At 30.3% G+C, this 133,646-nt stretch overlaps 7 protein-coding genes and 1 pseudogene across 8 annotated transcripts; 1 reads left to right on the top strand and 7 right to left on the bottom strand.

The window, feature by feature from the left end:
• Positions 1-20,017: 20,017 nt before the first annotated feature.
• PEL3 (HXXXD-type acyl-transferase family protein) lies at positions 20,018-23,221 on the bottom strand. The gene is made up of 2 exons (XM_028066734.2): positions 22,675-23,221; positions 20,018-21,192 (listed from the first exon to the last, which is right to left on the bottom strand). Exons 1-2 carry the CDS (start codon positions 23,122-23,124, stop codon positions 20,305-20,307), a joined length of 1,338 nt encoding a protein of 445 aa, XP_027922535.1. The 5' UTR covers positions 23,125-23,221; the 3' UTR covers positions 20,018-20,304.
• Positions 23,222-44,161: 20,940 nt separating this feature from the next.
• Positions 44,162-45,310, bottom strand: LOC114180324 (uncharacterized). The gene has a single exon (XM_028066619.2). The coding sequence runs from the start codon at positions 45,243-45,245 to the stop codon at positions 44,319-44,321; it is 927 nt and encodes a 308-aa protein (XP_027922420.2). The 5' UTR covers positions 45,246-45,310; the 3' UTR covers positions 44,162-44,318.
• Positions 45,311-47,428: 2,118 nt separating this feature from the next.
• Positions 47,429-50,767, top strand: LOC114191311 (uncharacterized). Its single transcript, XM_028080481.2, has one exon. The coding sequence runs from the start codon at positions 47,429-47,431 to the stop codon at positions 50,765-50,767; it is 3,339 nt and encodes a 1,112-aa protein (XP_027936282.2).
• A 9,328-nt stretch (positions 50,768-60,095) lies between these two features.
• LOC146887263 (uncharacterized) lies at positions 60,096-64,149 on the bottom strand (annotated as a pseudogene).
• A 3,921-nt stretch (positions 64,150-68,070) lies between these two features.
• LOC114181317 (Calcium-dependent lipid-binding (CaLB domain) family protein) lies at positions 68,071-69,117 on the bottom strand. Its single transcript, XM_028067738.2, has one exon. It carries the CDS (start codon positions 69,066-69,068, stop codon positions 68,295-68,297), a length of 774 nt encoding a protein of 257 aa, XP_027923539.2. The 5' UTR covers positions 69,069-69,117; the 3' UTR covers positions 68,071-68,294.
• Positions 69,118-81,062: 11,945 nt separating this feature from the next.
• Positions 81,063-81,515, bottom strand: LOC146887262 (zinc finger A20 and AN1 domain-containing stress-associated protein 9-like). Its single transcript, XM_085672162.1, has one exon. The coding sequence runs from the start codon at positions 81,513-81,515 to the stop codon at positions 81,063-81,065; it is 453 nt and encodes a 150-aa protein (XP_085528288.1).
• A 13,037-nt stretch (positions 81,516-94,552) lies between these two features.
• On the bottom strand, positions 94,553-97,923 carry LOC114181458 (protein DETOXIFICATION 34-like). The gene is made up of 7 exons (XM_028067922.2): positions 97,476-97,923; positions 96,687-97,309; positions 96,510-96,566; positions 95,670-95,908; positions 95,435-95,553; positions 95,274-95,360; positions 94,553-94,737 (listed from the first exon to the last, which is right to left on the bottom strand). Exons 1-7 carry the CDS (start codon positions 97,734-97,736, stop codon positions 94,660-94,662), a joined length of 1,464 nt encoding a protein of 487 aa, XP_027923723.2. The 5' UTR covers positions 97,737-97,923; the 3' UTR covers positions 94,553-94,659.
• Positions 97,924-99,898: 1,975 nt separating this feature from the next.
• LOC114181463 (protein DETOXIFICATION 34-like) lies at positions 99,899-103,587 on the bottom strand. Of its 2 annotated transcripts, none has more exons than XM_028067927.2 (7): positions 103,283-103,587; positions 102,264-102,889; positions 101,901-101,957; positions 101,456-101,694; positions 100,601-100,719; positions 100,386-100,472; positions 99,899-100,184 (listed from the first exon to the last, which is right to left on the bottom strand). In XM_028067927.2, the coding sequence occupies exons 1-7, from the start codon at positions 103,541-103,543 to the stop codon at positions 100,116-100,118; spliced, it is 1,458 nt and encodes a 485-aa protein (XP_027923728.2). In that variant the 5' UTR covers positions 103,544-103,587; the 3' UTR covers positions 99,899-100,115. The 2 variants fall into 2 exon arrangements, with proteins under 2 accessions (XP_027923728.2, XP_027923729.2); XM_028067928.2 differs by having other exon boundaries at positions 103,351-103,586.
• Positions 103,588-133,646: the final 30,059 nt, after the last annotated feature.

The following is a 133,646-nucleotide window of genomic DNA, read 5'->3' as shown; positions in this document are numbered from 1 at the left end:
GATTCACTGCATCAGTTGTTCTTGTTGTTTTGCTGTTGCTTTTTTCTGAGCATTCACGTGACACTTGTGACTGCTACCCTGCTGTCAGGACCACGTGTGTTTCTCCTGAACTTCTCTCATCGGGCCAATCAGCAACGTTCGTTTTGAATACTTCATGATCTGATTAGCGGTTGACTGCATCACGTTCGTCATCAAATAACTGTCAAGGTTGAGATAAAGCGTTGCAAAATCCAGCCATTTTGCGAAGCATAGTTTTCTCATCTGATTTTTAAACTACCCATGTTTCATCTTATTTACTTTGTTATAATTAAACCTTAAATTTAACGTGTTTATTTAAGGTATTATGAAAAATAATTAATCAATTTCTTCTGTAAGGATTAATCATAGTAAAAACTTTATCATACTTGTCACATAAGTAGTTAAAAATAATTGACATGCAATCACCCCAAAAATGTTCTATTTACGAAAAGTTTAGTTTCATAATTACAGATCAATGTTTACATTCCTATGTCTCTCTTATTCAATTTTTTTTATTATTTTATCCATAGGCACTGTGCATATTGTTATTATTGAAGACAAATGAAACAATCTAATATTAGAATTTATAGAAGATTTCTTTGTCTGAGTGTTTGTGAAAAGAAAACCTTCCAACACTTACATGTTTCATGTTTGTGAAATGACAATATATTTTTGTTTAACTTAAAATTGCCAAATTACTGTTTATGCAAGACATTCAAAGTCCTTTTAATTTGTCTAAATTTGTTGACCTATAACCTTATATGTTACTACTATGTCATGTGAACTTATAAGCTTATTTATTAATAGACACATTTTAACATTGTCAACAAAAGACATGGTATTTATGTCTTCTTGCTAATAAGTGACAATTTACAAACAAAGGCACACAAATAAAGATTTCCAGAATAAAATAAAAAAGTAAATTATTTGCTGTGTCAACCTCAAAACAAACCATAAAAAAAGGAAAAAAAAAAACATATATATTACTTCATGCTTTTATATATATATATATATATATATATATGAATATTTGACTTACAAATAAAAAATAATGTTTGAAATATAGAGAATTAAAAAGCTCTAACACTGTAGGTTGGTATGGAGGCTTTACGCACTCTATTTTTTTCAATATTTAGCATGTGAGAGATAATTTATAAGTGAAATATAATTTGGCTCTAACGTTATAACAGAAAACGTTAATTAACGTTTATTGTGCCTGTAAGACGTAAGTTAACATCAGTAGCATTTATAACGGGTTAATTTATGTATGTTGTAGAGAAAATAGACGTTAATTTGTAGTTTTTTGTTTTTCAATTTTTTCGTCAAAATTTACTTTCACTAAAATCATTAGATATAATATACAATACAAGAATATTTCACAAAATTTCGAAAATCTTTTAAGTAGTCTTATTATCTCAATTAAAACTGTAAAGTATGAAAAAATACGTGAAAAATAAAAAATAAAAAATATGGTCGATTTTTTGAAATTTAGAGAGCATTTAGAGTTTAATTTACAATTAATTTAAGTTTTAATAAATAAAAGAGTATAATTTGTATTATCGATGTTTACTATTTTTATACACAAACATTCGATTGGAACAACTTCACCATTTCATTAGTATATTTTTTTTATTATTGATAAAATAAAAGAAATTCAAACATACTTACAAATATAAATATATATATATATATATATATATATATATATATATATATATATATTTACGGAATATCACAATTTAGATCACAAACAAATCAGAATGGAAGCCAACAAAGAAAATTTCATCCTATATTTAGGATTTAAGAAAAGTAAAAAATAATGATTTACTATATATTAATTATAACTAAATTAGAAAATAGGCAACATAAAATTATTTGTTTTTATTTCTTTATCTTTCAATGAAAGTAGTTCATTAGGGAGAAATTATATAAATGTGACATGAATCCAAAACACATAAGAAATTTGCATTGCTTTTAAACAAAAATCTCAAAGCATTCAATTTGGTCAAGTCCTTTCTCATATGGTATATTTCTCCTCAATTGTACGATGACCTTTACTTATACTTCTATTGTTGCGGTTATGGTGTTGTTGTTGTAGTCACAACGGTCTTGGTCGGTCACCAAGGCAAATCATTGGCTCTGATATTACTAATGAGTTTTTCTAGTGAGATTATATAAATGCAGCCCTATATAAATGCAGCCCAAGTCATAACGCACATAAGAAATTAACATCACTTTTAACCAAAAACCTCAAGGCATTGAATTTATGAATTTTTTTTCTTATGGTGTTTAACTTTATCATTTTTATCTAATGTGAGACTTAGACTCGCACTTAGATTATTCCTAACAGAAAAGAGATAAAATTAGAAAAGAAAATAAAATTTAAAATTCTACTTTATATATATATATGGTGCACTGATGTCTAACGTGAGCTCATGGGGAAGCTATATATATTATTTGAGATAAGTTCGTATAGCTAAAATATTGAATTTGAAATGTTTAGTAAGTTGTGTAACATTTAAATATTTAAAATGCATAACATCTAAAAATTTAATATCATCATATGTTTTAATATCTTCACCCATGACTTTTCCTTTTACACCTCATTCTCTATCCACGCCATCTTGTTTTTTTTTTCTTTTTCTATTGCATTAACAACCCAAGTTTATTTTAACAATCACACTTCTCTATATGTCTATTAACACTTCTACTTATCCCACTAATATTTTTTATTTTTTTCTACCCACTTTTTTCATTATCATTTTTAATTAATTTTCTTCATCCACTTCATCCATCTAATGTCTCCACCCATCATTTTTAATCATTATTTCCACTCACTTTCTCCATCTAAAATGCATAACATCTAAAAATTTAATATCCTCATATGTTTTAATTTCTTTATTCATCATTTTTAATTATTTTCTCCATCTAATTTCTCCATTCATTATTTTTAATTATTTTTTTTCACCCACTTTCTTCATATAATTTCTCCATCCATCATTTTAAATTATTTTTTTCCCATCCATATTTTTCACTCATTATTTTTTATTATTTTTTTCCACCTACCTTCTTTATCTATCATTCTATAAATATCCACATATCTTTCTCTTCAACGCATTATCATTGTATTCCAACACATACACACATCTTTTGCCTTACACTCACCATTCTATTATCCTCTAAACTCCACCACCTTCATCAAATTTTCACTACTCCATCTTTTATATCCAAACCCCTTCATCACAGGATCCAATTTTTGTTTTCATATTCATCTCTCCATCATCCATTTCTTACATCTTCTATAATTTCCGAGGTAAGAAAAAATAGTAAAATTGTTTTATACATGTTTATGTTTGGTTAGTATGATCAATTGTGTTAGAGATTTCTAAATTGATATATTTTCATCTCTCTTCCTCTTACTAGTATTGTGCGGACTACCGTCGTGTAAAGTTTCCCTTCTTTATATGTTTTTGATTTCATTTACTTACATTGCTCAAGTATTATGATAAATATGATTAAATGGTAATGAATTTTGAATGGTATAAAGATGTAGAACAATTTATATATGATCATTTCTAAGGAGGAATGACATATTAAATAGGGTATGTTTGCATTGAGTTTGAATCTAGAGAGTAAAGTTATCCTAACTCTATTTAACACACAAATTCATATAAGGATGGAATGTAGGAGTGAGAGTTGAAGGAGGTTCCTTGTCTGAGGACCGATATGAAATAGTATTGTCGCCTAGAGGATTGATAGGAGTTAACCCAGTCATGGTAAGTTAGGCTTAAGTAGAGTTTGTGTTGTGTTTTGCTACAATTTACTAAATTAAGTGGAGCTACGATCGTGTTTTTCTATATAATCCATTGAGATTATTACATGACAAGTGTATGACTTGCACGAGTATTCAACTTAGTGTATCAGTATTTTGGAAATTAAGTCTAGGTCATATAAATGTCTTAACAATTGATTTGAATATCTTATGCAGTGAATTGTTTTGTTGATATTAGGTGTGTTGTTTGAGTTTTAACTTTTTAAATATCACTAGTTTACCCTTGCATTTATTTTGTTTGTTGTTTATCCACCTGTGATGATCGTTTGGGTCATAGGAACAGGGCGTAAAAGACAGTGATGCACAATAGTAGAGTTTTTAAGGAGAAGAGATGAAACTAGTATTTTGGATTATTATTATTATTATTATTATTATTATTATTATTATATATATATATATATATATATATATATATATATATATAAATCCTCCACTAATGGAACATTTGAATTTTCTTGTCTTTTTGAAAAATTTATTTATATGGAGTAATATTATATATGTACAATGTATGCATACATTCTCGTGTGATGTTTTAAACTGCTTTATATTATCTACACAATGATTTGATCAACTCTAGTGATCCCACTAGGAAGATAGAAGAAGATATGCAATAATTGTATTCTAATCTTTTTCTTGATTAATCAATTTTCGAGAACGAAAAATTTGTTGTTAAAAAGAATTGTAACATCTAAATATTTACAATGTGTAACATCTAAAAGTTTCATATTATCCTATATTTTCATACCTTAACCCACTACTTTTGTTACACTTCATTTGTTATTCACAACATTCTCTCTTTTTTTCTATAGGGATAAAAACTCAAGTCCATTTTTAACAACCAAACTTCCAAGATATTTCTATTAACACCCCTACCCATCATTTTTGTTTACTATTTTTCTCTATCAAATTTTTCCACCCATCATTTTTAATTATTTTTCTTCACCCACTTTCTCCATCTAATTTCTTCATCCATCGTATTTAATTATTTTTCTCCACCCACTTCCTTCATCTATTTTTTCCACCCATAATTTTTAATTATTTTTCTTCTCCCACTTCCAACATCAAATTTCTGCACCTATCGCTTTAATTATTTTTCTCGATCCATTTTCTCCATCTAAATTCTCCATCCATTTTTTTTAATTATTTTTCTCCACCCACCTTCTCTATCTAATTTCTCCATCCATCATTTCTAATTATTTTTCTCCACCCACTTTCTTTACACATCACTCTGTAGATACTTACATATCTTTCTCTTTAACACGATATCATTCCATTCCAACACACACACACACACACACACACATGTCTTCTCCCTCACACTCACCCTTCTATCATCCTTTTAACTCCACCACCTTCATCAAATATTCACCATTCCATCTTCTATATCCAAACCCCTTCATCACAAGATCCAATTTCTATTTTCATATTTATCTTTTTCATCGTCCATTTCTTGCATCCTCTATAATAGGTGGAGAAATTATAGAACATGCAAGAAATGGATGATGAAGAAAACAAATATGAAAATAGAAATTGTGCTTTGTGATGAAGGGGTTTGGTATAGAAGATGGAAGGTGAAGATTTGATGCAAGTGATAGAGTTAGGAGAATGATAGAAGGGTGAGTGTGAGGGAGAAGATGTGTTGTGTTGGAATACAATGATAGTCTGTTGAGGATAAAGATATGTAGGTATTTATAGAGTGATGGGTAGAGAAGGTGGGTTGAGAAAAATAATAAAAAATGATGGATCGAGAAATTAAAGGGAGATAGTGGGTGAAGAAAAATAATTCAAAATGCTAGATAGAGAAATTATATATGAAGAAAGTGGGTGAAGAAAAATAATTAAAAATGACAAGTAAAGAAATTAGATGTAGAAATTTGATGGAGAAAAATAATTAAAAATGATGGGTGGAGAAATTAGATGGAGAAATTGGGTGGAGAAAAATACTTAAAAATGGCGGATAGAGAAATTAAATATATAATGTGGGTGGATAAAAATAATTAGAGATGACTAGTGGAGAAATTAGACGTAATAAGTTGGGGAGAAAAATAATAATAAAAAAAAATAGGTAACGTAAGTAGGGGTGTAAATAGAAATATAGGAGAAGTGTGGTTGTTAAAAATGGACTTAGGTTGTTAGCCCAATAGAAGAAATAAAAGGATGGTGTAGACAAGGTATAAAAGGAAAAGTACCGGGTAAATATATTAAAACATAGGATAATATTAAACTTTTAGTTGTTACACATCGTAAATATTTAATGTTACAATTCTCCTTGACAACAAAATTTTCATTCTCGAAAATTGGCTAATCAAGAAAAAGATTAAATATAATTATCGCATCTCTTCTTCCATCTCCAAAGTGGAATCACCAAAGTTGATCAAAACCATTACGAAAATAATATAAAGGAATTTAAAATATCATGCGACAATGTATGTATACATAATACATATATAGTCCTCCTCTACATAAATCAAATTTTCAAAGGCAAGGAAGTTCAAATGTTCCATCAGTGGAGGATTTATACATTACTAAATACATATAATAATCCAAAATACAAGCTTCATATCTCCTCCTTAAAAAAAATCTAATGTTGAGCCTCATTGTCTTCTGCATTATCCTCTGCTTTCATGTACAACACAATCATCGAAGATGCACAAACCACAAACAAAAGAAATCAAAGGTAAACTAGTGATATTTAACAAGTTAAAACTCAAACAGAATACTCAATATCAACCAATCAATGCACCACAAAAGATCATTCATACAAACCTAATCATTTATTTAGACATTAACACGACCTAGACTCAATTTCCAGAATACTTATGCATTGAGTTTAATACGCATGCAAGTCTTGAACTTGTCATGTGATCTCACCATGGATTATAGCAAAACACAGCTCTGACTCCACTTAGCCTAATAGATTGCGACAAAACACGACCTTTGCTCTACTTAAGCCTAACTTACAATGACAGGGTTAACTCTTATCAATCCTCTAAGTCACATTACTATTTCATAGTGATCCCCCTAACAAGGAACCTCTTTCAACTCTCACCCTTAAACTCCATCATCTATATGAAATCGTGAGTTTGGTAGAGTTAGGATGACTTCACTATTTGGATTCAAACTCAATGCAAATACCCTATTTAATATGTCATTCCTCTTTAGAAATGGCCATATATACATCATTCACACTTCATTATACCATTCAAGTCATTGTCTCAATATATCTCAACATTCATAACTCAATCATTCAACCATATTTATGAGCAATGTAAGTAAATGAAGCCAAAGCATATAAAAAGAAGACCAGATTTACATGACGACAGTCCGTACAATACTGGTCAGAGGGAGAGAGATGGAAACATATCAATTTAGAAATCTCCAACACAACATATCATACCAACCAAGCATAAATATGTATAAAATAATTTTACTAGCTTCCTTATAGACAATGTGAGAAATGGATAATGGACAAGATGAATATGAAAATATAAGTTGGGTCCTATGATAAAAGGGTTTGGTAATCAAAGGATAGTGTAAAAAGATAGTGGCACTCAGAAATAGAGTTTTTAAGCAAGAGATATAAATCTAGTATTATAGATTATAATATGTATTTAGTTATAATATGTATTTAGTAATGTATAAAATTTCCTTATTTTTTGAAAAAAAAAATGATTTCTATAGAGGAGACCGAATGTATGCATAAATTTTTGTGCGATATTTTAAATTAATTTATATATCGGTAATGGTTTGATTAATATAATATAGAGATTAATTGGGATGGTATAAGTTGTGGGTAATATGTAGGTTATCATTATGATTAAATGAGAGTTACTTATAAATTCTTCATCAACTAAAATAATATTTTAATTAATATTTAAAAACATTATTTTTTTAATAGGAGAAAATTCTTATATAAAGATTTTTTAATGTTAAAAACTTATATTTATAAAATTCGTGTTAGAATAATATTTTTTTATCAGTAAAGAATGTCGTGAACCATTTCCGTAAGTACTTTAAGACAGACAATTAGAAAAGTCTATTAAAATAAGACGGAGATGATATTTATTTATAAACTCATCCTGAATTAATGTAAGTAAGTGTTATTTTAATGATAAAAGATGGTATATTAGTTCAGCGTTTTAGTGTTAAAAATGTGAATGCCAAAAGATATCAATTACTATATTTAAATGCAAAAACATGTAAATAAATATAAAAGCATCGTATGTGTTTATTAAACATATTGTTAGTTAAGTTAACACGTGAGATTTTGGGCGAGGTTTGAAAGAAATGTTATGTTATTATAAGAGTAAAAAAAAATAACATATAAAATGAAATATTTTTCATTTTATTTTTCTTATTCTTACACATGTAACATATACTTGCATGATGATGTGTGTCAATTTGAAAAAAAAAATGCTAATTTTTTAGAATTCATAGCAAATTGATTTGTAAGCCTCGAAATAACTTTCTTTTACAAAATATAGATATTTTTTATTCCAAAACAATTGATTTATAAAGATCAAACCTATTTTTTAAAAAATATAAAGAGTTATATATGTTTTTGTTCCTTTAATTTTCAGTGAATTTTAGAAATAGTTCATTTTGAAACTTTGTATCAACTTAGTCATTCATTTTTTTCGAAATACGTGAATTTAGTCATTTTAATCAAATTTTGTTAAGTTTATTTGACGTTTCAAACGTATTTCATGATAGTATTTGACTTAACATTAAACAAAAAATGTGTTAAATAGTATAAACAACTTAGATATAATCAGGAAATATATACGAAACATCAAATAAATATAATAAAATTTGATTAAAAGGACTAAATCCACATATTTCAAAAGATAAAAAATTAAATTGGTCCAAAGTTTCGAAATGGACTAATTTCAAAATTTACTTAAAGTTAAGGACAAAAACATATTTAATCCAAATATAAACTTTAATTTAATTATTCAATTTATAATACAATAAACAAGTCGAATATATAAAGCATATTAAACTGAAACAAAAAAAATTCCAATAAAAGTAAACCTAAAAAGGAGCTTTATTGCTATGATGTAAAAAGACCCTAATTTTTTTTAAAAAGGAAGGAAGAAATTAGAAAAAGTTGTTTGCATATTTTATTGTTTGTATGGTTGAGAGGATAGTGTTGGTGTGCACGTGTGGTGATCCACTTGCGTTTTGGTGACATATGTGAATGGGTTTTCGTGCATTGCCCTCGTGTGTCTGTGTGTGAATGTGACATTCCAAAAGGCCAAAGCATCTCACTTTTTTATACTCTTTCTTTAAAACCTTGCACACCTTTCACTCCATTCATATTTCAAAATACCTTTTTTTTATTAATCTTTTTAAAATTAAATATATTTCTCGTCTTCGTATTATCATAAAAAAATTGTTTGATTCCAAATTCATACTAAGAAAAACTCTTAAATGATCATCAATTTTAATGATTAAAAATATATATTTGGAAATTAATATTTTAATTAAAGATAAATTTAAGCACTAATTTATTTGACAGTCAAAAATTTAATAAATAATATTAATGATTAATTTAAAAATTAATTCATAATAAACATTATTTTAATTATTAATTTAAAGATTAATTATAAACTTTTAAAATTATTTTAGTTTTTAATATTTTTTAATATCTAAATTAATTAGTATATTGATCGTTATTCAATAAATACATGAAAAATTATGAAATAATACAACATTCACCGAGTATAAAAATATGTTCTACATAACTTCCATAATATATAAAGATGAAATATTTAATAATTTATTCAAAGAATAAACACGACTTTTATAATAATTTTAAGAGAAAAAGCGATATTTAAACCTTTTTTAATATTTTAAAGCACTAAAATAAGTGTAGTTTAAATGAAGAGAAACAAAATTCATCATAAAAGTTGGACTCTTTTTTCTGATTTTTACATCATTTATTTTCATATAAAAAAAAGTACAACATGAGAGCACGCTCTAATATTGAGACTTTGAAAAGAAACTTGATTAAGACATGTTTGGAAAAGAAAAATAAATTAACAAGAGGGTAATTCAAATTCACTCTTAAAAAAATGTGAATTGTTCAGCACTTGTGTCAACTGGCACAGGATCTTTCTTTTAAAAGATTAGAAAAAAGCAACTTTTACTAACTTGACACCACTTTTTAACCTTGTCTATATATGACATCAAAAGCTTTAATACTTCATAATTGAACCTATAATTATGCATAGATGTGGATGATTAGCTCAAACATACTCAGTTAACCAATAAACCAACAAAAATATTTTAAAAAAAAAAACCAAAAGATTGTTCTTTTAAGGTCAATGTCAGAGTGATTCATCTACTTTACATATGAATGGCTCACACAAGGGTTTTTCTCCTTTTTCACATCACTTTCCATAGCTAAGTGGATAAAAGAATTCAAGTTTTTATTTTCTTTATACTATTTCATATACTTGGTCTATATAATTTGCAAGTTTTGATTCTTTCTTTGATTACTGATTTGGACACCCTCTTGAATGTAGATAACTTATTATGAATTACTTTTTATTAATTATTTTAAAGTCGTATCCTTTATAATTTCAAATTAGTAAATGACATAAAAATGTTTTAAATTAATTCTTTGACCTTTCTTATTTCCTTAATGATATATGAATTCTTTTTTCAATGAAACTTTTTTTATGGAAATAATAAACTGTAAAAAAAGCCACTTTCCATAGCTAAGTGGATAAAAGAATTCAAGTTTTTATTTTTTATTTTTTTTATACTATTTCATATACTTGGTCTATATAGTTTGCAAGTTTTTTATTCTTTCTTTGATTACTGATTTGGACACCCTTTTGAATGTAGGTAATTTATCGTGTATTACTTTTTATTAATTCTTTTAAAGTAAACGATATAAAAATGTTTGAAATTAATTCTTTGACCTTTCTGATTTTTTTTCCATGCAAATTTTTGCAATGTTTTTATGGAAAGAATAAACTGTAAAAAAAGCAACTTTAATGTTTATCACTGTTCTATTTCTTACTCAACTTTTTTCTGAAAAGATGATAATCATATGAGAAAAAAGGACCCCATTATGTTTTTTCATATCTTTTAGGGGAAATGCTAATAGTGAAGGATAAAAAGCATCATTCCAAAGTAGTTTCTTTCTTTTTTTTTAATAGCATTATTCTTCTTCTTTATCTATGATAACCCAATGAGGTTCAATAACATTCCTCACAATGTTACTTTCAAAATCTTTTAAGCATATTTCCATTATTCTCTTTACAAGGGGGTGAAGATGGGGTTGTGGTATATGAAAGTTTTGAAAAATTTGTTTGACTTTATAGATTGAGTTTCAATGATATGAATGGAAGTGAAGAAAGAGAGGGGAAAAAGACACTAACTTTATTCACATAGCTAATTCATAGATTGGTGGGTCCATTGGGAGGTGGAACTACCTGATATTTGACAAGATGCCCCTCTTATGGGGTGGCTTTGTGTGTCCATGGCCCTACCAGTCAAAACCTTAGCCAGCACACCACATGTTGCAATTTATCAAGTAGGTGGTGTGCATCTACACATTTTAATATTTTTTTAAAAAAATTGAACATATAGAAGAGGTTTATGTGAACAAGGTTCCTAAAGACTCTCTAGGGTTACCACACATTAAATCATCTTCATCAATGTCTTCTCAACTTATTATATATGAGTTTGCTTCTGATGAGAAACTTCGATTAAAATTTATTCAAAAGAAAAATGAAAATGAAACATTTGGTGTGTGGAGAATTGTTTAAGGGACAATGAGTTTTTTTAAGATTTTTTCATCCAAATAACATATTTGCACTTAAAAATTATCTTGATAGTATATTGTGTATAATATTGATTTTAAGTTTTTTTTTTCAAGATAAAATTCGGCTAGATTGTATTATTTTTTATAATTTTTTTAAAATAAAGAGAAAGAAAAATAAAAATTGAGGTTCTCGAAAAAGTTAAATTCTGATATGTTTTTTAATCAATTTTTTTTCTCAATCGTACTTGTAATTTGATTTGTTGAAAATCAATTTTTATTTAAAAGATGTTAAATTTTTTTTTTCTCAAACTGATATAAGATGTTTTTACAAGATTGAATATATTTTGTGATGACTTTTACGGTACATCTTCAAACTCTAAATCAAAATGTTTTAGGTTCAAATCCCATACAAAACTAGAGAGATTTTATGTCTGCAGAAATTGAAAGTTTATAGTGATAGATGATAATAAATGTTGCAATAATAAACATAATTAGTTTTCTGGATGGTCTTTGCTTTTTATATTGTGTTATGGACTTTCACCTCAATGGACTTGATCTATGTAATTAATCTCTTTGATTAGTTTGTCTAATATTTTGTTAATGCATTTTAACCATTACCTTAATTTAATCACAATTATTACTGTTGTTATGTTATGATCGATATGATATCATGTTGTCCGAGTAGATACATATCAAAATAATATCAAATCTGATGACTAAGATGATCTCGAGTATGTATAGTACATCAGACATATTATTTTCGGTGTAAACTAGATATAAAGTATTTAATCTCTTCACTTTATGAAAATTATATAAAATATCTCTTCGACAAAATAATATTATATTATAATTTATTCTGTGATTTTGTTTATCTCATGAAAAACACTCCATAAATCTTTTGTTGTAGATAATATTTTACATAAATTTCACAAAGTACATAAACTAAATTATAAAATATTTCATTCCTACAATTTATATGGTAAATATTTTTACATGAATTTCATAAATTATAAGGACTAAAAATTTCATAATTTGGTTCACGAACAAAATAATTTTTTCTATAATAATTTGAAAATAAAAAATATATATTTAATTATAAAAATAAAATTATACTTTTATATAAATATTTGGTAAAACTAAAGATGAATGTGCATTATTTGAGTGAAAAAAATCTCCTTTTGGTGTCCTTTTAAAGGATAAAATGCAGCACTCATGATGGTTCTTTGAAAACAAGTTGTTTTGAAAGCTGGATATGAACTGGGTAGCCTTTTTAATGAAGCCTCCAAAACTATTTAATTAGCACAATCTGACAACTCTGCCATTAATAAAGTTTTTCTTTCTTTTCAAATTTATCTTATGCCCTTAGATCCAACACATTCAATTTATAGATACAATAAAGATGCAAGTACACACAGGTACATCAAATTCAATTTATATATTTATATATAATTACATTTTTGGAATCTTAATTTTGTAAGAAAATGTTGTATGTTACTAAATAAGGAAGACCCCATTGTTCAAAATCATGTTTTTTCTTTTTAAATTATAGTATTGATAGAAATAATTTTTTAATTATAGTTCATAGTCTCATAGTAAAAGTGAACAAAATTTAATAATGCAGATGATATGAGTATGAAAAAATATATATAAATATTTGTTTTAAAACATATTTATTTATATTATTTTTCTTTCTATTTTTCATTTATCTTTTGGCCACAAAAGGTTAAAAAAAGGTACAGCTCTTTCAGTTGACTTTAGCTTCCTACAAGAAACCTGTACCATATTTTATAAAATAAAAATAATAAGAAGCCAAATATTTATTGTAAAGTGGTGCCTATGTTACATAACTTGATAAGATAATAAATACAACATTTATTACATCAACTACTAAATTATATTCTCCCTGTTAGAAGTGATTTAGGATTTTTTTTTTACTCAAACTAAGAAAATTGTTTTTTTTTTTTAATTTTAAGACGATTAAATAGTATTATTTGGAAATAAGATAATTTAGTCCTAAGAATCATTGGTGGTCACAGCTTTATTGTGGTGTCTTTGACCTTAGAATAAAATGGAATCCAAAGAGTTTATAATAATCAATAGCTGTATTCAGATAAGGTTTTGATTTGTTCATATTAGAATGGATGAATGAATGATTGCACAATCATGCAATGTGATCAAATTGAAATATCAGCTTCAAAAGGACCAAATAATTAAATAATAATAATAATAATAATTAAGTTGGTTTTCATTTTCAACTCACAATTGAAAATATATGACACAGATTAGTATTGTCTATAAATGTGAGAACTCAGTAAAATTAACAATTTTTAAATGGTAAAACATGTAAGAGTTTAAATAAATTTAAATTTGATATATTTCTCAAATTTTTACTTTTTATGTTTTGTTTATCTTCCATAAAAAAATTACCTTTATTAAAGGATTGACGCGGTTCTAAGAAAAAAACAATTTTTTTTTTTCATGATTTGGACTAATTTTCACATGTTTATTTTCAGCCCAAACTGTGATGTGTGTTGTTGCAAACTTAGGAGTAAAAGAAATGGCCTTTTCAAGACCAATCCACAACAAAGTAAAAAAAAAAAAAAACTTAAGGCTATTGCTTCCTGCACCCAAATAACTACTAACTGCACCCTTACAATAAGAGGAAAAGATTAAAAATTTAATCACACTTGCAGAAAGTAAAATGGTTATTTTGAAGGACTGCAGAAAGAAACTAAGGGAGTGCAAGAAGTAAAACCCAAAAATTAAAAAGTGGAAACAATTAAGTTATTTCTTCTTGGAACCAACAATTTGAGATTATTATTTCTAATGAAAAAGCCCAACTATTAAGTAATTTAAAATAAAAGTTATAGTTTTCAGATTAACCATACCATGATAAAAGAGGGTGTTGATGGATATTGTTATGGTGCAAAAGGAAAATACCTTCCAATACTTAAGAATTCTATTTATAGGAAAAAAAATATAAAAAAAATCTACATAAAATAAAATTAATTTTTGATTAAGTAATTTTTCAATTATATTTATCTAAAAAGTTGTTTTTTTAAACCATATATAAATTTTTTTATGAATTTTTTTATTTTTCATATGAATATATACATATATCTAAATATCTCTTAGCAAAATTGCTTATTCTTTTCACCAAAACAAAAGTTTCAGACAAAAACAAGCAAACATGATAGTAAATCAGTAATTAATATTGTAGTTATTACTGTATTATTGGTCTGTTTATTTATTCTATATTTATACCTTTTTTATTTTATCCTTGATCCATTATTGTACATGGCATCCAAGTATTGAAATTTTTTTTTTACTAAAGATATTTCTAATAAATGAGTTATAGATACATTGTTAAGCTTAAAAGATCTAGACATTACAAGAAATTTCCATTATAATGTGATATGAAATATCTTAAATTTAAAAAATTAGGCATTAAAGTAGAAAGTGAACCATAATAATAAAAATTACTCATAACGTTACAAAATTTATCCTTACATTGAATTGTAAATAAAAAGATATAAACATTTTATATAGAACTTGCAAAAATATAATGTGATATAGTGAAATGTATATAAAATAAAACCTTATATTACTATCACAAAAGTAATGGATCCAAGCCTGAAACAAAGTACTTATAAAAATAAAAATGGTAGATTTGAAGTGAAGAAATAAAGTGTGAATAGAGTGGGCCAAAACATGTGCCCTAAACTGAACTCTCAAGCCCAAGTGAACCCAGACTTCACTTATTGACCCAGACTTCCCACAGATGTTTAATATATGGTTAGAGATTGACAATTACTTTTTGCAGCTTATAGTTTCTTCCTGCAGTTCCATGAAAGCATAGGAAAAGTATTATTAATTTAGATTTTTCATTACGAAATTTGTAACGTCCAAGTGAAAAGCTATTAAAACAAAACATTCCATAGTTGGAAATCTAAAACAAATAATTTACGGTATAAAATATATTAGCACAATCCTCCAAAAGATAAAATCATGATAATTTTATATATCTCAAAATACTATATCTCGGTTCTAAAACAAAACTTCTCACCACATAGAACCTAATCAATTCTAACATCTTTCTTAGCTGCCTCATCATCTCTCAAAGGAAATTCTAAACTTGTACCATCCTCTCACACTCAATAAGGTGATCGTTACAAAAGAAAGAAGAAGCAACATAAAACAACAAGACACACACGAGAGTAAGTTAATTTATAAAAGAAATAATCATATAACAGTTAAATTAATTACATTAGCAAAATAACATATTTCAAACATTTATAAAATACCAACATACAATTACAGACTCTCTAGACTCAATTATCCGTATCTAGACATTGATGTATGATTCTTGATGTGTTTTTCACTTGTGGTAATAAAGAATACTGCTCAACTAAAGAAAAGTTAAATGCAAAGCTAAAAAAGATTGGACATCAAAGGAGACCGAAATTTTGACTTATTTGAAAAAAGAATCTATTGGATTAAACTCAGAGTTATTCGAGGTGAACACAACATCACTCCCTCTGATCGTGAAGAAGAAATAATTTGAGTGAGAAACTAAAGGAAAAAGACAAAGATAGAGAGAATAATGTGTTTTCACGAAAAAGGTTTTTTGTGCCTTTAAATACAAAATTGTTGTTTTTGGTTCATTTAAATAAATGTTTTATATTCTAAAAAGGAATTTTTCATAAACACATTATATAATTTAAAATATATTTTAGTCTTGAAATATATTTAAAATTATACAATTTAAAAATATATCATAAATGACTTAATTTCTAATATATGTTGAAATCCATAATATATTATGTAACATCTCATTTAATAGCTTTTAAACTACTAAATAAAGCATTATATAGTGATAACCCAAAGTAGATAGCATGAAAGTTAAGTATAATCTTATACAGTCATCCAAAACTCAGAAATGACAATACTATATGTACAAGACATTTAGAAGAAAGGGAAGGTAAATTCTAGCCACTTACTACAAAACACACCTATCTACAATACCTCTGGATACTACTGCTCAGTCCTACTATCAACACCACGCGAAAACTCTCCACCTGCAGCCTCCTATGCTCACACATTTAAGTGATCATTATAAAGAATAAAACAAAGGGTAGACAAACATAAAACGCGTAGGGTAAGCTAATAATGATTTAAAGAAGGTTACATTAGAGTGAGAGCATAATAACAATCAATTATCACAATTCACACAGGAACATTCCAATACTCTCACGTCATTCAACTCTAGACTCAATTATCCGGATATTAACATAGGACCTCTTGGTGGCTTACACCGATGTACGATTTCCAAACTCTATAGAGTTTGGCCTCAAGGAGTTATCACCCAATCATCACACCAGGTAAGTCTCCTTCGCGTCGCGCCAAAGACTTGATCGAGTCCAATAGCTAAGACCTCCTACTACTCCTCACGACATAACTCATTATATTCTATATGAGCCTTAATGATTATTGGAGCGTCAGGATACCAACCAAAATTGAGTCCTTATGTCTTTGCATACCCTACCTCATCCACACTTAGAATTTCTCCACGAAATTCCTCCATAATTCACATACAACAGGTCCATATTCACCTAATCTCACTCAAAGCATACCAAGACAGTCAAAATAATTCATTTCAGATCAATTAATGCAACGAAACACATCAAAACAACAAACACATGAAATCTGGCAGCTTAGCGTTCAACCTCATATCCAACACTCAGCCTCAACATTAAAATTTTGTTCCAAACTTGCAGGGTCCCAACGCTGGGGCACTGCTCGGCTAGCGCTCAGCCTCATTCTTCTCGCATTTTTCAACGCTAGGCACCGTTGGGCTAGCGCTCAACGTCGATCCTCTCGCATTTTTCAACGCTCAGCCTCACACCAGAAAACAACACATATTCTGGTTTTCGTTGGGAGATGTTTCACTTGATTTCATGACCCAAATTGGCACCTCCATGGTAGTGTTGTCTAGTTTACAAAATGGTTTTCAAGCAAAGTGAGATGATACCAATTAGAGCCATGATTCAAGTGTTCATTTTCCAATTCAACCTCAATTCACACAATGCAATCACAATTTCACTTATACCAAACATCAAACAATTCACATTGCATCACACTTCAAACAATCAATTCTAATTACACACAATTATATTCATTGTATCCTCTAATTAAATTCAATTATCAGTTTCCCTTACCTGATTGATTTGTGCAACTATAGCAAAAACCTAAAACCCCCTTCTCATTGCCGATGCTCACAAATCAACCTAAAATTATCAGAAACACGATCAAAAAACATCATTAGAGCCACTGATCGACAGGGAACTTTTTTTTACAAGATACGCAAACCTCATATGCGATACAGATTACATCACATGCAAGGTTTTCAAGAAAAGACCAAGAGCAGAATTATAACTTACTCAATTCAATGTTCTGATTGGACAGACTTGAAGATCTCGTCGTAGTGATCACTCTGGCGGTCTCTGATTTCAAAAAGGATGAGAGAAAAATGAGATATTTTAAAAAGAAGTCAGAGAGAATTTAGATAACGGAGTTTTAGAGAGTTAGTGTTTTCGAAATAATAAAATTCTTTTATGAAATTTTTATTTATATATAAGCAATTTATTATTAAAATAATAATAATAATAAGATCTCATTATTTTAAACAGAGTCATTCTTTTAATGTGATTTTCTAGGTTCTCATATATTATATATTTTTTATTTATTCAACTTAGGATGTATATTTATATAAAATATATTTTAGATTATATAAGTTTTGAATAAATTGTAAATTTAAAATATTTTTAAATTATACAATAAAAAAATTAGATTACAAAATTTTGAATTGTATAATTCATAAACATATTTTGAATTATATAATTCAAAAATATATTTTCATATTCGAAATAGACTTTCAAATATACAATCATATCATAAATATATTTTTGAATTATGTCATTCATAACATAATTTTAAATTATAAACTTTCAAATCAGTAATAAATTTTAAAATTATATAGTACAATTAAAAAAACAACGTGTGTCAACTACCAAGACAAGGACATGTTTGACACATCCAAGGTCACTGAACTACACATTCCGTGATGAAAATATGACATAACATCTTCTTAGACGATAAACCCTTCACTTGGCTCCATCACTTTAAAAGCACAAATATTTTATTGATAAATCCATGAGAAAAGAAAATTCTCCGTTTTTTTCTAATTAATATTTAATTGTTTTTCACTCTTTTTTTTTTCTATCTTATATCTTTCTTTTTCTTTTCATTGACAAACACATGAATACCGATATTTTTGCCCCACACATTTTTTTATTATTATTTAATACTATTCCTTATTTTATTCACTTTTTCTTTCTTTTAAATATACAAAAATTTAATTTTTGTCAAGATTATTTTACCTTTATAAAAATTGTGAAAGAAATTTTGTTCACAATAAATTTATTTTCTTTATTTACATTATATTAAACTTATTTGTTATTCAATCTCACACTACTTCTTATTCATTACAGTTGTCACTCCAACACTCCAAATCTTTGCCACATCACAACCATCACTCCACCATGGTCAACCCATCCCCACCAAATGTGATCCATGCAACTCACTACAAACCATTGTTCCTTCAATAAATGAGTATAGGGATTTTTTTTTTTTTGCCTATTTTAGGTTTTCAAAATTCATATACTAAGTTTTACATGAATGAGGCAAAACTATCCTTCAAATCGATTAAAGACAGTGAATGTAGTAATATCCATCTTATATATAATTTTATAAAGTTAAATTAGACATTAACATAGTAACAAAGTTTTTTATTAAATTCATGTTAAATCACCTCCAAATATCAAATATCTAATATGTTTAGGATGATCAATCCACAATTTGAAAGTCCAAATATCCCTATTAAAGAAAAATACGTTTGAAATCGTAATTACAACTAATTAATCTTCATTTTGGATAAAATGACACCAAGTTTTGTTTGCCCTAAAACAGAGAACTAGAGTACTAGACCCTATACACGTGCCTATATTAATAACTATAATTGCTTTGAACTTTCAATCTATCTAAATGTGTGGCTAATTATTGCTTACCTACTAGGTTTTAATTCACAATTCCCTCTATACTTTCTCAATATTTTAATCCCCTTTTCTTTTTTTATTTACATTTTTATACCTTATATTCACATGTTCCTTACAGTTGCCATGAAAACACACCTATATTTGCTTTCCTTTTGTTTGTTGCTTTTATAGCATTAAAATTTCTAAATAAATAAAAAAAATATTAAAACACGATCTTCTGTAGCTTTTGGTTTATCAAAATCTAAAACATCATTTCATTTTATATTGCTAAAATTAAAAATACTCCCACAATAATTCCTTTCACTTGTCATGTGACTACACAACATACATAGTTGAAAAGAAACATTAGTAGGTTCAAAATAAATGAAGAGCATAAAACCACAAACTAAAAATACATAAAACCTAGTACAACAACAACCACAACCTTAAATTAAACAGCATTCATGAATATCATCACATCAGAATGCATAATTGGACATTTAAGTCGCCCCTTCAATACTCTCTGAGTAGAAGAACTACTTCAAAAGTTGTTCATTCTATCCATTTTCTCTTGCAATTTTTTATGCTTCCAAAAGAAAACCCTTATCTTTCTCCAACCTCGCCATAGCCTCAGGCTCCAAGGTTAGTTCCACATCAATGCTCCTTCCTCCATTCTTCCCCGGATACAAATAAATCATCCCATCAAACTTGTTATTAGTTCCACTTCTCACATTTTCTGCCTTACCCCACCCAAAATCAATGTCATAAACCTTAAACCTAGGTGAGCTTCCAACAGCCACACAATTCACCCCAGCATCTTTGAATTGGAAAATTTTGGGTGCACTCTCCCACTCCTTGTTACGACCATCGATCGCCTTCGCGTTATGGTCTTCAATGGCCTTCTGGACCAGTGAAGCACCGAATTGCGGCGGATGGGCCGACAAAAGTCCAGCCGCCGTAACGGTGAATATAGCCTGAATTAGGTTTCCGAAGTAATTATCCGGCATTGGTGGGTCGACCCGCTTCCGGCAGTCGGCGAAGACGGTGAACACGGTGTAGTCCTCCGGCTTCAGGTTACGTGCATGGCTTACATGGCGCCAGATATGGGAGGAAAGAGCCTGAAATGTTGAGAACGGTTTTGAGCCGTCCGATGGAGGGTTCTCGTTGACCGTTGACTTGATCTTGTCTATCTTTGACTCGGAGAATTTGAATATCCTTTCCCTGAGAGTTGGAGTGGGCTTTGCATCGCCGTTGGAAGTTGGATGGCCGTTGGGCTCCGGCAGGGAGAGGTCCAGCTTCACTTTCGTGTTCCGGGCCTTGGTCCGGTCCAGGAACGGTGGTGCTGACGTGGAAGGTGACCCGTTGCAAATCTCGGCCCAGGATGTCATGAATTGCCACGTGGCAGTCCCATCCAACACAGCGTGGTTAAATGCTAGGCCCATTGCAAGCCCATCTTTCAGCTTCGTTAACTATGGATAAAAATAAAACCCGAAATGAAAATAAAAGTCGGAAAATATTTTTTATATATATATATATTGTATTGCATTGAGAGTAAATGTGATAGGTGATGAGTGGGGTGCACTATGATGGCAATTTAACACACACCATTGTCAAATAAATTGTTCACCTACACTTATGGATAATGATGAAACTTATTATTTATCAAAAGATATTTAATTTCAACTGTTATATTGATTTTAGTTTAATTATGTAGTTAGTCATATTAATTAGAATGTACAATGGATGGTTTTATAAGACTCTAAGGTTTAATTCTACTTTTAAGTAGGGTCTACAATGTCACATGGCACTTTCAAGACATTATTGTAGGTCTCACAAGTTTTTTTTTTTTTTCAAAAATGAAACTGTGTAAGATCCATATATTTTTTAATCTTTTTATTTTCAGTATTTTGTATATAGAAGACTCAAATTTAAAACTTCAATCATGTTTCATGAGAATGTTCCAATAATTTTCTTTGATTAGACTTAAAAAACTCCAAAGCATATATTTATTAAAACAGTATAGTGTATATATATATATATATATATATATATATATATATATATATATATATATATATATATATATATATCACATGCCAATTCGGCATAAACTCTATCTTCATTTTAGCAACACCCAAGCGAACACGCTTGTAGTTTTGAGTTAAATCAATTCATTATTATAGTAAAGATATGAATTGAAATGTGATGTTTTTTCAAAAAATTATTACTAGAATATGAACTCATATCAGAAATTTAGCAATTAAATGATGCATTTTTCTGGTGGACAGAAATTTAGTGCTCAACCGTTAATAGTTATTTGTCATTGACAAAATGAGACACGAAAAATGGTTGTAGTGGTTTCATGTTTTTCATCAATATTCTTTGGTCAAAAGCAGAAAGTAATGTTTAATTCCCGCAACTTCTAACCTCTTATAAAAGAACTCATTCAAAGTGTGGATCTGATCAAATATAGCAGAAAACAAAATCCATCAATTCACCCAATGCCATTCTTCTAATTTCAAAACTTCTATATATACCTACATGCTTTGATTCAAATCGAAGCTACAAAATGTTCCACTTAATAATTATAACCTTCTCTTGAAAAATTAGGAGAAAATAAACAAAGAAAAAGGGTAAGAAAAACATAGCGAAAAACCTATCCTAAATTAGATCCGATAATAAACAAGTCTATAAAAAGAAAAAGTTCTTAGATATCGTTGAAGGACCATTTGACAACTCTTATAAAGATAAAATAATCTTAATGAAAATTAATTTTTATATTTAAAGAAAAAGAAAAAGTAAATAATAATGAAAGATAATGTCAAATAATAGTAAAAGAAAAAATATGTTGTCAAAATATAGGTGTCTTTTATAAAAAAGTATAAGTCTATGCTCTGACTCTAGGTATAAGATCAAAATGATTAGGAAACGAAGAAAGTGAATGAAATTACCTGAACTGCTAGCAAGGGTCGATGCATGCCTTCCAAGTTCAAGATACCTGTGTAAGGTATGAGTTCTTTGAGATTGCTGGAACTTTCAGCCACAGTTAGTTGATCCACAGCGATCTCATCAGCAACAGCTTCAACAACCTCAACACCAAGCATGTCATCATCATACTCAACCCTGAACACACCCTCTTCATCTTTCCCTAACTTTCCAGCCAGTTGGTGGAACTCTTTGAGAACCACACCAAGGCCAAGCTTGAGCTTCTGCACCATGCCATCAAAGTCTTCTCCTTTGTAGAAGAGAAGCTTCTGGTTGTAGTAGAAGGCCAGGTAGGGAAGATCAAAAGTCACCAACTGGTACTCTTTTCTCCCAATCTTCTCCTCAGGTTGCACATGGCTCTTGTTGGTGATTTTCAGGTTCAGAGACTCCTCCTTCTTCACCACCTCACCTGCCATTTTTTTCTTTTTCCTTTTTCTGAAGAAAAACTATTTGGTGGAAGAAAGTGTGAATTGATGTGTGAGAGCAGTGTTGTGAGTTCAGATGATTATTAATACAGAGAGCAGTGTTGTTGGGAAGCATTTATGGAATTCATGAGAGCGGTTGTGACCAATTAATGATGCTTATTGGGTTAGAAGATTGGTAGCATGTAATTATAGATGCAGAAATGTTTGGTAACATACTTAAAACATTTCTATTTTCTTACCTTTTGCTTAATATTATTCTAAATAATTCACAACACTTAATTAAGAGTTCCTTAATTTATATATATATGCTTATGTTGGATCAAGATATACAAATTTTCATTTTATGTTATTTATCATTCAATGCTGTGCTTATTGAAAATTTATTAATGAGAGTTTAGTTTCTTAAATTAAGCACTTAGGTTTCTTTTTGAAACAAACTTTACCATTTAGTTTAAGATTCTGATAAATAAAGATACTGCTAAAAATATTTAATGCTTTTTATATTTAAAAATGAAAAGTTAGTGAATTTTGTTTTGATCGGCGTTGAGAAAATATTGAACTTGCATTGTCAATAAAGATATATATGTTAATATTTCTATCTAAATATTTTAACGTGCATTGTGATTAATATTTGAAATGAATTTTTCTTGAAGTATTTACATTTTGTTTTATTATGAATAATTTAAATGATAATATATGGTTATTTTTAAATGTGGTTATTTTCTTAAGAAGTTATTGAAATACAATTTATAGATAAAGAAGAGGCCGAAATGTGTGGCTAAGGACCGTAGCATATTTATTTTTTGAATTGAGAAATAAATTGTATTTTAAATAAATTTCTATGAAAAATTAAAGTAAATAGCATGCATATATATTTACATTAAAATAAAATATATAAAATAAAATTTTATTTGAAATAGTGATGATTTTTGTCATAAATAAATATTTCTTTATTTAAAAAATAATTTAATTAATAATTTGATTTCTAAATTTAGGTTTTTATTTATTTTGATCTATATTTATTTTTTAGAGTTCCCTTGTTAAATAAAGTTTATGTCGTTTTGATGTTAAATTGAAGTTAGACTACTTCTTCCTACACTACCCTTTTTATTCCTGCACCCAATAAATTCTATTATCCCCATTTTATCCTTGCTAAATTGATAATAAAAACAAAATTTTTAATTGCACGTCTCCTATCTCTATCCTCTCTTCCTTCACCCTTCACGTTCATCTTCGTTCTTTGTTTTGATTCTTCACTCTTCCTTAATTTCCTTTGAAGGCAACAACTTCTTGATCGATCAAATAAGTATGTGTATTTGTTTTTTCATTTATAGGTTGGGACGGTGATGTTGGGGTTGGAATGATATCTATTTATTGATTTTTTGAATGTATTCCACGTTATGCAATTCAAAATATATTTCTGGATCTGAAAATATATTCTTGATTGTACAACCATATATTAAAAAAAATTATGTATTTCAAACAATCCAGAACGTTCTTCTAGATCTAAAACTACAATTTGAATTGCACAATCAAGAACACAAATATGTATTTCAGATTATACAATCTTGAATGATCTTTCAGGTTCAAAAATACATTCCAAATTGCACAATCTAAAACACAAACATATATTTTAGATTGTACAATGCGGAATGGATTTTCGGATTCAAAATCACATTTAGGATTGTCCAATTCGAAATACATTCAAATATATGTATTATATGGATTGTGTAATTCATAATGTACTTTCGAATTTGAAACCAGTGTCATGCTAAATTTGGCCACATCCTCTCCTCCAACACCTTTGTCCCCCTGCCTTCATCATCGACTTCATCGCCATCTACACCACTCCCTTATTCGTTGATCACGCACCCTTCGTTAAGGATGTTCTCTTCTACCTCACTACTTTAATGTTTCTTTTCTACTTTTCTATGTCTATCTCAGAACCAGTCACACGTATTTCAAAAGATTCCTTATGCCTCTACCACCTCTTTTCAAACCCATATTCTGTTTTGCAATATTGTCAGTGCAAATCTCGTCATCAACTTCCATTATTAATGGGGTTTCCATTGGTTTTGGATCGAAGCATTTAGGGTTTTGGGGTGCGAGAGGGAATGGCTTTGGAAGGCTGACAAGGACCTTGGTAACGACAAGCCTAATGGTGATGTGGTGGTGGCGAAGGAGCGAGGTAAGAGGCGTGTCAAGAAATGAAGGAGATGAAATGAGTGTATTCACCATGAATGATAAACTTTTCAAGGAAGTGCAAAAGATGATTCTAGATACATTTTCATATTATAATTGTGTATTCATTTAGATTTATTAATTTTATAACATGGCGTGGGAAAAAAACTCAAAACATCCATTCGGACTCCCTAATTCTATTCAATCACATCCACCCATTTTATTTAAAAACAAAACTCAAAACATTGATTTTTCATGTTCAAAGTCTTCTGATCTCAATCAGGGAACATAAAAGTTCACCCAACAAGACAAAGCTAAAAATTTTCAAAATCTTAGATTCGCACAATAAACATTCTCATTCAGTGAGTAAGATACACATAGAAGTATCATCACTCAGCGAGTCTTGACTTGCCTGATGACTAGTCCATTTTGATCTCACTTGATTTTTGTTAATTTATTTTCTCTCACCTTCCAATGACCAGATAATGGAAAAACATATAATAAACAAAATTTATTTTCGATTTAAGAAGAATATTTTTATTTTTAACTATTTTTGTAAAGTACTTACCATTTTTCTTATCAATAATGAAATATACTTAAACTAAAAGATATTGCTAATATATATTTGTACTTTTTAAATATTATTTGTTATTAAAAAGTATGATAAAAATTATTTAAAATTTTATATAACTATAAAAATTATCTTCTACCTATAACGTTTCAGTGAAGAGATGCTTAAGAACCAATTTTATTTCATGCAATATAGTTTATCAAGAAAATTTTAATATATTTTTGAAAATAAAATATTCAGTTTTGACTGGTCATATTTGTTGTTAGTTTTTTTATTATTTTATGTCTGGGGATTTATTACTAGACTGAATGATAAAATAAATCACCTTGAAACTTGTGTGGCTCAGCCGGTAAACTTAGGAAGAATGGATATGTATGTCCTTACTTATCATAAATTCTTAATTTCGTTTGTTAGTAAAAGATAAATAATATTTTATTATAAATTGTTAAATTATATAAATAAATAAATTCTATATAACAAAAATAATTTAAAATTAATATATATATATATATATATATATATATATATATTTACTCAACTTTATTTTCAGTAAACTTAGAAAGGATAAAAAAAAAAATTCACGCACTCGTATATTATTTAACTCAAAGACAAGGACTATGATATCTTCTTAAAGACATGCAAAACAAGTATCATCAAAAGTTAACATTTAACTTATATCAAAGCTTAGTACCACATTCTACTAATTTAACATTTAACAAATCTCATTTAACTTTTTAAGCCTTTATATCTAATTTATATGATTTAAACGGTCAATAATATATATATATATATATATATATATATATATATATATATTACTAGAATTTTTTATATTACAAGATTTTTTTTGTAAATTTATTAAAAAAATTTGTAAGAAAAAATTTTCTAAGAATATTAATTGTTAAGTAATTTCTTTGTATATAATTAATTTTTATAAAATTATAAAATTTGTAAGTATTTTCTATTGTTATGAAAAGAGTTTTATACAAAATATTTTGCAAAAAAAAAAAATTGGTAATAATTTCTTGTAATTTTTTTTTCACAATAAAATTTGTAAATATTTTCTACGAAAAAAATTTTAAAACAAAACTGACAGAAAATATGAGTTTTTTTAATAGTGATATATATATATATATATATATATATATAATATTTTTTTATAAAATATTTAAATTATTTATAAAAATAAATACTGTTTAAAATTTATCTATCCAAATACCAAATAAGTTAAAAAAAAACACAAAAAATATTGTTTAATTTATTTCAAGATATATCGTTCATTCTATTCAAGTTTAGTAAACTCTAAATTGAAGTATTCTGTAAGTTTGTTTTGCAATATAAAAGAGGCAAGGGTTGAATGCTTTATTTTTAAATAATATATCTATACCATATTTTTTAATTTAATAATTTTTAAAATAAAGGAAATACAATATTAGCATATTACTATAAAATTAACGTGTTACTCTCTTTAAAATAATACAATTCTTTAGTATCTTCCTCCCTTTTGCTTTAAATAATAGAGATTATAGGAATATGCTATAATTTACTAAGTAGGTATCAATTTCACTAATACGTTAGAACAGTAATAATTAATGCGAGCTTAATCAAACTTATGAAATGTTAATTATAATTTTATTATTGCTTGCACTCAACTATAAAAGGGTCAGTTTGCCTTAATAAAAAAGAAACTTGAACTTCATTTATATTTCGTTTTCAATTTCAAGAATTTAAATCCCATAAAACATGAATATGTGTTTGTGTAGGATTTTACTAATATAATACCTTCAATATTCACGAGACTAAACTTATATTTAATTATAATTTAGAGAAAATAAAAGTAGCCTAATTTATATCTTCCAAAATGAGATTCATCTCCAAAGTGAAAAAATAAGATGAAATGTGAACGGCTTAACAAATTAAAGTTTAAATTTGTAATAAAACTTAATTATTTGTTTTATCTTACTAACCAGTATGAAGAGATTTTCAAAATCATTAAATAGCAGCATAAAAGGGTCATTTTATACATTTCAATAAAACACACTTTTCGTTTACGAAACTTAAATGTGTTCCTACTATGTTGATTATATACCTCAGACTTATAAGTTGTACATCACTTTCTCGTTATGAATTAAAATCATATGGGCATGCGCCGTTTGTTCTGTTAAGGAAATACTGTTCTTTTTTTTTTATTGCTTTAATCTTAATCTTCATTATCAGTCAAAGGTTTTCACACCTAACAGTGACCATTTTTTTTTCAAAATAAAAAAGGAATAATTTTGAGAAAATTATAATTTTTTTATTAAAATACATTTTAATACATGTTCTCTTATTATTTTTAAACGAGTTTACATATATTTTTTAATTTTTTGTGAATAATAGTAGTAGACCCTGATTAATGATTACCAAGACCTAACTTTTTTTTTCTTTAATTTCTTCACACTCATAAATAGGTAGCCATTTTGGATAACAGTTACATTGCATTCCCATGTGTTTATATGTAAGGAAAACGATTTCTTAATAATTAAATTTTAATATTTTTGTTATAATTTGAGATTATATATTCTAGATTTTTTATTTTTTTTATATTTTAAAATTATTTAAAAGATATCATCTCAAAAGTTATAAGAAAAAATTATAAAAATTTAATTATTAAAATGTTACCGTTATATCTGCAAAGGAAGCATCTTTTTTATTTTGGACAATTTTGTGGACATAACTAATGAGAAGAGTGAGGCATAAAGTTTTTGTGTCAAAGATGTTGAACTTGTTTTTGTTGTAGCATTAATTAAGGGTGTTCAAACTTGAACACTGCAATCGCTCTCTGATTCAAACCGAAAGTGGTTTTCATGGTTTCCATAAAAAGCCCAAAACTTATGGTGAGAAGCTGAATTCTTGGTGTTAACCAAATGCTTTAAATTAATGAAGGTATAGAGAAGGACCCACCCCATGTCATTAGAGCTATCACAATTGGAAACTCACGTGGCTCTATCACACTATCTAAGATTCATCTTTAGAAATTGAAGTATATATATAATTGTGATTATTATCTTATTAGACTCTAAAATTATATAAAATATTAACTCGCCACATTCATATTCTTCATTTTATTCTCTCTCTTTAAGTTTTTGTTATATGATTAATTAATTGAGTACTTTTAAAAGGATGAATGAGAAAAAAAAAGTAGAATGTTAGAATTAATAATGTTTGATGGAAAGGAAGGGAGGAGAAATAATTTAATAGAATATGGATTGGTTAAATTATGTTTAACCTATTTTTCCTTCGATTCCTTCTGACCAATTAAATCTGCTCTAAATGACTATCTCGATGTCCATGTCTGCCCGCACCAGATCTTCGTGATAGGTGAAAGAACCTTTTTCGTAGGGGATAAAAACTAACTATACGTTAAGTTAACTAAGCCCTTGTTGGTAAGGAAGGCTATTGAAAGACCTAAAGGAAGCTATTAAGAGGTTGGGTTTGGCAGGTGGTTTTTCCTAAACTTCAAAAGGGACTCTTGGAGATTGACTTGGGATATCTTTGACTATATTTATAAAGGTTCGATATTTCACTAAAAAGATAGAAAATGAGGGTGAATCTGGTCCTCAAGGATATGACCTATAACTCAAAGGTATGACCTATATCTAATCATATTGGTTTACATTATATAAAAATAGTATAGGTTTTATATAAATGAATTAATAATGTATTTGTTAGAATCTATGAGAAAAAACATGATTTCAAGAATAATGTGATGTGTAAAAGCTTATGTTGTATTAATTAAAGAGTAAGAGTATTTATACAAAGTGTGTACATGATTCTGTTACAGAAACATAACAGAAGAAAAGTTGTCAAGGAATTTTAAACTTGACTTAACCAACTAACACTTTCTCTTAAGTCAAGTGCTTAAGAGAGATTACTCCAATTAACTTTCTTAAACCTTCAAATCTATCATTCTTCAGGACCTTGGTCATTGCATCAACAAGTTGTAAATCTGTTTTGCAGTACACCAATGCAACTCTTTCCTTATTCACCAAATCTCTAAGGAAATTGAATCTTATTTCTATATGTCTGCTTCTTCCATGACTTATAGGATTTTTGGACATGTTTATGGCAAAGATGTTGTCTATCCTTAGCTCCAATGGTGCCTTCACCGAAACCTTCAATTCTCTCAGTAACTCCACAAGCACATTGCTTGACATGTAGCAAAACTTCCAGATATGTATTCAGCTTCACAACTGGACAAGGCAGCAACAAATTGCTTTTTTGAACACCATGATATAGAAGCTTTGTTTAACATGCAGATGAACCCAGACGTGCTTTTCCTTTCAACTAAGTCTCTACCATAGTCAGAGTCAACAAAGCCAATGAGTTCTAATTTTGAATGTTGTTCACCATCAGGAAACAATACACCATAGTCAGATGTTCCTTGTATGTACCTTAGAACTCTCTTCGTAGCTAGCATGAGACTTCTCTTTGGACTACTCATAAATCTGCTTATTAGTCCAACTCCAAATGACATCTCTGGTCTGCTATTACATAGGTACCTTAAATAACCTACAATATGTTTGAAGATAGTTTCATTTACTAGTTCACCACTTTCATCTCTTATGAGCTTCATATTCATCTCCACTAGATTAATTACAGCATTCAAGAGCCCATGTTGAACTTCCTCAATATCTCTCCAATATATTTCTTCTAGTGCATTACCAAATCTACATATGTATAAGCAAACTCCAATCCCAGAAAGTAACTCAACTTCCCTAAATCTGTCATTTCGAATTCAGAGTTTGATCTTGTCACCAATAAGTCATCAACATATAGACAAATTATAAGCAGGTCTCTTCCTCTATCCTCCCTCACATATACTCCATGCTCAACCATGCATTTTGTAAACTGCATTTTGAGCAAAACTGAATCAATTTTTCTGTTCCAAGCTCTTGGGGCTTGTCTTAATCCATACAAAGCCTTTCTTAGCTTGTAGACTTGATGTTCCCTTCCTTCTATCACAAATCCAGGGGGTTGCTGGATATAAACCTCTTCTTCTAAGTGCCCATGGAGGAAGACTGATTTTACATAAAGTTGAAATAAGGGCCCTTTCTTAGCACAAGAAATTGCAACAACCACTATAATTGTTTCCAGCCGAGCCATTGGTGCATAAACCTCTAAAAAATCCAAGCCTTGCCTTTTGAGAAACCCCTTTGCTACTAATCTAGCCTTGTGTTTTGAGATTGAGCCATCAGGATTCAGCTTCTTCTTAAATGCCCACTTTACTCCAATCTTCTGTTTTCCTTATGGAAGTTCAACCAATTCCCACATTTGGTTCCTTTCAATTGACTTAATCTCTTAACCATTGCATCCCGCCGAACTTGTTGTTTCAAATCTTCAGTTTCATCCACAAGTTTCGTTCCAACCATCAATGCCAAGTGAGTTAAATCATCCTTATCAGTCACTTGGTCATCACTGTGTATCTCAAAATCACTGAATCTAGTTGGTATATTTCTCTCCCTATGTGATCTTTGAGGTGCAGAATCTACAATAATGGGTTTTGTTTCAGTTTCAAACATGGGTTTGGCACATGTCTATTTAGAGTGGTTTTCATCTGATTCCAATCCCAATTTTCTTGTTCCAAAACAAGAACATCTCTACTTAGCAACACATTATCTTTAATTGGATCATAAAGCTTGTACGCACCTGTAGGATGATGGCCAATGAAGATTGTTGCTTCACTTTTATTCTGAAGCTTAGTTCTCTTTTGATCTGGTACATGTCGAAAAGCTAAAGATCCAAACACCTTAAAATGTCTAACTGTTGGTTTCTTCCCTGTCCAGACTTCAAGAGGCATTTTCCCTTCAATTTTCTTGGTGGGACATCTATTCAAGATGTAGACTGAGGTTCATACTGCTTCTCCCCATAATTTTTGTGGCAATCCCTTCTCCTTGATCAAACTTCTGGCCATGTTCAATATAGTTCTGATACCACTGTTAGAACCTATGAGAAAGAACGTGATATCAAGAATAATGTGTTGTGTAAAAGTCTCTGTTGTATTCGTTAAAGAGTAAGAGTATTTATACAAAGTGCGTACATGATTCTGTTACAGAAACATAACAGAAGAAAATTTGTCAAAGAATTTTAAACTTGACTTAACCAACTAACAATATTGCATACAAGAAATCAACTTTCATTAAAAATCACCTGAGTTGTCAATTTAATCTATTTTCCATGGTTTAATTCTAACTTATTTTTAAAACAATTTTTTTCGTTAATAAGTGATTTGATGAGTTAAAAAAGTTTAGACTTTCAAAGTTTTCAAAAAATAGATCAGGTAATGATAAAATTATATTTGTTTTGCACGAAGACTTTAACTAACTTTTAATTATTTTTTAGAATTGTACTAGTTCTTAAATTTTTCTATTATAAATTGTTGTTACATTAATTATAAATTTGTTCTTAATTATTTTTTGTTATTTACAGCTTAATTGAAAAGTTAGAAGCTCAACCCAACTTGTTTGGTTGGACCAATCTATCCTATCATGGGTTTGATCTGACCCAACATTGTTAGATGTGGGTTCGACTTTGTCTAACCATTCCAAGCATGAAATAACATGGTTTGATTTAAATTAGGCCTAATATGAACCCAAGTCAACTCTGCTCAAAGTGCACCTAACTCGACTTAGCTTGATGTTGCCCAACTCATCCTGATGTGACTTGACTCGACTCAACTCAATGTGGAACCAAGTTCACTTAATGTAGACCTAACACAACTCAGTCTAACATGGTTATGACTCTATTCAACTTGACATGGGTTTAGCTCGACCTCGCCCAAAGTAAATTTTACTCGACTTAACCAAGACCCACCTTGACCCAACTCAATGTGATAGGCTTGACTTGACATGACCTAAGGTGGGTCCAACTAGGCTTGGCCCGAGGTGGACTCAACTCGACTTAGCTAGATGTTGCCCAATTAAACTCAACCCAATGTGGTTTTGACTTTACTCGATTTGACGTGGCTTTGACTCTACTCGACCTAACATGGACAAAACTTTACTTAGCCTAATATGGTCCCAACTCTACTTGACCCTATGTGAGTTCGACCTCACTCAACCTTACACGACTTGACCAATGTGGATTTGACTTGACTCGGTCGACCTAGGCCTTACTTGACTTGGCTCTACCCAAGCTCGGCCTAACTAGGCTTGACCTTGGCCCAACATCACTCATCCCGACTAGGGTTTGAATCTACTCGAACTAACTTTGATTTGATTCGACTTGGCCTAACATAAACCCAACTTGACTTAACTTAAGATGGGTCTGACTCAATTTAGCATGAGGTGGGTTTAACTGGATTGAGTCTGAAGTGGGCACAAATCAACTTAGCCCGAGTGGGCATGACTTTACTCAGATGAGGGCTTAACTTGAGTCAACTCGATTGGGCTCGACTTGAATCGGCTCAAGATGGGCCTGAGTTTACTTAGCCCTATTTGGGTCCTACTCGACTTAGCTTGAGGTGCGCTCAAATCTATTCGACTTGCGGTGCACTTGATTTGACTCGTCCTTAGGCTGAAGTGGGCTCAACTCAACTCGGGATGACATGGACTCAATTTAACTTAACACAACATGAACCTTATCAATCTTGATTGACTCTGATGCTACCTAGTGTAAGTGGTAATTGCGTTTAGGTATTTCTATAATCTAAAATATATTATCCATACCAATAATTTCTATTACACCTTTTCCTTACCATTCTTAAATATATGTCTTTATATATGTAGGTGTTATCTAGATTTATACTTGATTTTTAAGTAATTTTCTAAATTAAGTAATCCAAGTGAAATAATGAGATAAAATGGAATTACTTAGGATGTGTTCTTTCGGGGTTTTACTATTTGTGATTTGTGATAGAGTAAGTGAGAATTACATACTTATTCTTTTTAAATGATTTATTGATAAATGAAGGAGAGTATTTGAGAGAGATGTGAGATTCTATCTATCCTAAAATGAGGTGATTTGAGAGGATGAAAAGTATAATTACCAAATGATCTTTGGTTTTTTTTTTTTAAATTTACAACCTTTAGATAACTAATAATCATAATAATAATAATAATAATAATATAAAGTATTTAAAAATAATATTAATGAAAAATAATATAACCAATCACATTTTATTTTAAATTAATTACACCTATTAATTTTTTTTATATAAAAAAATCTTTCAAGTTTTATATTAAATTAACTTAATTAATTACATTTCATGTTCTGTTAACGAGAAATATGTAATCTTACTATTTAATCTCTTAAAACATTTTTTTTATCTCTCACAATTAAATTATTCACGAACTCTTATAATTTTATATTTAAAACTCTATTTTCACCTCAAATAATTAAAGAAAAAAACAATACTGTATTTATTAAATACAAGAGATGCGCTCATGAAGAAGGTACATTTTCTAAGCTGTTTTCTTCTTTTTCTTTGCTTTTATTAAGTATTGAAGAACATTGACAAGACACTTTGCTACCAAACCTAATAAAAAGTGCACGAAAAGAGGACCATGTTGATGGAAAGTAAAATCATTATTGGATTCCAAAAATGCTGGTCACAGTTATAAACTATGAACACATTAAATTTGTTTCGCTGTTTCATTTAAGTCATCAAAAAATTAATTTGTTAAGATCAATGAAAGCAAGAGTTACAAATCTGATTTCAAACATTTAGAGTTTACAAATTTGCTTAATTAACTCTTTATTCTCAAATACCATAAAAGATGAGAGTTTTTGTTTAGGTTTATATTTTATTTTATTTTTTTCATCTCTTTTAAATTGTTTTTATTTATACTAGAAATTCTAATGACGATGTCACCACATCTTAGGTCAACAAATTGTCACTTAATACAGTTAATTGTGACATCCCATTTAAATAGAATAATCTATTAAATAAAATATCGCATAGTTATAATAATAAGAAGTACACAAGATGAACAGTGGATCCACTATTACAGTCATCCATCAAATGTATTTAGAAAGGAACTTAGGCATACCACCATGCCATAAGCAAATATAAACCAGGGAATTTAACAGTTTTGCAAAAGAGTTGCTCCTAGAGCAAGGAATTACAAAAAGGCACTAGGCCATAAACTATTCTTGAGAGCCACATATAACAGGTTCAAATTACACAGCACCGTTGCCACCACCAGGTCTACCTTCAACATTTCCCTCATCTGCTCCCACCAATAAGGTGATCATTGCAAAAGAGAAGACAAGACAAGAACATACACAAAAAATGAAAGGGTAAGCTAGTGAAAAATAAATTTAACATATTATAGCAAACATATACTTAAAATCGTTCTCAAGCATGCAGCAAAGTAGGCACTAATTCATGTTATAGCAACCAAACAAGACACTATAACTCAATTATCCGGATAAATATAATAAGATCGGATTCATTGGACGCTTGTACTTGTGGTGACCTCTACTGCTTTGCAGAGCCATTGCCAATGGGTTTCACCCTACCACACACAAGGTTATCCTTCAAGCATCTAAGGCCATTATCCTGCCAAAGACTAGGGCCTCCCGCTACTCTCACCACATAGAATCAGTTTGCTCTACATGAGATTAATTGTTCCTTTAGAGTCTCGAGATACGATCCTTACTTGAAGCCTTATCTTAATTATATACACTACACACCACCATGAGATCTCCCCGCGAGACTCATGGAATTACGCCTATCTCACACCAATTTCATGTTCCTCATACCATAACCACCAGTTTCATTTCAAACATTAAATTCCCATGCCAACACCACCAACTAACAGTTTCATGCCATAACCACTTCCAGCATACCAATTCCAGTTCACATAACTCATACAACTTATGCAAATCCACATAAATCATGTATGTTCGAGATAAGTATCCACGCACAATGTAAACAGCAACATAAATCCTGAACCTGCACTGTTCTCGCTTAAGCGACAACAACTGTCTCGCTTAAGCTAGGCATTCTCGCCTAGGCGAGACCTGTAACAGTGGCACTCTGCGAGCCCTCGCTTGGGCAAGACCAGCTCGCCTGAACGAAATCACCACTCGCCCAAAACTAAAATCCTTCGCCTGGACGAGGATGCGAGCATAGCACACTGGCTTTCCTTGAGCGCTCGCTTGGGCGAGCCATTCTCGCCTAAGCGAGGCAATGTGTCGCTCAAAACAAGAGTTGGTCGCTTGAGCAAGATGCTCGAGCAGCACCAGGGCGAGCTTTTGCTATTCTCGCCTAGGCGAGAATATCAGCTCTCTCCCACTGTTTGACGCATGCAGCACCCAACACAGCCAAGTACAATCCATACAATTCACTCAAAATAGATACAAGCATTTTTAAATCACTTTATGCATACAATAGAAGTAGAAACAAATCACATACTTCAAGACACAAGAAAAAGAGACATAGCTTCCCTTACCTTGAGTAAAACTAAGCTTAAGGGAAATGAAGCACACAGTGAGAGGATAGGAGCAACTTTTTTAGGAGCTGTAAACATAGCGGATAAAACATAGGACGAGATTAGGAGTGGAACCAACTTAAGACCAGCTTAGTACAAGAAAAGGAACCATGAAGGAGCTTAAGTTTCGATTTTTACTTATTAGGAAGTGGTTCGATTCACTTTGAGGGGAACCTAGTCTTGCCCTAGCAGAGCTTCTGCTTCAGCAGAGTATGAGAGGGAAGAAGGAAAGTTTTTGAAAAAGAGACAAAGTGAGAGTAAAAAAAAGCTGGACAAGGTATTGGGGTCCTACAGTTGGACTGGCCTTGGGCCTACGAAAAGGCCAGACCCAAACACATAAGGCTGAAAATAGGACTTACATTAACCTTATTAAAAATGTCATAACAGTAAATAATTCATCATGAATTAAAAAAACAAGTATTTTATTTCTTGAGATTAAAATAGAAAGACAACATTTTAGGTGACTAAAATTAAAAAAAAAATGGAGACTAAAATAAAGTGTAACACGTTTATAAAGAATTAAAACTGAAAACAATTTATAAACATGTGAAATAAAAAGTTATATGTATACAAAATATATTTTTAAGTATTATACTAAATGTTTTTATAATTATTGGATGTCTTAAGTAGGTTTGTGCATCTTCCAATAGTTCGTTCTAGAAATTGTTATATCAATCCTTTTAACATGAAGATAGTATAACTTTTTTTTCGCATTTTATTCAACAGTGATAATAATTTTATTATTATAAAAAATTACAATGTTTAATTAAATGTGTTTTTGCTTTTACTTAAAAAATTGTTTGCAATTAATAATATTTATTATTATTTATTTTTAATTTTTGGAAGTAGAAATATCAAAATATGCGGACAAAAAAAGCTTGTAAAGCACCTAAAAGTAGAAAAAAAATGGCCTACAATGAACTGTACTTATTTTTATTTGTTAAAGTAATAACCTTTGAAAATATAAAAACTCTCTTTTCATGAAGACATAAGGTATAAAATATCACAATGAAGTTTCTCCACTTTCCTATTGAAAACATATATTGAATAAGAAAACAGCATAGAAGATTGATTAATTATTGACAATCATTCTAATACACAATTTATCAAAACAACCATACATTTAAACGACATAAAATTAAATATTTTTTATTTTAATTTCTAATAGTTTATTTTATTTTAATCTTTAATGATGATAGAAGTTTTAAATCAAATAGAGATAAGGTCAATTCATAATATATAAGTAATTGCAAATCTCATTTTACAAGCCAGTTGGTAAAAGTTGAATTAAGCTTAAATTTCACTTCTTAACATGATATGAGAGTCATGTATTAGATCATATCCTGACAAACAGCGGCGGATCATTATGGGTCTAGGGAGGGGCCTTGGCCCCCCCAAAAATTTTGAAATTTGTTTTACAATAGATATTTTGATTTTTTTTATTATAAATATTAGGTATTTTGATTTTATTTTGTTATAAATATTAAATTAAATATTTTATTTCTTTTATAAACATAATAATCAATACTAATAAATAATCAAATATAAAATCAAATATAATAAAGAATATAGATTAAAAAGATTTATCAAGATATTTTTTATTATTTGTTTTCATTATAGATTGTGTTTTTCATAAATTGTTTTCATATTTCATTCTCATCTGTTTTCTTTTGTTTCTGAAAAGAAAAAGATCTATTATTTTTTCTCTTATTTCTCCTTTATTCTCTTCCATCCTCGAGGAAGAAAAGAAGAAGGTAATTCTTTTGTCTCATCTGATAGTGAAATATTAATTCAATAATTTATTTAATGAGCCTATTTTATATGTCTATGTCTTGAATTTCTTACAAATTGTTCTCATCTTCCATTCTTACCTATTTTCTTTTCTTTCAGAAGAGAAAAATATCAATTATTTTTGCTTTCATCTCTCAACTGTTCTCTTCCATTCGAAGAAATGAAGAAGAAGGTAATTTTCTTTTGTCTCACTTGATAGTGAAATATTAGTTTAATAATTTATTTAATGAGTCTCTTTTATATTAATTTCTTATTTTATCAACATAGAAGAAAAAATGATTGTACTGTGTGTTTTTTATAATTGAATTTTAAGTGTGGTTTGATTATCATCGAATTTTCTTTTGGTATTTATGTCTCTCAATTTTTTATTAGATTATGATAAATCATTTTTTAGTATTATTTTTTTTAAATAGGTATATTGATGAAGAATAAAGGAATAAATTATTTAAATAGGTATATTGATAAATCATTTTTGGTATTTATGTCTCTCAATTTTCTTCGTATACTTCATATTTTATTGTGTTAGTGACAATAATGAGACGTATAAATTTTGGATGTATTATTTGGACACCTCCAACAATGTTGGTTAAGATCCGCCACTGTTGACAAAATTTGATTTTGTTAAATTCATTGTTTCACACACTATCGGTCGTTATTGGACCGTCCACTAATGTATAGTTTTACACACAAAAATATGTATACAACTTGATATGAAAGAAGTGTTAAAAGTTTCATATTAATTAAAAATAAAATCCTAAACCCTAAACTTTACCTTATAAATCAATTTTTTAAGAGTAAGTTAAATTTAAATCCACTCCTTAGACAAATATACTATAATGACTTAATATTTTTTAACACAAATTATAATTCATTAATATATCATATAATAATATCATACCGTCATTATATTTGAAAGAGAAAATTGTACCTCACTTCTATAGAATAATTTGATATTATCCCTAATCAACATGAAATATTTTATATTATAAATCTTATAATTTTCTTAATCATTACATGAAAAATTAATTCTTTCACGTTATAAAATATTAAATACATTTACTTTTTTTCAGATATTTTTATAATTAAAATTATTAAAACACAATGTATAAAAATAATAATATTATGTACCAACCGTTTGACTAACTGATCCTTGACTAACTAACTTTTTGATTGATTGATAGGTACCATAGAATGAGTTTATACAACTAGATTGGCGACGATGTGACCCACAACAACATTGTCTACTAACTAATTATGATATTGTTAAGTACCATTTCACTAAAATCAAACCATATAAAAATTTTAATTGTAAAATATATCATATTTTAGTACAATATATTAAATATTTAAAAATTGCCAAAAATTGTTTAAATATTATTTTCATTTATTTTATTAAATTTTCAAAATTTTAAAAACTAATTATTAGTCTCTTTTAACAATTTTATAATTAATAATCAAACCACCTATTTTATTTAAAAATTCAAACATGGATTATGTTGTTAAGTATGTGACTTTTCATAATCATGTTTTGGAACTTTTAATTTAAACTTTTGAGCAGTACATTTATCTTTGTTTTTTTTTAATCTAATGATTAGATAATCTATAATGGACTAAGAAATAAGAATATTTGTAGGAACATCAATATCTGACATGTTATTTATAATAACAATATTAATTAGAGTGATAAAATAATATGTCAATCTTAATCCACTGATTTTATATGTAAATAATCGTATGATAAGAACTCTTATTATTAAACTAAATTAAATATGCTACGGATTATATTAGACATTTATGTACTAAAAATATATGATATGTGTAGTAATCAAAAGCTATTTTGATATTTCATTATTAGAATAAATGTTTGAATAATTCAATTATAGTTAATCAACTTAATCTAATCCTTATAAATCTCTTTAAGTATACAGTAGTAAAAAAACACATGGATCAGTTAATAAAAACTAATAATAATAATAATAATAATATTATTATTATTATTATTATAAAATTAAATATAAATAATTGTTATAATTTTATTATAAATAATTTTTATTTACTTTGTAGAAAACTTTTTAACTAAAAATAATTAAATTTAAAAAATAATCAAATCCTAAAAAATGACTTAATTTAAAAGAACAGTCACTTAAGTTATGTAATTTATAAAATATTTATTTAATTTAAAATAACTTTAATTAAAGGATAAAATTAAAAAATAACTGTAAACACAACAAGCGAATCCTTTTTAGAGTGTAATATTTTTTCGAATATTAATCAATTATAAATTGTCATATAAGTTATTACACTGACTATCTTAAATTTTATTTTAATAATTATTTTTTAATTAATCATGTGTAATAAAACTTCCCTGTTAGAGACTATGGGCATAATTTTTTTACTGGAATTTCTTTTGGGTTGTTGAGACTTTTATAGATAACTCTGGCCCAATCATTGCTCCAATCCTGTTATGCATATTCCTTTAGTGATCTCTTTTTTCACCCCCATATTTTACTTTCTTCTGCATAATTAATAACAAAAGAAATTATTCGACTTATGAATTAATTCATAATTCAACATTTACTTTTAAACTGTGTAATTAAAATAGTTTTTTTAATTTTCAAATAACGTAATCATAAGCTATTCTTTGTATAAAAAACAATTGAATTATATAAATCAGACGTATTTTTTCATAGAAAAAAACATTCAAATTATGTAATTCAGAAGTATATTCTGATTGACATAATTTAATTTTTTTTACTTTTATATAGTTTAAAATTATATAATTTAAAAATATTTTTATAAAATGATAACTTTTAAATTGTACAAAGACATTGTTTTTAGTCGATACACAATAAAACACATACACAATGATAGTGGTAAGGGATGACGGTAACAGGGTCAGTTTGGTTATTTAACCACCCCATGGTAGTGCACATAAAACTTATGGCGTGACAGAAAGAAATGGGCTTCTGATTAGTGACAACATGGCCTAATTTATTAGTTGGTCCTTCTTTTCTCTATTGCTATTTACACTTTCTTTATATAAGTTTTGCGTTTCCCCCTACAAAATTCCTCTTCCCAAATAGCATGTTCTGAAAGTTAATTTTGTAACGATTAAATGTTAAATTCATTCTAAAAAGTGCTATTTTATGAAATTTTAATAACACTTCCGAAAACTAATTATAGGTATCAAATTGTGAGCATTGTTAGTATTAATGTTTTATTTTATAATGAGAAGAGTCCTTGAAAATAAAAGATCTTAATATTCAGATTGAAGTCATGAAGAGCAGAGGCACATGCAGAGAACCCAATTCTGTTCTTCTTTACTCTTTAGAAAGCACATCATAAAAGGGTAAAATATTATCATAGTATGAAGATAAGAATATATCTAATGTTAAAATAATAGGATTAAATATGTTTTTTTTTTTCTCTTAATTTCTAATAAAAATTGGAAATGGTCCTCCTCGAAATTTTGAACTAATTTAGTCTCTCAATTTTAGGAATTTAGTCCCTCCTCGTTTAACTCATTTTTACTTCAATATTAACTGAGGAACGCATATAAAACGTCAAATAAACTTAATAAAATTTTGTTAAAAGAACTAAATTTACTCAATTTTTAAAGACGAGAGACTAAATTGGTTTAAAGTTTCGAAAAGAGACTAATTCCAATTTTAACTAAAAATTAAGGAACTACGAACATATTTAACCCAAAATCCAAAATAATTCGATCTTTCATTACATCGTGTATATGTAAAAATGCAAAAAGTCTATGTTTAATATCAAAATACTCTTTGCATTTGGATTAAAGAATTAACTAATATTTACATAACCAGCCAATGTTGTTGTTTTTTTTAATATTGGTTAAATTTATTTAATTCTACTAACTATACTTTATTTTTATTTTTTTCAAAAGATACTCTTCCTTATAATTCGACAATAAGAGTCCAATAATGTTACTGAAATATATTCTCAATTAATTGGACAGTATTTATTTTTCATAATTATAATGAACTCAAATATTTTTCAGTACTATTTTTCCTTAGATTCTATTTTTTCAAGGGAAATGTCAAGTGCCCTTTTAAAAAAAAAAAAAAAAAAACTCTTTTTATCAGAATGCAAACGAATACACTTTTTTTTTTAATCTGTTAAATGTATACTTTAATGTTTTTCAAACTAGAAAATAGAAAAGTAAAATGGACGAATATAAAATAAACATACAAAATTTAAGTAAAAATGAAAGCTTAGAATAAGTGTAAGAAAAATGTCATTTGAAATTAATTTTTAGAAAAGTGATTTAATGAAGTCTTAGAGTATGTTTGGTAAAATCGACTGATAAATTGTAGCTATTAGCCGATAAGTTTGTAGGTGATTAAAAAGCTTATTAAACTAGAAGTATTTAATAAATTAATTGATTAAATAGTTGTTAAATATAAAATGACATAAAAAAATACAATTAAATGAAGTTTTTTATATTAATGAAATTTGTGTCTATTTTATAAAAAAGTATCATGTAATTATAATTTGTATTTTAAGATAATTAATTTCTTTTCAAATTTTTATCACCTCTATTTATTTTCGAAAATCGCATAATATTTTTTTATTTAGACAACTTATTTCATTTAAATAAGATGATATAACGAGTATTAATAAAGTTTAACTTTTATTTAGTTTTGAAATTTAAAATATTTTATTTCTTAATTTAAGTTACTGTGATATTAAATTTATTTTTTAGTAATACCATGTAATAAAAAATTAGTTGCTTGGATTTTTCGTAAAATATTGTTGTGTCAATTTATAATGTTAAATACCTTTTAATATAAAGTATATAAAAGTTAAAAATAGTCCAACAAATATCACAAATAATATAATAATTAATCATTATCATAAAACTAAAGTAAATAGTAGAAGGTAAAAGAATTACGATAATAAAAAAATATTAAATGGTAAAATAATAATATAATAAAATTATAAATTAAAGATTAGAAAATAGCTTTTAAGCTTATTAATTGAACTTTTTTTGACATAAAGTTTTTTAATATACTTGTTAATAAGTCAAATTATCCTTTAATCTAATGAAATAAACTTAAAATGAACTAACAAAATATTCATACCTTTGTTTAATTGTTTTTCTTTCTTTATCCCTCTTAAACAACCTATATTAATGTAAATATTAAATTAATTTGAAAGGAGAGGCACTTTGGTCAAAGTATTTTAAAGTAATAAAATTTTCCGCTTTTGTCACAAATACTCACTCTCCCACATACCACCTTCTGTGATGCTCTATATAGTCGTCACTCACCTTTATTTCCTTTCCAAAAACAAAATCCATGTTAATTTAAATTAGAATCCTTATATATTTTATCACACTTCCATAGTCAACACGCTTTTTCTAATGTTAGTGACTCAAAGTTCTTATAAGAAAATTCATTTCTTTATCTGTTGTTTCTAAAATTGTAAAAATAATATTTTTTTTCAATTATATTTTTATTTTTACTGCTAAGGTGACTTAAAAATCAAAATAATAGACAATTTTATATTAAAAAAAATAATGTTACCGAGGAGAAACATCCCAATAAATGGTTTAATAATGAAGCACGAAGATTTTGCTTACCCCACACGCTTTCTCTCCCACAGAAATTCATTTTTCCGATCGTAACCCTCGAACACTACAATCCTATCCTTGACCATGCAAACAAAAACAGCATATTCACAGAACAAAAACTCACAACAAGACAATGTTAAACAGTTGTTTATCCTAATGTTTTAACTCCTTAAATTAATACTTACGTTTAAATTCATTCAATTAGTTTCGACAATATCAGTGCTTTCCAATTCATTCCAGAACCCTCTTCAGAAATCCCCAAATGAATGTTACTGCTGAGGCGTATTATAATAAATAACCATTTATGAATAAATTATTATTTAATATAAATAGTAAAATATGTTTTTAACTTTTAAAATTTTATGTTATAACAGTTGAAACTATCTTAGATTAAGAAAAGAAACTGAAGCATCTTAATAAGAGCATTAATGATGTCATAAATGAAAGACTTTCTAATTTAAACACTAAGCAACTGATGGAAAAGAAAATTAAAAAAACATAAAACATAAAATTATTTTGTTTTCTCAGTTCTCTTTTGGCATAAAATTAAACAAGAGACTATGATCCTCTAGAAGTCATCACCATCGTAACCGAGATCTTCTTCAACCTTCTGCGCCGCATCATCAGCAATCTTATTTTCCAGATACTCAGCACCCTCCACAAGCGCGACTCCACCTAGAACCCCAGCGACCGCACCCACAGCCAATCCCGCCCCCATTCCACCAAACTTACTCTTCTTTTTCTCCTCTTTAGGCGCGTACCCGTACGCGCTGCTCCCCTGCCCATACGATGCCGTTTGCGGAGGCGCATTATAACCATACCCACTCTGAGGTGGCGCACCATAACCCTGCTGTGGCACACCGTAGCCCTGCTGCGGTGGTGCACCGTAACCCTGCTGCGGTGGTGCACCGTAACCCTGTGTAGGCGCATTGTAAGGATACCCACTTGGCGGCGCCGCCGAATAATAGGCGTCCTGTGGCGGAGCACCGTAGGGAGGGTACCCATAGCCTTGCGGAGCAGGAGAATAATCCCTAACGCCGTAAGCCGGCGCTTGGTAACCACCGGGTGGAGGATAGTGAGGCTGCGGCTCTCTGATGGTCACGGTGACCTCGATTTTCCCTTGTGGTCTGCCGGATGGACGCTTCAGCATGAGACTGCGGCTCACGCGCTCACCCATTCCGGCGTCGTTGAGAATCTCGGAGAGCTTGAGCTTAGCCGAGCCGATGAGCGGCTTGGTGTCTTCTTCCTCTTTGACGGCGTGAACAACGTCGATGTAGAGCGTTTGATCTTCGAGGGGCTTTGGCGGTACCGGAATTACGAGAGTCTGATCCCAATTGGCCTCGGTGTCACCGTTCTCGTCCACATGCGTGGAGAGCTTGTTGCCGGGTTCCACCCAAACGACGACGTACGGACGGTTTTCACCGTTGCGCCAGTTCACGTTCTTCAACCCACGCGCCGATGAGATTTTCACTTCCACCTCGTAGCGAGAACCCATTTCTGACGTTGCAACTGTGAGTAATTTTGTTGACTCGTAGGTTTTGGTTCAGAAATACAAGAGACTAGTACGATTTTATAGGAGAGTTTGTTTGGGTTCTTTCGTTTTGCCACTGCTTTCCCATTTAATTACGACTTTGCCATCGTGGGGGAAATTGACAAATGGAAAGGTTCTCTGTTTCGGGCATGGTTGGTGGGCGTATGTGCCAGAAAAAGGTATCTTGGATATGGAAAGAAACAAAGAAAAATACAAGTTTACTTTTAAATTAAGTTTCTGGAAATATATATAATTACAGTATTAGTTAATTTCTCTACTTTGTTTACTTTTTTTATTGGGATAAAGAATTTTGATGTAACATCTCGTGTTATAATTGTTTTATTAGTTAAAGAGTTTATAATTGAAACTATACAAAAATAACTATATAAATATAATTTATGTATTTTAGTAAAATATAAGTCTTATTTAAAAGAACATGGAATATTCTATCATGAAAAAAATCATACATAAATAATTTTCACTAGAACTAATTTATTACTGCAATCTTTCACTTATAACGTAAGAAAATACACGATCATAATAAAGACAAAATTCTAAATCAAAATAAGTTAGTATATTTAAAAATAAATAAATTTATAACATGATAAAATTCTAAATCAAAGTTAGTATATTCAAAAAATAAATTAATTTATACATAGGACAAATAATTAATATAAACAATCAATTTCAAACAATTAATTCACTACACACCATTCTCTATATTATAAAATTTCTATCTCTGAGAAGATTTATGTAGTGAATTTGATCAAGATTATTTTTAGTATGAATAAATTGTAAACCTAATTAAGACTTAAAAGTTAAGTCATTCATAATATCAATAATATTATACAAATAAATATGAGATTTAAAGAATAATATTATCAAGGATTAACCCTAACACTTAAAAGATTAGGAGATGCAATTCAAATTTGTAGAACTCTTAATAGACGAGAAAAGAAATAAAAATAAGTGCCACAACAAATGAGTTTTGATAAGTCTTGAAAATTACCACAATTAAGAAATACAAATTCTTGATAAAATAAAAAATGGTTCAGGAAAGAATCCTGACAAAGAATTTCTTTCACTTCAAATAATAAATTTTTAGATCTTTTATTTAAACTCAAACAATTAGACATTGTGTTCTCATTTCAAGCAAATAATAGTAACACCTAAGCCTCACATGTAATTACATCTTCATTAAATGAATCACCATCTTTTGTAAAGTTTTTTTAACTGTACTGTATGTCCCATCGGTCAGTCGGCCCAAGATAATCCTAAGAGGCCCACCGGTCTTACGGTTAAACGAACAGCCACGTAGCATCGTTAAAGTATAAGACCATCGGTCAAACGGATAAAATACAAGACCATCGGTCAAACGGTTGAACATATAAGTCATGACTTAACCATATTCATATCCATCGGTCCGCCGGTAAAGAAGCAGCGATGGACCTCCTAGCCTGGAGGGCCCGTCGGTTCATCGGTACAACAACAGCGATGGACCCTCTAACCTCGAGGGCCCATCGGTTCGTCGGTAAAACAGCAGCGATGGACCTTATAAAAGCACCTGTCGGCTGATCGGTAAAACACAGATTGTTAGTCTGTTGAAAACATAACGTCATAAACCCAGCCAAGCAGCCATCGGTCGCACGGTTAAATAACTAAAGCCAATAATTATCGGTTAAACGAGTCAATAATCTTCATTAGGGGGTCATTGGGCCGTGATTAAGAAACCCTAATTACAGGCCCATGTCGAAGGCTATAAATAGGGCCCAAAGGTAGGTTGGTGAGGATCTTAATTTCGCATTTATTACAGCTGATATTCTGATACACCGACCGGCCCTTTCTGACTTAAGCATCGAAGTACTTTAGACAGGTACCCCGATCGTCATCCCAACCGATCGAGCTAAGGAGTGGATTTCGCTGAAGTTTCTGGAGAGGAGAAAGGTAACGCGAAGTGAAGAGGTTCTTTTAGTAGGCTCTTGGTCCCTACCCCGAAATATTTTGGCGCCCACCGTGGGGCCGAGCAGTCTTCTTTGAGAATATACCCATATGGTGACCACGAGGAACCGAAACAGCAACATGGACGGAGGAAGAGTGCCTGATGATCAAGCGGACACTAGAGAACTGATAAGAATGATGCAGCAGGGATGGACGAGATGCAGAGGAATTATGAAGCGCAGATGCAGATCTTACGAGAGGAGAATGCCATCTTAAGGCAGAAGGAAGAGGGAATCCCGTCGACGCCTATCGTACCCGACCCAAACAGGTTAAGTCGTGTACAGCAGCACAGGGACGCCGAACGGGTAGAGAGCCGCCTCCCCCCTACAGGGCATGAACAATCACATCCAGCTCGGATTGAGAAGACGCAGGCTTCAAGGGGAAATCCGTCACGCACGGTGGCGGAGAGCTCAGGGGCAAACGACGAGGGTCGCCCATCGCGCCAACCGATCCCCGCGTCGGGATCTTCCCCCTTTACTTCGTATATTTTGGAGACGCCGCTATCGGAGAAGTGGAAAATGCCGACTTTTGACAAGTACGACGGCACGACCGACCCAGACAATCACATGCGGGTCTTCATGCATCAGATGATGTTTCACGCCGTCAGCGATCCCATCTGGTGCCGAGTCTTCTCAACTTCGTTGACTGGGGAGGCATTGGAGTGGTTCTCCGAGTTACCGACCGATTGTATTGACTCGTTTGCCACTTTGAAGGCAAGGTTCAGCACACAGTTCGCGCCCCTGAAACCGGCCATTCTGACGGTCGACAATCTGGTGAACATCCGACAAGAGGATGGGGAATCACTGAGGAGTTACCTTGATCGGTATAACCGAATGTCGGTCAAGATAAAAGGTCTCAGTGACGAGATTGCGCGACATCACTTCTCTTACGGACTCCAGCCGGGAGTTTTTGCGGACAAGATAAGCCGTAAGAAGCTGCAGACGATGGAGGAGATGAGGGAACGCGCAGCCAAATTCATACAGATGGAAGATATGCAGGAGTTTAGGGTGAAGAAGAGGGAGAAGGAGGATGCTGCGCTCCCAAAGCCGATCGCTCCTAGACCGAGCAAACCTGTAGCCCGACCCACCGAAAGGAAGCCACCAAAGTTCACAACCTACACTCCTCTGGCTGTTCCCCGAGCCAGGATCCTGCAAGAGGCCTTCAGCGCCGATTCGCTCCCAGCGATTAGGAAGAAGCCTCCGCCACCCGATGCCGACGGGAGTAAACATTGCCAGTACCATCGGACTATCGGGCATACCACCGAAGAGTGCCACACGCTCCGCGACAAAATAGAAAAGCTCATTCGGCAGGGACACTTGAAGAAATACATTCGGCAAGATCGTCCCCCGCGGAGTCCGGTGAGGAACCGAAGCCCGATGAGAAGGGTCCCCCCGGCCCGATCGAAGAAGAAAAGAGAGCCCGAGCGCGAGAAACGAAAGAGAGGACCATCCCGGTCACATCGGAGTCCAAGAAGGAGCCGCAGTCGTAGCCATGAGAGACCCCTGAGGGGTTATATCAATACCATCTCCGGAGGGTTCGCCGGAGGAGGGTCAAGCTCCGCAGCTCGAAAAAGGCACGTTCGGGCGTTGAAGTCGGTTCATCTGGTCGAGAAGAAGATCCGCTCGATGCCTCCCATCATATTCACGGACGACGACTTCAAGGCGCCCGATCCTGATCATGATGACCCGATGGTCATCTCGATAGAGGTGGCCGAGTATGGGATCGGGAAGGTGTTGGTCGATCAGGGAAGCTCTGTCAACATCCTATACTGGAAGACTTTCCAGAGGATGAACCTCTCCGAGGACCTGATCGTACCATACAATGAGCAGATAGTAGGTTTCTGGGGCGAACGGGTGGACACGAGGGGATATGTGGATCTTCGTACGAGGATCGGCTCGAGGAAGAACGGCCGAGAGGTAAGGGTTAGATTCCTTTTGGTTGAAGCTAACACTTCGTACAATGTATTGCTAGGGAGACCCTGTTTGAACGCTTTCAGAGCGATCGTGTCTACCCTTCACCTGGCCATGAAGTTCCCGTCGGACAAGGGGACAATATGCACGGTACATGCAGATCAACAAGTCGCCAGGCAGTGCTATGCTGCAGGATTGAGGATCAGGCCTCACAGTCGTCCGCGTAAACAACACCGATCAGAGGTAGCGATGACAGACCTAGACCCCCGGACGAATACAGAGGATCGGCTGCAACCAGAAGGAGAAACCAAGGAGATCCTGATCGGAAGCCAACCTGGACAGCTCACGAAGATCGGGGGAGTCCTGAGCGCGGAAGAGGAAGAACTCCTCGGCGCGGTGATCCTAGAAAACAAAGATCTGTTTGCATGGTCGAGCGCCGATATGCCAGGCGTCCATCCGGATGTGATGTCCCACAAATTAGCCATCTTCCGGGAAGCTCGCCCGGTCGCTCAGAAGAAAAGAAAGATGGGAGAAGAGAGAAGGAAGGCGATCGAGGAAGAAGTGAGAAAGCTAGAAGGGGCTGGATTCATCAGGGAGATTAAGTATACTACATGGTTGGCGAACGTGGTCATGGTGAAGAAAACGAGCGGGAAGTGGAGGATGTGCACGGACTTCACCGACCTCAATAAAGCCTGCCCGAAGGACGCATACCCGTTGCCCAGCATCGATCGGCTGGTGGATGGAGCCTCTGGGCACAATTATTTGAGCTTCCTGGATGCGTACTCTGGGTACAACCAGATTCCCATGTATGGCCCAGACAGATCCAAAACGGCGTTCATAACAGATCGATCAAACTTCTGCTACGAGGTCATGCCGTTCGGTCTGAAGAACGCGGGGGCTACCTATCAGAGGCTGATGGATCGGGTCTTCCGCGGGCAGATCGGTCGGTCCATGGAGGTGTATGTGGACGACATGGTCGTGAAGTCGCAGACTGTCGAGGACCACGTACGCGACCTCGGCGAGGTCTTCCACCAGGTGCGCAAATATAATATGCGTCTCAACCCAGAGAAGTGTGTCTTTGGGGTGCCGGTAGGGAAATTTCTAGGCTTCATGCTGACTGCCCGAGGCATAGAGGCAAATCCAGACACGTGCGCTGCTATCGTTGAGATGAGAAGTCCTAAAAACTTGAAGGAGGTTCAGCGGTTGATGGGGCGGCTGACTTCTCTGGCACGTTTTCTACCCAGGATGACGGAGAAGGTTAGGCCGATCCTGAAGATCATGAAGAAACAGACTACTGAGAAGTGGGATGATCGGTGCGAGGCGGCATTTCAGCATATAAAGGAGATTATCAGCAGTCCACCAATAATGAGCCGACCGGTGGAAGGACTGCCTCTGCAGTTATACCTGTCGGTATTAGACGACACGATCAGTGCGACCGTAATACAAGAAGTCCCGGAGCAGCGACCTGTTTATTTCATCAGCCGAGTTCTACAAAGTGCAGAAACGAGGTATCAGCTGATAGAGAAGATAGCCTTGGCGCTATTAACGGCCGCACGTCGGTTGCGCCAGTACTTCTAGAGTCATCAGGTGATCGTCCGAACCGATCATCCCATAGCCAAGATACTCCAGAAGCCCGACTTAGCTGGTAGAATGATCGCCTGGTCAGTTGAATTATCCGAGTTCGGTCTCAAGTACGAACCTAGAGGATCTGTCAAAGGGCAGCATTTGGCCGACTTTGCAGCCGAACTCCACGGACCGATCCCTTCGTCAGAGCAAACGTGGATTCTCTTCGTCGATGGGTCGTCGGACAAACGAAATGCTGGAGCAGGAATCGTCATTGAAGGACCGAACGACTTCACGGTGGAGCACTCCTTGCAGTTCAAGTTTAAAGCCTCAAATAACCAGGCGGAGTATGAAGCGCTGATTGCCGGGTTAAGACTAGCAAAAGACTTGGGCGCGATGAAGTTGAAGTGTAACACTGATTCGAAGCTTGTGGTCGGACAGGTGCAGGGTGAATATCAGGTTAAGGATGATTTATTACTCCAGTACTATCACAAGGTTGTTGAAGCCATGAAAGAATTCGAAGAGGTGACCATCCATCACATCCCCCGAGCGGAAAACGCCAGAGCCGACAGGCTATCTAAGCTAGCAGAAGGAAAAGAGAAGGGCCAGTTGAAGACAATTATCAGGCAAACCTTGACGAGACCGTCAGCGGGAGAATGTGCTGCGACGGATCGATCGGCCGACTGGATTGGGGAGGTGCGAGAACTTCTAAAGAGATGCGAGGCCGGCGAAGAGACCAGACCGACTGAGAGAAGACGAGCACTCCGGTTCGTGATCATTGGAGAAGATCTATATAAGAGAGGCTTCACAGCGCCGCTCCTCAAGTGCTTATCAGCAGACGAAGCGGAGTACGTCATGAATGAGGTCCATAACGACATTTGTGGAATGCACACCGGTCGGAGGACGATGAAAGCGAGAATACTCCGAGCGGGATATTTTTGGCCGACCATGGAACAAGACTGTGAATCCATGATACGCAAGTGTGAAGGATGCCAAGCCCATGGAAATGATGTGAAGAAGGCTCCGACCGAGTTACACAGCTTAACAGCTCCATGGCCGTTCGCTCAATGGGGCATGGATATCGTCGGACCTTTCCCGGTTGGCCGAGCGCAGAAGAAATTCATACTTGTGGCAGTGGACTATTTCACGAAGTGGGTAGAAGCAGAGGCATTGGCTAACATAACCGCTCGGCAAGTTCACTCCTTCGTCTGGCGCAACATCATATGCCGTTTCGGCCTCCCTCACACGATCATCACCGACAACGGCCGTCAGTTCATCGACAAAAAACTGAGGGACTTCTATAAGCAGGTAGGAATAAGACACGTTACCAGCTCGGTCGAGCATCCCCAAACCAATGGCCAGGCTGAGGCCATGAACAAGGTTATAGTGGCTGAGTTGAAGAAAAGGTTGGGAGAAGCCAAAGGAGCATGGGTTGACGAGCTGCCACAAGTCCTTTGGGCCTATCGATGCACGCCGCATGGGACGACCGGGGAATCTCCCTTCAACCTGACGTATGGAACAGACGCCATGCTGCCAGTCGAGGTAGGGGAGCCGACTCTTCGGCGGGAGATGCAAGATCTCGAGGTGAATTGTGGACGACTGCGCGAGGAATTAGACTGGACGACCGAGCGAAGAGAACGAGCAGCCGTGCGAGCCGAAGCGTGCAAGAGAATGGTGGCAAGAAGGTATAACGCAAAGGTCAAACCAAGAAGCTTCGTCAGAGGAGATTTAGTTTGGAGAAAAACCAATGACGCGCGAAAAAAGTCAACACAGGGAAAGTTAGCACCAAACTGGGAGGGCCCGTTCCGCGTGACCGAGAGCCTGCAGAACGGAGCCTATCAGCTGGAGCACTTGAGCGGCAAAGAAATACCCAACACATGGAACGCGTCACACCTCAAAATGTATTACAGTTAACTATGAATAAAATGAGCGTTTCATGCAACTCCATCTAACAATCTGACCGACGGGGCTCCCTACGGGACCCAGGCAAAGCCTGACCGATCGAGACAGGGACTTCCAAGAGGAAGTCCCGCTCTGTCAGCACCGATCCTAGCGATCTAATTACCCTACGGGTAAACGAGTGACACGAGCTGTCTTGGTCGATCGGGGTATAACACCAACGATCTAAAAAACAAATTGAACGCGCAAAGGTCAACCGTACAGAACAGATAATCAAGATAACAAGAGTTTAAAGTTTGCGCGCCGGTCGTCCGGTCAGTTCAATACTAAGCGCAACCAAACAGAATTAACAAGTTAAACAATTACACGGCCGATCGCCAACGCTGGGAAACAACAAAAGTACGGCCGGTCGCCAACGTGAAGCAATAAACGAACGAAAGCAGGAAAGAACTAGCAGATGAAACAAAGAGGGAGCTAAAAATTTACATAAGTTTGTCAAAAAATAACCTAATAACCGAGCGAACGCGATCAATCGAATGGTCGATCGGGTTCGATCGGTTATATCAAAATGTACAAGTAAAAATAAAAATAATCTTATACAGGTGGGTCATTGACCTCGTCCAGTCGGTCAAACACCCTCTCAACCTTCCCGTCAACCACCCCCATATGCACGTCGAACCGGTCGGGAGAGCAGTTATAATAAAAGACCGCCAGATCGACGGCACTTTGGAATCCCGCCTCATATTGAGCAAATACCTGCTCGTCGGCCACTCCCAGCTCGGCCTCTAAGTCCTTTGCCTTCTTCTGCCAATCTGAAGCTGAACCGGCGGCGGCCATATGCTCCAGAGTCAGATCGTCGAAGCGTCGCTGGAGCTTGCGTAATTCTTCAGCGGCTTCACCTACCTTTGCTTGCTCCGCCTTTGCTCGATCGTCGGCAGCCTTCAGTAGTCCAGCACACTTGGCATGCTCAGCCTTAATGTCGTTCAGCCGGTCGAACTGCGTCTTTAGGTCGGCCGCCAATGCCTTCACCTCGTTGAGCTCAGTCTTGGCCGCCGCGAGCTCCTTCTCCAAGTTCTCTATCCTGCTCCGGTCGGGGCGAGGAAACTTGGTATATAAGGCAGCAAGCCTAAGGGCAAGCTCCCCGGCGGTTCTAATGGCTTCCTCTTCGGACACATCCTTCAGAGCGTCCGTCACTCGAGGTCCCAGCTGAAGGGAGACCTCTTCGTCAAGGCGGACATCACCGCCGAGGAAAGCGCCAGCGAGGGAACCAGACGTCTCCCCTTTTTTCTGTTTCTTAGAAGACCGACCGGTAGGGGAGTCGTCCTTCTTTGATTTTTTGCCTTTGTCCGCAGCAGCAGCAGCGCCAGAGCCGGGAGGCTTCACAATGAAACGAGGCCGTGAGACGGCACCCGAAGCCCCGGTCGGAGCAGTGGCAGCTGGAACTCGACCGGTCGAAGGGGCTGCAGGGACGGTCTGAAGCGGCACCACCTCCTCAGCGGTGTCCTCTCCCCGTCGTCGAGTCTTTGCGCGAGCCAGAAACTCGGCGTTAGGAGCGGTCGTCCGAGCCATTATATCTGCAAAACAGCAAAGTAAATAAGTTAACTGCGATCAATTTAACGATCGGTAATATCAGAACAACTAACCATAAACCGCCCTCGGTAAGTCCGGGGAGCGGAGGCATTGGATCAGCGGCCGCGGGGGGATCTTGTCGGGCAGGGTCTTGAGGACGGCCAGGTCAGCCCGCTCGGCCGGGGTCAACCGCTCTTCAGCCCAAGCATCAGTAGGAGGGGGGAATGCCGTCCAGTACAGCGGAAATTTAGGACGATTCTGCTTGTCGAAAATATATCTCCTCCCCTTGCCAGGAATCGCAACCTTAAAAAATCCGGTCTTGAAACCCTTGTAGGAGGCGAGATAGAGGGTGAGCAAACTCTTGTTCGCCCCGAGGAACGAAACCCAACCCTTAGACACCGTCGATCGAGTCTTATAGAAATGAAGGAACAAAGGCATGGTGGGAGTCAGGCCGGCCGCCCGGCATAGAACGTCGAACGCTTGCATAGACGCCCACGCGTTCGGGTATATCTTCGTCGGCGCGTACTGGATCTGGCGGAGGACTGCCATCTGCCAATCGGCAAACGGCACAGTCAAACCCAAATCATGGAAAAGGCAGGCGTACACATAGAAGAAATCTAGCTTCGCCTCGCCCTTCCCGTGGCACACTCTCTCGTTGCCGGCACATATTTTGACTCGGAGGAGCCCATCCTCTACTTCCTCGCTGAAAATCCTGGTCCGCTCGACCAGATCCCCCAGGTCGTTGCCCCATCGAAACCTTGTCGCGAGTGTGCGCGGCTCATAGGGGGCCCAGTCATACCCTGATATCTCTGGCAGATCGGCTTCGTCCCCCTCGTCGCGAACATCGATGCCTATGACGTCCCCGCTCTCGTCAGAAATAGCGACCGGCTCTTCCGCCTCAACGACCGGTGGCTCGGCTTCAGAGCTGCCACTTAGGAGAATTGGGGAACCTGTCGCGCTCGACACTCCCCCGAGCGAAGTTCCCGACTCAGACGAATCAAACAGGGCGGAAACTGACCCGACGCCCCCAGACCACCTGACCGCTCCACCCGACAGACCATCTGAACCTGATGCGCTGGAAGACATTTTTTACCTGCAAGCAAGAGAAGACGATCGGAGAATCGGCTAGAAAGAGAAAGGAAAACGTGAAAATAACGACAGCCACACAAACCTATTTATAGGGGGGACCATGTGACACGTGGCAACTCCAGAACCCTACGATCACATTCAGATCGACGGTCCATACTTCGCGACGCTTCAAATCATAACTGTCAGGCACGATCCACGAGGCAACATAACCGTTGAGAAACGCCGGCAGTCAATCGGCACCACGATCTCGGTAAAACCTCCTCGCTTCATTTCCATCGCTCAAGGCTGGGGGGGCTTGTGTACTGTATGTCCCATCGGTCAGTCGGCCCAAGATAATCCTAAGAGGCCCACCGGTCTTACGGTTAAACGAACAGCCATGTAGCATCGTTAAAGTATAAGACCATCGGTCAAACGGATAAAATACAAGACCATCGGTCAAACGGTTGAACATATAAGTCATGACTTAACCATATTCATATCCATCGGTCCGCCGGTAAAGAAGCAGCGATGGACCTCCTAGCCTGGAGGGCCCGTCGGTTCATCGGTACAACAACAGCGATGGACCCTCTAACCTCGAGGGCCCATCGGTTCGTCGGTAAAACAGCAGCGATGGACCTTATAAAAGCACCTGTCGGCTGATCGGTAAAACACAGATTGTTAGTCTGTTGAAAACATAACGTCATAAACCCAGCCAAGCAGCCATCGGTCGCACGGTTAAATAACTAAAGCCAATAATTATCGGTTAAACGAGTCAATAATCTTCATTAGGGGGTCATTGGGCCGTGATTAAGAAACCCTAATTACAGGCCCATGTCGAAGGCTATAAATAGGGCCCAAAGGTAGGTTGGTGAGGATCTTAATTTCGCATTTATTACAGCTGATATTCTGATACACCGACCGGCCCTTTCTGACTTAAGCATCGGAGTACTTTAGACAGGTACCCCGATCATCATCCCAACCGATCGAGCTAAGGAGTGGATTTCGCTGAAGTTTCTGGAGAGGAGAAAGGTAACGCGAAGTGAAGAGGTTCTTTTAGTAGGCTCTTGGTCCCTACCCCGAAACATTAACCAATTTAGTTCTTGCTTTTGTCATAGACCTTCATAAGCCTTGTATTGGATATTGGTTTTTCCTTTGATCTTGAATATGGACTTCATGATTATAAAGAGTTTCAGCATTGTTAATGATTATATCTTCCTTTATTAATTTAGTAAAGTCTATATAATCTCTTAGTTGAATCCTCATTTAATACACATTAATACAAAAGATTAAAAGACTTTCTTCCTTGAAAGTAATTCCACTTTTTAAATTGTAGAACATTTCCACTCATCAATATTTTCCAAAACCAACATAATCATTTCATTTTGAAAAACACCTTTCTCGCTGAGCGATACTGTGGTTCGCCCAGCAAGTGGATATTGGTAGAAAAATCTCTATAAATTCACCTAGAGAGGATTGTGCTTGCTCAACGAATAAAACCTCTAGGAATAATTTTCACAAAAAATTTCCATTGAGTTTTATCAAGCCCAGTAAGTGAAATGTCTTTGTTTTTTTTGACTTTCATTCAAATATTCTCCCTTAACAAGAGGATCACTCGTCCAACGAGTGAGTCCTCCCTTCCCTCACTGAATTCACGAATTATGCGTTTGTTCAGTGAGCGAGACACTAGCCTAGTGAATCTGCATAATTCATAATTCATAATTCATATCAGATATATGAAGTTGTTCCATTGGCCTTAACAAGTATTTTTCTTCCTTCTCACGAGTCAAATAAGGTTATACAAGTTCAAACCAATTAAACCATATTCACATGTCCTTAAAACAAACTTCTCTTCAAATCCCAAAAACATATAATTTTTTCCTCAATCACCGATTTAACCATTTCACCAATTCACATCTATTAAATAAGCAAAATCACATCATATATAAAATTCAGTCACTCTAAATAAAAAAAATCACCAACAATTTCATTCAACAATGCATTCTAATTAAATATCTTACTTCTCTTAACTAAGTATGATCACAAAATCTCTTCTACACTTGTGTATCCCTAATCACATATGAAACAATATTTGCATAAGAAAAGCTTAAATTAATGATATAATCATACCCTAATAAACCTAATCATACAAAGATTCATTTATAATTTTGAGTGGCACATGCAACCTCAAACTTCAAACTTCACACACGTAAGACCGAAACCAAAAAGCTCTAAAAAGAATAAAAAAAGAATGTACATTGTTCAACAAATTAATGAGATAGACACCTAAACCTTGTCGTAAGAATCTTATATTTTAATCTTCAAACAAGTGAATAAAACAACTTAAATTGTTTTTAAGAAATGAATTCGATTTAACTGTTTTTTTATACTAAAATTTTGTAATTAATAAAATAATCAACAATTTATTATAAAAACTATTTCTCATCTATAGCATTTTTTACCGTCTTATATTTCACAAATTCAAAATTTTAATTACATATTATTTAATTGGTTTTAATTAATTTTTCATTTTTAAATGTATTTGAATAAAATAAAATAAAATATTATACATTTAAATTTCTTACATCAAACAAGTAACTTTATTTTTAAAAAAATATCAAATAAATAAATTATTTTCTTAACTTATCCATCTAAACACACTATTAATGTATTTTATAAATATTATTCAACAGCTCAAAAATAATTCATACACGTAAGATTTATTGACTAATGTATTTGGTATATAATTGTGACGAAAAAAAAATTTCTATTTAGTTATTTATTGCAGTATACTTATAAGAATTTAGAGGCAATAATTTATACACTAATATATCATTATATTTAAAATATTCACATTTATATATATATTTACAATGTTATATACTTCCTATATCCACATTGTTTAGTACATTTTATATTTCCTACACTAGAAGAGGAAGAAGGATTATTTATTTACAGTTTCCCTCTCATATACGGTTTATCAAACAGGTGGAGGGAAAAGGTTATGGATAGGATTCACTTGGATTGTTGGGGGTAAATAAAAGGTAACTCCGATTTGTCCTTCGATGACAATCGGTGCATTCGGAGCAGAGAGAAAAGTAATGGTAGAGTTTCCCGTTCCCTGAAATGTTACAGAATTATTCACTACATTGGTTTGCCATGCATTTCCCGGAAAAACAGCTACAATGTCGGCGAAGAAGGGATCAGGCGTGTTCGGAGCAGCCATCTATGATAATGTTATAAAATTTTGTTTTTCGTACACAATCAAAAGAAATAGGGAAGTGAGACAAATATCACAAAAAAAAATAACATATCATAATAAAATAAAATGAAATGAAAATTCTTCCAATTCCATAAAACGGGATCTTTATTATACTTTTATAAAGATATTGATTAATTTTGTAGTGACTAGTCAGGATAAATGAGCTCATGGCCAACAAAGTAACTCAAGAACATCTCATCTTGAGTAATACTAACTCGTTTAAATCCCCAAGGTCATACCTCCAACTACAATAATCAAATCTTCATTTATCGTAAAATTTATTTCAATATTAACCATTTAATTATTTAATTAAATAAACATGATCGATGCATAATTAAAAAGAAAAATAATATATATAAATAATTGAAGGGGACCAGTATATAACTGGAGATATAAATAAGTAAATGGAAGTAAATATAAATAGGATCAGTACTCAATTAGAGATGAATATAAATAAATAAATAGGAATGGGAACTAAATATAAACTAGAATGAGGTTAGGGACACCTCACTTAAGGTAAATATAGAGATAAAAATAATTATGAACAGATAAAAAAAAATAATTAAAGTAAAAATAAAATGATAGATATCTCCTTCCCTTACCTTAATTATTGTGGAAAATATACCAAGGTTGTACTGAAGCTTTGATGATATATATTATTTTTTTCTCTGTCGCACTTTCTCCTCCTATTTCCTAATAACCTTGATTCACCTCACTAACACTCTCTGTTTCCTTTATCACGTTCACTACTTTCCCACTTTCACCCATTTACCTCTCACCCCTATTTATATGTCTCAATGTAATGATTACATATAGTTTAGTTTTAACTAGGTTTGTAATTACTATTCCCGTTTGATTGCCTTTGAATTCTTGGTTACTGATTTTTTTTTCTGCATTAAATGCTACATCAGAAACAGATAAGAGTTGTTGTTGTGCAATCTTATCGCTGATTTGTTTTTTATACATATAGAATGTTAATTCTTGATAATCAGTAGAAACTTTAAAATAATTGGTGCCTACTATTAGACGTGTAGTATATATATATATATATATATATATATATATATATATATATATATATATATATATATATATATATATATATATATATAGTATTAGTTAATTAATCATCTATAATTATAATTGCTTTATTTACTTATAATTATAGATATATCATTATTCATAATATATATATATATATATATATATATATATATAATTTTTTTTTTCTTTATCTTTTATATATATATATATATATTTTTTTTCATTTTAAATGTTTATTATCATCGTTATAGTATTACTTATTAATTATTATTATTATTATTCTATATATATATATATATATATTACTATCATTATTTCTAATAAAATAAAACATTTTTAAATAATGTGATATTAATAAATTGTATTATAAAATTTATGGATGTTACAATTCTTCCCTTCTTATAAAAATTTCGTCCTCGAAATTTTGCTTTTATTTACTAAAATAAATGAGGATAAATTCCTCGTATTTTTTCTTCTAATTCCCATGTAATATCTGCATTAGCTTCATTCCACATGACCTTCACTAGAGGGATTCGTCTGCCTCTCAATTCTTTGATCTTCTTGTCCATAATCTGTATAGGCATTGCGTCAAATGTAAGGTTATTCTTTAATTGTACTGTATCAGGTCTTATCACATGAGTTGGATCAGAAATATATTTTCTTAATTGAGACACATGAAAGACATTATGGAGATTGGAAAGGAATGGAGGTAAGCAAATTTGATATGCAACAAGACCTATTTTTCTAAGAATTTGGTAAGGGCCAATAAATCGCGGAGTGAGTTTCTTTGATTTCATAACTCTACCAATTCCAGTGGTTGGTGTTACTTTCAAGAATACATGATCACCTTCTTGAAATTCAAGAGGTCGTCTTTTCTTGTCAGCATAACTTTTTTGTCTACTCTGAGTTGTTCTCAATTTTTCCCTAATCATTTTGATTTTCTCGGTTGTATGTTGAATCATGTCAGGACCCAACACTGAATTTTCACTGGTCTCAAACCAACACAAAGGTGTTCTACATTTCCTTCCATATAATGCCTCATAGGGTGCCATACCTATGCTAGAATGGAAACTGTTGTTATAGGTGAACTCAATCAAAGGCAGGTATCGATCCCAACTATCAGAATTTTCTAACACACAAGCTCTCAGCAAATCTTCCAAAGATTGAATGGTTCGTTCGGAGTGTCCATCAGTTTGGGGATGATAAGCTGAGCTAAGGTGAAGCTTGGTACCTAAGGCTTGATGTAAACTTCCCCAAAATTTTGAAGTGAATCTAGGTATACTATCCCATTTCCATTCAGGTATATCTAAGGATTGTAGCATTCCCGCTGGCTTTTGGTGTTCTATTTTAGCTTTTTGACAAACTAGACATTTTGCTACATATTGCGCCACTTCCTTTTTCATTTTGGGCCACCAAAACATTTTCTTGAGATCTTGGTACATTTTTGTTGTGCCCGGATGTATGCTTAATTTGCTTTTATGTGCTTCTTCTAGAATCATTTCCTTAATTTCCTCATTATTGGGTACACACATCCTGTCCTTAAATCTTAAAGTTCCGGTTTTATCTATTCCAAAATTCTCCCCACCCCTTTGACCTATCAATTTCTTTTTCTTATTAATTAACTCATCACTTTCTTGTGCCTCATGGATTTGCTTTTGTAAATTGTTAATGATCTGAATGGAGTTTAATTGCATTTTATCCTGGCTTAGGGTGACCGACAAATTCATGTCTCTAAATTTTTCTAACAAATTCATTTCATGAATCATTAGTGAAGAGACATGTAAAGATTTTCTGCTCAACGCATCTGCCACTACATTTGCCTTACCTGGGTGGTACTGTAATTCAAAATCATAATCTTTCAGAAATTCCATCCATCTTCTTTGTCTCATATTTAATTTTTTTTGATCAAACAAGTATTTTAGACTCTTATGATCACTAAAAATTTCAAACTTTCCACCATAAACATAATGTCTCCATATCTTAAGTGCAAAAACAATGGCAGCTAGTTCTAGATCATGGGTTGGGTAATTTTTTTCATGTGTTTTCAGTTGTCTGGAACTATATGCCACTACCCTTCTATCTTGCATAAGAACACAACCTAATCCCATTTTGGAAGCATCACAAAATATAACAAAGTGTCCAGTAGGATCAGGTAATGCTAAAACAGGAGAAGTGGTTAATCTTTTCTTGAGTTCTTGAAAACTATTTTCACATTTTTCTGTCCACACAAAAGCTTGGCCCTTTTTGGTGAGTTGGGTTAAAGGCAAAGCTATTTTAGAAAATCCCTCAATGAATCTCCTATAATATCCTGCCAAACCGAGAAAACTGCGAATCTCAGTCACTGTTTTTGGTGGTTCCCATTGTAAAACTGCTTCTACTTTGGTTGGATCTACTGACACTCCGTTATTGGAAATCACATGTCCTAAGAATTTTACTTCCTCTAACCAGAATTCACACTTAGACAATTTAGCATACAATTTCTTTTCTTTCAAGATTTGCAAGACAATTCGAAGGTGTTCCTCATGTTCCTCAAGAGTCTTAGAGTAAATAAGAATGTCATCTATAAAAACAACCACAAATTGATCTAAAAATGGATGAAAGATCCTATTCATGTAATCCATGAATATTGCAGGAGCATTGGTCACACCAAAAGGCATCACTTGATATTCATAATGACCATACCTAGTTCTGAAAGCAGTTTTTTGTATGTCTTCTGCTTTTACTCTAATCTGATGATATCCGGACCTTAAATCTATCTTAGAAAATACAGAGGCTCCTCTCAATTGGTCCATCAAGTCATCTATTCTAGGAAGAGGGTATTTATTCTTTATGGTGAATTTATTTAATTGACGGTAATCTACGCACAACCTAAAACTTCCATCTTTCTTTTTAACTAACAAAACAGGGGCTCCCCAAGGTGACACACTAGGACGAATGAACTGTTTTTCAAGTAACTCTTCTAATTGTTTCTTCAATTCTGCTAATTCAGAGGGTGACATCCTATATGGTGCCATAGAGATTGGTCCAACTCCAGGCATCAGATCTATGGAAAATTCAATTTCTCTGTTAGGTGGTAAACCAGGAATATCATTGGGAAAGACTTCAGGAAAATTTTGAACAACTGCTATATTTTTCAACTCAACTTCCTCTTTTATTTCCATAGAAGATAATAACAAGTACCCTCGAATTTCATTCCTTAAAGGCTCACTTTTTGAATTGGTAGGTGATTTTAGAAGACTCTCAGAGTTTGGAAATATCACTGATTTCTTAGCACAATCCAAAAGGACTTGATTGGAAGATAACCAGTCCATACCTAAGATTACATCTAATTGAGATAAAGGTAGACATATTAAATTTACAAGGAATTTTGTATTCTCAATGAACAGTGGACAGTCTAAACAAACTCTATTGGTTATTACTGAGTCATTTGTGGGAGTTGAAACAACCAAATTAGTTTTTAGAAAAGAGGTCGACATATTAAGATGTTGAACACAATGATTGGAAATGAATGAGTGAGTTGCACCTGAGTCATACAGTACATTTAAAGTTTTTCCTTTAATAAAACACATACCTTGAATTAGATCATGGTTTTTAGCAGCTTCAGCTCCAGTCATGGTGTACACTCTTCCTGTTGTGGTAGGTCTTGTCTTGGTTGCAGTTGGATTGAAATGTGGCTTCTGTTGTCCACACTCAGAGAATATGTGACCAGGTTTCCCACACTTGAAACAGACTGGTCCTTTAAGGTGACAATCTTTAGCATGATGACCTTGTCCGCATTTAAAGCATCTGATATGATCATATACAGGTCTACTAGAATTTCCTGATGAAGATTGGTTGGATTGGGTCCTCCATTGTGGGCGATTGTAAGGTTTTCCCTCATTGCGTTTATTTTTATTTGTTTGGGGTCCAAAATACTGATATTTTGATTGTTCTCAAAATCTTCCAAAAATCTACACTTGTGAATAAGCATAGGAAAATCAGCAATTTCTAGTATCCCTACTGCTTTTCTCAACTCATCTCTAAGTCCATTTTCAAATTTTATACATTTCATCCTTTCCTCTGGGTGATAAAAGAAAGTAGAGTATTTTCCTAATTCTTCAAACTTGGAAGCATATTCCCCTACAGTCATACTTCCTTGCTTTAACTGCATGAACTCTATTTCTTTTGCTCTCCTCACATCATTAGGAAAATATTTTTCTAAAAACCTTGTTCTAAATACATCCCAGGTAATAATTATTCTTCCTCCTTCAAGTAATCTCCTGGTACCGTCCCACCAATATTCGGCTTCTCCTATTAACATAAATACAGCATAATTCACCTTTTGGTTGTCAGCACAGTTCATAACAAGAAATATTTTCTCCATTTCTTTAATCCATAATTCAGCCTTTTCTGGATCATATCCTCCAGAGAATTGTGGGGGTTTGTTTCTCCTAAATTCAGCTAATCCTTGTGATTCATGGTTTCCTTCAGGTCTTTGATTCCTCATTAGAGCAGCAGCCATGTCTCGGATAGCTTGCATTGCTTCAGTTAATTCATTGTTTCTTCTAATGTTTGCCATCTGGAATTATATGAGTTAGAGAGAAAAAAAAAATAATGAGCACATTTCACAGATCTCGCATGAAACGTCGCTCTGATACCATCTAATGTGACGAAAAAAAATTTCTATTTAGTTATTTATTGCAGTATACTTATAAGAATTTAGAGGCAATAATTTATACACTAATATATCATTATATTTAAAATATTCACATTTATATATATATTTACAATGTTATATACTTCCTATATCCACATTGTTTAGTACATTTTATATTTCCTACACTAGAAGAGGAAGAAGGATTATTTATTTACAGTTTCCCTCTCATATACGGTTTATCAAACAGGTGGAGGGAAAAGGTTATGGATAGGATTCACTTGGACTGTTGGGGGTAAATAAAAGGTAACTCCGATTTGTCCTTCGATGACAATCGGTGCATTCGGAGCAGAGAGAAAAGTAATGGTAGAGTTTCCCGTTCCCTGAAATGTTACAGAATTATTCACTACATTGGTTTGCCATGCATTTCCCGGAAAAACAGCTACAATGTCGGCGAAGAAGGGATCAGGTGTGTTCGGAGCAGCCATCTATGATAATGTTATAAAATTTTGTTTTTCGTACACAATCAAAAGAAATAGGGAAGTGAGACAAATATCACAAAAAAAAATAACATATCATAATAAAATAAAATGAAATGAAAATTCTTCCAATTCCATAAAACGGGATCTTTATTATACTTTTATAAAGATATTGATTAATTTTGTAGTGACTAGTCAGGATAAATGAGCTCATGGCCAACAAAGTAACTCAAGAACATCTCATCTTGAGTAATACTAACTCGTTTAAATCCCCAAGGTCATACCTCCAACTACAATAATCAAATCTTCATTTATCGTAAAATTTATTTCAATATTAACCATTTAATTATTTAATTAAATAAACATGATCGATGCATAATTAAAAAGAAAAATAATATATATAAATAATTGAAGGGGACTAGTATATAACTGGAGATATAAATAAGTAAATGGAAGTAAATATAAATAGGATCAGTACTCAATTAGAGATGAATATAAATAAATAAATAGGAATGGGAACTAAATATAAACTAGAATGAGGTTAGGGACACCTCACTTAAGGTAAATATAGAGATAAAAATAATTATGAACAGATAAAAAAAAATAATTAAAGTAAAAATAAAATGATAGATATCTCCTTCCCTTACCTTAATTATTGTGGAAAATATACCAAGGTTGTACTGAAGCTTTGATGATATATATTATTTTTTTCTCTGTCGCACTTCCTCCTCCTATTTCCTAATAACCTTGATTCACCTCACTAACACTCTCTGTTTCCTTTATCACGTTCACTACTTTCCCACTTTCACCCATTTACCTCTCACCCCTATTTATATGTCTCAATGTAATGATTACATATAGTTTAGTTTTAACTAGGTTTGTAATTACTATTCCCGTTTGATTGCCTTTGAATTCTTGGTTACTGATTTTTTTTTTCTGCATTAAATGCTACATCAGAAACAGATAAGAGTTGTTGTTGTGCAATCTTATCGCTGATTTGTTTTTTATACATATAGAATGTTAATTCTTGATAATCAGTAGAAACTTTAAAATAATTGGTGCCTACTATTAGACGTGTAGTATATATATATATATATATATATATATATATATATATATATATATATATATATATATAGTATTAGTTAATTAATCATCTATAATTATAATTGCTTTATTTACTTATAATTATAGATATATCATTATTCATAATATATATATATATATATATATAATTTTTTTTTTCTTTATCTTTTATATATATATATATATATATTTTTTTTTTCATTTTAAATGTTTATTATCATCGTTATAGTATTACTTATTAATTATTATTATTATTCTATATATATATATATATTACTATCATTATTTCTAATAAAATAAAACATTTTTAAATAATGTGATATTAATAAATTGTATTATAAAATTTATGGATGTTACAATAATGCTATCAGACTCATACAAATTAAAAAGTTTAAAAATAATGAATAAATAATTAGTAAATTTTAATCTTAAATTTAAGCATGTCATTATAGTTCTCAATATAAATTATTAATAAAATAATAAATACAAATATTTAATTATATTCCGTCTATAAACAATTCAATGCAATAATAAAAGAAAGAAAATTGGAATAGACCAAATTATATTAAAAGCTTAATTTTTCATAGGTTCGTTTTGTCACCCCACACTAAAATAATGTTAATTTTAATGTATCTTTCTTAATGAAAGTTATAAAAACCTCCGGTAATGAATACACCTATTAGAGGTCTTCTAAACTCCCGGTAAATTTTAGAGATTTTATAAAAAAAAAAAAAAAAAAAAAAAAAACTCCTGTAAAATTAAGGAGGTTTTTTTGGAAACCCCAAAATTTTATTTCCTACCCATTATTTCAAATTTCTTTTTATTGTCATGCCATCTCTTCATCTCATTTTTTCTTTTTTATCCCACCAAACACGTGAAGTAGCAGCTTCAATTTCTCAATCATGATTTTTATTTATTGCACCATGCTTTTGAATTTGTTGCATGATTTCTAATACATTTTCGTTGAAAGGTGAAATTCTTAGTCAGTGATCGGAAATGTCGATTATTCTTGGTCGATCACCTTTTGGGTTGATCATCTTTGAATGAATGACATGATTGACCGATTACAAAATAAGGGTTACAGTAACACTTATCTAATAATAATCACAAATCAACCTACTAATGTTGATTAAGGTATGATTAGACTGTGATTAGGTCAACAAAAAGGTAAAAAGTCCATAACAACTATTATAAATAAAAGTCTAAAGTATGGTTGGTCACACACATGCATTACAACACTTAATACCTTCTTCATCAGTCACTTGTTGACTTTAGCATAGGAGTACCTTTACATGTATTCTCCAAAGAATGTGAACGGTCGACAAGACATACAATTTGAAGATTAGTCGGAGGAGAAGACGTCCAACGAATCTTAAAAGATTAGCATCTTAGAAGACTAACAAAGTAAATACTCGCTCTTTCTACCCAAAATAAATCTAATGAATCAATTCACACAATTCTATAGACTTTGAATATAATGATAATAACCGGGGAATTAAACTTGCATTCAATGGCAAAACAAATTCCAGAAAAAGAAAGTATTCAACCAATGACCAAGACCTTTTCTTGGTTCCCCAATGAAAAGAATGGTAACATCACGTCCAAACAATGCCTTGGGTGCTTCTTGTAGCAGCCATAATGGGCACAACTGATGTTTTTAAGTAAAAATAAACATAACAATACAACATTTTTCTTTTTTTTTTCTTTTTTAATCTAACGTCAACTAAACATATTCATAGAAATAATATTATTTAAACTATGGTCGTTAGTTGTTAGAGATATCGCAAGTAGAATATATAAATTTTATTTAAATTAAACAAATAATCATTTATTAAAATTTGTGATGCATCAATACTCTAATTTAGGTCATGTATCCGTGTTCGACACATATCTGTATCAAATATTTTTTTATATTTATTAAGAAATATTTAATCTACAAGACAATAGTATCTTTTATGATGACAATAATTTATAGTCTTTTGTTTTAATAATATTTAATATATATAATTTTAACTTGAATTCACACGATGTCAATCACATATTTATGATATTTAAAAAAAATTATATACTTTTATATGCATATATCAAATTATATTATTTTCAAAGTAAACATTTTAACATCTCAAATACATATAATATCGTATCATATCCTATGTAACTTTCGTAATTGTGTTTCATAACCTAAAACTAAAACTAACATCGTCATGAAATTATTATAAATAACATGATCACAAATATATCTATAGTAAAAGAAAAAAATGTTTGTTTCTGTTTCGAACAATACTTTAAACCATTATTCTTTGTATAATAATCGTGACAAACACGACAACTGAGGGAATACAAAAAGAGAGAAATATGCAAAGTGTACACGCATCAACCACGGTAAAACAACAAAAGAAAGAAAAAAAAAGGTTTAGAACAAACAACCATTAATGAAAAAGAAGAAACATTTCCTCTACTTTTTTTTTTTTTTTTCATATCCGTTAGGCGAAAAGTTATTATTCTCTAAAAATCATCTTCATCATATCCAAGATCATCCTCAACATTATCTGCCACGTCATCAGCAATCTTCTCCTCCACAAAATCAGCACCCTCCACCAGCGCGACTCCACCTAGAACCCCAGCTACCGCGCCCACAGCCAATCCTGTCCCCATCCCCCCAAACTTACTCTTCTCTTCCCGCGGCGCGTACTCACTCCCATGCCCATACGACGCCGTTTGAGGCTGTGCATACGACGTCGTTTGGATCGCAGAATGGTAATAACTATTATTATCCTGATGAGACGGGTACCCATAGCCCTGCGACACAGGGGAATAGTCGCTTACACCTAAAGGAGGCGCGTGATACGCATCCTGCGTACGATAGCCACCACTCTCTCTTATAACGACATTAACGTCCACATTCCCCTGGGGTCTTCCCGAAGGGCGCTTCAGTGAGAGAGTGCGGGGTACGCGCGCTCCAACTCCAACTTCTTCAAGAACTTCAACTAATTTGAGCCGAGCCGAGCCGATGATCGGCTCGATGTCCTCCTCGGAGCCGGCGTGAACCACGTCGACATGGAGCGTCAGATTCTCAAGAGGCTCAGGAGGAAGAGGAAAAACTAGGGTTTGGTCCCAAGTGGCTTCGGTGTCGCCGTCTTCGTCGACGCTGGTGGAGCACTTGTTCTTAGCGTCCACCCAAACGACGGCGTAAGGGCGGTTCGCGCCGTGGCGCCAGTTCACGTTTTTTAAGCCACGCGCTGACTCGAGCTTCACTTGGAGTTCGTAGTGGGAAGCCATGAGAGTGAGTGAGTGAGTGAGTGGAATTGGAAAGTGGGAACGAGAGTTTGTGTATGTGTTGTGTGGGTTTTATAGGTAAGTGTTGGACGGAAAGTGTTTAGTGTTAACCCTTAAGTTTTAAGGCTAATAACACAATTGCCATTAAGTAAAGTTACCAAGGTTGATTCTTAAATTTAATTATATGTGTTAAATTAATTTATTTGCTCGTTTAAAATTTAAATAATTTTACTTTTGGTCACAGGATTTTAATATTAGCGTTTTATGTTCGGTAATTTTTTTTTTAGTTTTTCTAAATGCCCAAATTGCTTTAATAAAAAAAATAGTTTGTGTTTTATAATATTTTTACCATTTTATAATTTACTGTATTGACGTGTAATAATAGTAGTTAGATATTTATCACTATCACTACAAATAACAAAAGTAGCATTTCAACACTGAAAGCAACAAAATAACTGTTACACACAGAATGCATATATTTATCAAATGTTAACTGTCAAAACCATTAAAAGTAATCTTTTTGGTTGAGTCACCCAAAACTTATTTAAACTTTTAATATTTCTAACTAGAAAAAGATATACTTTTAGTCTTTATATTTTTATTAAATATGGTTAATTTTTTCTTCACTTTTCCCTTTGATAAATTTGTTTGTCAAACTTTAGGAGATTTTGTGAAAGTTTTATGAAAGCAAATGTTTAAAAACTCAGCAATTCAATTCATGCCGTACCACTATGTATAAAAGTTAAATTAAAATATTTGTATTGATCGAAATATTATACATATAATAATAATAACTAGGTATTAAAACAACGTCCTAGAATCATATTCAGACACAATCTAAACTTTAAAAAAAAAGTTTGAAATTAGAATAAAAGAATTCTATTGTATATGTGTAACAATAACTTAAAAACATTAATTCATATGAATCTCTTGGTGAAAGATCCTAAAGAGTTAACTGACTGATCAATTGTTATTGGCGAATAAGGACATTCAGTTATTCAAAGAATTTTTAGCGATATGACATGTTTAACTATTTTAAATATTGCTTGGTGAAGATAGATTTTGAATCAATTAAATAACATTATTAAGGTATGATTAAACCGTGATCAGACCAGTGGTAATAAAAGTTCATAGTAAGTACTATAAATAAAATGATAAAATGTCATGGTAAGGTAGTTGAGTTACATTACTATAACATTTGATATAGTTTATACTTAGACCAATATTGATTTAAGCTTCGAAGTGCCCTCTACATATACACCCCAAGCATTTTGGACGAATAAAATGACACTTGATTGAGGAATGAAAGACTGAACACCCCGAATTGGAAGTGCCTGATCGGATCTACAGAAACAGTTTGGCTTCTACCGTGAGACTCAAACTCACAACCACAAGTTTATGAGTGAAAGGTCATACAATTTGTTATCATCAAGAAAGATTTATACAAAAGAGGGTTTCCGATCCCTCTCTTGAAATGTATTTCCAAAGATGAGGTTGAATATGTTATGAATGAGTGTATATGCAGCCCTCACTCTGAATGGTGATCAATGTGGGCGTGTATTTTGAAAGCCGAGTACTTATGGCCGATGATGAGGGTCGATTGCTTTGAATTTATTAACAAATGCATCAAAGGCCAAGAATATGACAATGACTTACCTACAATACAAATTATAAAAAAGTTGTATAATTACTGATTGAGTTCCTTAATCTTTTGATTTAGTTTAATTTGGTCCCCTTATTATTAGTTGGTTCAATTTAGTACCCTAATTGCATAAAAGGGTTCAATTTGATCATCTCAGTTAAGTTGAAGTTAACACCATGTCCGTACAGGGCACGTGTCAAGCTGTGAAATTTTTTATTTTTTTTAATTTTTAATTTTTTTTCTAAAATTTTATAATCTGCCATGTGTTAAGTTACTGTTGTACCACGTGACAATTTACAATCATAACACGTGTCGGTGGTAATAGTTTTTTTCAATTTAATCATCTATTTGACTTTTTGGTTCAATTTAGTATCTTATTTTTTAAAATGATATAATTTTGTCCTCTCCAAATTGAGATCAAATTAGTAAATAAGCTTAATTACAACTTATATATACATGTTAAAATAATTGTTTTTAATATATACATCAAATCACTTCACCTAAATACTCAAATTATTTTATTTTTTACATTTTTATCTTTGTAATTTTTTACACTTAAAAGTTTTTTACACGTAAAAAATAATTTGAATATTTAGGTGTAGTGATTTGATGTATAAATTCAAAACAATTATTTTAACATGCGTATATAAATCATAATTAAACTTATTTACTAATTTAGTCTCAAATTAGAAAGGACAAGATGTGATCGTTTTAAAGAATTAGAATATTAAATTAAACCACAAATTTAAATAGAGGACTAAATTGAAAACAATTGTTATCATTAACATGTGTCATGACGGTAAGCTGACACGTGACATGTGTCCTGTACATACACAATGTTAACTTCAACCTAGTAAAGAAGACCAAATTGGACCCTTCTAAATAATTGAGGTACTCTAAATTGAACCAACCAACAACAAGAGATCAAATTGAACTAAACCAAAAAATTAGGAGACCAAATAAGTAATTATACCTAAAAAAATAATGTAACAATATAAAAATTTAAATTTAAATTTTTTAAAGAATAAAAATGAATTTTTATTAATTTTAATTAGATAATGCAGTTAAATAAATGACTCGTTCAAATAAAAAAATATACAACCTTAAAAAATACATAAAAATATTAAAAATTTAATAAAAAGTACATTTTAGATTGAAAATTGTAATAAGTTAGGACATATGGTTATTGGGATTACTGAATTTATATAACTTAGGTTTATCTTGAAAAAAAAAATGTTGGTGGATACTATTAACATATGGTTGAACTAAAAAGTTGATGAGATATAGCTGGGGACGAATGTAACGTGGGAAAGAACATCTTGGGTGGGGAATATATAAAACAAGGAAAAAAATTACGAATGTAACTGTGTTTGGTGCCTTCAACCTCACTTTTCACTTCATTATTAGTTACACCATTATTCTTCAACGCGTCCAGATATTTTTCCATTCTCATACTTTCTAATTTAAAATGGATAATTTTCTTCCATTACAAAACTCACATTATTATCCCTTTAAAAATTCGATGAAGAAAACATATAACCAACTCTTTTCCACTAGGTTTTCTCATCGTATTAATATAATTTTAAACCAAAATTATTAAAATAAATAAATTTTAAAAACTAGGTCCTTCTTGTATAACTTTAATTCAAATTAAATTATACTAAAGTTATGTTAATCTTTATACGACTTGAATTCAAATCAGAAAGGAGAAACAAAGGAGAAAAATTGTATAAGGACAACACAATTCTCTTTGAAAAAGTTTGAAATTGTATTATGTAACATAATTTTTTTACAATAAAGCCATCTTATAAAAGTACGACTTACTTGCATACACAAAATTTTTAAATCAAACTATATTTCCATAATTTTTGTTTAAAACTACACTGATATGATTAGAAAAACAAATCCTATGGTTTAGTTTAATTGTATTGGAACATGATATTTTTGTAATGGATGATGACATTAACATGCATGGTTTGCATCGAGATAAGGAATAATATAATAACTTTGAATAACCACACGGAAAAAACACGGTATTATGTTGTTTTCTGGGGAAGGGAATCACTTGTCAGGTCAATAGGGACCGCAGCGTGCTTCTATTTATTTGTTTCTTTTTCTTTTTATCTTTGCTTACTCAATAAATATATTGATGTTTTCTTCCTTATATGCTTTCCCTATGATTTCAACCAAATTGACTGCTATACAAAGAAAAAAAGACATCTATATCTATATCTTGATTATTAAATTTTGACAACTTTTTTTATAATATGATGTGTCATCTTTTAAGTAATTTTAAAATATTAAAAATAAAAAAATAGAAAAATGAAAAAAATATTATCTAAAATTATAAAAAAAAATTGTCAAAATTTAATAGTTAAAATTTATTTTCCAAAAAAAATAGAAAAGAAAAAATGAAGATTAACTTTGGTCGAATGACAAAGCACCTTTTTGAGGACGAGTGAGGGTAAAGAAGATTACATGCATGATTTGTCTTGAAGTTGGAGATTGGATTAGAAGTCAAACTCAGTCATTTATTGAGATTCAGATTTGGTGAGTGCGATGCAATGCAACCATAGATATAAAGAGAGAGAAAGTTTGTGATTGGGTTTTTGTTCGGTGGTTCAGAATGCTTTTAAAGTTTCTTCACAAATGGTAAGAAACTTTCAAATTCAAATCTTTAACATATATTTTACTTATAATTATTATTGGACAATTATTATTAAACATAACTATCCAATAAATAAATAAATAGTAACATATTACAATAAAATTATTAAATATTAATCAAGTTAAAAATTATATTATATTTTAAAAGTTATTGATATTTAAAATAATTTTTATTTTAAAATAGTTATAACTAATTTGTGTGAATTGATTTTTAGCAATTAAATTTTTGACTACCTATTAATATTGATTTTACATTAGTATGTGATTTTAAATTAGACACTAATATAAACCAATAATATATTACTTAATACTAATAGCTAAAATTTTGATAATCAATATTAAAAACCGATTTATATCTTATTTCATAAATTAATTATAATTTTTTATTGATAACGAAATTATTTTAAATATAAATAATTTTTATTTTATTAAATGTAATTTAAATTAATGATATAGTGATTAATTCTTTTTTATCTTTAAAATTAATTGATATTTAATAATTTTTTTATTGATAGAATGACTAAAATTATTTAATTGTCTAAAATTAAATGTAAAGTTAAATTTGTAAAAAATTAAAGTGTACATGAACAAAATTATATAGAATAAAAAAATTAAAACCTTTACTTTTGCAAAATATTTTGTACAAAATATTTTTTATAAAAAATATTTGTAAATTTTATAGTTTTACAAAAAATAATTATTTAGAAACAAAATATTATTAATTAAAACTCTTAAAAAATTTAGTAAAAAATATTTCCTTATAAATTTTATAATAAATTTACAAAAAATTTTATAAAAAATAAAAAATTCATATATATTGTAACATCCCATTTAATAGTTTTTCACACTATCAAATAAAACATTAAATCATGATCAAACATAGCAGTTAATAGAGATAACAATCATATACATATAAGTATATAAAGCTGATACAGTCATCCAAAAATACTACACAAAACCCTCCTGACAAGAGTAGTAATACAGGGAGGAGATCTAAACTACAAGTCCCAAGACTTGGTAGAATCTGGCCCAAAAACTAACACAGCACCCAAGCAAAGAGTCAGCTCCTGTTCAACAGAGGGGTATCATCATCAAGGCTCGGCTCTGTTCACACCAACCGTAGGTGATCATTGCAAAGGAAAAAAAAATACAAGGACAGGCAAAATAAGCAAAAGGGTAAGCTAACTGAATTGAGAGAAAATGATACAATTCACAAAGCAATTATCAATCATAACACACAACTCAAATGCATAGTTCTAGACTCGATATCCGGATTGTGTAAGCGACATTGGAGCTCTTGGTGGCTTGCACCTGCAACGGTTCCCAGACTCTGCAGAGTCTGGACACAAGGAGTCTTCACCCGACCGTTCCTAAGGTAAGTCTCCTTCGCGTCTAGGACTTGATCAAGTCCAAAGACTAGGACCTACTGCTACTCCTCACGACATAATCCATTCTACTCTATCTGAGCGTGAATGATTATTGGAGTTTCAGGATACCAACCAATATGGATTCCACACGTCCTTACACACACTTAACAATTCCACATGAATTTCCCTTGAAATTCCATTCCAAACACAACTCCTCATGATACATACTCATCCAATTTCACCACACAACATATTAATAATGACGTTCTAGGCATATGAGATACTAAATGCACAAAACTACCTTAAAACATACAATATCACACTTCAAAACAGAACTAAAGCATCCCACTGCATCGACTCTCGCTTAAGCAAGACAATCTAGCCCAGGCGAGAGGTCATCTCGCTTAGGCGAGTCAGTCTCGCCTGAGCGGGGCTCTAACAGTGGCAAAAATTAAAAACTGGGCGAACTCTCGCTCAGGCTAAGCTGGCTCGCTTAGATGAGATTGTCTTCTTGCTTAAGCGACCTCAGTTCGCCTAGGCAAGACTTCGCACAGGATCAGGGGTGGGTTTTCTAGTGTTTTCGCTTGGGCGAGAGCCACCCGCCTAGGCGAAAATACCAGATCACTCATTGTTCCCACATGCAAGAGCATTGTATTCATGGTAGAATTCGATCAAGCAACCACACATACAATTTTTAACCATCAATTTAACACTCAGAGCTTGAATAAGACTCATCAAACATGATTCATGGGTTTAAGTAAGAAGAATTTTCAGTTAGCTTCCCTTACCTTTTTAAAATCACCACAAGCAATACTCTATCAAAAGGGCACCTCAATTCCACAACCTAAGGGGCTGAAATTCATAAAATCAGAGTGAGTACAGGACCCTAATTCGATTTTTGGTAAGCATTGAACTCTAGAAATTCCAAAAATTGGAGAGAATTGAGGAAAACCAAATTTGACTTACCAGGAGGAGAAGATGACTCAGCTAGAGGAGAATTTCTTCTTCTGGTTCCAGGTCTAGTAGCTGTAACAGAGGGAATGAGTGATTAGAAAGGGAAATTTTGAGCTCCTATTAGAGAGAAGACAATGTAGTTGGTTCAGAGGAAGGAAAACAGTGATGGTGGAATGTGGTTCTGATATATGAGTAGGAGGAGGAAGAGAGTGTATAGAGAGGGGAGGGTTAGTGGGTTCTCTCTCTCTCTCTCTCTCTCTCTCTCACACACACACACACACACACACACACACACACACACACACACACACACACACACACACACACACACACACACACACACACACACACACACACACACACACACACACACACACACACACACACACACACACACACACACACACACACACACACACACACACACACACACACACACACACACACACACACACACACACACACACACACACACACACACACACACACACACACACACACACACACACACACACACACATTATTAAAAAATTATTAAGAAAACCTAAATCCATAATATCTCTTGGATATAATTAAACTAAATTCTCCTGAACAAATTTTAGAAATTAAATAACATTTTAATAATTAAATTAAAATTTGATTATTTTAATGTTAAATAATAATAATTTTTATTACATAATCTTGTTTCAATTACTAATTAAAATAAATATGAAATAACAAATCATTACGTATTTTAATTATTAATACTAGAGAATATATATATATATATATATATATATATATATATATATATATATATAAAATAACAAATAATAAAATTGTTATTATTATTATTATAATTTTAAAAATAAATATAAATAATTTTTATAGTTTTATTGTAAATATTTTTTATTTATTTTATATGTAGTTTTATATCTATAATAGATGGTTAAATTTAAAATCCGGACAATTGAAAGAAACTATTAAATTTTAAAAAAAATGGTAAAACTGATAATATATATATATATATATATATATATATATATATATATATATATATATATATATATATATATATATATATATATATATAAAGGAGATTCCCTCTTGTGTGTCCACATTTCATAATTCTAACTTTATCCTTTATAATTTAATTATTTATTAAATTTTTAAAAATTAACGGTTACTTCTACAAGTTTTTATAAAATTATTTACTTATCTCTTTTTTCTTTTTTTCTCTTACTATTCATCAACAGTTATTTTTCTCTTATTTTCTCCATACATTTTACTTTATTTTTTATAAATATATTTTTATTTTGTTTATTAATATAATTCAAAAAATGCATACACACAGGCGCTATAGCACATGTGTTTACACTAGTGTATATAAAGTCAACAGTAAAATGTATAAAAAAATAGTTAGATAGCAGTTATCAAATATTATTTTTCTTATATATAATTAGCGAATACACAAGTGTTGTCGCACATGTGTGTACACATTTTTATGCATGATATTATATTAGTAGGTGATGATAATATAATGTTTTTAAGTTAATATATAAAATAAAATTATATTTATTAAAAATAAAGTAATATCCGTGATATTATATTAGTAGGTGATGATAATGTAATGTTTTTAAGTTAATATATAAAATAAAATTATATTTATTGAAAATAAAGTGAAATATATAAAAAAAGATGAGAGAATAACTGTTGATAAATATAGAAAAAGAGAAGAAACAAAGATAGACGATTTTTAAAAAAAAAAACTTGTAAAAGTAACAATTAATTTTCAAAAATTTAATAAATAATTATATTTTAAAGGGTAAAATTGATATTTACAAATGTGGACACAAAAGAGGAAATCCTCTTTATTTGTTGTTATAGATTATAAATATTATTTTGACCTAAATTAAAAAAAAATTAAACAATTAAAAGAAAAATCCAAAATAAAAATAGCCAATATATTCGTGCATTTTCTATTGATATAAAACAAAATTGTGAATAACTTAAAATAAAAGTACACTTAAAATATGTATTTATCAAAAAAATTGTAATATTATGTATACTACATTTTTTAAATTATAATATAATTTATATTACTTTCCTTACTATTTATAATATAAAATGATTGAAGAAAAGCCTTTTGGCTGATGTTTTACAACTTTTTGTGAATGAACTCATTGTGTTTTTAGTAGTGTATGTGTGTATAAAATAAATTTGATTAAGAGATTATTCAAAATAAAATATTAAGAAAAACAATAGGTTAATATTACATGATAGTGAATATTAACCATTTTACATCACGAGAAAAATGTAATTTAGTTATCTAGCAACCGAAAAGTATTCATCGTTAATCAATTAACAGTGATTAAAATAACAATTGAATTATAGTCGTCCCAAATTAGGACTAAAATGACTAAAATAGCGATCATATTAGTGTAAAGTAGCATTTATATGTATAACGACCCTAATAGTCACCTAAAATTTTGAGTCTCTATATATAATGTTTTAGTCACCTAACAATCAAATTAATATTGTATTAGCTATCGAAAGTTTGTTAATCGCTAAAGTATGTTTAATATAGTAATTTGTGACCTAAATTATGTGGTAGTCAAATATAATGTTTTAGCAACTCAATTAGTGATCGAATTAAATATTCTATTAATCATCATAAATTTATTGGTTACTAACATATATTTAATATGATTATCAGTGACAAAAAAAATTGGTTAAAAGTTTTAGTCAGTGACAAAGAAAAATATTTGATCACTAAATATAAGTTATAATTAACTAAAATATCCACTCTCATAATTGGTAGATATGTTTTCGTTTAAAAGTGAAAAATAACATTTAATTAGATTAAATTAGGTTTAATTACTCGGAACATATCTAGTTTGGTTCCAAAATTTCAAAATGATATCCATTTTTAAGTTTGTTTCAATTTAGTATCCAAATTCGAAATTGTGTAATAATGTAGTACACTCCGTTAATTTTTCGCAAACACGTTAACGGTGTGTCACGTGTCAGTCTTTGATTTTTTAATTTTTTTTTAAATTGCCATGTGTCAAATCCTTTGTGTGACACGTGGCAATACCAGCCAAGTATCATTGTCTTGATTTGGACTCAGTCTCCATATATGTCTATTTGTTTCAATTTAGTACTCATATATGTTTATTTGTTTTAATTTAGTCCCCGCTCTACTTGTTTGAATCTTGTTCAAATATTTTTTTTTTCAAAATAGAGAAATATTGTCTCTATTTTAAGACAAAATTTATTATTGGTATAATTACTGATTTGGTATCCTAACTTTTTCGTTAAGTTTAATTTGGTACCCAAACTTTTGATATGTTCAATTTAGTACCCCAATTTTCTAAAGAGATTCAATTTGGTCCTCTCCGTTAAGTTGGAGTTAACACCGTGTCCGTACAGGACACGTGTTAAGCCATGAAATTTTTTATTTTTTTTAATTTTTTTTTAAATTTGTTTTTTTTTTCAAAAAAATTAATTTTTTTTTCAAAAAATTTAAAAACTGCCACATGTCAGTTTATCATCGTGCCACGTGGCAGCTTACAATCATGACATGTGGCAGTGTAATAATTGTTTTCAATTTAGTACCCTAATTTAAATTTTTGGTTTAATTTAGTACCCAAATTTTTTAAAATGATCCAATTTCGTTCTCTCCCATTTGAGACCAAATTAGTAAATAAGCTTAATTATAACTTATATAAACATGTTAAAATAATTGTTTTGAATTTATACATCAAATCACTATACATAAATATTCAAATTATTTTATTTTTTACAAGTGTAAAAAATTTCATGTATAAAAAATTACAAAGGTTAAAATGTAAAAAATAAAATAATTTAAGTATTTAGGTGAAATGATTTGATGTATATATTAGAAAAAGTGATTGTAACATGTATATATAGGTTGTAATTAAGCTTATTTACTAATTTGGTCTCAAATGGAAGAGGACGAAATTGGATCATTTTAAAAAATTGGGGTACTAAATTGAACCAAAAATTCAAATTGGGTACTAAATTGAAAACAACTATTACACTGCCACGTGTCATGATTGTAAGCTGCCACGTGGCACAATGATAAACTGACACGTGGCAGTTTTTAAATTTTTTGAAAAAAAAATTAATTTTTTTGATGAAAAAAAAATTAAAAATTTCATGGCCTGACACGTGCCCTATACGGACACGGTGTTAACTCCAACTTAACGGAGATGACCAAATTGAATCTCTTTAAAAAATTGGGGTACTAAATTGAACAAACCAAAAGTTTGGGTACCAAATTGAACTTAACGAAAAAGTTGGGGTACCAAATAAGTAATTATACCTTTATTATTTATATAAATGTTATATTGATATTTGTTACTAAAAATGACTTATAAAATTAACTATTGAAATTTATATTTAAGTTAACAGTAAAAGTCATGAATAACATATTTATGTTTTGTTACATTGATATTTGACAAAGTTTTGGTAAATTTGTTATTCATGACTTTTATAACTAAACTTTAATATAAATTTCAATACTTAATTTTATAAGTCATTTTAATAACAAATATAAATATAAATAATAAAATTTGTCTTAAGGAGACACAATATTTTTCTATTTTGTAAAAAAATATTCGAAAAAAATTTAAACAAATAAAGCGGTAACTAAATTGAAACAAATAAACAAATATGAGTACTAAATTGAAATAAATAGACATATATGGGGACTAAGTTGAAATCAAGACAATGACACTTGACATGTATCTTGCCACGTGGTGATATCTTGTCATGTGTCACTAACAATGCCACATGTCACACCAAGGATTTAACACATGACAATTTTTTTTTTAAATTAAAAAAATTAAGAAAACCAGAGGCCGAAATATGGTACGCTGTTAACAGCGTTTGCGAAAAATTAACAGAATTGATGCACAATTTCGAATTTGGATACTAAATTGAAACAAACTTAAAAGTGAGTACATTTAAAATTTTTGGAACCAACGGGATATGTTCTGAGTAATTAAGCCATTAAATTAATACGATACATTCATATTTTGTATCGATATAAAACAAAATTATGAATAGTTTAAAATAAAAGTATATAGCAATCCAAAATATATTATATACATTTAAAATATCTATTTGTAAAAATTAAAATTATAATAATATTTGTATTACATTTTTTAGTCATCAAACCCATGTGGTGCGTATAAAAGAAATTTCATCAAAAGATTATTCAAAATAAAATTTCAAGAAAAATAATAGATCGAATAACATGATAATGAATATATCTACCTTTTTTATTCATAATACCAATACTTACAATGACGAATTCCAATATATTCCTATAATCCTACGTATTAACTCTAAATTGAAAAACTAAATCCTATATTTCAGTTTATCACTGACGCATAAGGGATTTTGTTGAATCAAAACTTCACGACCAATCTTTTTCAAATCTATTTCACATGCATGCATCTCTGGATATCGGTGTATTCCACAAAAAACATCTCCACATCGACATTGAAACCCTAATAACCCCATCTTCTTTCTGCAACTCTTGCATCTCTTTCTCTCATTCTTCTCACTTGTTGTCTTAGAATTTGTGACAGAACGAGAAATCATGTTATCAATGGTGGAGCTTTCACTTTCAGAAATGCACGATGATGATGATGATAAGTTCTCCAAATGAAAACTCTTGCTTTTCGTTTCATATTCTACACTCTTGCAATTTACTTTGGTAAGATAATCTTTATAGCACTTTGAACAAAGGTTCTCTGTTGCAGCAGAACCATAGAAACCACAACCATTAGCACAAAGTGATTTAACCATGCTGTTTGCCTTAAGAAATTTGAAGCCAAGAAGATGAGAGAAGTGTGCAACTGTGAAGAAACTTGAATTGTATTTATAACTCAAGAATGATAAGAAATTTCTAAATAAATCTTATCTTAATCAACATATTTTAATCAAATATAAATTTTATCAAATAAGATATTTTATCAACTTAATATATATATATATATATATATAATATATATATATATATATATATATATATATATATAATAATCATTATACTGCAACATATTAATCGTTTGGATAAATAGTAAATATTTTTTTTTTAAGTTATAGCGACGAAGAATAGAAATTGTGCATATATGTATATATGTATGTTGGATATTAAAAGAAATATTATCTGTTGGATGGATTGAAAATGATAATATATTTGAATTACTAATATGTTGAGATTAAATTAATATAAAGAAAATATTTCAAATCACTTAAAAACATGAATTTCTAAATTAAAAATTATAATTTATATTTTTAAATAAAAAATTAAATGAAAACATTATATTTATTTGTTTTGATTTATTGCGGAAACAATTTTATTTTGCGTTGATTTTTTTATGTTATAGTAAATAAAACTGTCTAAAACGGTAAGATCAGTTATTATAAAATTAAATTATCAATTCCTGTCTTTTCAACACTTAATTAAACCAATTATCTAATCAAACAGGGATAAAAAAAAATTTAAGCTGAAATTTTTGTTTTCGTTATTTTCTTTGGTATACATGCACCACCATTTTTATCTTATCCATCTTTATTTTCAGTTATCTTTTTTTTTTTTTTATATTTAGCAGATAACAATTATTTTTTCTTCTTTTAATGTTTCTGAATTGGACATTTTAGCTACTATAATTTGAGCTAAACTTAAAATCTCTAATTTTAATTTAATGTTAGTAGAAGAAATTAAAATGTCCTTTAAATTAATTTCAACAATATATTTTCTTCATTTATTTTCTATTCGTGCTTCACTTATATATTTTTACACTACAATTTTTTTTAAATAATAACTATTTTTAATTAAAAATAATTAATTATATAATAACTAATTTAGATACAAATTTATAAACTAAAAATTATTAATAATTAAAATAATTTTTATTATAAATTAGTATTTAAATTGATAATTAATATTAATTACCAAGATTTTAACACAAATTTTCTCAATTTAAAAATTGGTCTTTAAATATATTTTTTATCTCCAAAATTAATTATTAAAGATTTTCTTATATTAATATAAACTGAAAACTCAATAATTGATTTCTTTTTCTTCTCTCTTATAAAATCCTCTTTTTTTTTCTTCAAAAGTGTAACTGATTTTGCGATTGTCGTTACGTATTCGATCTTTATTCATATTATTTCTTTTGTATAATATGATTTTTTATTTACGAAGAAAATACGAAATTATTCATCTATAAGTTTTATATGATTGTTATCCTTTGCAGTAATTTTTTTAGTAAAATAAGTTAAAAGACATGTGTATCTGGGTTATTTTTTTAATAAAAATAAAAAATTATTATTATTATAATTACAAAAACAAATTTAATTAATTTTTATAGCTTTATTGTGAGTTATGTTTATTTTTTATAGATATTTTTTTATTACAATAGTTATTTTATTTTAATCTATAAGTTTTTTAGAACTGTTATCTTACATAACTTTTTTCAGTGAAACAAATGAAAAGACATGTGTATCTCGGTTCATTTTTTTAATAACAATAAAACAAAATAATAAAATAATTATTATTATAATTACAAAAAGAAATTTAAATAATATTTACAATTTTATTGTAGATAATGTTTATTTTTTTATAGATAATCTTTTTAATTAAAAAAAAAACTTAAATGATAAAATTGGGAACTAAATGTGTATGTCAGAAAGGAAATTCTCTTTGTATAATAATATAAATAGTATAGATATATTTTTCTAATTTAATTTTATTCAAGCAATAATACTAGTATATACTTAACTATAATTTTAATGTATTTATAGTTGAAACTATTTTAACAGTTGAATTGAAAATTCAACATTTAATCTATCTTTTATATATGTTAATGAAACTTGAAATTGCACTAACCATTATTTTAACATATCCTACATTGTTTTAAATCATTAATTTTTATTAAACTTAGTGGTTTGGCATAATTAATAAATTTATGAGTTTTTTTTTTCTTTACACCGTGTTCAATGAAACTTTGATTGAGACTAATATATTTTAGGTTTAATTAGTAGTATAGTACCCAATTTGGGGCTAGTATGTCAAATAGGTACCCGGTTTTAAAAAAGTGTCAATTGCATCCAAACTTTTGAAAATTGCTTCAATTAGGTCCATTTCAGACAGAGTTGACTAACGCCGTTAGTCAACGTGCCACGTGTCAATCTGTGGTTTTTTTGATTTTTTTTTTAAATTTTTAATTTTTTTTTTGAATTTTTGAATTTTTTGTTTAAAATTTAAAAAAAAAAAAAATAAAAATGCCATGTGTCAAGTCCATGTGTGTGACACGTGGCATTGTCAGTGTCACGTGGCATTGTAATGCCACGTGTCAGTATCACTATCAGATGTCATTGTGTTGATTTCAATTTAGTCCCCATTTATGTTTTTTTGTTTAAATTTAGTACCTACTTATGTGTATTTGATTCAATTTTGACCTAATATTTTTTAATAATTAAAATATTTTTTTTATAAAATTAAAAGTAATTAAGTATAAAAGTTTTACAAAAATTAAGTATTTGATATTTATATTAAAATTGAGTGGTAAAAGTCATTTTTAATAAAAAAATTAGTATAACATTCATACCAATAGAAATTTTGATTTAAAATTAGTAAGTGACAATATTGTTCTATTTTGAAAAAAAAAATTAACAAAACATGACTACTTAATAAAAAAGTAATTAATAAAGTAATACATTAAAAAGTCATTTTTAATAAAAAATATTAGTATAACATTTATACAAATAATAAATTTGGTCTGAAATTGAGAGAAATATTATAAATATTAGTACTTAATTTTGTAAAAATATTTATACTTAATTATTTTTAATCTTATAAAAAATGTATTACAAAAATATTTTAATTATTAAAAAAAATTGGGACAAAATTGAATCAGATACACATACTTAAGTACTAAATTGAAACAAAAAGACATATATGGGGACTAAATCGAAATCAACACAATGACATCTGATAGTGACATTGACACGTGGCATTACAATGCCACGTGACACTGACAATGCCACGTGTCACACACAGGGACTTGACATGTGGCATTTTTATTTTTATTTTAAAATTAAAAAAAAAATTTAGAATTAAAAAAAAATAAAATTTTTAAAACAAAATCAAAAAAACCACAGATTGACACGTGGCACGTTGACTAACAGCGTTAGTCAACTCTGTCTAAAAGGGACCTAATTGAAGCAATTTTCAAAAGTTGGGATGCAATTGACATTTTTTTTAAACCGGATACCTATTTGACACGCTATCCCCAAACTGGGTACTATACGAGTAATTATACCTATATTTTAAGAAGAAGGTTAAAAAACATAAACAATGATACATGTATCTTCGCAAGCTTAACTACAAAAACGAAAAATCTTCAATAAATTACGAAAAAAAAATCCAGATCCGACTAATATGGTTTGCAGACTAATTGATCAATATGAGATTAAAAAAGAATAACAATTCAACGTTATTGAGGCCACAAGAACTCACCAAAACAGATATCAAGCCCCTCCCATTGTTCCAACTTTTCAATTGTTCCCAAAAGCTTACAATTTCCCCTATATGAACCCGTGACCAATGACTACTTTAGAATCTTTTCAGGTTGACCATTATTTTGTCCTATTGCACCACACATGACAATGCATTTAAACTGAAACCAACAAACGTACCTAACTTATATTCAAGTTTCATAACAACACCACCAAAATTCATTTATGCACCACTACGATAAAATTTATTATATTCAGTTTTTTTTCCAATTCCAGTTTTTATTAATAGCCATACATGTTCCAGTATGTTTTGTTTGACGATCCATTGGGAGTACGTCAACTTAGAACCCAATCCAAATTTTCACTAACCACACCACCACAAGCCATAGGTACAAATATATCATTACCCATGACTATAATATCGGTACACAACAGGATCATCACACTTAATTATTTGATTAACATTAAGATTAAACAATTTTCATTATTAATCAATGATTGCAGTTAAATATTTTCATCAAATTCCTACAAAGCTTTGGTTTATTAATTAATTTTTGGGATTAATTCTCTATTGATAAATTTTATATAACATCCATAATTTTTCGAAAATACACATTACTTTAATTAGTACACCTAAATTTATTATTTAAAATGTTACATTCATGTAATTTGGTGCCCACGTTAATATACGAACAAAAATTAGTACATTAATTACTACATTAAATCCACGTCAACCATTTTAAGTAATGAAATATTTTTACGTATAATCTCAATCAATGTCTAAAACATTTTAATGATATTTAATATCAACTTGGACAACTTGGTCAAATATCAACGTTGACTACTAGGTCAAATATCATCATTCAACAAAATAACAATACAAAGTTAAACACGAGTTCACAAAATAGACATTGTCCTTGCAAAAGATTAAATTAAGCAACATACCTAGACCTTTACAACATGGATGATATTTTTCTTATCATTGTCTATTACAAACTTTATGCCATCACCAGCAGCTAAGGCATTGTCCTTGCAGAACGTCTTCCATCCACACGTCAGATAGCATTCAAAATTGCTCATTCCAGTCCAACGAATTGAACAAGGCCAATATATACCAGTTTCATTTGTCAGCAAATAGTTCTTGCGGCTTTTATCCAAAAACTGTCCAACAAAATTGGAATTCAGATACTGCAAACAAAATTACTTTGTTACACACCAATTCCATAACAATAAAACTATGAGAAATATACAGCCATAAACATAAAGTATACCAAACATGAACTTCGAAGATCATAACGAGTTAAGTACTTCACCACTCCATCACTAATAGGTGACGCATTATCAGCAATAGGGCTAACACCAACATTATCAGGAATGCAACTACCATCAGGTTCATTAACAGCAACATGTTGTATATCATTTCCACTAACCGAATCCCTACAGTACACAATTTCTACTCCTTCAGGGGAGAAAATCTTATGGATAAATTGATTTTTCCCTACATAACTCAAATGTAAGAAAAAACATTTCTTGAACCCATAGTACTTCAGAAATTCCGCCAAACCAAACAATACAATAGTGCCTACATCTGTTGTATCCATAGACAGCTCAAACTTTTTCCTAAGAGGATCATAAAGTTCAACTTTACGATCAAGTTTTAGATCATCCTGAGAAAACATCTAAAATTTGTTTGGAAGAAGAATGTATGGCTGTTAACAAGCAATACAAATTAACCAACAATTAGTAAATATAGATAAACGTGCCCAAAATTAATCAAACTATGTAAGGATTACAAGATTTTACTGTCGACCGCAACAACTTCACTCTAAAACATTGAAAAAATCTTGGGGAACCCAAAGGGTCATACGTCATCCCAGTCCTTGATTCCTCTACCACAGGATACTCAACTTCCTTCCAATATGAGTCGAAGACTCTTAATCGAAAGTACCTATCTCCACAAAACAGAGTGCACACGTAACACATAAATCGCAGATTATAGAACCCTAATATCTGAAAAACACCACGAAATTTCCTCTCCGCCACCAGATTTTCATCAAACTTAATGTTAAGCACATTTCCGGCAGGATCACAAAAATAGTTCGTCCCTATTACTAATGATTTACCCCATTACAAGAAGAAGCTTTCATCAAACACTAAAAAATCCTAGCAAAAACAGAAACGGAAAGGAATGCGTTCAATAATTTTTGTTTTTAAGAAATTTCCTACTCTGAAACGAAATCACATTAAAAACGACTGCTTTCAAACCAAAAGACATTAAAAAGCAAAAAAAAAACATAAAACAGACAACTGCATTAACACTAACCTCAGAAGGATTCAAGAACATGACGGAGTTCTGGTAAAAAATTTTGAAACTCAGACGTTTGGAAGCTGACATTTTCCCTTCTGCCAAACGAAACCCAAACCTATAGACTCTGAACGGTTTTCTTTAGTTCTGCTTTCCAGAAACCCAACAATAAACATAATAAAGTGTTTCTCTCCTCTTTTACTCCACCGTTTCCTTTCTTCCTTTAATCAAATCGAGACGCCACATATAATAAAACGCCACATATTTCGGAAACATAAATAATAAACATAATAACTTACCGCCAAAATCAGATTCTCCAAATCGAATCTTAAACACAATCATCAATTAAATTTATTACCTAAAAACCAATAGCTGTAATTAAAATTTCTATTAATCAAATAATCCCACTTACGTAAAACATAAATAAATAAATGTTAAATTCAAAACCAAAAACACAAACAAAAAAACGAGCACGGGTCTCAACCTAGTTATACCTATATTTTAAGAAGAAGGTTAAAAAACATAAACAATCGATTTAGATGTTCATACACTTCTGCACTCTTCTATATACTCTACTGATATCTTCTTACATATGAAATAAAACATGTCTACAGAAGCATAAAAAACATTAATATTGAACACTAAGTACAAATAGAAAAATATAGAATTAGTTTATAACAGTTAATGAACATCATTTAAAACCTGGGTGAATTTGATGAGTTGGATAGTGTTGGAAAGCTTTCGAATGATCTACAATTAGTTGTGTTTATATAGCTTGTATTTAGTGGAAGATTTGGAAGTTCCTTGAGCTGAAAGCAATCACTGAGACCAATTGCAGTAAGGTGTTGCAAATTATGAAGGATACTAGTGATGACAGGTAACAATCCACACAAAGATAGTTAGGTACATGATGAATGAATCTTTCAAGCTGCATAATTGCATAAATATGTTCAAGGAAAAGAGTATACCATATTTTGGTTCAATACATGAAGAACATCCTCATGAAACCAGAGTCTGCTACGTTTACCAGGCTCTTTGGGATATTCACAACGAACAAGTTCCTTAGCCATTTCCTGCAGCAACTCATGCATCCAAAGCTTGTTCACATTAACCACTATGAGAACCTTTTTACAATAAAGTTTAGTTTTTATCAGATTAATTCCTCTATCCTTGTTTCCCACTTTAAAATCTCCATATTTGAAAACCTCTGAAAGAAGTGCTTCTTGTAGTTGAACCATGCCAAGTCTTTGACTCGAAACTTCTCTAACATTTGCAATGAAAGCACTACCTTCATACTCATCAGCAATGTGGTTATAAACAGCTTTTGCAGCAGCAGTAGTTTTCCCTATTCCCCCAATGCCTTAGAGATGGCTTGTGAAACTCATTCGGGTATCACCCCCTCTAAAGCTCAAGAACACATCATACTTCCACTCGTACGACTCAGAACTCGAAGCCATTTTCCCAGTTTTAGAACTTTTGTTCATTATCTGCATAAATCACAGCAGAGCTATATAATGTGTGTTTGTACGTTGGAGATCCCATGTTTTATTATGTTAGGAATACAAATATGACTCTAAGTCTTACATCGACTACAAATGAGAAAGTAGAGCCTATATAAAAATAAAGACCCATAAATTCATTGTCTTAAAGTTTTAGGTCGAAAGTGATGTAGATACCTTATGTAATTATGTGATGTGAGAGTCCAGATTCTTTACTAGTTTTTTTGGTGTTGTTCTTTACTGAGCATTAAAAATATACTGTGTTGGTATTTTAAATATCTTTTTAATATATTTTAAAACGTCAAAATGAGTGATAATCCGTGTATTATGAAGACACAGTAGAGGAACAACACAAAAAATCCAGTAGAGTTTTGCGCTCAATAGTATCACATGATTACAAACACTAATAAGACATGAATATTTGATAATAATAAAAAATAATATATATGATATCTTTATCGATAGATAGAATTAAAATCAGATGACATATGATTTGTCTAACAATAACATCTAAATAGTTATGCATTAGATAATTGATTTTAAGGGCTACTTTCGAGAAAACATAAATATTGAATAATGAGGGAAAATGAACTTAATTATTCCATAACTAATATTAACTTGTACATTAGTTGGATTTTGGATATGATTAATAACTTTTACAAAGAAGCTTGTAATTAACAAATTAATTTTAATTTATAAAAATGTTACTTCATTTTATCTTTTTTTTTTTTATATACGTTTAGAAGTTTTTTTTTTCTTTTACCTCATGATAATAGTAAAGCATAAGGAAATAAGTGTTACCAAAATTTAAGCAAGACCTTCTTCTCCACTCTAGCTGATTGGAAAATCTTGTAGTAAGATATAGTTTGTCCTCACTTAGTATATTGTTGGCTCTAATGGAAATAACTTGAGAAAACTCACTCTACTGTGTTTATATCTACATCCCAAAAAGTTATATTTTAGTGCAAGAAACTATTATTTCAAGTGGCTTATTTGATTTATTGGATATGAATTTAAAATTGTGATACTTAAAGGTTAAAAAAGGAGTAATCTTAAGTTAAAAAATGAAAACCAAGCTTTAAAATTGAAATTCAAGGAAAATAAAGTTAAACAAGGAGTAAATAACTATTACAAGAGAATAAAATGAATCAATCCATTAAATGAAAGGAAGAATAAAATGAGATTTAAAAAAATAGAGATTAGATTGTTCATATAGTCCTAAGAACAAAGGATATTTATTCTCTCTTTCTTTTACTTATTGTATTAGATTGTTATCATTGTCATGACACACGCATTATAGTGATACAACAATAAAATTTGAATTCAGTATGTAAATTACATGATTGAAGCGATATTAATATTAGTACATATAGTTCAAAGATTACAGAACTGTTAATAAATTAAATTAAATTTCAATAGTCATTTTGTTGGTCACTTTTTTTGTTAATTTACACGGTCATATCTTTACATTTCAGTTTTGGTTTAATTACTCGTAAGGTACCAGTTTGGGTCAAGGGTGTCAAATTAGTATCCTGTAACAAAAAGGTGTCAATTTGGTACCCAAATAATTTTAAGTGCATCAATCAGGTCCATTTTCATTGACACCGTTAAAGTCATTAACATTGACGAATGAAAAGAGTCGGTTTACACAAATATTTGACACGTGGTATGGCAATAATTTCTGACGTGGTATTTGGAATAAAAAATAAAAATTTGTAAATGAATTAAAAAAAAATTAATTTTGAAAGTGCCCTTATTTGAAGAAAGGAGAAAAGCTGAGTGAGAAGTGAGAAGCTGATGAGTTCAGACGATTGGGATTTCTGCAATTTCAAAGGGAAAATCAATATCTTGCCATTTCTTTTAGGCTTTCTGGTAGAGGAATTGTCGAGTTCACCATTGAGAAAGGAAATGGTTCAACATTTTCCCAGTTGGTGGAGAGCAGAAAAATACAGCCACTATTCAGGTATAATTAACCCCGTAAGTTTTCCTTTGTAATTTGCCACTGGTTATTCATTTGGTGGATTCATGTCTCTTAAAGGATCCATAAGAAGTAAGAACATGTTCATTTTGAAGACTAAATCAAAATTGCAGTTTGAAATATGGAGCATGAATAATAGAAAATAACTATTAATAATTATGCAGTATAATTCCTGTTTTTAAGTGTTGGTGCTTTACACGTCAAAGATTTTTAGATTGTTGATCTAGTGGAAACAATATTCACACACTCCCATTCTCCAGGTGATGGATGGAGCCTATAATGGCGCAAAACTCAACTCTATCAACCAAGCTATTCTCTCAGATAATGGAGGTGATAAGAACAGTGGTTACAGTGTTCCCTTGGAAATAATGCCCTTTGGACAATTTGAGCCCCTTTACAAAACAACATTAAGGGTTTGGTATGTTCATAAAAAATCCATTACAATAACATAAAATAAAGTAAATACAAACTTTCAAATCCACTATATTGCATCCACACCCACTGTACTGCATCCAGTTTACACCAAATCAAAAAATTTTGTTCAACTTACAAACCAATATCACATTCACCAAACCCAGAAAACATATAACTCCTGTTAAAAACTTAATCTTTTTTTCAAACACCATAACTGATTTTTTAAGAGCATAGATTTTTCTCCTTTGTCTTCCTATGGTTGCATCTCTTTCATCTCCATTGTCTTCGTTGAACCACTTGAAATAATTGCATCCTTTAGATTCTTCATTGTCACCACTTTGCTGGTTACAGAAAATGAAACCCACAAATAACAGATTGGAAAACGCACAATCCTCACTGCGAGACATTGAAAAATTGATTGAAAAGCACCTCTTAAGCTATGAACCACACACCACGAAACCACCTTTTCAGGTCTGAACCAGCAACCAAATGGAGAGGAAGAAGATGATGATAAGGAACTATTAGAGAGTTAGGGCAAATTTACACTTCACCATTCATTAAATAACCCATGTACACGTAACACTGCACAATTATTTTTTTGTACATATCTTCTTCTTTCAATGACACGTATCTGTTATGCAGTGCCACATCACCACAATTTTAATGCCGTTTATGACAATCTAATGGGATGCACCTGATTGATGCACTTAAAATTATTTGGGTACCAAATTGACACATTTTTTTCGCGGGGTACCAATTTGACACCCTTAACCCAAACTGGGTACCTTAAGAGTAATTAAACCTTCAATTTTCATTCACTTATGTTAATCATTGTATAGTCGTATATAATATCTAAAGAACTTTAGGATAAGATAGTGAAATGTCTATAAAATTTTTAATTCTTAAAGAATACGACCTTTTATTTATCATTAAAGTTGTTTTAGATTGATGAGTAAAATTAAGAAAATGAAAAAAGAGAGAAAGAAAGGGACATTACATGCAAAATACACATGGAAACAAACAGATTGTAAAAGTATACATTTGATATCAATGAGAACAATTAGATTATCACGCCTAACTATTTTTATGTTTATTAAATTATTTAACAACATAACATTTGAAGAATGAGTTCAAGATTTTCTCAAATAACAACAATCACACAACAACAAAAAATCGTTAAAAACTCAACACTTTAAATAATATTGAAATGCGAAAAAAAAATGAAAAAAAAAACACAGGACAAAAGAATAATGTTGATCAATATGCAAAACTTGAAGTTGAGGATGTAATGGAAATTATTACACTACTAAAATTTAAATAGTTATTTTTTTCTTTAAATTGCTTTAAATATTTTTTTTTTTCACATATAATGACCATTCACTAAAATTTGGAAGGCCCAAAACGAGTGGGGCTGAACTGTTGGCCTACATTTCTCTTTCAACTAAAAATAAAAATAAAAAATAATTTAATTTTTTATATTATATTATGATAAAAATATATAATAATATTAGAAATTAATTATAAACACTTTTAAATTATGGTCTAATTATTAATTATAATAAAGTCATTTAATATATAAATGTAATAATTATTTTTATTTATTTAATTAGAATAATTAATTAATTAAAATCTTTAAAAATATTTATATATAATATACTTATAAAATGTTTATAGTCAATATTACTTTTAATATTCATATACATAAACAATTTCAAAAATTTAAAAATTAAAAAAAATTCGCAGCCAGTTCGTCCATGTGTTAATAAAAATAGAAATTTATAAAATCTATGTAGAGTAGTTAATTTACAAAAAAACATAAACATTCAAGAACTAGTTTCTTTCATAAAAAAAAAAAATAGGAGAGAGAGAAATAGATCTGCGGCTATGCTGCAGCGAGTGTTTTGATGATATTGGTTAAGAAATTAAAGAACTTTTATTGAAATAAATTAATTTTTAATACAATTTATGTTTTTTTTTTAATATTTAACAAGATATTGGTAAGATCCATCCTTTTAGTGGGCTTGTACATCACGAGGTGGTGGAAGCAGCTTTATAAAAATTGAATCATGAGTAATCATGAAAGTTGAGAATTCTTTTCGGAATTATTTTTAAAATAAAATATAATATTTATTTTAAAAGATTTAACTCAAATAGGAAATAATAAACTATGAAATTGAAAAATAAATAATTACATAATGTCTTTTTTTTCTCGGGTGAAAATTGAAATTAGTTTTTTTTTTCGAAATTTTGAATTAATTTAGTCCATCATTTTTAAAATTGCGTGAATTTAGTTCTTTTAATCAAATTTTGTTAAGTTTATTTGCACACTTTTTAACTAACAATGAAGTGAAAATGTGATGAAAATAATTTTAATTTTTAAAGTTAAGAGACCAAAACTATATTTAATCTAATCTTATCTTAGCAATTAAATGGTGTGAAGACTAAAAGTAACCAATTTATTCATATGGGTGGTAAAGTGGATTAGGCCTAACGGGTCAATCCACTGGGATGGACTATGTTGAAATTTTTAACTCATTAGTCTGTTTTGGTTTGATTTGCCTAACTCGTCAAATTGACATACCAACTCACCCTTATTAGCTAACCCATTTTTTTCATTTTTTAAGTTAAATATAATTAAAAAAATTAAAAATTTTATATTATATTTTTGTAAACACGTATATATATATATATATATATATATATATATATATATATATATATATATATATATATATATATATATATATATATATATATATATATATATATATATATAATACTATTATAATTTAAATTATTAATTATTCTGGTCAAGAAAAGTGCCAGATAATTCTTATTTCTCGACGGATACATTAATATTTACAAATTAAATTTCAATTGATAATTATAATAGAATAATTTATTACGTAGATATAATAATTATTTTAATTTATCTATTTTGTTATTCCTATTTTAATTGAAGAAAAACATTTAATGATTTATTTGATGCTATATATTAACATTTTATTTTCACTCACTCATTCTTTACTTTTTCATAAACACATGCTTCAACAGTGCATTTCATAGGAAAAACTACTTCACATATTTTCAACAATATATATATATATATATATATATATATATATATATATATATATATATCATCCTCTAACATAAAACCATATATAAACATTGTTCCACCTACACTCATTGAAATATTTTTAGAAAAATGAAACGTTGTTTTTCTTTTCATGTAACATTTCTCATGTCATCTGAGTGGAGGTTGTTGATTCTCCATATTCTCATGCGATGAGCTGTTTGCTCCACCTGCAATCATATTTCTCATAAATTACACAAAAAAGATAAAATTTGTATTTCGATACTTAAATACGTCTATTTTAAAAATAATAAAATAAAATATGTGATGCATGTATACCAAAAATATGTACAATCTTTTTAATTTGATAAATATAACTGTTTATTTAATAAATACAAATTAAAATAATGTGTATTAAACATTCTTAAAATAAATAAAAAATTAAATTATTATCTAAAATAACGTAATAGTATTTTATAGATTAGATAGATTATGAATAAGTACGTAAAATGTATCCTAAATCATTAAATACCAAACTTTGGAAAATTATCTGGTTTTTGAAAAATTGCTAGTGGGTTACGAATTCAGATTCTCTATTTTTTGTTTTGTCATTTGTTGAGCATTAAAAATACACTGTATTAGTATTTTAAATATCTTTTAAATATATTTTAAAATGTCAAAATTAGTGGTAATCAATGTATTATAAAAATACAATGGAAAAACAACATAAAAAATATCCAACAGAGAATTCAAATTTATGGGTTACCTCCTTAGACCAGTTGGTCTTCCAAATAATCACAAAGAGGACTAATATCTGAAGAACTCTGCCACACATTGTGCCTCCCCAAAGACCCTAAGGAACAATATCATTTAGGTGTATAAAATTTAAGGAAATTAAAGAAACTATGACAAGAACATTATTCTTACCTTGACACCAAAATGTTGATTTAATCCGAGGAAAAATCCAATGGGTAGTCCTACAATGTAATAGCATGCTAGGTTTATGTAACCAATCATAACTTGCCATCCACTCCCAACGGCCACACCTTTGTGGAGATGTCAGAGAAGCATTGGAGTTAATTGCAATAATAGAAGAAGAATGACGAGAAAGGGAGAAGATGTTACAGAATAAAGTTTTGATGGTGGAAAAGCAAAGAATCACCTAACATCACTTGTGAAACACTATTGAGAAGCATTGATACACCAAGAAGGTATGCTAAATCTGCAGCAGCTCCTATCATTTCCTCACTGTTGGTAAAGATTTTGGCAAACTCTTCTTTACTCAAGAAAGTAACAGTCATGAACAAAATTCCAAGGAGGAGAGACTGCAATATTGCCACACAGAAAGAGTATTTGGCTGCTCTTGGATGAGACATTCCTAGTGTGTTAGAGACCCGAATGCTTGAAGACCACACAACAAATCATCAATATAAGATCAATTCAAAGAATCACATGAAAAATATAAGGCTAAATATGTATGTAGTAGCTTAAATTTAATGTTAAATTGAAATTTATCAGGTTAAGAAGTGAATTTTAAATTTAACAAAACTTCACAAAATTTGTCTGTAACGTGAGATGTAATGTGAGATATGCACGTACTTAAATATTATAGATTGGTATTATTTTCAGTCAATGTAAGACTTCCAATATATCTTTGTTTTAAACTTTGATTCAATTCAGCCTCAAACTTTAAAAATAATTGCATGAAACTTTTTTGACATTGTAAATTGCATTTAAGTTTACATTTATTTGAATTGTTTACATCATTTTAACACCATTCAGCTCAAATGATAGCTTAGAATATCATTTAACACAAACCTTAACATTGTTAGACTAAAAAGATTATATTCATTCATTTTTTGAGTTGGGAGACAAAAACAAATTCCAACTTCATATCCACACGTTGAGAGATTAAAATCATATTTAACCCAAAAATATATAATCAACCTCTTACACCAGTAACATAGTATTACATCCATGTTTCTATCTTATGGTTACTCACCTTGTGGCAGCCCTTATTGCAAGGACCAGCATTAAGTGCAAACCCAGAACATTGAAGCTGCAAAACCAGTAACAAAAAGGAGTTAAATTGAAATCAGAGAAAGATCAAAATCAAAGAAAAAGTGTGTATCATGACCAATTTAAACAGCAGAAAATCAGTTAAAGTTGATAGTTTTACCAAATTGAGTAGGAACCAACAGCAATCACAGGATTGTCCAGTTGCCCAGCAAGAAGAACAATGCATGTACCATACCATTGCTCCAAGCAACTCATCACAGAAGCTGCAAAACTAAACTTAGCAAATGCCCACAAATCCCTGAACGCCATCCAAGAAAATTCACTCCATTCTTTGCACCAAAAAATGGTATACACAAACAAAGCCAAAGCATAAACCCATGCAACAACATCAGTGACAATGGCTATCTCTGTTGTTCCCCCACCAAACACAGTTATGAAGATGTACAGCAGCACATTTTGCAAGAGCAAACCCACAAATTCAAAGCACATAATAACTTTAACTTTGCTCTGAGACTGAAGAAAAGCTTGCAAGGGAAACGTTATGGAACAGGAAAACATGTAGGGAATTACTTGTACAGAATACCTTCCAGCAAGTTCTGCAATTTCTTTTTCTTGGCCAAGCAACCTTAAGATTGGTGTGGAATACACATAGATGGGTAAGAGGATTATGCAAGTGGAACTAAGTACAATCCATGATCTTTGAACATATATGCAAGTAGATTGAATTTGCCCAGTTCCAAAAGCTTGGCCACACAGTGTTGTTAATGCAGAAGACATACCCAACTGCAGTTTTGTCCATAAAAAATTATAAAAGATTAAAAAGATATCAACACCAATGATTAAGAATAGATTTTACTACTCATCAATGGTTTTGTAACTTCATTTTCCTGTGTTTGGGAATGTAAAGAAGAGAAAAAAAAAGAAGGTTTTGATGAAGAGAGGTGCTGACCAACAAGTAAACATAGATGGAACCAAGAACACCATGGTAAACAGAGAGAGAAGAGAGTTGAAGGTCTCCAAGATGACCAGCATAGACTGAATTTGAGAGCACTGTCAAAAACTGAAAGATTGCAGACAGTGCCATTGGAAATGCTATTCTCCATATCTTCACTGTCTCTGTCCAAAAGACAAATTTAACATCCTTCAACCCTTTCACTGCCAAGTAATCAGCTTCTGCACTGAACTTTTGGGGTACTAATGGTGTCTCCATTTCAAGAGTTCTTCCCTTAACACTCAGCTTCTGAGACAGAGTTTTGTTATGTAAGTTACTGATAACCTCACAGTTACACTGTATGAACCCAAAAATCTTTGTGACAGAAGTGGGGTTTGAAACATTGTGAGTCCACGTAGAAGTTGGATTCACATAATATTTGCATTTATCTTGTCTGGTTTTTTAGTACCTTGTCTGGTTACCATTTTTTTTTTTCATTCAAAAGATGCTAATTATGATGGATATTTAACAGAGACATAAATTAAGAATTAAAACTATAATTGAAAGAGTTTATTGTCAAAATTTTGAAAATTTATCAAGTGAAATTGATTTTGTATCACATTATTTTCAAGTTTCAGATGATATACGGAGTGAAAGTTTGTTCGAAGTTCCAAAAGATAAGACAATTTCATAATATATAACTAAAATATAAATCTTATTTTATAAGTTAATTTTGTGAAATTGAGATAGACTTAAATTTATTTTTAATAAAATTCAAGAATTTTTTATTACTGCAGACTACTTTTTTATTTTATTGACTTGAATAGGCTTCTCTAATAAAAATATATGTATATTTACTCCTCTCTAATAAAAATATGTATACTTACTCCTCTCTAACAATATCTGCACTATATAGCATTTTATCAAATATTAACACATTTTTCACGAGAACTTCTGAAAATCATAACACAAAAGTGGGGCATGAAAAGATAAGCCATGATAATGACAATCGAATTAATTGATCATAGCATGAGTAGTGGAGAATGTTGACGTCCATTAATGTCCACAAAATGTTTTATTAAAAGTAGAAGATTTTCAACAATATATGATAAACAAAGAAATAAAGTGAGATTATTGACACTTTTGTTTCATTCGTATTAAAGCTGTATTGAAACCTTTATTTACAATGGATTCGTTTATAATTAAATAGCATAATTTAGTAAATTATATTTATTAATTTCATTTTTTACAATAATTAAGAATTATCACTTGATAATTCTTTATTATATATATATTTATATATATATATATATATATATATATATATATATATATATATATATATATATATATATATATATATATATACTATTAAAATAAATAACGTCAATATAAAATTATTATTATTATTATTATATTGTATTTTATAAATATTATCCATCATTAAGTAAAAAAAATATTGTCGGTCAATATATATTTAGAAACACTAAACTTTTGAAAAGAATATAAAATGCTATTAGACCCGTTTAGGACAAGCGTCGACATAAACTATCTAATTTTAAATTATGAGAATCTATCATGCAAAAGTACTATTATATCTAATGTTATTTTTTTCTCACATAATCAATCACTAACCATTAATGTCGGAACTTTAGAAAATGTATGATTAGTAAGCTTTAAGAATCCTAATATATTATTTGAAATATATTTTCCTTTGAGGTGTTTTTAAAATTAAAATCGTGATAAAATACTGAATTTTAAAAGAAAAAATAGTTTAAATATATTAACTGATTTTAATAATACTATCTTAATATATTTAAGGTCGAAAAAGATTAAGGACAATCTAGTTACCTTTTCTTCTTTTAATTTTTGAGACATTTATTAAGTATAAAATTATAATGAAATTTTGAGTTTCAAAATGAATAATATTTTATATATAGTCTTTTTTTATCAGTTAAAATTTTGGATAAAAATTATTAATCCTAATGATGTTATTTTAGGAAACTTAAGGTTGATACATTTACATAATTTGTGAGATCTTGGAGAAAGGTTTCAAAGAGAACACTCATTTTGTCAGCCTTCAACCAGAAAAATAGAAAAAAGATCCCAAAGATAAATATTTGTTCCTTTTATATTAGACCTAATCTACTTTGGCTTAATTACCATTTTGGTCTCCTAATTTGTTCATTTTGGTCACATTATTTTTTGGTTCAATTTAGTTTTCTAATTCTTTAAAAAAGTTCAATTTGGTTCTTGCCGTTAAGTGTTAAGTTGACATTAATACCGTCTCTGTACATGTCAAGTGTTATTTTGTGGAATTTTTATTTTTTTTTTATTTTTTATTTAGAAAATGATGTCAAGAACAATTTAAATATATTTCCCTTTCTTAACCTCTCATGCACTTTTAAGAATAAAATTGCAACAAAAATTTCTAAGCTATAAAAACAATAATTGACTTTAATATTATTATTTGAATAAACTTGAAGTTTAAATAGTGTCCATTGATGTAGTATCAATGAATTTTTCTCATAAACACATATAAAAGTTTACATTATTATTATGTAAAATTTGTAATAAAATACAAAATTATACGTGTTTCTTTCCACATGATTTTTGTGAAATTGGGTTGAAAATGTGCCATATTAATAATAGTCTTTCTCATATAACATTCTCTGAGTGGTGGTTGTCAATGTTCCATGTTCGCATGCGATGAGCTGTTTGCTCCACCTGCAGTCATAATAAAAACCATCAAGCATATATTCCATGGTAAAGAAAGTAGATTAAACAATATATATGAATAATTGTATACATGAAAATTTGTTAAACAAATCAAACATTAATTAGCATGAAAAATGCAAATTTTTGAATTGGTTACAAAAAAAATAGTTGCTTAATTACTCAAAAAGTCTTGGTATATATATAGGTTACCTCTTTGGTCCAATTAGTCTTCCAAGTAATCAACAAGAGGACTAAAATCTGTAGAATATTGCCACACATTGTGCCTCCCCAGACACCCTAAAAATTCACTCATTGTAATATTGTAAATATTCAATGAAGACAAATTGCATTGTAAATATTCCACACACACACATATATCTTAGACATTGAAGTGAAAGAAAGTGTCATAAAAAGAAAATTCTTACCTTGACCCCTAAATGTTGCTTAAAACCAAGGAAAATTCCAATTGGGAGTCCAACAATGTAATAACATGCCATGTTTATGTAAGCAACCATCACTTGCCATCCACTTCCAATGGCCACACCTATGTAAATATAAAAATGAAATGTTGTCATGTAATATTAGAAAATGAGTTCACGTTGTGAAATAAATATTTTAGAATGATCTGATAATAGCTTGATAATGCATGATATAATAAACTTAGCAAGTTTTCATAGAATGGATAGACTTTAATATCATATTATAAGATGAATTTAAGTATAAATCATCTTCACAAAACTAAGTCGTATATTATTTTCAATTATATATGTTACCTATGTGAAATTTTTAAAGTTAGCATTAATTAATAATTTGACTTTCATTTGACATTTGATTTGTTTCATCTTTTTTTACTCAATGAGTCTCTATTTTTTAAAAACGATTCAATTGAGTACCTAATTTTGTAATAAAAAAAGAAAATTTAAAATGTGATTCCTTTGTTAAGTTGGTATTAACTTCATCTAGAAATAGTGTCACATATGTGTCAAAATTTGAGTCATTGCCTACTTTAAAGGTACCATGTTTCAAAATCAAAGAGATTTTAAAACAGAAAATATAATCTAAATTTTGATACACGTGACCACTTAAATTTTAACACATATAGTACTTTCAAATAGTATTAACGTCAATTTAATAGAAAGAACCATATTAAATCTTTTACAAAAATAAAAACTCAATTTACTCAAACACAAATATAAGAATAGAAAATGAATCAAAAGCCTAAATATAAAGATGAAATTACTTATTAAACCTAGGAGTTGTTAGTCGAAGTAAATATTCACCTGAAATGACCTGCGATATGCTATTGAGAACCATTGTTATACCAAGGAGGTATGCTAAATCAATGACAGCTAGAATGATATCTTCATTGTTGGTAAAAATGGTGGCAAAATGTTCTTTTGTGAGGAAAATAACTGTCATGAAAAAAATTCCAAGGAGGAGAGATTGGAACATTGTCACGTAGAAAGAGTATTTGGCCGCTCTTGGATGTGCCATGCCAAGTGTGTTGGAGACACGAACACTTGCAGACAAAGAATCAGAAATCAAATCAGTGTAAGAATTAAAAGATTTGCATTGAATCATAATTATTAGTTTATGCATTATGCCATTTGAAACGTAAATTACTAAAATGGATCAAATTTAAAAGAATTTACAGTCTTCTGAGAAATTAAATTCAGAAAAATTTCATTTGACAAACCTGTCATGTTACAATTTGTAGGGACTCACCTTATGGCTGTGTTTATTCCTACGAGCAGTGTGGAGTGCCAACCCTGAACATTGAAGCTAAAAACACAAAAAGTTAGACAAAGAGTTCAATTCATCATCTATTTTTTTGGGCTAAATATACTTTTGTTCTTTCAACTTTCAGTAAAATTTGAAGTTAGTCCTTCTTCAAAAATTTTGACCAATTTAGTCCTTCACTTTTAAAGATATGTGAATTTAATCCTTCTAACTAAATTTGTTAAATTTATCTGATATTTTAAGCACATTTCACGATAATATTTGAATTACTTACACCGTCTGACACATTTTCGTTTCGATATTAACTCAAATATCGAACTAACCTCGTGAGAAAGTAGAATATCTTACCAAACAGAATAGGAAGAAACAGAAACGAGAGGATTCTCTAGAAGACCAACAAGGAGCATAATGCATGTAAGATACCATTGCTGTAAGCAAATCATGAAAGATGAAGAAAGGCATAACTTAGCAAATGCCCATAAATCCCTGAATGCCATCCAAGAAAATCCACTCCATTCATCCTTGTTCCATGCAATGGTATACACAACCAAAGCCACAGCATAGAGCCACCCTATGATGTCACTCACCATGGCTAAACCAGTTACACCCCAACCAAACACATGTATGAACAAGTAAAGCAAGCCATTTTGAATGAGCAGAACCACAAATGCTATGACCATGATCACTTTAACCTTGCTCTGGGCCTGAAGAAATGTCAGGGTGGGAAAAACTATAGCAAAGGAAAACATTTGGGGAATCAATTGTATAGAATATGTGCCAGTAAGATCAGCAATTTCTTCATCTTGCCCCAGCAACTTCAAAATCGGTGTGGCATATACATAAACAGGTAAGAGGATTGTGCAGGTGATGGTGAGTATAATCCACGACCTTTGCACATAAATGCAAGTAGAAACAATTTGCCCTGCTCCAAAAGCTTGCCCGCAAAGTGTTGCAAGTGCAGATGACATACCAAACTGCAATTTAGATAAGAGCAAGAAAAAATCAGCAGAAAGAGTGATAAGATGGGTTGATTATTGTTCTGATTCCAACGTACTGTCCGTTTTAGAATTTTTGAGCTCCGTCACGATTTTGTCTTTGAAATGCACCTCAAAAGATAAAGAAATGTAAAAGTATTTAAACTTTATTTAGCTTCGACCTAAGTGATGTGAAACATATTAAATATATCAGAACAATTAAAAGGAAAGGTGAAAGAAGTTCTGAATTCAACTTCATCCACTAACATTTATAAAATTGGTTTAAGAAAGGATAGAGAAGGACGTGGTTCAGTTCATCGATAACAACTAACAATTACCGATAAAAATAAAATAAAATCAGCAAAATATGAGTTTGGGCATGTGCTAACTAACCAGCAAGTAAAAATAGATGGAACTGACAACACCTTGGCTAACAGAGATGGAAGAGAGTTGAATGTCACCTAAATGACCAGCATAGATGGAAGTTGAGGAGTTTGTGAGGAACTGAAACAGATGGGTCAATGCCACTGGTAATGCTATCTTCCATATCTTCACTGTCTCTTTCCACACAACAAATTTAACATCCTTCAACCCTTTCACTGCAGAATAGTCAGATTCTGAAGTAAACTTCTGGGTCAGTAATGGTGTCTCCATTTGAGGAGTTTCTCTGAGAATGGAATTTGTTATAAATATATCAGCATATGGTTGCATTATATTAATATTTTGTGTGAGGTTGAAAAGATGGGCATGATTGAGATTTGAATTGTATTGGAGTAGTGATACATCAAGCATCTCATAATTTTGTGGACAAAAGTTGGACCAGCAGTAATTATGATGTCTAAACACTAATGTTTTGCTTTATCTGTCTTATTAACCTATCATAGTTTGGACATGAGGAAAAAAAATCTTAGAAAAGTGACAAAAAAAAATAGACGAATCTTACTATTTACTTTAATTTTTTTTTCCTTGAAGTGGGAAAATATCTAAAAGTTGAAAAACTCTAAAAATTATAATAATTATGGTGATATATGAAAGTTGCATACGGTGAAGGTTATATGTAAACTAATATAGCAATAATTTAAATTGATAAATAAGAAATCATTTTAAAAATAAACAAATTTGACTAATAATTAAGAGATTAACTAGTTTACATATTAATAAAAGGGATTTAATATCATATAAATATCGCATACCTTACAAATGCTAACATCTCGTTATCATCATCATTAAAAAGAAATACATATTTTTCATTACACATGTATCATCATTCATATATTAGATAATGTACTTCATTAAAAAGAAATACATTATTTAATATATTATTTGCTGTTTATTAAAATCAATTGAAAACTGTAAAACGTAAATGACAGTTGCCAAACAAAATGTATAAAATTTTATGATTTATATTTGTAATTATTTAATCAAAAAATAATGTATTATTGGAAATAATATATTTCTACATATATACATGTCTACACATAAAAGTTGTTATTAAAATATTTCAAGCCATCAATCCTACCTTGCACGGTCCTTTGTCCAAACCTTATTGGATATTATAAATGGGCTGGTTCTTGCTGCACCCATCAGATTTCTTCTTGCACCCATTAAATATGTGAATTTCCATTTTTACTTTCCAAAACACACTAGACCAATTCCGGAAATATTTCTCCGAAAACATGCATCCAGATATCGAATTCCCACTACCCATCCCTATTTCTAATCAAAATTTTCAGAAGCTTATATTTCCGTTGTGGGATATAGGAAGAAATTTGGTGGGTGGACGAAGAAACAGACTTATAAATGTAAGCTCTGGATTTTTCTGGCCCATTCAGTTATTTTTATATTTGGTCTGTTAAGCGATCCAGCCTTGAATCAACTTTGACTTTTCAAATGATGAATACCATAAGGGGGCTTCTCGTTGCACCCTCCAAACCTTCTCATGTACCCTCAATAATTACTCTTTTGACCTTAATCAATTTTTACCTATCAAAGTGGACGAAAACAATGTAAATGAAGTTTACTGTGACCACCAGTGCTTTCTTTTTATTTCTGCAAAAACTGCACCCCCAAATATTTCCACACATTATGTTTCTTCTTTCCATTCTTCCACAATTTGTTGTGTTTTTTGAACTCTGATCTCTCTGGTATGTGGTCCTTGCTTGTCTGTGCTTCAAGCTCGTAGTGGTCCCTATCTCTGGTTCAAGTTCCCAACAATTGTCCTTGTTTTGTTATTTTTTTTTCTTTTTTTAGTGAAACGGATGTCGAAATCCACTTCAGAAATCTGTGAAACGGATGTCGACATTCGTTTCATTCTTCTTTTTTCTTTTTTTTTTTGTGAAACAAATGTTGAAATCCGCTTCGGGAATTTGTGAAACGGATGTCGACATCCGTTTCACGATCCGTTTTGTTGTTTTTTTTGTTTTGTTTTGAAATGGATGTCGAAATCTGTTTCAAGAATTTTTGAAACGGATGTCGACATCTGTTTTGTTATTTTTTTTTTTGTTTTTTGTGTACTATCACGGATGTCGACATCCGTTTCTTTTATTTTTTATTTGGTGTACCAGGGATCTCAAAATCGGTTTCTTCTGTTGACATCGTACAGAAGTGTGATTCTGCAGGTAAGCATCAAAAAGCAAAAAAAAAAAAAAAAACGATCCGTTGTTCAATTTCTAGAATTAGACGTCGACATTCGTGGTATACTAAAACCAGATAGAACAGCCAGAATAGACAGAACACTCATGCGCGTTATTAACTGAAAATATCAATGATTAAGGTGAAAAATAATGGGTGCTTCGATGGTTGGAGGCAGGCTTTTGGACTTGCAGATCTGGAACACAATTAGAGAAAATTTACTGATTGATATTTACTTTTTATTGTGAGGATAAATATGGAATTAAAAAGATTTTTGGAGGTAGAGGAGAAATGGTTGGAGGTGCAGGGAGAAGCCCCTACCATAAGGCTATGAAATTGGGCTTACAACATGGTTTGTCATTCAATGAAATGTGATTTTTTGTTCATAATATAAAAAGGTTGACATTTTTCTAGTAACAATGTAATTGTTAATCAATTGCATTCATTTTTAATATTGAAAAGAAAAAAAAATACAACTTAAATATAATTTTACTGTTAAAAACAATAATTAGAAAACATAATGGAAATTAATGTTTTACTAAGAACATGTAGAGAATGACTGTATGACTGTTTTTGTAACTCTCAAAACAGTTTAAGTAGTGCATTGAATTATTTTGTCAGTAATTCAATTTTTAACTATTTCACTAAAACTCGCTTAGTTTATGATAAAAATAATTTGGTGTTTCCTATAATTTACTTTTTTTCATCTAAAGTTAAATAAGTATGTAATTTATAAACTTATTCTTATTCCAAACTTTCATAATTTTTTGATTTATTTTATTTATTAATTAACTTATTTATTTTATTTAATGTATATTAAAAATAACACTATTTTTTTCTTTTATAATCTTGTATTAGATAAGATAAAAGAACACACTTCAAACTCTTTAATATAATGTAGTTAAAGCAAAAGTTTATCCTATAATAACAAATAAGAAACATGTTTTAGAAATATCTTTTTATTCGATTTTCTCATAATTTCTTAACCACACAAAGAATAACCATATTGAGTTTGATTAGTGCCATCCTTTTTAATATCATGTAGACCCATAAGATATTCTATATATTGAAGTATAATGTAAAATAGAAGGATTCGAAAAGGAATAAACAAGAAAATAATCGAAAAGGTGCAAAACCTTTTTCCTATACTTTTTATGATGCGATGATGCTTATTAAATTCTAAAGTATATTATATATGAAATAATATATCACTAGACCATAGTCCAAGGCATACCAATGGATTGCAAACAACAATATAAAGAAATTCTCCAAAGTCTATATCTTACCATGCATAAAAAGTGAATATATTCTACTTGTGATTTAAGAACCAACATAAAAAAAAATAAAAAAATGATCAAGTTGCACAAATTGAGAATCCTTAAAAAGATAATGGTCACCATTGCACTTATTATTAAAAGATAGTGTTTTTTACGAGTATCACTTAATATAATTAAAGGAGAGATAAATGATATTTTTTCTTGCTTAAATTAAATAGATGGTATTATCACGTTGGGTAAATGATTATGTGGTGAAGAATCCCTTTGATGCTCATTATATATAAATTTTCATTTAATTAACAATATTACTAGTAAAATTAATTTCTAGTCCAACAACTTGAAAGATTCTTTTAGAAGGCCAAAACATTGATCACATAATTTTGTAGTGGTTTGTATATTATTGTTATTAGATAATATTTTGTATTAAGTGTTAGAAACATTTAATATAATTAAAAAAAATCCTATAGTTACTGATGTTTTTATGGATTATTATTTTTAGAGGTTAATGTTTTCATGGGTTAACAGTTTTAATTTTATTACAAAGTACTCATTTATTTAATTGTATTTATTATAATTTACTTTCATTTTACTATTTTTTACCTTTAAATACTATATATATTTATATTGAAAGGACACACTAAAAAAGTTTATATAAAAGTATTTTCAGTCTTATATTTTATATTGCCTTTGGTGTTCATCAAATTTAAAGATTATTTTTGCTGGATGCGATTGGATTATCGTATCTTGAAAGATAAATATATAATATTTTATTTTAGGATGTGGAGCGTAGATGTTTTCTCCATAAGAGCAACGTTCAAAATGTCTCAATCCATAATCTTTTCAATCATTTCCTCATTTTAAATTTTATCTCATATTTTTTTATAAGAATTATTTAATTTTATCAATTTTCATTTTTACCTTATTAATATTATTATTTATTTTATTATTATTTTTCTGACATAAATCATTGAAATCATGTTTTAAGATTGAAATGTTTAAAAAGTGTATATAAATAATTCAAATCACTAATTTATTATTTTGATTACTTTTAGTATCTTATCTATAGAATCAAATAGACTATTAAAATGATGTTTTCTTGAATATTTTTACTCACACAACAAAACTTTGTTTTTCGTTGGTTTAGCTTTTTCTTAGAAGTTTGACACAATTTTGAGTAAGTGTCCATAGTGTGGGAGAAAATAAATGATCCATTTTAGATTTAAACTATATAAAACATATTTTTACGACATTTTAAATGTATACTTGTTTACCAAACACTTGAAAGTATAAGAAAAAAATCATTTTATAGTGCGACAATTCTGACTTTTCATCTATTTACATCAACATTTGTATTGTCAAAATTTATAATATACAGATAGAAATTAACTTTTGATATATAATGTAAAGATAGGAATTAAATTTTTGTCATAATGAGAGAAATAAGAATAGAGAAATTTGTAAGCCTTTTTTTTCTGTTCCAAAAAGGGGTGGGCCTGGCCTTTTCGTAGGCCCAAGGCCAGCCCAACTGTAGGACCCCAATATCCCTTTCAGCTGACTCATTGTTCACTTGTCACCTTTTCAGAATCAGCTCCTTCCTCTCCTTCTCAAATCTCCAGCAAAGTGCTCTGTTAGGGCACAATATTCGTTCATCTCCGAGCTAGCAAAATCCTTCTCACCTTCAACTCATTGCTCTAGCCCTTGGAGCTGACGTACTTCTTAGTTGTGGGTCTGTTGCGTTTTTTTTAGCATCTAAGCAAGGTAAGGGAAGCTAGTTTTCTCCGTCTTTCGTTGTAGGTGCTTGTTTTCCTTTCTGTTGTTGCATAAAATGAGTTGGAAAATGTTTGTGCTTGTGTGAGATAAAAAGAAAGATGTTTGGTCTGTTTGTTCTGGGTTGCATGCGCGGAACAGTGGAGGAGAACTGGTATTCTCGCCCAGGCGAGCTCGCCTCGCCTAGGTGAGAATAGCAGAAGCTCGCCCAAGATTCTGCCTCGAGCGCTCGCCCAGGCGGCCAATCACGTTTTGAGCGACGCCTTGTCTCGCTCAGGCGAGAAGGCCTCGCCTGAGCGAGAGCTCGTGAAATCTCCCAGGGGCCACTGTTGCATGTCTCGCCTAGGCGCCCACGGTTTTGAGCGAGGCAAGCACCTCGCCTGAGCGAGGTTCCTAGCTTGGGCGAGGTTAGTGCAGTGGTGAGTGCAGGCACTGTCTTCTTGACTGTTTTGATGATTTGATGCATGTATTGTCTAGATTATTCTTCCTAAATATGATGTTCGTGAATATGCTTGGGTGTTTAGATTTATGAATGAAATTGGCATGCTTATATGAGGTTGATCCTGGATTTGTGGCTTTGTCATGTCTTAACATGAGAATTGGATGAAGGAAATGAGGGAAGTGAAATTGTATGAGAAAAATGATTTTGATTGTGTGATAGGCGTAATTCCATGAGTCTCGTGGGGAGATCTCATGGTGGTGAGTAGTGTATATGTTAGGATAAGGATTCAAGTAAGGATCGCATCCCGAAAGTCTAAAGGGTCAGTAAGTCTCAAGTAGAGCAAACTGACCCAAGTGGTGAGAGTAGCGGAAGGCCCTAGTCTTTGGCAGGATAATGGCCTTAGACGCTTAAAGGCTAACCTTGTGTGTGGTAGGGTGAAACTCATTGGCAATGACTCTGCAGAGCAGTAGAGGCCACCACAAGTGCAAGCGTCTAGTGAATCTGATCCTAGTATATGTATCCGGATAATTGAGTCATAGTGTCTTGCTTATTTGTTATAATGTGATTCTTGTGCCTACTGTGTTGTATGTTTGGACTGTTTCTAAATATTTCGCTGCAATAACATGCACAATTTAATTCACTCTAGTTTACCCTGTTATTTCTTTTGTGTGTGTGTCCTTGTTCTGATTTCCCTTTTGCGATGATCACCATTGGTGGGAGCAGATGGAAATACTTCTGGAGGTAGGCCTGATGGTGGTAGCGGTGCAGCTTAGTGGGCTCGTTGATGTGGCCCTCGAAGGATGATTCTATGGCCCTAGTGCCTTTGTAATCTCTTGCTCTAGGAGCTTTTCTTTTGCATAACTGTGAACCTTGTTGTTTCTGTTTTGGCTATGACATGGTTATATGCCTAGAACCCTTTTCAAGTACTCCTATGGATGATTGTAAAGGCGTATTCCTTGTTTTTGGTGTTCATATGTTAGCCTTGCTCTTTATTATTATAAGTATGAGATGTTTTATTTAGTAGATTAATCTATTTAAATGGGATGACACAAAATTGTTGGACTAATTTAGTATCTATTGTGATAAAAAAAAGAAAAAAACAATATTTATAATGTAAAAATATAATACCACTGATTTTAAAAACACATAATAAACCAGCTTTCTTCGTAATTAAAGATCTTAATATATTAGAAACTAAGTGAATTGAAATTTAATTCATTCTTATAAAACTTGGTTGTGAGAGTATAGCTTGTCTCTATTCATAATTTAACGTTTTCTTTAATTATTGTAACTTTTTTTTTTCATTTTTTACTTTTATATTATCTATATTTTCAGTACTAAAAATAGTATAATAATTTTGTCATTTGAAATTAATTAATTATTTAATTACATCAGTTTTCTAATTTAATCATCAAATATTTAAACTAATTGTTTTTAAAAGAATATTAAAATACTTATTTATATATTACTCCCTATATTTAAATTTATTACTAAATCAGTAACATTAATTAAATTAATAAATTGAATAAGTTAGACATTTAATAATAACTAACATTGAGAATACATGAAATAATTTTACTTTCAAAAATATTAAAAAATAATATTTTCCTGATCTTTCAAAAATATTTCAATTAACTTGAGAGTATAATATAAATGTCAATATCTGATTAGTTAATTTCTCACTGATAAATGATCACTATATCATTTATATATAAAAAAAAAACAAACTTATAATAAACAAATTCTCCAAAAGTAACTACTATATTAATAAAATCTTGATTACACATGTTTATTCCGAATCATTTGTTATATTATTCTTAAAAAATCATTTACACACAAAAAACGTGAATCGTCGTCAACCAATACAAAACATGATTCGAAGTTTTCTTTCAAATGCCATAAACATATATTTGTTGCATAACAAGGTACATGTGTTCACACAAGAGTTTTTTTTTTTCAAAAAATTATACGAAAAAAAAAAGACTTTTAGATGTATCATTAACTTTCAAATTACAATATTTTTCAAAATAACTTTTTAATCTAAAAGTTAAAAAAACTTTTGAATTACATAATTCGAGAGCTATATTTTTCTCAACCTTCTCAAACTTTTAGATGTATATTTAACTTTCAAATTACAACATTTAGAAGTTATTTTTATGGTTAAACAATTAAAAAAATTCTTGGATTATATAATTGAAAAGTCTTTCTTTAAATGAAAAAAATGATTTTTAGATTATATAATTTGAAAAAAAAAGTAAAAAAAAAAATTAACTTGTAGATTGCATAATAATAAAAAAAAGAGACTTTCTTTCTTTATTTATTTATGGAATGCATAGCAAAACATAAAGTGATAAGATGAATTTGACATAAATTTATAGGGATAAGTTTGTAGTCCAACAAAGAATTCCTTAGTGGGATTGAACTTTATGTTGATATTAACCATTAAAACCTTATTATATACACACAAAAAAACATGTATATCTAAGTCGACAATAATGACTAACGGATACACAACATAACATTTTGTTTGACACAGATTTATTTATTTATTAAATTAATTAGGAAGATGGTAGCTTGTGAAATGAGACTAGAAATGTGAAGCGTGGCCTTTACACCATGCATAAGGCCAAACACGAATCTTCTGAAAATCCCACTAACTTTTCTCTTCTTCACAAAGTCAAATGAAATTAACAAAACCCACAACCTTTTACAACCACACTCCTTTCCAATTTTTCCAAACTTTTTTCTTCAAACAGAAATTTTCTTTCCTCACAAGTTTTCTCCCTTTTCTCTTACCTACACAATTACAACACTCTTCTAACAAACAACCTTTTCCTTTTTACTTCTCTTACTTTCGCACACTTGTATAACATTTTCTCAAAATACCTTTCTCTAAGAACCACTTCAATTACAAACCACAAAGGTTAGGGATAACCATCACCTTCAACTCTACCCTCGATATGGAATCTTCAAATTTTTTCGTAAGATTATGAAAAAAAATGACAACTCTATTTACTATTAAGAATAAATAGAATTTATCATTGACTTAGACGTGCAGGTACTCGCTTACCCATGGTTCATTGTATTAGATTTGACGAAAACATCACAATCTTAAAGATAAAGTATATCCCAACAAACAATCAAAGAATAATTATAAGACCTTATTTTTCTGATTTTAAAAGGCTTTAGGTCTGGCCTTACTAGAGGGTCCAAGGTCAGCCCACTAGGGACCTCCAAAACCCCCATTTCCATCCACTAACTCTCAATTATATCTCTTTTCCAAAAAATAGTCCACTTCTTTTCAACCTTGTCTGAAACAGAAGCTCTGTTAGGACACAACAATATCCTCCCTTGAGCTTACTGAACGTTATTCTCTGCGTAAGTAGAACTCTACACTCATACTCTCTTTCTTTTCTTTTCTGTTTGGAAGCTTTAGTTCCACTTTAACCTCTACTAGGGTCTCAGTTTTCACCTCCTTTGGTTCTGTTTTTCAGCTCCGTAAGTTGTAATCGTGTTGTAGTGCTATTCTTTTGGGGCTTGTTCTTGGGTTAGCACTTGTCAAGGTAAGGAAAGTTAGAACTCCTTCTTTTCCTTTGAAATAGAGTGTACTTATTTTCGTTCTGGAATGTGCTGAGTATGTTTGATTAATGATTGCATTGGATGAGGATGAATTTCATGTTTGGGTATCTATGGGTTAGAGAATTTTAGGTAGTTTAGAATGCAATTGGAATGAGAGATATTGATTGTTGCAATTATTCGGTTTGGTATCATCTATAAACCACTTTGAAATGAGTTTGAGAAGATAAAAGTGCTAGATACCAAATTGTGTAGTGGAACAAGTCAAAATCTCACAACCAAGAAGCATATGGTGTGGTGCTACTCATTTTTCTACACTACACACTTTTCGTAAAATGAAAGTTCCTACTTCATTAACGGTTGGATCAAGCTGAAATTTTAACACATAATTCTTGACTTTGACCGATCGGATCTTGAATTGGAGCTCTGTAGTGAGAACAGTTTTTATCACAAGGTCCCTGTAGTTTGGTTGTTGACAACATTGACCTTTGTTGCTTGTTTGGTCCATAACTTCCTTTATAGCATAACTTTCTTTATAGTTATTCAATTAAGTTGGTTCTTGTTGCATTTGGTTCTTGATTCAATCATCTTTAGTTTGAATATAAATACAAAAGTTTTAGAGCTTTACACAAGTTGCAGTTTTATTTCTAAAATCCCAAATCGGCACAATGTGTTGTTAAGTTGGATTGGATAAAAATTATAAGAATTAGTTATTTTCCAAGAGAGACATATGTTATATGGTTTCAAATGCTTGTGTGAGAATATAGGAGATCCCATGAGGGAGATCCTATTTGATTTAATTAGTAATGTGTTCATTGATATAAGGAGTCAGTACTGGAGGTTTATCCTGATACTCTAATGTTCATTCAAGACTCATGTAGAGCGGAATGAGTCATGTGGTGAAAGGGGCAGAAGGTCCTATCTTTAAGAACAGCCACAGGGTTCTTATGACGGTTAAAGGGACTAACCTTGTGTGGTAGGGTGAAACCCATTGACAATGACTCTGCAGATAGTAAAGGCCACCCCAAGTGCAAAAACCACCAAGAATCATACATCAATGTCTAGATTTAGATAATTGAGTCTAGAGTGTCATTTTGTGTGATGGATATATATATATATATATATATATATATATATATATATATATATATATATATATATATATATGTGTGTGTGTGTGTGTGTGTGTGTGTGTGTGTGTGTGTATATATATATATATATATATATATATATATATATATATATATATATATATATATATACATATATATATAGATGTTTTTCTTTTTCTTTTTACAATTAGCTTACCCTTACTCTTCTTGTCTTATGTTTCCTTGTGGTGTTTTCCTTTCTCAATAATCACCAAATATTTGGTGTGAGTAGATGTGGGAGCTCGCGGTGATCATAGTGATGATGGAGATGCTACAATTTAGTTATGCTCGTTGGATTTTGCTCTATGATGGATCCCTTTTTTTAAGTACTGTTATCTTGTAGTTTTCTGCTTTGTAAGCAAATTTCTAATTTAAACTAATATGTGTTTAAATTATGTTTATGGCATGTGTTTTGTGCCTTAGTTTTCCTGTTTAGTATATTTTGGATGACTATAAAAGGTTAATTATGATATATTTCTGCCTTGGCTCTATTTTATTATGATTATGCAACTTTTTATTTATTAGATTTATCTATTAAATGGGATGTTACAACAATACCATACATTATATATATATATATATATATATATATATATATATATATATATATATATAAACCTCATACAAATTCTTTTATCTTAATATTCGGTCCACTTCTTTTATCTTAAGAAGTGAATCGAATAATACTCCTAAGAGTCTTTCTAGTATTAGTAATAAAAGAGTCTTTCTAGTATTAGTAATAAAAACAATAGTAGTACATACTTCTAAGTCATATAAATCTAAAAATTTAAACATTTTGAGTGCAAAATTAATTCTTATTTGCATAGTGATGAATGCATGTTTAGAACCGTCATAGGGATTTCAGAGTATTTGATGGAAGCATGCCCATGACCTTCACAAGGATCTCAGATTAACTTGGGATTATAAAATAGGAACTTTTTAGTTTATAATTTTTTGTTTAGACTTTATATCGAATTTTAGTTGTGTTGGGTTATTTGTGTTTAGGTCTATAGTATATAAGCCTTTGTGGGACACATTTGTAGAGAGATTTGAGTAAATGAAAATTTGATTTTTTCTCTCAAGTCTCAAGCTTCTTCTTTGAACTATCGATCTTTATCTTTGACTTTCCGGTTCAAAGTGACAAATCTTCCTCACTTATCTTGAAATCTCCTACAAGCAGCATGACTTTCTCACCTTTTGCAAATCCCCAAATCGATGTTCTCTATTTTACCAATTTCGTTATAGGGTTTATACCAGTTTTTGTCCGAGACCCAAATTCATCCCTAAATTTGAGACAATCCTTTATCACATACCAAATAAATGAAGAAAAAAATATAGTAGTAGTTTCCACATCTAATTTAATCTTTCGATTACATGTAATTTAGTTTGTAAAATGATTATTACCGTCAGCAAAAGTTTACGTGCAAATAAAAACTTTAATCATTATGACACTAAAAAATTTGCGAGATCAAGTACATGATGACTTAGATAAAATAGTGGATATAGATAAAATACTGGATATAGGAATGACCAATATATCTCTAGTCATGAGATAAAGAACATGATAATAAGTTGTTTTCATCCTTTATCAAGTCTAAAAGATCAAATCTTGGAGGTGTAATAAATAATTTGGTTTTTATAATTAGGGGCTTTTTTTATTTCATGGTCCATTTGATGTTAAATTTGTAAATTAGGGTCTATTGAAATTTTTTTTAGCAAACAAAGTCAAGTTGTCAGGGTGAAGGACAACATTATAGATGAAGTCGTCCTCCACCCAACCGATTTCTCTTTTTCTTTTTTCAAAAAAGCAAAGTCGTCCTATGTGAGGACAGTTTCCGTTACGTGAAAAGTGAAGTCGTCCTCTAACATGACGACTCCACTTTTCCTTTTTCTTCGACATTGCAGTTTTATATATTCTTTTTCAAATTTTTCACTCATTTTTATGCTTTTCTTCCCTTGCAGCAGCAACTATTGTGTTCTGAATTAGTGAATCTGTGTAGTGGACAACTACTCTCTTTTGCCTTGCGGCTGTTATTTTGCAATAACAGTATTTACTTTTAAGCTTCTGCCACATTTTATTAACTATTCGATTTGAAAATGCCAGTGTATGTATAGAGAAACATAAACAAAAATGAAAAGTGAAAAATTTGAAAAACACAATATAAAACTGCAACGTCACAAAAAAAAAAGTGAAGTCGTCATGTTAGAGGACGACTTCACTTTTCATGTAACAGAAACTGTCCTCACATAGGACGACTATGCTTTAAAAAAAACGAGAAATCGGTTGGGTGGAAGACGACTTCACCTGTAATGTCATCCTCCACCCTGACGACTTGACCCTGTTTGCCAAAATAAATTTTAACGAACCCTATTTTACAAATTTAACATCAGATGGACCTAAAATACAAAAAAGTCATAATTAGGCAATTGATTCATTTTGATTTTTATATTTATTTTTTATTCTATTTAGTTCCAATTTTTTTTAAAAGGACTAAAAATTATAGAGTTGTCTAATAATTAGATGAATATCGATGACCTTAGTACATATAACACAATTCAAGAACATACATTTCTATAGAAAAAATGTTGAAGATTTCACAGTGTATAAGTAAGTACAAATCTCATCTTATAAGCTGACTTTGCAGGATTGAGTTAAATTTAAGGTTTACTTGGTATCGAAGTCATTTGCAGTCTATCCTAGAGATATTTATCATTTGTTGGGTCTATTGTGTCATCCCTTATCGGGACCAATATCAAACAACCCATTAATGCTAATTAATTGTTCAATATGTATTTGTCTTAGTGTGAGGGAAGTGTTGGAGATTTCACATTAACTACATAAGTGTGTGCATACCAAGAGAAAATAAAGTAGCATTTTTATTATAAAAGTGACGAATTGACATAATTATTTCATTGTTTGTGTTGGTGTATGGTCAGGTACATCCCGACCCAGTAAGGGAAAAATGGTCGGGATCATCCCGGCCCGAGTGAGGGAGCTCTCATGCTCTAGGCCAATTGTTGGGGCTTTGATCCAGCACGATGCTGACAACCCAGGAAGTGAGATGGTCGGGTATATCCCGACCCTCTTGGCCGTGTACATCCCGGCCCAAGGGAGTGACAGACGAGAAATGGGATTATGGCGCAGGGGTATAGAGGAGTAGCGCGCAATCTCAACCCCAAAAAGGAAGGAGTTGATAGTTGGAAAAGTACAGATGGGAAAACCCCAAAAAGGAAGGAGTTGATAGTTGGAGAAGTACAGACGGGCAAACCCCAAAAATGAAGGAGTTGATACTTAGACAAGTACAGACGGGTCAGATCCCAAAAAGGAAGGAATTGATCTTTGGCAAAGCAGCAACATGCAATCTTAGCCAGAAAGGAAAGAACCGACGCGTATAAACTTAATAAGAAAGGAAAGAGTGGATTCTCGAATACAAACGGCCCGCAAATAACAATAGTAGATCCATCAAGAGATTAGTATAAATTAAGACCTAGCGAACACGTAAATGTATGCTTTTATCACTGAACCAATTACACCTCATATCGAATCACTTTCTGACTTGAGCGTCGGAGTGCCTGCAGATACCCCCAGCCCGGAGTGTAGACGGCAGGGAGATCCAGGAGAAGTCCAGGGAGGAACAGGAGGAGGTTCGACATAGAGGATTCTTGAGATCGTCTGCTTCCGCACCAAAATAGTATCGATCAGGTACAGTTTGAAAAAATGTGAAAGTAAAAGATTGAGTCATAATATAAACTTACATAGTTTACCTGACATTGAAATTCGTTCATATCCCAAAATTTGATATATTTTAGTCTTAAACTTAAAAAATAAATAAATATAGTCATTTTAATCCAACAACATTAATTTTGTTGGTTGGTTAACTTAATGCAATTGAATTAAAAAAGTTATATATATTTATTTTAAAGTTTGAAAACTAAAATATATAACTTCAAAATAAAAACGAATTCTAATTTTACATCCAAATTTAAATACTAAAAATATATTTAAACAATAAACAACTCATTCATTTTAAATTCTGAAGAAATAATTAATAAAATGTTTAATGTCTTAATATTTTTAATTTCTTTATATTTAATACAAAACAATTAATTATCACATAATACTTTATAAAAAATTATTAATAAATTTATTAAATATGCATCACGAATCTTTAGGCATGCCCTTATTTAATAGTTCTTTAATGACATTTCATTTATTAAGAAAACAAAAGTACACATATACAAATATTAAAATTATGACAATATATACAAATAGAAATTCAGATCTTTTTTCTAAATTATGAATATCATATATGATGATTAATTTTACTCAAACCATGCACCATTTTTATCAGCTCCTATTCATAAACCACCATGTATAGTTCCTAGTTACTTCCTATAAATTAATTATTTATTGTATGGAATAACATAATTTCATCCATCTCTATGAAACATGTAATTAATTTTGAATTATAGATTAAAAATTTAGTTACATCTATGTTATTCCAAGTAGAACTTGTTCAACTTTTTTTGTTTAGTTGAAGAGTTTTTTAGGACTCAACATCTTCTGACTCCATACTCCGTTGACCTTTTGCATGCTTTGCAAGTGTTCACACCCTTCTTCCACTAAATTCAATTCCTACCGAGTGCTACTTTCCAGAAACATTAAAAAACAATTCAACAACTTGTTAAGAATCCCAAGAAATTTTTATCTAACCAACGAAAATAAAAATATTAAATTAAAAAAATATTTAATGTGTAAGTGTTTGAGCAAATCCGATAAAATAAGATAAGATAAGAAGAAAAAAAATAGGGCATCTCTAATAATACTTTTTTATTTTAAACTTTTTATTTAGTCTTATAATTATTTAAAAATAATTAATTTTTGAACAAAACAATAACTTCATTATTCCAAACCCACATTTAATTTAATTTAATTATTGAACAGGAAGCAGATATTTGACACAGGTCATGTTGAAGCATTTGAAAAGCTCAAGTTGGACATAGGTAATGTACCACATATTTCCCTTTTTCTATTTTGTACTATAATACAATATAATAATAGAAAGAAAGAGTGAAGCTATGATTAGCTAGTCGTGAAACACGAGCCGTTGATGTTGCTGACTTCGCCGAATCACAATCACACGCCGTCGAAATGTTTCAAGAGGAGCGTGTGTTGCGTGTGGTGCCGCCAACGCGTGAGTGCAGTGTTAATGCAAGAGCGCGTTGGATATGTCAGTGTCGGCGCCTTGAAGAGTGAGAACCGATAAACCCCGGTTGCCACCAAATATGTGGCCCACAATGTAAAATGACTGAGTTGTCCTTCAAACTCGGTATGAGCTGTTCTCTATTAAGATAACGCCATGACACACGAACTGCGAACCTAACTCACAGATCTTTTGGATAAAATAATGTTTCTCAACTAAAATTATTTTCAATATAAATTTAGGGTTTTTTTGAAAACAGATTCTGATTCTCTGTTGTACCACTAAATCTAAGTTCCTTTCAATATTTATTTAGAGATATATTCCTTTTTTTTACTGTTACATTAACTAGGAAAATTGTTTACAGTTTTAACAAATAAAAATAAAAAGTAAGTTATTATTAAATATTGTAATTAAAGGGTTATAAAAAAATTAAAAAAAATTACAAATATATTGTAATGGAATATGAAGCTAGTTTCATGCTGATTTCTAATTATAACATATAAAATAATATAATTTATTTGAAACTCCTATTCAATGTTGTAGAATTATTTGGATCAATTATTTCTTTTTTTAGAAAATGACTTTTAAATTGAAAATTATATATCAAATGTTTATATTAATAAAAAATGATTTGAAATCTAGTTTATATATATTTTAACCACTTTAGAAATTAGATTAATATAATGTAATGTCACTTTTGCACAATCTCTGTGCCACTTGTGTTCATATCTTTTTATCTATCATTCATTGAATTTAATCATTCTAGACAAAACAGTGCAGTATTTGGTATGTAAACTATTTGTTAAAAAAAATTTGGACTGTTAACATATATTATCACTATACATGAAACATATAAAACAACAATAAATTATTTTCATCAAGATAAATTACTGTTCAAATTTATACCTATCAATTAATTTCTGCTAACTCAGGTATCATACTAAGAGTTCTTAATTTGTATTCTTTAGTTGTTTAATAATTAAAAAAATAAAATGAAAAACAACATTACAGATAAGAAATGTTTTGCCAAGGACAAAAAATACTATAATGTTATACAAATAGATACGTTTCTTTATAAATAAGCTCAGGATACTCTTACAACCAATACACAACAAAAAAAAAATACAAGAGTAATACTATTTTAGTTATTTTTCAATTTTTAAACACTTATAAAAAAATATTTTAGACACTCCAAATTGATAAAACTGGAACCATTAAAAAGAATGAAAGAAGTGGTAGAATCCAAAAACAGTATACAGTTTCAAATTTTATACGACCATTAATAGATTGAATCAATCAGCAAAACAAGTCATATACAACACTATATTTAGAAAACACTTAAATCATATTTCTTTAATACAGCAGCAAATTGACACTACACTTAAGTAATTTGTTTAAGATTAAGAAAAATGTTTTTTTTACTACAAATATTAAATACTTCAACTAATGTTCCTGTACAAGTTTTTATATATGTAGTCCATTTGATACTATTTCCAAACATTTGTTAAGATATTTAATACTTCATCCATACAACTTGTGAGACTTGCAAGTCTTCTAATTTTATTATTAAACTTTTTTATTAATAAGTAAATATGTTTTTCTTAAACATATATTAGTTATCCTTCGATATTTGTGTGCATATAAAATATATATATATATATATATATATATATATATATATATATATATATATATTATTGTGAGCCTTCTTTCTGTTTTGTACATGTTTTGTGCCTGGCCTTCTTACATAGGCAGGTTTGGCCTTCTTACACAGACCTAAGGACAGCCCACCAAGTCTCCAGGATCCCCCTTACTAATTCCTCACTTTCATTCTGTCTCATTTTTTTTCAGAGATTGTTCCCCTCCTCCCTCTTAGTGTTGAAACAAAGAGTTCTGCTAGGGTTTGAGTTACTCCCTCCTGCAAAGCTCTTTGAACGCTCCACCCTTACGTGAGTTGAACTCAACCCCGAACCCTTTTTTTGTTCTGTTTTTTTCTCGTGGTATGGGCTGGTTTGTGTTGTGGCCATGACTTCATTGTTTCCTCTTGTTTGTTGTCAGTTCCATAGTAGTGGTCTTGCTGGGTTGCTCTACTGTTGGAACTTATTAGGTTAAGCTAAATCCTTGTCTAAGTTAAGGGAAGTTAGGGTTTATGTTTTTAAGTTATTTTTCCTATTTCTTGTCTGTTTTTATGTCTTTGGTGCTTGAATGATATTATTGGTCGCATGAAAATGTATAATGTGGGTGTTTCTGATTGAACAAGGTGTTGCATGTGTGAACAAGTGAGAAACTTGCTGATCTCGCTCAAGCGGGTGACTCTCGCCTAGGCGAGAGTAGCAGGAACTCACCCCTGGTTCCAGCTCACTTAGGCGAGCATCCACTGTCGAGCTCTCGCCTAGGCGAGAAGGGCTCGCTTGAGCGAAAGGCTCTTTTGCCTAAGCAAGGACCTTTAGTTTGGACGAAATCTCGGGCAGAAGACATTGTGTTGGTTGATGTTGTTCAATGTTTGTTTTCTTTACTCTTCCCTACTCAAAGTATGTGGCCATGCATGTTTTGTATGTTTTAATGGGACTGAAATGAATGTGTTGGTATGGAATGAGACATGACTTAGTTGGGTTGGGCATCGGTATGCAATTATAATGTCTGAGATGATATGAAATGTTTTTGTTATAAGAGTTTCATGGGAAACTTTTGGTGATGATGTGGTTAGTGTATACCTTGATATAGGACATGTCCAGATAAAGGAAGATATCCTAAACTCTAATAATCATTCACACTCGCATAGAGTAGAATGATATATGTGGTGGAAGTGGCAGGAGGTCCTAATCTTGGGACGTATTGGACCTGAGACATTAGAGGATTAAACTTGTGTGTGGTTGGGTGATAACCCCTTGCGTCTAGAATCTGCAGAGTTTAGAAACCAGCACAGGTGCATACTTTCTTTAGAATTTTATATCAAGAGTATAATCCGGATAATTGAGTCAGAGGGTCTAGCATTTGGTTGCTATTGCATGGTTTGGGTGCCTACTGTTGATATATTTATAACCTGATTTAATAATTTACTTGCTCAATAACATGATAAAAAATATTTTACTCTAGCTTACCCTTTTCTTGTTGTCTGTTCTCTGTTTGGTCTTCATTAATGTATAGTTTTTTAATATGGTGATAGTTTCATTCAAAGTTGTCTCTCTAAGATACTTTTGATGACATTAAAAAAATCACTACATTAATGCAACAAAGATCATATACTACGATTATTTTCGGACGGACTTACTCGATGGTTATAAAATCATGGTATATCAAACCATAGTAAAAAACAAACTTTTTAGACTATGGTTCCAACCGTAGTCTAAAATTCACTTATAGACTATAATTTTTTCAATAATTGTAGCTATTAAGTGATAATAGAGTACAATTATTGAAATAATTGTAGTCTATAAGTGATAATAAACAACGGTTATTGAGGGAACCATAGTCTATTATCACTTATAAGTCATGATTTTTTCAATAACCGTAGTCTATTATCCTTTTGAAACTTTTTTTAATATTTGATTTATTTTAGTTGTTATGCTCCTAATTAAGCAACATAGACAAAAATAGGGCTAAAACCATAACCATAACAACTTAATCTCTACGTCAAACAAACTAAATTTGTGCATATAATAAACCAAATATGAAAATTTTATACTAAACAACATATTCAAACAACAAATAATCCAAATAACACATAACAATTTTGATAATAAATAAAATAGTATTATATTTATATACTAATTTTTTAAATACATTACAATAGGTGAATAGAGAAATGCAAACCTGAGAACATGCTTGAATGAGAATGTGAATAACACCAATGTGAGTAGCACCAACGTGAGTAGTAGCACAACCAGTTACGTATCTAGATCAATAATTTTGGGAAGCCAAAACAATATTCTCAAATATTTATAAGCTTAATTATTGGCAGTTCACTAACAAAAAAAAATAATAAATAACTTAGTATAACTATAACCACAAAAGAGATTGCACGTACGTATAAAGGATTGTTGGGTAGCTTCCATTTTATTACTTTTAAAAAATGAATTTATTGTTTCATTTTTTATCAATATATCTGTTCTAAAAAAATCAATATTAAAAAATAATTTATCATATTCTAATAAAAAAAATGAATTACTAAAAGAAAAATACATGATAATCAAGCCACAATTAAAAACAAATGAAAAAATGAGAACAAAAATAATGAGTGTGTATAACTTGCTTTTTTTCTTCATAAACAAAAAGAAAACCAGTAAGAATGAAAGATGAGTACAATGTGTGAAAAAATAAAAAAAAATATAAAAATATCTCAATAAATATTTTTATTTTTTATTATATTTGATTTTATGTTTTATTATTTATTAACATCAAATGTTGTGTTTTATAAAAAATAAAAAAATACCTAATTTAATTTTCATGAATTTCCAAATATATTACATATAATTTAAAAAAAAAAACTAATATATATACATGTCCCTTAAAAGATCCGTCCCTAAATACAACCACGCAAAAGGATAGCAATTTGTGTGTGGTTAGTGTAACACAAAGAACTAAGCACGAACAATGGCTTAAGTTTTAGAATTTAAGATAAAATGAGAGAAGAAAAGCAAATGGGGAAGGAAGAAAAAGAAGAATGCGCAAAATATTTTCTGTAATTATTTCATATATTTGCAATAGTTTATATAATGAAGATGAAAAGTTATCATTGTTAAATATTTAATAATAATTATAAAAATAACACTAATAAATTTTTATATGACAATCTCTTTAATAGTTATATTATGTCTTTAAGTAATATTTTATATTGGAGTATTTTTTGTTGTTAATAATTTAAAAAGAGCATAGGAGAAATATAATATAAAATAGGGGATGGATCCCCAGGTAGTGGTGTGGGTCCTTGGGATGGGGTGGGGGTGTCTTATTATGAGTGAAGAAGAATGCAAAAAGGTGTTAGGTAAATTTGGAATTTGGATTGTATAATTGGGGAAAGCATGAGAAGAAGAAGAAGAAGTGATGATAATGGGCAAAAGAAAATGAATGGAGGTGGTTGAGTTGGTTAGGCCAAGGTACAAGTGCCGCATCACTTCTGCGTCTGCCACGTGTCTCATGCCCACTGCAAAACCCCAATCTCTCACAAATACTCATTCCAACACACTTTCTTTTCCCACCAGTTTCACTATTTTTAGTATTTCATTAATTACGATGTCTTTTTTATTTTCTTATTATTTATTATCATTAACATTTTTTTTCTTATCTTGGGGGCATTCGTGTGCCTATGTTGCTCTTGTACGAAAATAAATCATGAAAATAATTTGACGTCAACGAATCATTCATAAATTATAAATAAAATTAGATAACAAATTTATTAGTCATATTTTGTATCAATTTAAATTTGGTTGACTTATTTAGAAATCTTTTAGTATTATTTATTTATTTTTTTAATTTATAATTAGTATATTTACTTATTTCATCGATTGTTATTATAAAGAAAGATAGTACTTAAAAATTAAGACGTAAATGTTTTAACAAATAAAGAAATAAAATATAAAAATTATTGAAACATTATTTAACAATATTTATTAAATTCTTATACTATAATAAATAATTATAACAAAACATTTATAAAATAAGTCATAAAATAATATTATTATTTATAAATTATATGTTAACTTATATTCTATCTAATTTAAATCGGATTAATTTGGAGATTAAGTGAAGCAAAATAGATTTGACCTATTTTTAATAAAGCTGAACTTTTTTAACTCGATCCAATTCAAATTCGTGTCAAGTTCATGAATTTAGACTTATTGTAATATTTCCAGATAAATAATATAGCTAATTGCAAAATTAATTATATTGTAATGGTATGAATAATATTTGTATTATTATTTTTTATATAAAAGAGATAAAATTATCTTGCAATATAGAATTAGTATTATCTTTTGGTTTAATTATTTTGATGGTTCTCAGTTTGATAAAGGTGTGTTAATGTTGTCTCTATTTTTAAACAAAAATTCAGTTGCATTCTAACTTTTGAGAAAATGTTTTAATTAGGTCTTTTTTAAAACAAAATTACTAACGTCATTAACAAACAATATGTCACATGTCAATATGTGGTTTTCTTAAAATATTTTTTATTTCTTTCTTTTTTTTTAATTTTTAATTTTTTTTGTAAAAAATTTTGTTGCCATGTGTTAAATAGTGTGACGCATAACATTGTCGGTGACACGTGGCAAGACAATGTCACGTGTCAGTGTCACTAACAAATGTTATTGTCTTAGTTCCTATTTACATCTCTTTGATTCAATTTTGTTTCAATTTTTTTTAATAATTGAAACATGTTTTTTATAAGTAATTAAGTATAAATATTTTTACAAAATTAAATACTGATATTTATGTTAAAATTTAGTGGTAAAAAAATGATTAATAAAATATGAGTTAATAATATATAGTAATGTAATATGTTAGTAAGTCATTTTTAATAGAAAAATATTTGTATAACATTTATACAAATAATACAGTTGATCTCAAATTGGAAAGAGACAATATATTTATATTTTGAAAAAAATAAAGTAATGATTAATAAAACATGAGTTAATAATATACAACAATGTAATATTTTAAAAAGTCATTGTTTAATAAATAACTTTATACAAATAATACAGTTGATCTCAAATTGGAAAGAGACAATATATTTATATTTTGAAAAAAATAAAGTAATGATTAATAAAACATGAGTTAATAATATACAACAATGTAATATGTTAAAAAGTCATTGTTTAATAAATAACTTTATACAAATAATAAATTTTGTCTCAAAATGGAGAGACATTGCTTTATTTTGGAAAAAATTAAGACAAAATTGAATCAAAGAAACATAAGTATAAACTAAAAAGACATATATAGAGACTAAATTGAAATCAATATAATGAGACCTAGCAGTGACACTGGCACATGGTATTATCTATTGTCTTTCCATGTGGTACTAACAGTATCATGTCTCACACTAGGAACCTGACACGTGACCAAAAAATTAAAAAAAAAATTAAAATAATAAAAAAAACACAACTGAATACATGATATGGGATTAACGGTGTTAATATTTTTTTAAAAAAAAAAAACTTAATTGAGACTGTTTTTAAAAAATTGAGAGACAATTAGAACTTTTCAAAAATAACAACCAAATGATATTCTCCTATTATGAAGACCATCCAAGTAATGAAGCTAATTTTTGTTATATAGAAACAGTAGAAAAAATATCTTAAAATTGAATAGGAGGTTAAGGCGAAGTTTGGATTGTTAAGTTGACAGCTAAATTTTGATTAAATATTTGACACGGCACACGCAATCTGCATGTGGATCTTTCAAGTTCATTGCACTGCCATTATTATAACAAGAGTTATGACATTTCCCAACCATTTCTTTTATCAAGGTAATAATCCAAAATCTTCAATTAATTAATTAATTTTCTTCAAATTGTTCAGTCAAATGTTTACCACCCAATCGATACAATCTATATAGAAACTTTTGTGTTCATTGTACACTGTTAAGTACTTTTCAATTTTCATACTTCTTCATTGACCCAACTCTTCCAAATACATGGGATTTTTATTTTATTTGATTCCCCAATATTTTGTTAAGAAAAAAAAAATTAGGTTCAGGTATTTGCTATTTCATCTAGAAGGTAAGAAGTTGGAAAAGAAAAGACTAAGTGTGTATTAATAATATGGTCAAATAATTGGACTGAAGACCACTAATTCATCATATAAACAAAATCATTATTGTAATTCAAAATTTATGACAATTATGCTCTTTAAATGCAAACAAACTGATTTCAAACTTCAATTTATTATTATCAAACTTGCTTTTACTTTTTCCAATAACTTTTTTCTTTCTTTCTATTTTTACTAATACAGAATCCCATTTATGTCTGATGGTTAGAAACATGTCATCTGTGTTTAATAGGATTAATTAATTTACATTACTTTTCAAAAATAAAGTTTCTATATCAATCACAAATACTTTATATATCAATTTTACGTTATCGTGGTCAATTTTATGTTTTTTTTTTTCTAAAATTTTTGTTCGACAACGTTTGGATATAAACATAACGTGTCTAGATGATGAGTGTAAACCATTTTTTGTAAAGTATATATAGAGATTGAGAAGACCAATTTAAATGACAAAAAAAAAAGCTTAATCAGAGAAATTAAAAAATTATTTAAGTATATGATTAATTATTAATTAAAGTGTAACCAAATGAGTGTTTAACTTTTATTTGGGGAAAGATGTGTCTGAGTAATATACGACAATGACTTGGTCTTAAAGCCAAATGCATGGTGGACTCACACAAATTACAGATTATCGCATCTCCATATTATATTTTAATATATATATATATATATATATATATATATATATATATATATATATATATATATATATATATATATATATAATATTTAGGAGGATAGAGAGTGTATGTTTGGAAAATTGATATAAATGGAGAAGTCGTTTTCAAGAAATAATAAATCACCAATCATGTTGAGAAAAATTGGTGATCTAAGTTGGAATGGCATTGTCATTTTAAACAAAATTAAATCCAAAATTTCATTTTGCTGGGAAAGAGAATTGAGGTCATAATAATGCATAATAAGTTTTTAAAATAATTTATTTGCGAAAAATAAGTTATTCACTATATATAGTTAAATTTAAAAAATAAATTGTTTTCAGTTATTTAAAAATATAATTATTTAATCTTTCTTACAACATATTTTACTGTAAATATATGATTTTAGTAATTCTAATATTAAGAAAAAAAATCTCTAAAGATAAATAACATGAATAAGTAATGATATTTTATATGACATTCCCTTTTTTGGTGAAATTTTATGTGATATTCTAAAACTTGGAAACTTTTTTTTTATATATAAATTTAACATTTCTAGTAATATTTTTTAATTTTCTTCTGACTAAAATATTATTTTTAGCATCCGAAATTTCAAAATAAATTGTGAATTGTATTTAAGATTTCACTTTAATGGGCGAGGTATTTTAATTTCCTAATATATATATATATATCAACTCTCAACTTGAGATTGAGAATGCCCTAGATGAGAGCAGTTATTAATTACGACGAAATATATATAGAAAAAAAATATATTATAGGATTAAAAGTCAACCTAATTTCCCTTCAATGTCGTCCTTTTTTCAATTGAAATAAACTTATCTTGACTATTATATTTAATATCATACATTAAATAAAGTAATAAACGTTTTGAAGGAAGTAGTTTAATTGTGTTGTATTCTTTTTCCCTATAGTTTGAAATTTGTTTTTGTTCAATATCGAAATAAGTCTTTATATTTTAAAATTAGTAGATTTGGTCAACCATGATTTTTTTTTCACTTCAAATTCTCATTTTATATCCAAAATTTTGGTATTTTCGATATTTAGTACCAAAAAAATTGAAATTTAAATACTTTTTAGAATGCAATATTAGATTTTACAGAAGAACAGTGTTTAATTAAATTTGATACTTTGAATGAAGAAGATTCTAGTGTGTGTCTATAATAATCTAAAATCTATTATTTTGGAAGTGATAAAAAAAAAAATGTACAATATTGTAATCCACAATGTGGTAAATTGATAGCAGAAATTGCAGACATGTCACATTGTGTGGCCATTATTTCACTGTTGTTGGACAAACACAATCCAACTTGTGCAACTTCTTCAAATTGCCAACTTTATATTATTTACATTTTTTAATGCAAGCAATACATCATACATATTTGATGCAATTTGGCAACGGTTATAGTTCTTGCATCCATTCCAATCCTCATTATTAAACAATAATAAAATAATAACTAGCGGATTATTAGGGTTAGTTTTTTTTTTTTTTTTTAATTATTGAACCATATACTTTATAATACTTTATTATGTAGTGGCATAGGTTGGTACAAGTTTAACTCTTATTTAACATATCAATGCGATAATGGAGCGGAAAAATATTCTTTGCTCAATTTTTTACCCATCTAAGCCTCATTCTTTATTTCTTTCCACATCTAGCACAATGTAGTAAAGATAAAATAAAAATATTAATAGTTTTTCTCAACAATTTTTCTTACCTCAAATGTCATAGGTATCACATAAAAAGAGTCATATATTTATGTCGGGTATATCTTTCAAATATATTTTAAAATATTTAAACGTGAAAAAGATACATATTTATTTATAACTTTCAGATATATCTTGTTCAAGCATTAAAATATCACTTAAGCAAGAAAGATTATTCTTAATTGGAGAAGTAAAATAGCTTAGTAAGAGTAATTGGCTCAAGAAACGTCTGAATGTATTATTGATGTATGATGAATGTGTTTATATTTATATTATTAACAAATTATATGCATGATAATATTTATATGATATGAATAATGACATTAATAAAATTTTTATTTCAAAATTCTTTGACATTTAAACAAGATCATAAAATGAATACAACATTAGCATAGTGAAGGATTTTGACACCAGTTATTTTTAACATTGTTTTTCGGTTTCCGAATTAAAACATATAAAGACAAGATAAAAAAATGAGTTCTTCTAGCTTCAGTTAAACATAAACTTTGACATTAAACTTCGATTATCTCTAAAATTAAAACCCAAAATAATAATAATAATAATAATAATAATAATAATAAAGGAATAGACCTCGATTCTGAAAAACAACCAAAGCCTATCGTGGTATTTAAAAAGAATCGTTCAATAACTCCCACAATGCATTAAACAACCTGGAAAATGAAGCCAAAATTTAATATCACTATATGAACAATAAACAAGTAACATAGGTAAAAATTGAGAACTAGTAATGATATATAACTTTTCATACGCAAAATCACACACGAGAACAAAAGAACAAGACCTTTGAATCACCGATGCATTCATAAAAGAGGTCATTGTAGTTGTCGCCGAAGAAGAAATAAAAAATGCCAATATTACAAAGAAGAGAAGTGAGGAAAAAGAAACCATGCACAAAAATAAATTAAAAAATTATGTTAGATGTCCTAGGGTCTAACCTAACTATGGTTGTTTGAAATTACAAAAATACTTTTTTTGGAAGTCTCACATCAACTAGAAATAAGACCAATTTATAATATGTAAGTGGGATCAAATCTCACCTTACAAGTCAATTTTGTGGGGTTGAGTTGGACTTAGAGTTCACTTATCAACATGGTATTAAAGTTATGAGCTAGAGCATATCCCGACAAAATTTGATGTTTGTTAGATCTATTGTTTCTCTCTTTATTAGACCATCTATTAATGTCTAGTCCCACATACAAGATGTATATACCTTAGCGTCAAATGGGTATTGAAAGTTTCACATTGTCTAAAAATAAAATTAATTCATAATATAAAAGTAGATTAGATGTGAACCTCATATTACAAACCAATTTTGTGAAATTGAGTTTGACTTCAATTTTATTTCTTAACACTTTTGTTCATTTTTCACCTTATATGTTTGGTGAACTCAAATTAGATAAATGACATACATGTCTCTTTTACACTTATGGTAATTAATGTTTTAATGGTTTGACTAGTTTTAATATTAAAAATTGTTAGAATTTTACTTAATTTAATGATTTTTTACTAGTACTATTTTATATTCTTTAAAATAGATATTAACTATCTAACTTTATATTTGTTTAGACGTTTCTTGGAAGCTTTTTTTTTTTACTTGATTTACATGGGTTTTAGTTTATTTAGTCCGTATACTCTTTTCTTCTTTTAATGTATTATTATATTGTTTTTTCTTTGTATACATGGTATATGATTGTTGAATTTTGGAAACGATAAAACGATAAATAACATTTGTTATATAATTTATATTACTTATATCTACTATTATGCACATAGTTTTTTTTTTCAAAAATAGTTAACATACGATAACTTTATATTCTCTAACTTTTTTCTTCTTTTCAAATTACAAGAAAATAGATCGTATATAATGTGGTCTAGGTTTATCTTCTAAATATGGTTATGTTGATTTTTTTTTTTCATGTAGTATTTATCTATAACCTTTCACAATGCATAGGAATAAGAGAATGCTCACATGAAGTTGATGTTTTTTCACAAAGTTTCCTTATTCAAAAAATACTAAAAGTAGCAAAGTTTCAAAGTAATACATTAAAAAGGTTATTTCATTGAAAAGTATTTCTTGAAACACTTTAACATTTTTTTATATCTAAAATTCAACAAAAACTAAATACAGAAATCTTTAATTAAAAAGAAAACCACATACAAACATTTCCTAAATTAATGTTGACACTTAACCAATAATGACTTTTGTTTTTTTGTTTTTTTTTTTTTTAAATGCTTTATCTTTAAGGGAACACTTCCGAAAGGTCCAGATCTTCAAAGAGTTTTTCAGTAAATATTAATAAAAGAAAAAAAAATCTATTCTTTTTTTCTAAAACTAACATTACCCATTAAATAAAAAAATAAATTTTATAAAAAAAACAAACTGGCACTCATTAAATTATACCTAACTCATTTCAGTTATTGTTATTATTGTTCCCTAATAAAAATCCTTTTAAAGTCATCACTAACACAAAAATACATGCATAAAAGACATTAGGTGACCAGAATTGAACTTCTGATGAGAAGTGATATTAACAATTTACATATTTATTATACATTATCTTCATATATCCATTTATATTAAATATTTTTTTATATCAAGTTATCCAATTATTATATTATTCATTTTAAAATTTAAATTTTGTATGGAGATTGTATTTTTAAAAGATAGACTCAAAAAATATATTTAAATTAGTTATAAATTCGACATTAAAGTAAACTATAATTTTTATAAGAATATGAGAATATTTTCAATTATATAATATCATCATTCCACCAAATACTAATATGGAAATAATTTGTGTAGATGCACATGAATACCTCCTCTACACAGACAATAATGTGACTCCACACACCTCAGATATTTATGTAGCAAATGGATCTTCAACAAATTTTAATCTTTTGCATACCCCAAAAAAATATTAATATGAAAAACATATGTAACAAACATTCTATTTTGATGTCAACTTTGAATTTTGTTTTCAAATGTGAGAATATATATGTATCAATATATAAAATGATTTTTCTTTTTAATATTTGTTTTCTAATTTTATCTTTTAAATAAAATGTTTTAAAATAAAATGATTATTTTACCAATTTTACTGTTTGAAGAGATTATTTTTTAAAATTTTAATGTTTTATTTTATTTGACAATTTTTTTAAATTTAATTATTTTTTAATTAAAAAATTACTTACAAAATAAATTAAAAGTTGTTTATAATAAAAATATTAAAATTATAATAATAATAATTTTATTATTTTGTATTATTACAACAAATATTGAACACACTAGTCTATATTATATATAGATATAATTATATGAGAATTTGTGGTTTCCTTTTGAAGATATTGTTTTTTAAATAAAAAACATTGTTAAATTGAAGAAACTGGGTGTGTAACATATAATCTTTTCAATGATATATTTCTAAAAGATTTAGCTTCTTCAAATTTAAAGACCTATTGGTGATAATACTCTCTATTTAGTGGAATTTGTCTATTTTAAATTGTTTTAATAGTAAAGTCTTATTTAAGAATAAGATCTTTATTTAATTTTATCTCCATAATTTTAAAAAACAATTTAATTATGTGATTAAATATTTATGTTTGTAAGACTCTTAATGTTAAATAAAATATAAATACAGAATATCACAAATGCTTTTAATTAGCTTCATACAAAATAATTTGACGATAATTGAAACATTTATTAACGTGATCTTACAGTTTTGCCGCATTTACATCAGAACACAATAACAGAATCCCAAATTTCTTGCATTTGACGCAAGAGAAGAGAGAGAAAATATTATGCAATTTTTTTTAATTTTTTTTTTCTTTTTTCTGCATTCATTTCTGTTTTATCTCCAACCACATCTTCACCTTTCTTTACATCAACCGGCTGGTGTCGGTGACCGGCACAGGACACGGCCTATACCCGGTTGTCCCAAACCAGCTCCTAGAATTGAAATCTGGTGTACCAGATTTTGGGTTATCTTACGGGGACAAGCAACGAAACTCAACTTCCGTGACCACAAGATTTGATTGGGCCACGTGTCCACACGTGTTTCTCAATCGTTGTTGTTATGAGAATTAATGTTGTAATTATCTCATATTAATGCTGTCACAGGTTTTGTTTTCGATTTTCCTGATGTGAATCCTTTTCAAGTTTCCATACAAAACATATTTCTAAGGAGTTGCATTCCGCTTTAATTTTATTAACAATAATCAAAAGAATTGTCCAGTTAAAAGGATATTTGAAGCAAATAAATATCTATAATATAACAGAAATAGCTGAATAAAAAATATAATGATAAAAATAAGATTATTTTATTTTTGGAAACAATTGTTATTTGTGACCGTTATTGTTAGAATAGATTTATTTGAAGATGGTTAAGAAAAATGAAGAAAAGTTATTTGTTTGTTACTTTTAATGTTGTTGTTGTGTTTGGAGTTGCCTGAGTAACTGTCCGATCAGGTGATCACTTATGAATAAAGATCCATTCATTCTCAGAAGGAGTAAGAGACATTATTAGAACTGTAGACACGCGCCCTCA

The sequence above is a fragment of the Vigna unguiculata genome, chromosome 4, assembly GCF_037176805.1.
Source record: "Vigna unguiculata cultivar grain cowpea cultivar isolate G323 ecotype 2 chromosome 4, ASM3717680v1, whole genome shotgun sequence".
In the NCBI taxonomy this organism is placed as follows: Eukaryota; Viridiplantae; Streptophyta; class Magnoliopsida; order Fabales; family Fabaceae; genus Vigna; species Vigna unguiculata.
This window is presented reverse-complemented; position numbering and strand designations above follow the sequence as displayed.

Excerpts from the sequence above, each read along its gene's own strand:
- LOC114180324 (XM_028066619.2), bottom strand. The coding sequence starts at position 45,245 with ATGGGTTCTCGCTACGAGGTGGAAGTGAAAATCTCATCGGCGCGTGGG.
- LOC114181458 (XM_028067922.2), bottom strand. The coding sequence starts at position 97,736 with ATGGAGACACCATTAGTACCCCAAAAGTTCAGTGCAGAAGCTGATTAC. Across the intron at positions 97,310-97,475 it reads CCATCTATGTTTACTTGTTG|TTGGGTATGTCTTCTGCATT; the intron begins GTCAGCACCTCT and ends ACAAAACTGCAG. Across the intron at positions 95,554-95,669 it reads TGTTTCACAAGTGATGTTAG|GTGTGGCCGTTGGGAGTGGA; the intron begins GTGATTCTTTGC and ends ATCTCCACAAAG.
- LOC114191311 (XM_028080481.2), top strand. The coding sequence starts at position 47,429 with ATGGACGAGATGCAGAGGAATTATGAAGCGCAGATGCAGATCTTACGA.
- LOC114181317 (XM_028067738.2), bottom strand. The coding sequence starts at position 69,068 with ATGGCTTCCCACTACGAACTCCAAGTGAAGCTCGAGTCAGCGCGTGGC.
- LOC114181463 (XM_028067927.2), bottom strand. The coding sequence starts at position 103,543 with ATGGAGACACCATTACTGACCCAGAAGTTTACTTCAGAATCTGACTAT. Across the intron at positions 102,890-103,282 it reads CCATCTATTTTTACTTGCTG|TTTGGTATGTCATCTGCACT; the intron begins GTTAGTTAGCAC and ends TCTAAATTGCAG. Across the intron at positions 100,720-101,455 it reads CATATCGCAGGTCATTTCAG|GTGTGGCCATTGGAAGTGGA; the intron begins GTGAATATTTAC and ends ATATTTACATAG.
- PEL3 (XM_028066734.2), bottom strand. The coding sequence starts at position 23,124 with ATGGCAGGTGAGGTGGTGAAGAAGGAGGAGTCTCTGAACCTGAAAATC. Across the intron at positions 21,193-22,674 it reads GACCCTTGCTAGCAGTTCAG|TTAACGAAGCTGAAAGATGG; the intron begins GTAATTTCATTC and ends TTTTATCCATAG.
- LOC146887262 (XM_085672162.1), bottom strand. The coding sequence starts at position 81,515 with ATGGTTAAATCACTTTGTGCTAATGGTTGTGGTTTCTATGGTTCTGCT.